General features: G+C 34.1%; 6 protein-coding genes across 21 annotated transcripts; 4 read left to right on the plus strand and 2 right to left on the minus strand.

The window, feature by feature from the left end:
* Nucleotides 1–307: 307 nt before the first annotated feature.
* On the minus strand, nt 308–8,875 carry LOC106067599 (SUZ domain-containing protein 1-like). 2 transcript variants are annotated; one of them, XM_056008208.1, is made up of 5 exons: nt 8,746–8,875; nt 7,196–7,263; nt 5,966–6,106; nt 5,267–5,434; nt 308–3,040 (listed from the first exon to the last, which is right to left on the minus strand). In XM_056008208.1, exons 1-5 carry the CDS (start codon nt 8,797–8,799, stop codon nt 2,932–2,934), a joined length of 540 nt encoding a protein of 179 aa, XP_055864183.1. In that variant the 5' UTR covers nt 8,800–8,875; the 3' UTR covers nt 308–2,931. The 2 variants fall into 2 exon arrangements, with proteins under 2 accessions (XP_055864183.1, XP_055864184.1); XM_056008209.1 differs by lacking the exon at nt 8,746–8,875 and adding an exon at nt 8,609–8,731.
* A 16,215-nt stretch (nt 8,876–25,090) lies between these two features.
* On the plus strand, nt 25,091–39,408 carry LOC106053138 (lipoma-preferred partner homolog). Of its 3 annotated transcripts, none has more exons than XM_013208609.2 (12): nt 25,091–25,232; nt 27,509–27,665; nt 28,750–29,040; nt 30,274–30,393; nt 30,505–30,617; nt 31,336–31,465; nt 32,788–32,889; nt 33,115–33,182; nt 33,799–33,846; nt 33,978–34,108; nt 34,255–34,375; nt 35,087–39,408. In XM_013208609.2, the coding sequence occupies exons 2-12, from the start codon at nt 27,563–27,565 to the stop codon at nt 35,216–35,218; spliced, it is 1,359 nt and encodes a 452-aa protein (XP_013064063.2). In that variant the 5' UTR covers nt 25,091–25,232; nt 27,509–27,562; the 3' UTR covers nt 35,219–39,408. The 3 variants fall into 3 exon arrangements, with proteins under 3 accessions (XP_013064063.2, XP_055863441.1, XP_055863440.1); XM_056007466.1 differs by having other exon boundaries at nt 28,753–29,040; XM_056007465.1 differs by having other exon boundaries at nt 27,540–27,665.
* A 209-nt stretch (nt 39,409–39,617) lies between these two features.
* LOC106053143 (uncharacterized) lies at nt 39,618–46,116 on the minus strand. Of its 5 annotated transcripts, none has more exons than XM_013208615.2 (4): nt 45,992–46,089; nt 43,487–43,520; nt 43,176–43,278; nt 39,618–40,363 (listed from the first exon to the last, which is right to left on the minus strand). In XM_013208615.2, exons 3-4 carry the CDS (start codon nt 43,258–43,260, stop codon nt 39,738–39,740), a joined length of 711 nt encoding a protein of 236 aa, XP_013064069.2. In that variant the 5' UTR covers nt 43,261–43,278; nt 43,487–43,520; nt 45,992–46,089; the 3' UTR covers nt 39,618–39,737. The 5 variants fall into 5 exon arrangements, with proteins under 5 accessions (XP_013064069.2, XP_055863443.1, XP_055863442.1 ...); XM_056007468.1 differs by lacking the exon at nt 43,487–43,520 and adding an exon at nt 44,622–44,726 and having other exon boundaries at nt 45,992–46,017; XM_056007467.1 differs by lacking the exon at nt 45,992–46,089 and adding an exon at nt 44,622–44,726.
* On the plus strand, nt 46,019–62,003 carry LOC106053140 (type-1 angiotensin II receptor-associated protein-like). 2 transcript variants are annotated; one of them, XM_056007470.1, is made up of 8 exons: nt 46,019–46,157; nt 47,113–47,263; nt 50,632–50,666; nt 50,936–51,047; nt 57,185–57,275; nt 58,060–58,096; nt 59,016–59,125; nt 59,744–62,003. In XM_056007470.1, the coding sequence occupies exons 2-8, from the start codon at nt 47,228–47,230 to the stop codon at nt 59,869–59,871; spliced, it is 549 nt and encodes a 182-aa protein (XP_055863445.1). In that variant the 5' UTR covers nt 46,019–46,157; nt 47,113–47,227; the 3' UTR covers nt 59,872–62,003. The 2 variants fall into 2 exon arrangements, with proteins under 2 accessions (XP_055863445.1, XP_055863446.1); XM_056007471.1 differs by lacking the exon at nt 46,019–46,157 and adding an exon at nt 46,509–46,614.
* Nucleotides 62,004–65,600: 3,597 nt separating this feature from the next.
* On the plus strand, nt 65,601–81,807 carry LOC106053134 (peroxisomal targeting signal 1 receptor-like). Of its 6 annotated transcripts, none has more exons than XM_056008632.1 (17): nt 65,601–65,733; nt 68,685–68,783; nt 69,098–69,145; nt 69,288–69,323; nt 70,420–70,543; nt 70,686–70,872; nt 71,354–71,495; nt 73,216–73,338; nt 73,989–74,116; nt 74,309–74,360; nt 75,332–75,475; nt 75,975–76,045; nt 76,320–76,505; nt 77,674–77,755; nt 78,592–78,678; nt 78,926–79,083; nt 80,528–81,807. In XM_056008632.1, exons 2-17 carry the CDS (start codon nt 68,688–68,690, stop codon nt 80,712–80,714), a joined length of 1,851 nt encoding a protein of 616 aa, XP_055864607.1. In that variant the 5' UTR covers nt 65,601–65,733; nt 68,685–68,687; the 3' UTR covers nt 80,715–81,807. The 6 variants fall into 6 exon arrangements, with proteins under 6 accessions (XP_055864607.1, XP_055864602.1, XP_055864603.1 ...); XM_056008627.1 differs by having other exon boundaries at nt 65,609–65,733; nt 68,682–68,783; XM_056008628.1 differs by having other exon boundaries at nt 65,617–65,797; nt 68,682–68,783.
* A 5,210-nt stretch (nt 81,808–87,017) lies between these two features.
* LOC106053136 (uncharacterized) lies at nt 87,018–105,122 on the plus strand. Of its 3 annotated transcripts, none has more exons than XR_001215195.2 (2): nt 87,018–87,437; nt 88,420–88,737. XR_001215195.2 is itself a non-coding variant. In XM_056009016.1 (2 exons), exons 1-2 carry the CDS (start codon nt 87,405–87,407, stop codon nt 104,847–104,849), a joined length of 321 nt encoding a protein of 106 aa, XP_055864991.1. In that variant the 5' UTR covers nt 87,038–87,404; the 3' UTR covers nt 104,850–105,122. The 3 variants fall into 3 exon arrangements, 2 of the variants coding, with proteins under 2 accessions (XP_055864991.1, XP_055864990.1); XM_056009016.1 differs by lacking the exon at nt 88,420–88,737 and adding an exon at nt 104,562–105,122 and having other exon boundaries at nt 87,038–87,437; XM_056009015.1 differs by lacking the exons at nt 87,018–87,437; nt 88,420–88,737 and adding exons at nt 99,855–99,915; nt 104,562–105,122.
* The last annotated feature ends 660 nt before the right edge of the window (nt 105,123–105,782 follow it).

Below are 105,782 nucleotides of genomic sequence, written 5' to 3' on the forward strand. Positions count from 1 at the left end.
TGTTACCACAATCTGCACTTGATAGAAAGAATGAAAATGAACTAGTCAATAACAGACTGACATTATATTCAAAATTATATCCAATTTTCACCTTTGAAAAGAACATTTTTAATGCACTAGAGTCCCTGTTAACTATCTGTAAGTTATGGTAAAATAGAAAAAGTAAACTCAGTACCCAAAAAAAACAAACAATTACTGAATGGGGACACACTAAAACTTTGCTCTGATGAGACATGCAAAATTAATAGCCTACTAAAAGAACTACAAAAATAGCAGTAATAGAAATAATAATAATTTTTTTTCACACTCACACTTGCTCTAATTTGAATTGGAACAAAAAACAATTCAAAGTTATACACACGATTTAGATCTTAAAAAAAATAAAATATTTGTATACCTTAAGTAACACTCAGACCAAGAGTAAGCTGACACACTTAGACCAAGAGTAAGCTGACACACTTAGACCAAGAGTAAGCTACGCTAATTTTACTTATTAATTAATAATAATGTTTGGTTTGAATTTTTGAGACTAGCCTAATACCATATCTAATTTTAAGGCGCCATTAAAAAAACAAAAACAGGTTAAATTTTCAATCAAAGAATCTTACTAAAAACAAGAAATGAAATTTTAATCCACACAATTGGAAACTATTTTTAAATGAATATCTCTTAGATCTAATTACTTTTTGGGAAGAGTAGTTAAAAAAAACTCCAATAAAACATAGGTAGCAATATTTTAGAATGAGCTTTGTAAGTGAGCATATTGTTTAAGAGAAACTGGTATTATCAATGAAACCTCTGTATAGTTCACACTGCATCTTTTTTTTTTTTTTTTTTTTAATGAGCTGGCTCATTTTGGAACATTTCCAGATCATCTTACTTCCTTTCGTTGTCCATCAGTACAGTAAGAGCAGTTTTCTTATGTCTAGCTTTCCGTTTATGAGTATGTTATTTGGCTTACAAATTAACCTCTATGGCTACATTAATTTCAAGGCTCCACACTGTTTTCCAATTCAGTTAAAAGAGGTCTAAACGTATATTGAAATAAAACAGGAATTTTTTGGACGCCTTACATTAAAATTTACATTAGATCAGTTAAGTTTACTCTAGATCTTATTATATTCAGTCTAAGCATTAAGTCTATGGTCTTCATTTTTAGATTAAATGAATTTTTTTGTTTCCGATTTCTAGATTTCAGAATCCTACTCTAAGTTAGATCTATCATGTCTTCCATAAAAACATTCAGCATGATGCTATTAAGTGCATCAAAACTCTTTCAGGTTTTGGTTTCAATACTTTCTGGCAATCTGAGAGGATAGACACCGAATTACTCCTAGGAGACACAATTTTTTATTAACAGGAAGTAAAATTGGCAAAATAGCTTGTTGATTTGGCCCCAGTGCAGATTTAGAAAAAGTAATGATTAGGTGCAAGAGATCAAAGAGGCTATCAAGATGGTTCCAAAAGTGTCAGGATTATATGATTTGCTCTACTAGTTTAAATGACAGTACGAGAACTCTTATTTGTAATTAAAGATGGTAACAAAATTTGTTGTATTTTTAATTGGAGTAAAATTTAATATAACTCTAAAAGTGATTTTTAGTGAAACATTTGTCAACGCAATTTAACAATATGTAAAAATGTTTTGCTTTACTTTTTTTTCTGTTTCGAAGATTTTAGCTTTTATTTTAAGACCTCTCAAAACTCAGCATTATAAATTTTGTAAAACAGGATAAAAGTAAGAAATACTGGTTCAAAGTTTTGAATAGTGATGATAGATGACTAATTGGAGCTGTCCAAGTTTGGGTCTGCTGGAGAGATGCAACGGAATCGCCATGCTTCCCAAAAGAACACAGAAAAAGGCAATTCATTGAGAGAAACAATGTGGTAATAATAATAGCTTTATAACAAACTGTATTACTCAGTTCAGAAACATATATTGAATGCAGTTTGTATAAAGAGAATGTCCCTTAGAAAGTAAAATTTTGTTTTCTTGAAGATAAGACATAGAAATTGTGTCAAGAGTTTTCAGTGGATCACAAATTTCAATAACATTAAAGACAATAATCCTTGGGGTCGCTAAACAAAAATTTAATCAGGGATACAACAGTGGAACAATTTACTGCTGACCTATATACAGAGTAGAGATGAAAAATAGAGAAGCGACTGAGTATATCAATATGACAGGACTAGATCTTCTTTCAAGTTTGCATTAAAAATGCATGGAAATAAAAACTTTACTATCAATCATTTCAAGTCAGTTAATTTTAGTCATAAATAAAGCATTCACAAACCTTCTATGAGACACCACTCTATATTTACAGCCTAAATTAAAAAAAAAAAGCATGCAACTCTAAAATAGATTGCAACTAGTATCTTCAAAAAACTTTTCTGACCATTATCAGGAATCACAGTAACTCATTTCTTTTTTTTTATTTTTTAAGAATTAAGCCAAAAAAAAAAAACTCACTGAAATTCAAAATTTAACATGGTAAATTTAACCTACACTGCTAAAAGATTATCAATCAAGTGATATCATTTCACATCTCTTGGTAAAAAAAAATTTATTATGCTTTAAAAAAATCTAGTCAACTTAAAAAATATTTTCACTGATGACAAACAAACATAGCGTTTTCAAAAAAGCATTCAAACATTACAAAATTTCTAAAAGAATCAATTCAAGCATTAATTTATCAAGGCTGATGGGTCAATGAATTGAAATTAGTTTTAAGTATTTCATTCCATAAACAAAAACATTTACTTTGGCAGAAGAGCTGAACTGATTGGGGATGGATGAATATTAATGTATAAGAAATGATCAATGCTTTTTTACTAGCCATTTCACTCACCATAAATATTTATGTAGACATATAGATTTTTGTTTTCAAACACAGGGATAACAAAGTCAATCTAGAATAGAGGCTACTGATGCTAGGTTAAGTCTGGCTTGTTAAAACCTGTAGTCCCATCAGGTCCTTTGGGTTGTCTGATGACTGACACTCTGGGAAATGAGTTATCAGGTTTAATGATCTGTGGTGAGCTGTAGGGAGATAGAAACCTGTGATAAATTAACCATTTCACCACTAAGCAGTTGTCAGAAACTGTCTACCCCATCCCTAAGAGAAGGGATATAAGTCTGTATCAGTTATTTTAAAAAATCATTTTTTTTTTTACTAAATTCACAGAAAAAAAACTTATAAAACCTAACAAAAAGCTTCTTTTTATAATAGAGAAAAATAGACCTAGGGTTAAGCATCATGTTTGAAGTCATAAATAGGCCTAAATATGCTTCATTTTTGTAGGCTAGCAAAAAAAAACAACAACTTAATTTTCAAAAAATCATAAAAATCCATTCCAAAATGCTGCAGGTACCAAATAAACACCTATAAATAGTGTCACTATCGCTCTTCTAGGTCAGAGTTTGCAAAGTTATAAATAGCTATTTAAAAACTAGCAGTGCGTGAGTAAACGAAACAACCCAAAATCGTCAATAGCCAGCGACTCTAGTTGTCAACCAGTAGCGGCAGCTTGCTGTGACTCTAGTTGTCATATGGTTAAGTAAAGCAGTAAATAGAGCAAATATGTACTCTCTACAACTAGTACCAGCATGGCTGGCCTGAGATGCTATATGCATACTCACAATTGTAACTAGCATACTTTTATATCCCATTTCTTGCTTGGCTCAGTTACAGTGACAAGTTGTTTAGTTTTGCTTGTTTATTTTTCTGTTATTACTCTACAGTATTATATATTTGTTCTTTTATTTACTGCAATGCGTTTTTAATAGCTGTGTTATCAATCACTTACAGTGAGGTGATATTTTGTGTACTGAAAGATGTACAGTACAATACCTAGGTTCCAGTAGCGTAAAAGCGAAAAGGTGGTGGTAGGGTGTAAAGCCCCACATAAATATGTAAATAAACACAGCATTTCTATTTTGTAGATTCTCAGTTATCACGAATAGTTCTTATCAGGGTTCATAGCCAATTTCATGAATGATTTTCCAGGTTTTCAAGGTAGAGTTTTAGATTTTCAAGGTATGCATGGCACCATAGCAAGCCTTATATATGTAAATTAAGTCTAGATCTAAGTCTAAGTCACTAAATTCGCGGACTTTTTTCGAATTATCCTCACTGAATCACCGTAAATCTAGTCCCTAAAATTCGCGGACTTTTCACAGCTGTGTGCGAATTATTTTCACTGAATCTACCGTAAATCTAGAGTCTAGATCTAAGTCACTAAATTCGCAGACTTTTCACGGCTGTGAGAGAATTATCTTCACTCTATATTTTATTGGATTAGCGTAAATTAAGTCTAGATCTAAGTCTAAGTCACTAAATTCGCGGACTTTTTTCGAATTATCTTCACTGAATCACCGTAAATCTAGTCCCTAAAATTCGAGGACTTTTCACAGCTGTGTGCGAATTATTTTCACTGAATCTACCGTAAATCTAGAGTCTAGATCTAAGTCACTAACTATTATCTTCACTAGATCTAACTTAGATCTAAATCTAGATACTATTTCTAGCTAGATGAGAAGGATGGATCGTGAGAAGACTCAAAAGTAAAGTACCGGTAGCAATATACTTAAACACTGAATCATAATCTCCAAATACAAAATCTAATAAAATACTCAGAAAGACACAAAGATAAGATGATATATGGACTTTCCACGCGAAGTCACTCTTACTGTTACAACAAGAAGATTTTCGGCGAGGGAGGGCCCGGAGGGGTGTAGCCTTCACATTAGGCTGCTAATTGCTCTAGTTATAGACAACAGTCACTACAGACTAGATCTAGCGCGTCATCAGCCGTAACAGTGAAAGGAAAATAGTGCTAAGTGCAATGCTTGCTTGAGCCAAGGTCGTTTTCAATCACGAGGTCGCGCTTCACAAGTGGGTAAAAGGCGGTGTAGATGCGTCGTCACTGGTCAGCTCAATGTAACCGGGGAAAAAAATGAAAATAGACACCAGGTATCGGGAGGGAAAGAACTCAAGGTCCAGTTTTAAAATTCAAGGTTTTTTCACCGTTTTTCACGAAATTCAAGGCTTTTTCAAGGCCTTGAATTTAATATGAAATTCAAGGTGTTTTCCAGGTTTTCAAGGTGGCTACGAACCCTGTCTTATTCTTGTAGTAATATTTTCAAGGAAAGTCTTAAAAGTAGTAATAAAAAAAGGTAAAGTACCCCTTTCAGACCTTGAGATCTAGAAAGTTACATCTTTTTAATAAATGATAGATGAAATAAAGGGATGTAAGCAATGAATACCATTGTTTCTCAGTAGTTATATCCTCTTGTCCAGCTGAATTCTCTATACTAACACTGTCATCTTCAGGTGGCAACGAGCCAAATATTCTAAGTCTAGCCTGGGCGTACTCTGCTTCCCTCTGCTGTAATGACTTACTGTGTTTGGAAGATCCTGTGCTATTGGCAGAGCTAAAAAAGAGAAAACATGAATGTTACTAAGGTTAAGTCAGAATTATATACAGGAGGCTAAGTGATACATGATTCAAAATCCTGTCTCTTCCAGTTTGGAGACAAAAAGAAATAGAGAAAATTATCATATGTATCTTTTAGAGAATATTATCCTGTGTATCTTTTAGAGAATATTATCTCCTATGTATCATTTAGAGAATATTATCATGTCTATCTTTGTTATCCCCCTTTTATACTCCCCAAAACCATTATTTTATGGTTGTCCGTACATTATTTTCACCATTGAATTGTATCGAGATCAAACTTTACGAAATAGTCAGTAACTGGGGGTTTACAAAACTAGGAAACATTCAATAAGAAATCTAATATATTAATCATCTAATCATATATTAAAAATGTTATTTTTAAAATTTAGTGATTAATAAGACCAACCTACTACACAACAAGTGGAGTAAATCATCTATAACAATTTGCACACATAAAAAACTAAAATGTCTGATAAAAAAACTTTTTTGGATAGGTTAGACTGACCTTAGATTATTTTTATGATTTTTGGTTGGACTGGAGGAGGTCTTGGGCTCTCTTTGAAGAATCCTAACTTGAGGTTGGTATTGCGTCTTTCCACTTTCATCAACTAACACATTTGTGGCAGCTGAGCTAAGACTCTGTATTCTTTACAGAAAAAACAAAACAGAAATACACAGTGAATTCTACAACATCACAGTTTATTCTGAAAAGTCATGAATAATTTATAAAAGCTTTTTTTTTTTTTTTGTTGAAATTTTTTTTATAACCAACTCAATTAATATACACTTAAAATTACTTTGAAAGGTCACCAAAGAAAGTAGTTTAGGAGCTTCCAGCATTAATTAAATCTTAGGCTCAGAATTACTCATCTTTGACTGGGTTCTGTTATTAGATTTATATAAATTGTAAATTTAAGATAAAAAAAGATTGTAAAAAAAAAAAAAAAAAAAAAGAAAAGTTTTTGATGAAAAAAAAGTGTTTGAAGACCATCATAAACTCAAACAAATGATTATTAAAACTTCAATACAAATGAAAATGTCCCAATTTAAATAAAATCCTGCACATGACATGGATAAAAAGTATCAATATCATAAAAAAAAGTTCCTAACTACAGTACAGTAAGCTGGACATGTAGTTGGCATATCTGATAATGAAGATGTGCATTGGAAAGCTTTCACAAGGGTATCAAAACAAACGATACATAGATATTTCAGAAAACTTCAAGATATACATCTGATAGTTGTCATTAAAGAAATAAGATCAGCCTAAAAACTTAGAACAAAAGGCGGCAACACTGCAATAGACCAAACCTACCTACCTACCCATTCTTTGAGTGTAATTGGCTTTTTGAAGTGAAGATCGGACTTCACTGCCCACTTTGAGATCTTAAGAAATAAGAAGGGGGAGCTTTCATTTGAAATGAAAAGTATCATTTTGTGAACAAATAATGCAAAACGTTGCAGCCAGGGTTTCCTTAGGTACAACAAAAACTGCATTTTCACTTACAAATGAAACAAAAAAAAAATAGCTTTTAAAATTCAAGCAGAACCAATTTTATTCCATACATTTGAAATGTGATATAGGGCAAAGGAGGGTTCACAATACATTTCCATCTCATTCACTTAGAGCAAAATTACTTGACACGCAAGAGCCTTTAACAGCAGTCATGCAAACATTGTCATTACTAATCCATAAATGATTCTTTTTACCTCACAAACGTTAACAACTACTTACTGCTTCTTTCTTTCTGTTTCTTTAGCCTGTATATCAATGGACATTTCCTCTAACCGCTTGTCCAGAATCTAAACAAAAAAAAAGGTTAAAAAATAGGTTTTAGTGAAAATCTTGATTTAAATTACATTGGAATGACCAAATAATGAATCAGAGATGGGAGGCAAGTAAAACAAAGTTTAAAGAATGGTTATTAAAATACTTTACATAAGTATGATCCTTAGAAAGAGAGAGAGAGAGAGAGTTAAGTCCATTTCGCTGACAGTTTTGCAAGCATTTTTACTTAACAATTTTTCAATTAGTGATGGCTAGACCAAGAATATATATATATCTGATAACTCTATTGGACAATAAAAATAGATTTGTTACTTTGTATTCCAGGGATATTTAATAATAAAATTGAAGTCAACTTGTGTTGGGGTATTAACAATAACAATTCACAGACAATGTTTTTGTGAATTAAAATAGATGGACCCCTGATAGAACGCTATCTTCCAGAAGAAAACTAGCTTTATATTCTAAATGGGTCGGATGAGTAAAGAAGTGTCTTTGAAGTTCACCATAACTATCACATTAAAGAAACATCTAGAGACAAAGACAATTGGGTGTGCCATTAAGCATTAGATTACAATTACAGCATTATATAGATCTATAAAATAATCTAGATCTGATCTATATCTATATGCATTTAATTTTAACCTATTTTTTCTAGACCATGGGCATGTTCGAGCCCTGGTCTAGAATTCTAGATCTACGCCTACGGTTCTACCAGTAACCTAGTACCTAGATTGAGATTCTAGTGACTAGTCCTAGCCTACTAACTACTACTCTACATTAGAGTACTTAGAAATGACTTAGATCTAGATATGACACATCAACATCACTCACCACTCTGAGTCTGAAGTGACTGAAGTCTACTTTAAATTTTTAATTTTAAGTAATTTAGTTTAGACTAGGCTAGCTCTCTATAAAAAGTATATCTAGATCTAGATTCTATCTCTAAACTAGCTCACTTCTATCTAGAATCTAGATCGGCTAGAATTACTACTCTTAAGTTGAGCTTAGTAAAGACTAAACTAGAGTATTGGCTAGAATTACTACTCTTAAGTTGAGCTTAGTAAAGACTAGTCTAGACTAGAGTAGTACTAGTAGTAGAGTCTAGAGTACTTATGACTTGACTTATGAGTTAGACTAGTAAAACTAGTTACTAGTGTGACTAGATCTACTTAAATAGTTGAGAGTTAGACAACTCTAATTCCTCTGTCTCACCCTCACTCAGACTCTCTAGTCTCAGAGTCAGAGTGAGTGAGAGTACTGAGTAGTCTGAGGGTGAGACAGTCACAGAGTCACACTCAGAGACTACAGTCAGTACAGTGAGTGTTACAGTCTACAGAGGAGTTAGAATCTACGACTTACGAGTTAGAGTAGTCAGACTGAGACTCTAGATAGTGACTAGATTTAGATTTCTAAATAAATTGAATAAAAAACGACAAAATAACCATTCTTCTGTGTTACAAATGGGTGTGTATCTAGACTAGATGTAAATGGCTTACACCACTATCAGCCTGTTCTTCCCAACTATCGAGGTAAATTTCTTCCTCCGCCATGTTGTATACCCCCAAGACAGCGGGAATACTAGTGTTCAGTGACACAGAAGTCTAAAAATGCGAAACGGCGTTTGGCGATTTTAGAATTCATGAATCACAAGTGACAAATGTACTAGACAGTCTAGACTCTAGACCTAGCTAACTTGTTAATTAAATTAATTTCTCATAAGATTATCTAGATCTATGGATCTAAATATATAGACTATGCTCTAAGATTAAGATAGTCTAGATTTTGGGTTGCATTTTGTTACAATCCATATTTGGGTTGCATTTTGTTACAATCCATAGATCTATCTAGATTTCTGCAGTTTTTTTTTTTTTTGTCGTCAACCCCCCTTGCATTATTATGATACAGTCTAGCGACTAGAGCAGCGTTTCTCAAACTGTGGACGTGGGGGAGCGACACAAATGAAATGGAGTAATGATAATTACCAACAGGCAAAACGTTTAAAAAAGAAAAAAATTTTTTATTTAAAAAAAGGTTTTATAAGGGAAATAACTGTATATGTATAGCTATATCTATCAATTTAAAAAGATTTATCTCCCTTAATAAAAACCAAACTAAATTAATTAATTACCCTTGGCTATTGACTAATTGGTTCATTTTTGATTCATGTTTTGTTAGGTACAATAAATAGTAAATAATTATACAATTATCTAAAGGGAAAAAAAAAACACACATTATCACTAACCAGCATCACATGTAAAATCCTAGAACACATAATGATATTATGTAGCAACATCATAAACCACTTTGACGAACATAATGCCCTTATTACTCCATACCAACACAACTTATGGAAATATAGTCTGTATTAAACACAACTAATAGGACTAATTGATGATTTTTCAAAAGGTTTAGATAATAATAATAATAATTTTGTTTATAAAGCGCTGTTAACAAACAAAATTTAGGTTCAATATATATATAAGATAAGATTTAACCATATATCTTAGTACTGAATGATTAATTTCCCTTGTTGGTATGAAACAAAATAATTAATTAAAATTAATTAATTGACTAATTGGTGTTTTTTTTTTAATCAATTCAAGTATTGTACAATAAATTATTGTGTTGGGCAGGGTGGGCAACCTTTTTTCTGTTGAGAGATGCATTAAAAAAAATTTGGGGAATGTGGGACCGCGCGGCATAGCTTAATTACTATGTATAAAGTCTTTTAATTTACATTATTATACATTTATGTTTAATATTTTTACACTTCTAATTAAGGAACAAAACAAGAGTTCTGAGACTAATTTCATTAATATTTTTAAATTTAATTGTCGTCTTGTACATCACATTTCACCACAAATGTACAGTTGTACTTAAAATGTGAAGTATTTAACTATTTATACTCATGACTCATGCATAATGCTGCTAAACTGTGGAACTAGCTTTCTAGTTGTTATCTCATCACTGCTTTCAAATTACAGTCAGTCATTTCAAACAAGAAAATGCGTGTTCATAGATTATGTGGACCCAACTAATCTGAAATTTTAGCGACTAAGTTTTTAAGTGAGGAAATGCAGCTTAAAATTATGGCAATGACCCATAAAACTCCAGTGGAAGAACTGACTTGGAACTTCTCTTAAACATCGCCAGATATTAGGAATTAGGTGTCCAGAAAAGATAACTACTGTCAATTTGTGGGAGAGAACTAGACATGTAGCCAATAACCCAAGATATCAAAAAGCAAAAGTGAGCTGGATATGACTGACCCTACGAAAACCAGCTACCAATGTTGCAAGGCAGACACTTGATTGGAATCCGCAAGGAAAGAGGAAAGTGCGCAGACCCAAGCAAACTGGAAGAGGTCAGTCATCAGTGAAGCTGAGGATACTGGAATGACATGGGAACAGATGAAGAAAGCTGCTCAGAACCGAGTTCGGTGGAGAGGTGTGGTTGCGGCCCCCTGGGAGTGCACAGGATTAAATGAAATGATAAGAGTTGTAGTATCATTTCGAAGTAAGACCGTTTTGAAAATATACCATTTGCAGGATGCATTTGCAAACAAGATCGACTCAGCTTTTTTTAAAATACATCTCCGCTATTACGATTCTTCTAGATCAGTCATGCCCTTAACCTTATACGGCCTGCGGGCCATTTTAATTTCTAACACTCGTGTCGCGGGCCACATTAACAAAAAAGATACCAAAAAAAGAAATAGAGAATAAACCATTTTAAATAGTTATATTACAATTTCGTGGCTCCAATAGGCATATTTACACCATAATTAAATTACGTAGCAAGGGTTTCAGGTGTCTTATAACTGAACATGTTTTCTACTAAAATAAGTGCTTGTAAACATTGTGATCATAACCGTCAATTTTTTTTTTCGGAAATGTAGACAACACGGCGTAGAAATCTATTGTCTGTATTGTTCGAAATTTCTCAAGCTAGAAATCTGGATTTGTAAGTCAATCAGTTCCAGTTGGGGCCACTCATCAGCGGCAATAGTAATTATTTCGAAATCTGCTGCTCTGATATTTAGTTTTGAATGGATGATTTTTACCAACATCGTCTGCTCGACTCGTTTTGCAGTTGTCATGCCAGAAAGGCGGCACAGCTTCATTTTTTTTTTCAGGCCGATTGTATTCCATCACTGCTAGCAAGCATCTTTTTATGCTTCATTTCTCTTGTTAATTTGAGCAACTCTGTAGCCTACAATACAGCCGCGACTCATTTCTTGACTTCTTGGTCAATATGTTCGTCAACGCTCAACTCTAGACGTAGGCGATCTTTTCTTGGCGACTCAACCATTAATGCCACCATATTTTTGTAATGGTTTGTTTGAGAATGCCGTTTATGCTATGTTCCTTAAAAACAGTCACATTTTACAGATCAAACATGTTGGCTTATTATGTTCCACCAACAAAAAAACAAAAAGGATCTGTCCACTTTTCCTGGAAGTTTCAACATCCAATTTTCGTTTCTTCAGCTCTTCCATTTCATTTACGTGCAAATGTCACATGACACGGCACCAATCATGTTGATATCAGAAGTACACGAACCAAAATGATGCAGAAAAGATGTGAAGTGTTACACACATGAGATGTCAAGAACACAGCTAGCTCTATACAGCCGCGGTATTGTCCAAGACTCTAAATTCTAAAACACTGTCAATTCTTGTCGCCGAAAAAAAAAACCTTGTGTTCTTATAGAAAAAAAGTTAACATGAATATTACAAGAAAATAGATTAGAATGAAATCCATCGAAGAAAAAAGCTAGAGTCCTAACAGAAAAAAAAATTTTTTTTCAACCTTTTTTTTCCCTACATTTTGTGCCGATGTTTTGGCGGGCCGGTCCAAACCACGTCGCAGGCCGGATCTGGCCCGCGGGCCGTAGTTTGGGCATCACTGCTCTAGATTATAGACTCTACGTTTTACAGTGTCTTATGTCAGAACGGTAAAATTTTTCCAGATTATCGTGCAACGTTCTGTTGATGATTTTTTATTACAAAAACGAAGGTCAGTGACAAGACGTCTTAGGCTAAATCTATTTAGGTGCGTGCGCCATTATATACCTCAAATGTTCTTGCAAAATAGCAACATTTCTCAAACTTTGGAGCCGCGCATCTACGAAAGAATTGACTCAACACTTTTTGAAGAAGGTATTTCAAAACGTTTCCGCTAACGGGATTCTTCTCGACTTTTTCATGTTAGAATGGTGGAAATGTTCCCGACTGTTATATATATAGTTGTGTTGACAACTTTGTGTACGTCTTACTCAACACGAAGATAATATACAGACGTTCGTGCGCTCTTGTAACTCGAACGTTCGCACTTAAAATAGCCTATAGGCCTGCAATGCTGCCTCCTTCTTAAATAAACTTTATTTCATCAGCGACTTTTTTTTTTTTTTTTTTACTAAAATGAAAGTTGTGCTCTTTTGCAAGAGAAAAACTTCAATATTGGCATGTCCCGCCCCTTTTCCTTTTACATTTTTTTTCTACTTGAGCTATTCTTTGAAGAATTTCCGAAAAAAGGAAAGACTACATTTAATTCACTAGCTTTAATGAACATTTAATCATGATTTAATACATACATTTGGAGTCTAAACATATTCTTAATATTTAAGAAAACTTTAAACGAAAATTGTGTTTTCTTTTTCATTACATTCTGCAACCCCCCCCCCCCCCCGGTCCCCATTGTGAGAACCTACATCGCCCCCCCCCCCCCGGTCCCCAACTAGCTAAGAGGGGCGCGAACAAAATTCTTTTCGTTTGGTGGTCGAGGGGGGGGGGCACCATCGGTACAATTTTGAGAAGTACTTTGATACAGTATTGACCGGTGCTGCCTCCTTCTTTATTAGACTATATTTGATAATCGTTTAGTTTTTTCAATGTATAAAATGAATACTGGCGCCTTGAACTAGCAGGTACTAGACTAAACTACATCAAACAGACAAACTGTCTTGTTGAACAATGAATACTGTCGCCTTGAACTAGCAGGTACTAGACTAAACTACATCAAACAGACAAACTGTCTTGTTGAACAATGAATACTGGCGCCTTGAACTAGCAGGTACTAGACTAAACTACACCAAACAGACAAACTGTCTTGTTGAACAATGAATACTGGCGCCTTGAACTAGCAGATGCTAGACTAAACTACACCAAACAGACAAACTGTCTTGTTGAACAATGAATACTGGCGCCTTGAACTAGCAGATGCTAGACTAAACTACACCAAACAGACAAACTGTCTTGTTGAACAATGAATACTGGCGCCTTGAACTAGCAGGTACTAGACTAAACTACACCAAACAGACAAACTGTCTTGTTGAACGATGTCATAGCAACTCAGGACAGTTCTCGTAGCCCTAAAGACTAAGACTTTGCTTTATTGATCCTTATGGAAATTTGTTGTGATTACAAGGACTCTTTTCTCATATAAAGACAACACAACAGAAACATACACATAAATACAACAGACACAACATAGAAAGTTCATTCAGCGACTACACACGGTCATCTTGGTCCTAATCATGTGTCCTGATCAACGAATGGCGTTGATATAGTCTGACCGAGTGAGGTACGAACGAGTTTTTGTATCTCTCTGTTCTTGTATTAGGCCCTAAACAAAGCACACATTGAAATAGAAGACGATGAAATGAACAAATAGACATGAGAGTGAACAAACAAGAAAGGAAGGAAATGATAAAGTAGAATCATGGTAGAATGTACTTACATAAATTAATGGGATAATTAAAGTTTAACCTTTTTTTTACGCGTCGGAAAATGGCTTTATTTCTATACTTCCAATGCGAAAAACATTTACCGTTGACTAAATTTCTTCTCTTTTTGGTAAATATTATTATAAATCCTCCAATCTCTATGCGTAGTTTAACAATATTTTATTTGCGGCTTAAACACCCTTAGTATAATTACTAGACTTAAAGACACTTTAGGACAAAAGATTAAAAAGTAAAGTAGATATAGGGCCTAATACATTAAAACATTAAACCATAACTTACAAATAAACAAGGTTACAAAAGACAGTTTGTGTGGAAACACAAACTCAAAATCGGCCCCCGAAGTAAAATGTTTTACATAATTCGGATAATCCTTCTGAGTTGAAGATAGTTTACTTCCTAGTCCAAACCTCCCGCAGGACGACGGGGGATGGGAGCAGGCAGGGTTTGAACCTTCGATCGTCGATAAATCCAAATGACTGTCCAGCGCGCAAACCGCACGACCAGTGGTCCACCCAGGTAGGCTTCAATATTTTCAGAAAGAAAATCCGAATGAAATTATATCAAAGACAAATGAGAGATAAGAATGGAGAAAGACGGTTAACAGATCTTGTGTAGTGCCCCAACCGTCCCGCAGATCAAAGGATACGTGAAAGTGAATGTAAAGTTAGATGTGAACCTGGCCTAACTAGTTTGTGGTCTATAGGGCAGATGATGTAAAGTTCATCTGTTTTTTGTGGCCTACGGTTAACTAGGGTGTCATGTAGCCAGCACAACGACAAACCGCCTTTGCTTTTCCCCAACTAATGTCAGGTACCCATTAGAGCTGGGTAGACTCAGAAGTTGAAAATCACACAGTCTTCACCAGGATTCGAACCCGGGACCCTCGGTTCGAACAAAATAAGTTAATTGTTTTGAAAAGGCTCAATCTCATATTCGAATCCTCAAAAAAAAAAAAAAAAAAAAAAAAAATTTCCGCTACATAGAAAAAAATGTTCATGAAAATGATGTTTATAAGATTACTATTCGTCTTAAATTAGGTTTAACATATAATGCATACTAATTAGCTTTTTCTTTGTTAAAGCTTCCGCGCGGTGTTGATGCTTGGCAATATGTCTAGTGTAGATCTGACTGGAAGTAACGCTGAACTCAACTAATTCAGTAACACCGGCGAAAGGCCGAAACAATCAAATATGTAGTCGACGCTGATGTTGTTCTATAACGATATTTAATAATCAAGAAGGGAATCGTCTGATGTCAGCTATGTCCGTAAATCTGTATCTATTCTATTGTACTCAAGTCTACTACTCTACAAGAAGCGTCTTCCTTTTAGCGTCACTTAGAGCGTTCTTATTTTTTGAAGATCTGTCACGTCACTTGTCGCTAATTAAAACTTTCCCCTTATTCCCGAAACAAATAACTAAGTCCTAATCATGTCATAACAACTCCTCCCCCTCCCGCTAAAAAAAATTGCCTGTCAATTTTTTAATCTACTGTCTTAGTCTTACAATGTGCAAGGGCCAAAATGTAGGGAAACATAAAAGACAACACAACTTGAGTCTTGATTGCGATTTCAACTTCTCTTTCTGTGTCCACAATCAAGTTCCTCTGAACACATATTTCCCTCAAGTGTCACTAACTGATACTGTCCAATGTGATGTGCCATAGGTGACCGCAGACATAGTTCGTTTGCGCTGACACTATAGGTGTGTCTATCTATACATCATCACATCACGTTCCAGAGGTTACACCGCTTTCCCTCACACGTCAGGACAGACAATTTACCTAATATGACAAATTGATATTTATCAATACTCGTTCTCCCACTATACACCTAACGTTCTTTCGGGCATTTACAAGTGTATTTTATTTCCTCTCTCCACTTACTTGTCCCCACACGACCTAACTCTTTACTGATGTATGATCAGGATCAAATACAAAGAATAAATTATAAAACTTACTTTTTCGTGATGTAACTACATCGTCGCCTTATAAATGCCCTTTTTATTCATACAAACATACATACAATTCATACATACTACCCGAAATCAATAACCAACATGAGTTAATCTAATAATAACACAATAGCATTTATATTATAACATAAATATCCTATTCAAAAATACCTTAACACAATCTAATATCCTTCTAGTTATGACTACTAGTTAAGTCAATAAATGAAGAATGAAATAATTAAAATAACATCTATTTACATATTTATATCCATACTATGGTCGTGTAGCGTTATGTCATATCCGCTATCTGCCCGAGCGATGCATTTGTTCTCTCCAACTGGAGTTTACATCTCTTCTTACTCCACTATAGCCCGCGTGTGGCCTTCTACCTCGGTATGACTTGCGATTACCGCTACCACAGTCAACTCTTCTATCGTCACTGTCGGATACAGACTTGTGCCTCCTATCCGAACTCGCAATCTTCTGTTCAGACTGTTCTGTCCCACTCCAACAGTCTTTAGCGATGTGCCCATGTTTATGGCAGTTAAAACAAATCCTGTCATTTCTAGGTTTGTTTCGCCTCATGTTGCCATACCTGCTTTTCCAACTTTTAACCTGTTTGACAGAAGCGGCACTGACACCTGCTACATTTCCAAGTAAAACATCTCTAGATAACCTCGGCATGGCTACCCCTTCGCAATACCCTGTGTACAATGGAGATCGAAGGAACACTTTGCACGCTTCGAACCTCTTAACTGCGCCGTCTGCCAACCTGACTGATTTGGTATATCCTAAATAATCCTTAGATTTCACTAATCCTCCTCGAACCGCGAGTGTACTGCTAGCTGTGTCCCGGATCACATTTACCTGTTTATTGTTTATCATGCCTGGATATAATTTAAATCTATCTTCCCCACAATCAACGTAGTTAATTTCTTCTTCTGGTTCACTATCTCCATTATCCTGCTCCCTACCTTGAATGTTCCTCACAAAATTAACCCTATCTGGTGGCCGATTATCCCTCTCTTGTCTACGGTTTTCTTGATTACCTCTCCTGTCCCTAGTGCCACTATTACCCTGTGTATTCCTATTGCCAGCTCCATTCCCTCTATGTTTCCTACACTGGTATGCCATGTGTCCCTTTTCCTGACAGTTAAAACATGTAACATCCCTAAGGTTTCTATCACCCGCTTTAGGTCTATCTATTCTCCTATCATAACTTTCCCTGCCATTGTTTTCATTTTCCCAAGGTCTATCCTTTATGCCCTCATAACTATCCCGACCATTGCTCCCACGTTCCCTGGACCTATCATTTCTCCTACCATAGGTGTCCCTATCACTAACATCATTCCTTCTACCATAATCCCTATCATTGCTATCATTTCCCTTTACATACCCTACCAGGTCAATGACTTTTCTGTGGTCTCTAACTGAAAGTGAGTTGTTTGGGTAAGCATTCTTAAAGATCCTAATAATTTCTACCAAGTCTTCAATTACCTTAGGGTTTCTTTCTTTTACAAAGGACTGTAGCTGAGGGTCGCACTTATTGATAAAATTGTCAATCAGAATGAAGTTCTTCAACCCCTCGTAGGTGTTCTCCACATTCTCGAATGCGAGCCATTTAGTGAAGAAGTCCTTCTCTGAGTTGATGGTTGTCTGCGGATCAACTTGGCTGGATGGAGTGTTTTCGTAATACTTCTTTTGGAATGTTGCCGCGTTGTGCCCGTATGCGTTTAGCAGTTCCTTCTTTAGCACCTGAAAGCTGTTTTGCATCGAGTGATCATGGTTTTGGCAAATCGTGAGGGCTTTCCCATGTACAAAGTCCAACAAGATTTCGGACCACTCCTTCTCCTGGACATTTAACTTTGCCAGCTTGATTTCAAAGCGTTTCAGATAGTCGCCGATGTCGTCCTTGTCTTCCACAAACGGTTGGATTTTCTTTTTCATCCATGCGGCGCTACTATGGCTTTCTATGTTGGCACTATTGTTGCTGTTTCCTTCGGTGGGCACACTTACACCAGCCTCTATCCTCATCTGTTCTACTTGTATTCTCACTTTTCTGTCCGCCTCTTCTTTTTTCTCCCTCTCTACATGTTCCGCTTCTCTGAATTTTACCCGTTCTACACGGTCTGCCTCTTCTTTTTCTTTTTCTCTGGCTCTTTCAGCTTCTCTGACTCGTTCCCGCTCTCTGCGGTCTGCCTCTTCTTTTTCTTTTTCTCTGCCTCTAGCTTTCTCTCTCTCCACGCGTTCTGCTTCTGCCGCCACCATCTGCTGTACATAGGCAGTTAGTTCTTTGCCGCGCAGTTCTAGTTCTGTCTTGGCTTCATGAATTAGCTTTTTTCTAAATTCTTCCAGGTCGTAACCTGAAGTAGTTGCCATATTACCTTTATGTTACTTTAAATCAAATTACCTGGCTCCGCGGCTTCCTAATATCTCTTGATTCAAATGAATTAAATTCGTCACTCTACCCTCGGCGTCTAGACTACCAACTCCGACTTTTAATAACTTCTGTACTTTCCAAGATACACTTAGTATCCTTGGTACCAGTGTGTAGGCTACACTCTGACCCGACTGAATACGATGTGCGACACACGCACACTCAACCGACTACGTGTTACTCAACACGAGTCGCCGGTAAATAGACCAACCTGTCTATTTACAAATACTAAAATTACAAATGGGCAATCAGGCTTCACCTCGATTGTTCCCCAGATCTTGTCTAGATTACGCTAGATCTTAGTTACTTCTTACCTGCTTTCACAGCCAGGAGTGTATATAACTTACTCATACAAATAAACTATGAAATTAAACCTAAATACGATAAACACCAAACTATAGATCTAGTTCTAATGAATGAGACTTTCGTCTGACAGTAAGACTTAAGACGGGAGTATTGCAAACAATCAATACACAACGTTACTACAAAAAAAAAACTTAAGTAAATGATTCACATTCACATACGGGACGAATTAACAGCTAAACGTATATCTGGACCTCTTGCTAGATTAAACCTAATTTTAAGGATATCCCCAATCCACCACGATTTAACCTGATAGTGATAATCTAGCGAGTGGTCACTTCCCTACAGACTCTAATTATTCTAAGGAGAAAGTAGTTAAATAACACTTGACTTATCTGTCTAAGAAGCGGCGATAACTCCACATTCAGTCTCGGGTCCACTCTTCCTACGCTAATGTCTGTCCCTGCGGCAAGGCTCACGGCGATGTCTTCCCTAGCGGTGAGATAAGGACAGCGAACGTTTCGGCTCTCCAAGGTCCTTCGGTACTGGTCTGCAACGGCTCCGGTTCTTCGGTGGTACGGCGTCTGGTTCTGGTTCACGGTGATCTGTCGTCTGGCTCCGTTCGTCGGTGACGTAGAGTCTGGTTCCGGTTGCTGGTTCCAAGGCAGGTACGGTGGTTCCAGGTGGTCGTCTGTCCAAAGTGAAACTGGAACGGTCCAACAGTTGACCCAGCGACAAAGTCAAAGTCCAGTGCTAAAATACCGGCTATCTGGCTATCTAACGTGTAGCACAGATTCAGCCGAGCCGTAGATCAAATTAGCACTACTGTACTTAAGTGCCGTAGGCAGTAAGATGGCTCCTACGTCCAAAGTTCTTTGGCGTGACCTCAACGGTCGATCTTAACCTTGCAGAAGGTGACCTTAACGTTCGTCCTCACGATGCCGGGCAGGCGATATCTCTTCAGTACGGCTTTGACAGGACGGTTTTCTTCCCTTCCACAAACTGTAGCCTTCTCGATACCGAGCTACAGGCTTCAATACGATGCCCCAACGTATGGGCGTTTCCAAATTACAAATGTAGATCTAGATCTATGTTTCGTTACCTCCTAGGTCTACGAGTCCAGGATCTCACTGGCTTTCCTTCGCCGACGTGGCTGTACAATCAGGGTCTAGCTGCAGACTAGGCCGATGACGTTAACTTCTGCCTCCTCCTAACAGAGGGCTTCTATCCTTCTGGATGTTGATGCCAGTGAGCTCCGAGTCTGGGGTCGCCACGTTGTTAAAACTTCCGCGCGGTGTTGATGCTTGGCAATATGTCTAGTGTAGATCTGACTGGAAGTAACGCTGAACTCAACTAATTCAGTAACACCGGCGAAAGGCCGAAACAATCAAATATGTAGTCGACGCTGATGTTGTTCTATAACGATATTTAATAATCAAGAAGGGAATCGTCTGATGTCAGCTATGTCCGTAAATCTGTATCTATTCTATTGTACTCAAGTCTACTACTCTACAAGAAGCTTCTTCCTTTTAGCGTCACTTAGAGCGTTCTTATTTTTTTGAAGATCTGTCACGTCACTTGTCGCTAATTAAAACTTTCCCCTTATTCCCGAAACAAATAACTAAGTCCTAATCATGTCATAACACTTATAAAAAACTGCTTGCATAATTAATTTTAAAAATTAGAGTTTTCGCTTTCAGGAAAAAAAAAAGTAGCCGTTGCATCAGAACTTTGAATGGTCTAAAATATTGTGAAGTCGGATTTTCAATATCTCTTCTAGTTTACGAGATCTAAACGGGACGGACGGACCGACGGACAGACATTTCGCACAAAACTAATAGCGTCTTTTCCCCTTTCGGGGGCCGCTAAAAAAACCTAATGAAATAGGCCTACTCAGAAAGACAACGATAGAGGCACATTTCTTAATCTTCCCTAGTGCCATTAGAGAATGGAATCGGGTTGCCTGAATCAGCCAGGAAAACCAATAAAGACTTAGCAGAGTTTAAGTCATTGATCAACATGCATAACTAAATTGACACATGAAATGCGTAGGACGTAATTATCTTCTTTTCTGAAGTAACGTCTCTAATATAGCCTATGAGATAAGAATGTCTCCATATTTGTTTCATAATGCCGTTGTTGTTTTTTATAGAAGAAATCGAAGATGAGCACATTTCTCATGTCCTATTAACTCGAAGATGATTGTAAGTCCAATCCTATCTTTAAAAAGCCGGCCGCATACGTGGGTCAGTTACAGATAGGCCTGCTTATTCTCTCAGCTTTTTGTTGGTTCGGCGCTCTTTCACCCTGGTCACTCTTCTTGCTTCAAATCTCGAGACTCCAAGACTCACAGCTTCACGCCATGAGGAGCGATCGAGGGCTAGTGCTTCCCATAGCTCTGAATGTCGATATCGCATTCCTTAAGGGTGCTCATCTTCGATAACGAAGGAGCTGCTATATATAAGAAATATGTTGGCTTCATAGACATAAAATATATTTTATGTAGGCTATATGGTTGGCTTATTATCATGTTCCACAAAAAAGTAAAGATCCGTTCACCTTTCCTGGTATATCCATCAGAGAACACGTGGCAGTGAGGCAAGACCCTAAAGGCAAAGAAACATTTTCAAACATTTGTGCTGACGTTTCGGCGGGACGGATAGTACTTCGTCGGCCCGGTGGCCGTATTCTGGACACCACTGCTATATAATTCATAGCCCAGAAATGAGGGCGTAGAGGGCTGTTCCAATATAACGGGCCAAAATATTGTGTGAGCCTACGATTTGCAGGATGTAAAAAAAAAAGGGGGGGGGGCCTCGGCCAAAAAAAAAATCAAAAAAATGTTCGAGCCTATCAAATAGGCCTATTTCAATTAAGAAGTGAAAAACAGAAGAATAGTCTTATAATGGAAATAAGACTTACGGTATTTGGGCGGCACAAAAAAATCTGTCACTGGCAATGTCTAAAACCTCTTCCCACCTGCTCTGAGGACCTCCATGAAAGTGTAGCGCCAAGTTGTACTAGGATGTCCCTGTTTGCGCTTTCCTCGTAATGGCCTCCATGTCATCGCAACTCTAAATTATTATGCGCAATTCATTTTGTCGGAGAACATGTCCCGCAAACCTCACGCGACGCTCTGTCACAACCTAACTAAGGGGTCGACTCCCATTTCGGCATAGGATTTTCTTGATTGAGACCCTATCTCTATAACTGACTCCTAAAATCCGTCTTAGCCATCTTTGTTGAGCCACATTTAGTCTTTTTCAATTTCGGCAGTTGACTATTCACTGCACTTTATTAATGGAGCCCAGCCACTGGTAGAAATGTGTAACCTCTATGGCTACACGCTTGGAATTTGGTGACTGTAGTTTGCTTTAGATTTTATATCAAAATGGGAAGTTTTATCGTCAAAATCATTTGGAAAAGGGGGGGGGGGGTAAACTAAAAAATCTGGGGAGAGTTTAAAAAAAAATCAAAACCCCATTAGCTACGGTCATAGAATTTTGTGACTGTAGTTTGCTTTAGAATAAAATTGAAGTGAGAGGTTTTCAACCTCAAAACTTTCTGTAAAAGGCTATTTAAACTAAAAACCTTCATTAGGGTTTTTAAACTTAAAAAAAGCCCCCTGAAGGATGGGGTTTAAACTCAAAACCCCCCTTGGCTTGGCGACGCTCATAGAATTTTGAGTGTGTAATTAGCTTTTTATATGAAGAGGTATTTTTGTTTAGCTTCAAACGCCGCTGAAGAGGTGCTTAAACTCAAAAGGCCCTTTGACTAAGCTCATAGAATTTTGAGTGTGTAATTTGCTTATGTTTATATAGAAAAAGTATTTTTTTTTTAGCTTCAAACCCCGCTGAAGGGGGTTTAAACTCAAAACCCCCTATGGCTACGATCATAGCATTTTGAGTGTGTAATTCTTTTTTTTTTTTTTTTATATTCAGGAGGTATTTTTTTTAGCTTCAAACCCCGCTGGAGGGGGGTTTATTATATGCTCTACACCCCCTTTGGCTACGATCATAGCATTTTGAGTGTGTAATTAGCTTTTTTTTATATGGAAGAAGTACTTTTTAGCTTCAAATCCCACTGAAGAGAGGTTTAAAATCAAAACCCCTTTGACTATACGCCATAGATTTTTTAGTGTGCAATTCACTTTTTTTTTTATATTGAAGGGGGGTTTAAACTAAAAAACCCTTTGGCTACAATCATATAGAATTTTGAGTATGTAATTTTTAGTTTTTTTTATATTGAAGAGGTGGTTTTTAGCTATAAACCCCGCTGGAGAGGGGTTTTAAACACAAACCACTCTTATTGGCTACGCTCATAGAATCTGGTGACTGATGTATGGATCATGGGCGTAGCCAGGGGGGGGGTTCTTGGGGTTCAACCCCCCCCCGAAATGAAATCCCCCCCCCCGCAGGGGGAGGGGCGGAATTAAGTGACTGATTTTTGCTTTCATTTTGTTTATTTTAGGTGAGATTTTAATACTAAATCATCACTTACCACAGCACAGCCGAGGCAGTTTTGAGTTAAAAACCCTCTACCAGGGGGTTTTGAGATTTTAAAAACCCCTATCAGGGGGTTTTGAGATTTTAAAACCCCCTATCAGGGGGTTTTGAGATACAAATCCCTCTACCAGGGGACTTTGAGTTTAAAACCCCCTACAGGGGGTTTTGAATTTTAAACCCCCTACCAGAGGTTTTTGCAGTTTAATCCCCCTCTTCTATAAAACAAAACAAAAAAAAATGCAAACAACAATCCCAAATTCCAACAGCACAGTTGAGGAAGATTTTGATTTTAAAACCCCATCCAAAATTTACGATAACCCCATCTTCAATATCAAAAAAGCAAATTACACACTCAAAATTCTATGAGCGTAGCCAAAGGGGTTTTGAGTTTAACCCCCCTCCCCCTTCCAGTTGGGGTTTGAAGCTAAAAAGTACCTCTTCAATAGAAAAAAAAAAGCAAATTACACACTATAAAATCTATGAGCGTAGCCAAAGGGGTTTTGAGTTTAAATCCCCCTCCTCCAGATGGCTTTTTCTTTAAAGTTTAAAACTCCTCCAGATGGTTTTGAGTTTAAAATTCCCCTACAGAGCGTTTAGAGTTGAAAACCTCTCTCTTCAATATTATTTTAAAGCAAACTACAGTCACCAAATTCTATGATCGTAGCTAAATGGGGTTTTGAATTAAAAACAAAATACAAAAAAAAAAAACAGAGATTTTTTAGTTTAAAACCCCTCAACAGATGATTTGACGAAAAAACTTTCCTTTTCGATATAAAATCTAAAGCGAAATACAGGCATGTAATTCCAAGAGCGTAGTCAAGAAAGGTTACACATTTCTACCAGTGGCTTGGGCTCCATTAATTAAGTGTGAATAGTCTTCTGCCGAAATTGAAAAACACTAAATGTGGCTCAACAAAGATGGCAAAGACAGATTTTAGGAGTCAGTCATAGAGATCGGGTCTTAATCAAAGAAAAATTATGCCGAACTGGGAGTGGAATCCTTAGTAAGGTTGTGACAGAGCGTCGCATGAGGTTTTGCGGGACATGTTTTCCGACAATATGAATTACGCAAAATAAGAGTTGCGGAAACAGCTTGCCGGAAAATGCGCCGAACGGCGCGAGAGGGTCAAAGTCAGTAAGAATAGCACATTAGGTTTTTGAAATAAAACTTTTTAATAGCAAGATAATGCACTGTAGATACCTCAGAATATGCATTTTGTTGGCTTTCAATACCAGAAATAGTGCTCGGCGGAAGCCCCGCGCTGGGGGAGCGCTGCGAACTCCCCCAGACCCCCTTGCTAGCAAGGGCGGGGAGTCTACAATAAACAATAAACGTTTTCCGAAAGGGTCAGAATGTAATAAAGATTAATTATGTATACACACACACACACATATATGTATATATATATTTTTTTTCGCGGGGGGGGGGGGGGATCCAACCCTCCCCGAAAAAAAATCCTGGCTACGCCCATGGTATGGATCGATATATTATATACCGGTAGTCTTATATTGAAGAAGGGGTTTTATCGTAAATTTCGAAGGGGGGTTTAAAACATAGTATGGTATATTGGGTTTTAAACTCAAACCCCCTTGGCTGCGCTGGGGCAAGTGATGGTTTAGTATTTAAATATCGCCTAAAAGAAATAGAATCAATGCAAAAAATCTGTCTCTATATTCCGATTCCCCCCCCCCCCCCTGCGGGGTGATTTCATTTCCCGGGGGGGGGGGGTGAACAAATGATATCCCAATGATTGTTATTTTAATGAACTCAACTTACCCCCAGGCTATATATATGTCTTTTTATTTTTAATATTTTATATCTTACCTACATTTGAACTAGAATTTAATATAAATTCTGAGAGCAGTAGAAAACATAGTGACGTCATCATAGGAAAGCTATTCCTTTTATGGGAGGGATTTCCGGGTTATCTTCCAACATAGAGACGAGTAATCTGGAAAACAAACTAGACACGACTAATCTAGGACTAGAGTCTAGATTAGATCTAAATCTAGAACTAAAATCTAGATAGATAAATAAGGTAGAGCCTAGATTCTGAGACTTGACTCGAGAGAATTATTATATGATACATCTAGTCTAGATAATTTAGTAAATTTAGAATTTAGATAATAATATAGAATATATACTAATATAGATTCTATTCTAGAGTAGATCTGCTGTTTCACTGTAACTGTGAGTGACTGTGACTAAGACCGACTAAGTCAGTTAAGACAGTTAAGTTATAATATAAGTAGATCTAGTATAATATAATAAGTAAGTCACATAAGATAGTAAAGTAAGTCTAAGTTAACAAAAGTAAATTTAGAACTTCAAAAGAAGGCAAGTGAGCCAAGTCAGTTTTTTTCTGGTTTGGCAAGTGAAGTGTCGTGAGTCAATCAGTTAGCTCAGTACAGTACGGATACTAGATTCTAGATCTATGTGTATGGTGTGGTCAATGTCTGACAGTGAGATGAGTGACTGAGCTGTATTATCTGTATAAGAACTCTATAAAAAGTATAGATTTAAATTTAGTATGATTTTATATTTAGTGTAGATATCTATTCTAGATACTAGTATTACTAGAGTCTCTAGAGACACTAGACTCACTAGAGTCTAGATGACTACTAGATTTAGATTTTAGATTCTATATTGTAGTAAAGACACTATAACTTATAACTATAGTACTATATAGGTTTAGTCATTTAGTGTCTAGATATAATCTAGATGTTTAGTCTTAGTAGAGAAGTAGAATCTAGTAAATCTATTCTAGTGTGATATATATTTATATATGTTATTATTATTATTACAATAATATATATATATATAAAATATATATATATAAATTTTTATATATCATGAATATCATACTCAAGATCTAGAATTCTACATCTACTTACTAATCTATGTCTATGACTACTTATAGATTCTAGATCTATTATATTTATTATATTCAATAAATCTAATCAGCATATGACTCTTGAATCTCTTGTCTGTTACGTTGACCATCTCTTAGCTCACCAAAAAGGACTGCTTTTGACATTCAATCGCCCATGCAGGATACATGCCCTGCCCAGCGTAACTGTCCTTGCAAACACTGGTATGGACAGTATCTATAGAGGGACTTCTACTACATTACTTCACTCTACATTGTAGATTCTATATATATCTAGATCTCTAGAGTTCTAAAGATCTAGTGCTAGTCCTAGATCTAAAATCTAGACTCTAGATGCTAGATAATAAATATTATGATTTTAAGACAAAATAATGTTATCTTTTCATTTTCTTGTGTAACAATATTTACAACATTCATTTTTAAGCATAAATATGCTAAATTTACATAATATTTGTTTATATATATATATATATATATATATATATATATATATATATATATGTTTCTTACCTTTTCAAAGAAGAACACAATATAGAAGTTAAAAGTAAATTATGTCAGTCTGAATTTCTATACTTTGTAAAACTCTTGAATGCACAAACTCATAATAAAAACGAATTTAAAACATTTATTGATATGACAGCTTACACAAACATTGCTCTACTCAAAACAACAAACAAATACATCACAGGTAGTAGCTTTACAGAAAAAAATGAATGATGAACTTCAAAATTGCATTTTTGGGTACAAATCTGTTTTCCGCCATAATATAAATGGAGGGGTGGTGGATGAGCTTTGAAGCACTTGGCTTCCTAACTCTTGAAGTATTATTTGAAATTTCAGGACCTTTGGGCACCTCTTAGTCCACATGACACCCCCATTAACATTGGGCCACAGAAACAGATGACTTTTGTATCATCTGCCCTATACTTATAGTAAGTTATAGATTGCAGGGTCTGAAAAGGGAATTTTACTTATACTATAATATTACATCTAGATCTATAGATATAATTTATAATCCTTAAAGGATTACAGGCACAACATGGCCTAAATTGTGCTGATGTGCCTAAACTCAAAACTCAAACTCATCCACACAACTGAGCTGGGGAGGACCTATTTTCCTTGAGCCAGTTTCAAGTTGCCCATGAAGGATGTTTTTCAGGCATGTGAATAAATTGTAACACTCTAAAATTCTGTAACAACTATTTGGACAATTACTACAAGACAGATACACTTGGCTACCATCACCGCAATCATCCTGTTCAAATTTTGTCTCTTCTTCTTTTGCAGTTCTCCTTTTGAAGTATTTTTCTGTTTTCAATCGACTGTTATGTCTCCTAAAAACAACATAAAAACCCTAACCATAACACTTTTTTTAAACAAAATATATAAAATTTAAGTTTAAAATACATGTATTATTTCTTTAGGCATAGTTACAATTCTACCAGATTTCTACAGATAACTGTTCAACAAGTAAATTAATGGCTTATCAGAACAGAGACTATAGCCCAATGGGCATGCAGAAAGTACCTCCGGGAACTGCTCCTAAGCCATACGTTCAAGGGCCTCAAATGTATAGGGCTGGTAAGTTACTTATGAGCTTTGTTTATTGTATGCTTTTTGGTCTAATTTATACATTTTATGATTAGAGTCATGTTAAACAAATATTTTTAAAAATTGTTTTGAAATCCTCTTCAATCAGTGGTCACTTAATGCCACTTCACCACAGTTGGTAAAATAAAAAAGCAACACAACCTCTACATGAAAAAAAGGAAAATTCATATCTAGTTATCTATTTACTCAAAAATGTGGTTGAGCATTCATGTCATGTCCTTAAATCCTTGCTGAGGCTAGAATTTCAGGATGTTAATGAAACCACCTATTTATAGTGGATAGCTGAATTTGAGTTTGTTGGCCACACCCTCTTTATATAGCTTCGGAAATCAGAGAAGCTTTTTTCACTTCAAATAAATAACACAAAAACAAACCTTGTCATTTCAAACACACTTCATAACATCAATTTTGTGTGTGTGTGTGTGTAAATATGCGTTCTTTATTTTGTAAAGGTTTTAGGCTACATTGTCTATATACTGCACTGAAATTATAATGAACTTTATTATTATAAGATTAAAAGTCTATCTTGTACCGACATTGAGTCATGTTAAATGTTTTTATACTCATGTCTCTTAACTATCTATAATATAAAGCATAAAGTAAGGAGTATGTATGTATGTATGTCCCGAATAAAAATCAAAACCGTTTGACCAATCTTGATAAAACTTTGCATAAATGTTCCTTATGTCATGGTGGAGAAAGTAGAGTATGTTTAATGTCCCTCCCACACCTGGAGGGCCTTAAAAACATGCAAAAAGTATCTGATTGTTTCTCTATTGAAGAACAAAACATTTTAACAAATCGGGTAAACCCGTTTTCACAGTATTTTATACTTGATATGAATATTTCAACTGAATGGCTAAACCCATTTTCATGGCAAAATAAAAAAAAAATGTTAAGGGAACATTGTCCATGTTTGACATAGATCTAAATTCAATCCAGTAGATCAGTAATACCCTAAGTAAGGCAGCAGGTCGCGGTCATATCTGTTTAGTATTCTACATATTCTATGTTTGTATTGGTTTGTGCCATTATGTATCATTCATTCCTTCAGTAGGAGGGACAGTGTATCACTCTGTTAATGTAGAGCGCTACCCAGAAGAGCCAGGAGGTTTCCCCCCTCCCCCACCACTGGAGACTGCCCACAAGTATGGCTATGGACAAGAAGAAGACTTTCCTCCACCGCCGCCACCAGCCCCACCTCAGGCCTATGTTGATGATGACAGTCATACCTACTCCAATGTTTACAGCGGTGAGGCTAGGTTTATGAGGACTGAGGACTACAGGCCACCTGACTACAATTCAGTGGTGCCAGGACCTGTAAAAAATAAAACTGCCCCCAAAGGTATGTGTAATTATTTCTGTTAAGCTTTTGTGGCTTAAAACAAAGTTTTGATAGTATTTGTGTTTTAAGCGTAATGGTGGTTATGGCTCACTTGAAAAAAAAAAGACTGAAAGTTATTATTTCTTTTTTTTTTTTTTTTTTTATGGAAGTGTAAATAGCAATGTAGAAGATCCTTTGATTGACTAAAATACAGGATGGTTGTTTGTTTTCAATAGGGTTGTCCATATATTTCTTCCATGTCACATGGTAGTGTTGTTTATATTAATGGCCTCATTGATTTTATTGTAATTTGAATATGAAAACAGTCTAGATCTAGACATTAAGTAATAAAAAGTATGTTACAATAATTGACTAATTGATATGATTATTTAGTAGATCTTCTAGATCTTGGCTAGTACTAGATCTAGATCCACATCTTATCATAGAAAGACATTGCCATTATTGTCATGTATTAGACCATAACCGCATGACTTATTTTAAAGTAGGTCAGAGATTGGGTACAACCCCATTATTATTATAATTTTTTTTTTTGCTTTGTTATTTATTTACTAAAAATTACTTTTTAAAAAATTTATCTATGCTGCTTTTTCATAATGATTTCATAATTTTATGTTTTAAATAACTATTGCTTTGATGTCCTGTAACTTTGACCTATTAATTAGATTAATTTTAGATTTGCTATTGTCAACCTTAATAAAACTGTAATTTCTATTATTGGATAATCTATTATAACGATACAACTATAATATATAGATCATCAAAACATTCAATAAATTTGTTTAAAAATTCACAATATTGTACAAACTAGTAACATTTATTACATCAATATACATATGGTAATGTAGCACTTATCCAGACTAGGTTGACTATTGATATAGTTATGTAGTAACTCTTCACCAGGAAAATAATAGATTTTCTATACAATAAGAATAACAAGTGGTTACAGTTCTCAGGCCTACCTAAAAGTCTCAAAAGTTTTGGGGACTTGGACTGATATATGTTGGTTTAATTAGCTCTTAATAGTTAAGTCTATGGCTTCATTACGAGAAATAAAAGCATTCGGACTTACCTCACAACACCCTTGTAACTGTTGGCTACTGAAAGAGCTGAATATTATTTCATCTGCCTTGTGAACTTTTTAGGGAAATAACATTAAAAAAAAAACATGATAAGGTTTAACTGTGTATTGTCAATGCAATTAATGTTTAACTTTTGTTTATTTTCTTCACACAGTATCCACATATTCCAATTATCCCCAAGAGTCCAACTATGCCAACATTCAAATTAACATTGCACCACCAACTCCTACAAACAAAGATTTTGGCTATGCTGATAATAAATTTGAACAAATCGGTAAATGTTGTTGTCCATTTTCTTTTTTTTTTTTTTTATATGCACATTGTTTTATGGTTTAAAAAAAGCAATAATGTGAAGGCCTTAATAAAAACTTTTTTTTTTCTTAAGGACAAAGAAACTCAAGCTCAGCTGAGAGCTATCGTGTTGGTGGTGGCCAAGTTTCAAAATCCTACGAAAGAGAAAGAGCAGTCCCAGGACCTATGGTCCCTACAGGTTATCAGGTTGGTGAGCCTGTATAGGAATTACCATTTTTATTGAATGCCTTGGCAGAAACTTTTTTTTTTCACCCCACTAACTACACCCCCCTATTTCCATGCCTCTGTTCAAAATAAATTTACTTACCAATGTCCCATTAATAAACTCCAAAATATTAAGGCTGTAAAATAATGTACAGTTGTGTATTCCTCTTTTTCCCATGTTTTTCCTATTACAATTATTATTTTTTTGCTCAGTTGATTATTTAACTTTGAAAGTTATTTTGTCTAATACTATACACTTTGAGGATTACAAAATGCTAGAGATTTTCATTTGCACTTACATGGTCTGTTACCTTAACCCTAATCCTAACCTTACAAAGTTTGAACATTTTCACATCATTACTTTGCATTGCTTACAACATTTAAAAAAAATCATCTAGCATGATCTGAAATATTTATAATAAAATACTTTAACTTTAGATTATTCAATATTAGATGCTAATGGTTTGGTTTATATTGCGTTAACACATAGTCAAGATACAAGCAAACAATTCCATTTTTATTGATTTCTTGTCAGCTGAGTGAGGAAATTTACTTTCTTGACACTCTTCCCTTCCCCTTTTCTTCAATAGACCTTGTGGTCTTGTAGGGAATTGTACATTCTCCTATGCATGCATGTATTAACTTCAGTTTCACTTTCTTCACATTTGGTTAAGCATCACCATTATCTCATCATTAACAGATGGCCAGTCCAGGCCCGGGTCCTGCTACCACTAAACAGAGCAAACTAGAGAAGGAAGCTGAAGTTGACGCTCTAACTGATCTTTTGATGAAAAACATGACCTCTGTTACTGAGGACAAAGACTACTGGGGTGAGTGAAGTGTATATGGAGACCAGACATTGGCACCAATATAAAATTAGATAATGAGTTGTCATAAAGTTTTTGGGGTGAACTGCTTCATTTTGTGCAAAACAAGTGAATTGCTATAGTTGAACTCTGGGCAAAATGTTTATTCCAAGTCAATTTTTAGATGTAGAATATGTACAAATTTATTATCCAATTTAAAACAATTTTTTTCCATAATTATATTTACCCATTTATAATTAGAATGTATAACATTGAAATGGGAAACTGAAACTTATCCCATATCACTACCATTACTAAAGTGGTGTTAAAAAAAAAGAGAGAGCATTTAAGCAATCCATTTAAAAACTAGATTTCGGAAAATATTTATTGAATTAAATAGTCTGGATGTTTAATAAAGGAAAACTGTTGAAAACCAAATAAAAATCAGTGAAAAAAACATTAAAGGATGAAAGAAAATCAAATCATTGAGCTTTTAAGCAAATAGATGGGAAATTTTTGTGATGGAAATCTTTTTCAAATTTTTTTTTTTTTTTTTACATGGAGATCTAATGGCTAACAGTTTAAGAATAGTATCATATTGTATTACAATCATCAGTTATATGACATGCACTTGCTTTGCAAATCTTGACATTTTTTTTATAAAATAACATTAGACAACAGTAAATATGGTAATCAAAAATTGCATAATCACTTAGTTTACTGAAATTATTTTTTAAATTTAACTAACTGGAATTTTTTGCAAATAAGCTGCATTTTTTTTTTACGTTTAGAAGAAAAGTCAATTTTATTTTAGTCATTGTCATTAGTATTATGTGGCCTGTGTAATGAGTAGTAAAATTCACAAATTTTAAGCTTGGCTAAGAATCCAAGTGTTGTAGACAGTTGTTGACTTGTAGCACCAAACTGCTGGTAGATAACCAAACCGCTGTAGGGGTATTAGATTTTAACTTGTAAAACTTTAAATAACTTGAATAACTTTTTTGTGAACAAAACTAAATATAACTTTTATTATGATATAGACAAAATCAACTTGTGATGATATGCAATAAATATAGTAGACTTTAGTCAAAAAAAGGTATTTTAAATAAAATCTAACTCACAACAATAACACGTCTTTTCAGTCTCGTGCTCTGGAGTCAGCTGTCTTAACTAAGACCGCTGACAACAATTACTACTAATCTTGTATCATTCACACCCAATTGCTAACCTCTTCCCACCATCACCTTAGAAACACACTAACACTAAACACTCCATAACACCCAAGTCTGGTTGAAACTTGGTTACTTACGTGCATAATTTAATTAAAAAAAATATTTTTTCCCCAGGAATGTGTGGACGTTGTGGGAACTCAGTATCTGGAAGTGTCAATGCTTGCTCAGCCCTGGACAATGTGTTTCACATTGGTTGCTTCACATGTGTGGGATGCAGTAAGTTTGTACACAAAAAGTCTTTTTTTGGTGCATATCTCTTTCTATTATCTTGGTTCATTCTAACACAACCTTTTTGAGAAAATATTAGTTTGAAAAGGACATCTTGGTGCTACTAGACAGTCTGAATTTAAAAACTGGGGCAAAAATTTACAGAAATTTAGAGACCTAAGTCCAGGATTATGTATTCTGTTAAATATAGAAGACTTTCATTTTTCCTAACAGATGCTGCATTACAAGGGAAATCATTTTTTGCCATGGAGACAAAACCATACTGCGAGGCTTGCTATATTGTAAGCAAATTACTCATTATCAAGCATATACTTTGGTTTAACTATGCTACATAAATTTACATTATCTTAAGTTTCCAGTAAATAGCTAAATAATATATATGTAGAGAGTATTTTTTTTTAAGAGCTATTTCATTCAGTCTATTTTTTTTTTTGTAACTATCAGTAATTATGCAGTCCTTGAAAATTATATTTACTATTTGTTTCTTAATTATTAATTTAAAAAAGGGTTTCATTTGAATGATGATTTTCAAGGATTTTAAATCTGGCCATTCACTTTTACTTTCCTACCAAGACTATTTACCTAATTTCCTTTTCCTTATTTTCAAAACAATAAAGAACTCAAATCCTTTTCATATGATCAAATGAGACTTCATCCACAGCATTTATGTTCCCATTTTGACAGTTCTCTATAAAATTTATTTGTGATAAAGTTTTATTTAGAACAACATGGCTGACATTCTCACAAGCCGTTTTCAGATGCATGTTTCCTTAGATTTAAGAATTATTTTTTGTAAATAAATATATAACAAATGTAAATGTTTTCTACTCAATTCTACATACATAGCACTAAAGTTAGTTAGTCCTGCGTTATGTACCGGTACATCTTTTGTTTCAGAACTCATTGGAAAGATGTTCTGTTTGTTCTAAGCCTATTACAGACAGAGTGAGATTTTGTTTTATACTTTATTTTATTATTATCTAATGTATATCATTTAGTGTCCCTGGTAGTTCTACCAGTAATATCTTTGTTACGATTCACCCATAATTTAATGTCTCCTTAAATATATTCTATAGTTGTTGCGGGCAACTGGCAAACCTTACCACCCTGATTGCTTCACCTGTGTGGTATGTGGGAAGTCTCTGGATGGAATACCTTTTACAGTGGATGCCACCAATCAGATCCATTGCATTGAGGATTTTCATAAGTGAGAATTGAATTGCATTTTGTGATCTAAATGTATTTGTATGTTTCTTCTTTAACATAGTGAAGTATGCTTTAGTTTAAAAAAAAATATGACATAATCACCAATAACTTGTTAATTTATGCATCCTGTTTCTTTGTACCATATAGGAAGTTTGCCCCACGTTGCTGTGTCTGTCAACGACCTATCATGCCCCAGGCTGGCCAAGATGAAACTGTCCGTATCGTGGCAATGGATAAATCATTCCACGTGGATTGTTACCGCTGTGAGGTATTCTACTTTTAGTTATACTGTTTTATTGGGGATTGTCTGTTTATTAATTAGGCTTCATTCATTTCCAAGCTCCATGAATTCAATCAGGGATGTCTGCAGAATAGTCAGTTTTTTAATGTAGCTTCTATGTGTTTCACAGACCACAGCATTATTCTTTTTTCTAATAAATGTGATCTATTGAGTACAAATTATGAAACTTGTTAACATTTAATATTAGGACAAGATGACCAACTATGTAAACATACAAGCTGCCTCATGTTTTATCATTGAAATTTACTGTCCATATCAAATATTTCTATGGTAACATCTTTTCATTTAACAAATATTTAAAATTATGATAATACAAATTTTTAGAATTAATCTTATTGTGAGTATCTCATTGGTTGGCAATGTCTCCAAAACTGCTTATTAAATTTGATGCTTTCTTTTGTTGTTCATAAACTTGTTAATTATTGGGCTATATAATAATTTTTATAATTTTGAAAGAGGAAATCAAACTTTTACTTACAGATTTTTTCAAAATTTTAAAGTATTGTTATACAGTTAAATTTCTCTCAACTTAAATGACATGAACTCCAAAAAAAAAAATGTTTTAGCAACAAATCTATTTTCAGTTTCCTTTACAAGAAAGACATCAATCATTGATTCATGCTCTATGCTTTTCAGCTTTAAAGTTCTAGATTCAAAATTTTTTAAATATTTTTCTAGGACTGTAACTGCCAGTTGAGCTCAGAAGCTGAAGGTCGTGGTTGCTACCCATTGGACGATCACATTCTGTGCAAGAACTGCAATGCTAAGAGAATCCAAGCTTTAACAACCAAAATGTCAACTGAACTGTAGATTTCTTGTGCTGTTTTATGATAATACACACACTAAGAAAGATCTAGGAATACTATTGCATTTACAAGTTTAAAACTATGTTGAAACAATTTTACTATTGTAGTACTAAAAAAAATGCTTTGTTCTGCACAATGTTATTTTAAGCAAATTATTGTACTTTTTTTTTTATATAGAAAATTATATCAAACTATATAGAATTGAACACTATATGTTCTATGTACTTTTATTACACATAGGACTTGAAGTTTATCAAGTAATTATTAGATCTAGAAGGAAAGAGACTTTAATTTTGAAACATTTTAACCGCTCATTTTTTTAACTCAATTTCATTATCAATATTGTATATCTAACATTGAGAAACATTGCTACAATGTTAATATAAAAGATTGGATTGGATATAATTTTACAAATGTACTTAGTCCCAGTACATCTACACTACTTTGTGCTTGTTGTTTTGTGGCCCTCAATTCTGAGAGACCTTTGCTCCAAAAATATTATTTGTAATGATGCTTCATTCTAATTGAGAGAAAGAAAATTTGTATCCTCATTTAGATGTTAGTATCCTTAGATTATTGTACATGTCTAGAAAGGAGGCAATTTTTTTTTCTTTTCTTTTAAAGAATGCTGATTCTGTATACTCGTGTTTTAGTTACTTTTTGGTCATATATTTTATTACCAGTAGTTCTTTGTAACCTCGTTTAGTCTAGGATTCTATTAAGCTCTTTGTCCTCTTTCTCTTATTAATGTCACAGTGTGTAAATAATTACATGTCTGACCTTCATCATTGGCTGATCTCCAAGTCAAACCTTGTGTAATTACTTGTCCCCTATGAAAAAACTGTATAAAGGACTTTGTCTTTCCCTATGATGTTAAGTACAATGGAGTTAACTGTAATAAAATATATTCACACTGTTATCTGATGTGTTGTTTATTTTCTATCAGCATTATCACCAATTCAACCAGACAAACTCTATAGTATTGTTAATAGTGCTCTTCTTCTTTTTTGTATAGTCAGGATGACAGTGTCTCGCTGTAGGAGAGTTGGAATGATCACTTATGTTGTTTAGATTTGTGAATACAGATACAAGTTTACATTCATGTTGTTTGCAAGTTTGATAAGGAATTATGTTTATATTTGTGTTTATATTAGATCTTTTGGCTTTCAAATTTGATATATTGTGTAACAATGAATACATTTCATACTATATATATATTTACATTTGTAGTTATAGATGAATATTTTAGACAACTCTTTTATCTGATATATCTCTAGATGAAAATGGTTCAATGATTCTAATATTACCTTCTTTTGAAACTATTAAAAATATTGAAAAATAAATAGCTCTCTTTCTTTTTCTGTGGTAAATGTACAATAGAAGTACACCAATTTAAAGATAAAACTTTAATTATCAGAATTTACCTTTTTATTAAAAAAAAAAAATTGTTCACTTGCCTTCTGCTTGATTGTATGGTCATTGTTGAGGGCTGTTTTATTATCTGTCATCAACTGCATAGTATGCTAACTGGTTGGGATGTAACCCTGACAACTATTTTATTTGTTTAATTTTAGATCTCATTTCTTTTTTTTTTTAAATTGCTTTTACATTTTGATATGGATAGTGATTAATATTACATTGGTATGAGAACTTTTTTTTTTTACTTGAATGCTGATTATAGAGCATCAAAACAAGAAATATTTACTAGAAAGTTTGCATAATCTCATTTGTTTGTCCAAAAAAAAATAATACAAAGATTAACTGTTTTTCTTTAAACCTTTACAGAAAATATATATTCAAAAAGTCACTTTGACCTTACACAATGTTATTTCACTCATTAATATTTATTACAAAAGATTTTCTCACAAAAATAAAAAAAAGCTGGTTGTTCTTTGCAATTGTGTACAAATTATTGTGGCATCAACATAAACAGTTAAATTTACCAGAGTTGAATAATTAAATCTAAAATAATTCCCCCCCCCCCCCCCCCCCTTGCATGTACCTAACTATAGAACATGACCTTTGTCAACTCTCACCTAGTCATTTTGTAAAGGGTAAATACAAAAAAAATGTGTTCCTCTGGCATTGTTAAGAAATTCCTTTAACATTTTTTTGTACTTGTTATTTTGATTTTTTTTTAGAGGCCTTATTGATTGATATTAAACTATTATTCTGTGTAAACAATGTAGTCATATCATGTAGTTGGCTTTGCTTATTTTCAGTCACTGGCAATTTAAAAACCTTTCATCATGTTTGAAACTATTGTTACTAAAGTTAATTGTAACTAATTTATTATCTGTAAGAATGTGGATCATTACTAGTCATAAGTTATACCAAAAAATATAAAAGATCCCTAAAAAAATATATTTAGAAAAGTAATTTTGTTGCACCAGCTTACTATAGATATATTTAGTAGTATGAGCCATCAGTGATGCTTCAACACATAACTTAAAATTCAAATTCTCTATAACAAAGTTTTAGTAAAAAAAAGTATATCACTAAAACAGACGAGATATTGATGCCAGTAAATGTCACTTATCAATTTTGTTTTTTTTTAAATCAACACATATTTTTCATATAAGCATTTTTATAATCAATTTTAAAAGCTTGCCAGTAATCTGAATTAACTTATTAAAAATATAAAAACAATGACCTGTATTTGTAAATAGTATTTATGGCTTCTGTAGTGCATTTTTTGCCACTTTTTGAAAAACACAATTTATACATTTGGACTGTGTTATACAATTTTGTTTGCATTAAAATTGTACCAGCTTGGCTATGTATGCGTGTGCACATAATTTGAGTGTAGAACCCTGCAGAGCATTGAGCTAGGCCAAGTAGAATCGTAATATTTGTGATGAAGCTTTGGCTAAATCATATTTCTGTGGCCTACTGTAGGATCTTGTACTAAGATTGCTTGTTACACTCCAAACTCTCTTTTTTTTTTATTCCTGGCTTTTCAGGACGGTAAAGGAAGGCCAATATGGTATTTGGAAAATTATAATTATTATGTGGTCGTCATCTCAGTTTTATGCTTAGCTGTATTTTTGTTTCAGTGGCCTGTGATTTATAGCTTTAGCAAGTTTTTTGTCATGTAATTTAACAACATTGAGTGCTCATATATAGTATATTATTGTAAAACTTGTATGTATCTTATCAAATTACTTTTACTACTTTTATTTTTTTTTTTTTAAAGTACCGATTAACACTTCACTAGTTCTAATTAGGCTCTCTCATATGTTATAAATACTAGTGCTTTAACATTGGAGATGTTTTTTAGTTTTATTTTGAAAAATACAATTTTCAACACTATAAAATGTATGTAGTTTTTTTATTACATTAAAAGAAAAATGTTTTCATAATTTTTCTACAGCGAAAAATATTTAGTTTCAATTGGATTAAAAAGTTTTATAATGTTTACTACTGTACTTAAGTGTCATGTCAAATGACTTCTGTATATACCATTGTCTTGTCAGTATTGTGTATCTTTAACATAATTGATATTATAATTAATTACCATTGTTGAAAGGTGGAGCTAGTTGGACATTTTGCATGACACAAAATAAAGCATAATATATTTTGGCCATCCCAGAAGGGACCAACTTTTTGCTGTAGCGTACCTTAGAGAGGGTTTGTTCAGTTTTGCCTTAAGGAATGAATGAAGTAGTTCCAAAAGTTTTTTTTTGCTAAAAAAAGAGTTGTATTGTTTTTAAAACTAGCTTTAGCTTTTATCATCTTTCTTTGAGAGCTTTTTTAGTAATATTATGAAAACATTGTTTTAGACCACATTAATATCTAATTGATACTGCCACTCTTTACCTCTGTTTGCTAATATTGATTATCCAAACTTAATGTCACTGAATTGTTGCTTTAAATTGCATAATAAGCACATAGAAAAAAAGTCTTTTTGAAATTGTATAAAAAAAGAAAATTAGCCATTCCATTATAAGTGCAATGAATTATTTATGTGTTTTTCATTTTTGTTAAAAGGCTAATTAAGCGCCACATTTTTTTAGAACTTTTTGATGTTAGACATCCTATTAAGACAAGGATTTGTAGTTCGTTATGTTAATTATAATGTTTACTAAGTCTGCTTTAGCATGGGCTTCTTCGTTAAAACAATACGAGAACGATATGTATTTCAAGTTGCTAACAACTAACTGGAAATAAAATTTGTGCATCAGACAAAAAATGTTTTTTTTTTTTTAAAATAGATCTTTTGTCAACAACAAAAATTTTGAATGTTATTGCATAAAGTTAAAATTAAATTTCTTAGGGTTTAATAATTTGATTAGGATGAATATGTTCATAAAACATATAAATAGTGTTTTTTTTTTAATTTTGTGTAGCTCTTTGTCAATATGATTAAAATTAATAATTTAACAAAATTTTAAGCAAAGGAATGTTTTTCTATCCTACTTTTATTGAAAACATTTAAGAAATAACATTCAAACTAGACACAATTGATAATGAATTTAAAAAAAACATGACATTCTGATAGATTATTGTGCAGGGATTAAAATTTAAATATTTTTTGAGTCAAAAACATTTATAAAGAAACCACCTTTCCGAGCCTTCAATAATTGTTCTTTGACAAAGCTTTCAGCATTAAAGTCCTCTCCAGTTTTCTTGATTTCCTCCAATTCTTTATAATACTTCGCCAACCTTTTAGCTTTTCTGGCTTTTTTCTGCCTGCTCCACAAGAAATACATCCTCTTCCTTAACTTTTTCAACTTGTGCTTCTTCATCTTCTTGTGACGAATTCTCATGATTATTTTGGCCTCTTTGGCTGGCTGACTTATCCCAGGGCTATCCACAACTTTATCTTGCCTAGATGTCGGGGCTTCAAGGGAGTCTCTGAAGCCTGATGACACTGGACAGTCATAAAAGGTGGTAAGAGATGTTGCAGTGTCAAGAATAACTAGCTGGGAAAAATGTTCCAGAAGTCTTGAAGGGCATTTGTACTGCTGTTCCACCTGACTGGAAGATGCAGCTTCCTTTGAAACTGTTGTCCTAGCATTGACTTGATGACTATCTAAATCCAGATTTTTTGTCTTCAAGAAATAAACAGCACTTGAGTTAGGTTGTGAATTAAACACATCATTTTCTTGGTTATGTTGGGAGATCATTGCAGAACTGGATCTGCAAACTGAACACAAAAGAAAAAAATGTATTATTAAATTATTGTTGTATATCAATAGCTTAAATAAAAATATACATTTTTTTTTCCATTTTAGCCAAGAAAGCCTATGTATAACGAGAAAAATTTCTAGTTTTACCATTCAAGACCAAGAGGTCTAATGAGCGTAAGATATAAAGCTTTTTTTTTATAGCCAGTGATTGGAAAGTGAGGCCAAACACATTCAACTGCTTTTATTTTGTCCAACAAATGTCATGTATCATGATAGAGCACTCAACTAAGTCAATGGAATTTCATATTAAACCCAAGATGCAGACCAATGTCCAGATTGCTAAACATAGCATTCAAAGCTTAATGTTTTTGGCAAAAAATCTTGTTTTTAAAGGACTTTACAATTTTAGTTGTTACTTTGAAGGTTATACTTAAATCTAAATTTAAAATTTCAACTCTACCCTGAAGTGTCCAAGAGATTAGAAATGTTACCGGTGGCTTGTCCTTGAATTAACATTCATTAGTTATTGAAATCAAAATAATCACTCTATAAGATGTATAAAGGAGATATTGTCTTTAAAAAAAAAAGTATTTTTAATGTTTTTCTTGTTTTAGTCTCTGTTCAAGTTTCTAGTGAAATCATACACAGAAGATGCATATTCTAGAACTGTTCGTTATTTTAAACAGCAATTTTGGTTTATCTTGTAAGTTGACAATTACAAATATATTATAATATTTGTAACTATTCATTAAAAAAGGAATTCCATAAAAACTTTCCATTTATTTTAACACCAAAGAATTCATAGTCTGACTAATTGGCTAACCAGGAGTAAAATAAACTAGAATTTGACATAGAAAACGGAAAGAGATATTTAAAAAGAAAAATAAGCAATGTCAAGGATGATAGTTTACAGTTGTCAACCAAATAATAAACACAACTTTGTGTTAAAAGCAAAGGAGCTAAGAAATTATATTCTTAAGAGCTGGATATGCCTTTTAAAATATATAGCATCTCAATAATTTAGTACAACAATAATGATAGGTTTTGTGTGTGTATTGTTACGAATCTCACTATCCAGGCTCTCTGCAAACTGCACCATACACCACCAACTTAAAGAACTTGACAACTCAGGGCTCCAAAGTAACGTAACAGTTTAATGTCAATAAATAACAGCCAATACTGTACAATTGGCAACACGTACACTGTACAAATATCTCTCCGATAACACCATTCCGCCGTATCAACTCTTGCACTGGCCTCTCCGTCTCGTTCCGGGCTTGCACTGGGTTCAACAGTTCCGGACTGACTTCACACACTAGGCTCGTAGTGTCGGACTCGATCGCAGACCAAGATCAAGATGCCGTTCGTCTCAACTGTACTTGATAGTACTCCGCACTGAACCGTCGTAATGCTCCGTACAGAACCACACCGCTGAACTGTGCTGTAGTCGACCGTATTTTGAACTCTTGTCGTGAACCTCCTTTCTGAACCCTCTTGACTGCGACACCTCTGCTCTTATATAGGGTCCCTACTGGCCTTCTTGAACCGGACAGAACGCCGCTCGACGTTTCTAGGTGGTCAGATGACTACAACTCTCGTGACGCCCCTGAGCTCTGTTCACGATGGCGATCCTTCCTGAACCGTCCTGTTGACACTCGACTCGGCTGACCGTAGTAGCTCGTCACGGTTGACCGCTCGTCTAGCGCTGGCCTGGGGCGATTTGCGTCGGCTGACTACACACACACCACTACCCCCATCTGTGCCATCACCAGGTTTATAACAGTATATATATATATCATCATAGCATCATGTATTATTGTACTATGAAGGTGGGTTGGGACGAACAGATATTTAACAAAAAAAAAAAAAGGTGTGTACATCTGATATACCTAGACTTAAAATCTTTATAAAATATACATGTAATTTTCTAGAATTCTAAATATTTTATCATGACAGAGATGGTGTTAAAAAATGTGCCATAAAGCTCAATTCTAAAAATATTTAAACAAAGCTAAGATTTTAATACTTTTGATATAGAAAAATCTCCATTAAAAATTTTGAGATCATTTGTTCCTCTAAAATTCTGTTTCCAAAAGAAAATCCTTAAATATGTACTAATAATAAACATAATATATATATATGTATATATATATATATATATATATATAGATCTATTAGCATCCTTCTGTCTTGAGAGACAATGAATATACTCTAGGAACAACAGGCCCAGCTGCTCTACATCAACATCAATATTTCCTTTTAAGAACACATTTATGATAACGGGACCCATGGGTTGCCCGAGCATTGTCCCTCTCTTGACCTAGCGGTGTATCTGAGCCACAGGAATGCTTTACAATACATTTGGAACCATATGGGGTTATTGTTGACTGATTTATTTACTTGAATTGAGTTGCTCCCTAAAATTACCCTTCCATCCATATTACTACTGAAGCAGCAAAGGAGGGATAGCACCAACAGATATGCTAGTGACCTGTAAAAAAAAAAGTAAAGTTTCCTTTTCAGACCTTGTGGTCTATAAGGCAGATGATGTAAAGGTCATCTGATTCTGTGGCCTACGGGTGTCATGTGGCCAGCACAATGACCAACTACCTTTACATGTCAGGTACCCATTAAATTTGGGTGAACTAAGTGGCGTTCTAAAATACCAAAATTCAAAATCCCAGAATGCACCAAGATTTAAATCTGATACCCCCTCAGTTGGGAAGCCAAACACTTTACCACTCAGCCGCTACACCCCTCAAAAGCACATATATAATATAATAATAATATATATACTCTAGATTTCTAGATTTAGAGCTATGTACTAACCTGAAGCCACAGTGAATGATGAGAAGCGAGAAACAGCATTATAACATGATAATCCTTTGCGACTCAGACTTTGTAGTGCCATCATTAAATTTGTGAGTTAGATCTGAAATCAAAATTGTTTAAGAGTCATGGACTATCTACATTTAAGCTAAGGATTGAGGGTTTAAACTTCACATCATTCACAGGTTTAACATTAAATATGTACCTAGAATTCTAGACTTGCCAAAGTTGCTACAATATTAACTTAAAAAAAGAGCAGAGGTCCTATCCTATAACACTATAATATACAAGTTTTAGATTATATAGATTACCTTCTTAGATCTATTACTAGCTTACTACAAGATTCTGTGGAGCATGTAATATTTATTAAAATATGGATATAGTTAATATAGAGTCGATGTTAATATTACAAATTTTTTTTTTTAGTATTAGACTAAATAATTTAAAATTGTTAGATCTACATTTGTGACTTTCAATTTTTAATTCAACTTTACTTGTTTAAGGTACGCATTTTCATTCTATTTCATAAAACCTCACCCAGTGTTACTGGTAAGTGAAAATGACTAATAAAATAAAAATAAATAAAAATTAACCGTTGGGTATATTTAGCGATAATCTATTACATCTTATCTTATAAAATACAGATGTTACTTCAAAAAAAGATTATTGCTTCCTACGCATGTCCCTAGGTCAATCTAGTCATGCATGTTAATTAATAAATTAATAACTGCGAAGTCACTGACTGACTCAGGCAACCCATTCCATGCTCTAATAGCACAAGGGAAAGCTCAGGACAAGTGCTACAATTATTTTATTATCAACATTTTGTAAAAATAGAACATTTTATTACAGAAATAAAGAATAGAAACTTCATATTGAGTTGGTTTAAAAAAAATAATATAAATAAATTTTATACAACAATATAATAATTTTAAATAAAAGCACACTCTATAAGTTAAGCTTTATTTTGACTTAATGGATTATAGCCAAATTATAAAAATTACCAAAATGGTACACATTTTTTTTCAATTTTTCAAAGAAAATCTTGTGCCATGGTTTACATTGAGACCATACATTTTTTGATTATGTTCCATTCTGATTTTAAAGGGAAACTCTGATGGTTTTGACAATTTTTGATATAATATGTGTTTTGATTTACAGATAATGAATATATATTATTCTTTTTTTTTAATTTGCAATAATAACTTTGTAATTGATGTTTTTCTTGACATATTTTTTTTGCGCATTAAACGATAAGATTTTTACCGGGATTCTATGTGACGTCACACTAACCTATTAATAGTATTAATTAAATCTATTGACTTATTGTATAACAAGAGACCATACAGTAAGGTTTACATTCTCGTAAAAAAAAAATCTTCCTCTATGCTGTTAGAACTAGATCTTGTTAGCAAAGAAAAAAATGCGTGTTGAAAGTAGATTTACATGCTTGACTAACCACGGCAGTGTGTATTTTCTCGCCTGACCACTCAACACACACAAACACTATCGCTTGGTTGTCTTGTCATGACCAACCACACGTAGTCTAGACTAGATAAATATTAGATAAAAAGTAAAAGAAAAAGGGTTAATAATAAGATGATAAGACAGATCTAAATCGTGGGTCGGGTGTAGGCTGTAGCTGAGTGTAGCTGGGCTGAGTCTGAGTAGGACTACTCAGTCACTACTGCTTGAGTACTACTATTACTAGTATGAGTCAGGAGGTCTAGAGTCTAAATCTATCTAAAATTAGTAAAATCTAAACAATCTACTTTATCTACTAAACTATGCAGATTAGTATGATTATTGATACTAGAAATACTAGAATCTATCTAATCTTAGTATCTTATACTATAACTTATAATATTATACTACTTATTATTATACTATAATTAACTATACTCTATAACGGTAATCCCTCTATAACGTATTAACTATAAGTCTATAGAGACTATAGATCTACTCTATATTTCTATACTTAACTATACTATCACTATATACTCTAATAAAGTTACTACTAAAACTTTAGTAAAACTATTAAAAGTATTAATAATTATTAAATTATTTAGTTGTCACAAGACGCTAGCAGTTTGCTGGCGCCTGCTTCAACTGGTCCTTGTCTAGGGCGATTCTGGAGGCCCGACTGTTGACGCTGGAACGTGTAGGCTATTAATCTTCCGTGGCTTTAGCTGGTCGCGATTTAGGTGTTTGTGTATTACTGTATACCATTAAACACCAGAATAATAGTTAGAAACACGTAGGTGTATAACTTTATTAACATACACTCAATATAGAATCTTCCAAAATTGCCAAAAACGTTTAAATACAGGTAGATCTACATTCTACATCAATAAAACTGGCGACTAAACTAAGATCTCTAAATGAAGTAAATGACTGTAGTGTTAGATTTCAATATTATATAGATCATTAGATCTATAATCTATTATAATATTATTCTAGTATATTAATATTAACTTCAATATTCAATATAAAAGAATATTAAATTAAGTACTTTAGTTAGTAGGATCTAGATTCTAGATATCTAGTAGATCTAGTGACACTCTAGAGCCTAGAGACTCTAGTCTATTTTACTAAAATAATTTAAAAATATATTTATAATCTACTATCTAGTCTAGACTCTAGATGATTAGATGTAGACTAGATCTAGAATCGGTATAATACTGTACTGTATCGATATGTCTATAGTTCTAACTAATATAGACTCTAGATCTATATAGACTCTATAGATCTAGTCATCTAGTCTAGTGACTAGTCTAGATCTAGAGCCTAGATCTAGTAAGTAATAAAATATGAACCTGAAAACTTTTATTTTTCTACCGCAAGGACGCGGCCATATTGGGTCAAATTTGAAAAGGTCAACTCGTGAACTTTGGCCTCATCAGCAATACAAAACATTAGAGCCAGATCTATTTCTGCGTTGCGTTAAATCAATATTCCCCTTTTGAAGGCTCTTCTGTTGTGGTAAGACTAGATCTAGTAAGAGTAATATATATTCTAGAACTATATAGGGTACTTTTAAATGATACTTGGTATAGAGTATAGTATAGACTATAAAGTCGATAATAAATTAAAATATTTTTTTTAAAAGCATAATCAAGCCAATCAAGGATAAAAATAGACTATTATACTCATACATTTAGATTTTAGATAGTATTACATAGAGTCTAGTGGTGATGATAGTCGGTGTCATTTTCTCTCTGATTCATAATCATATGATATGACGTCTATACTATATAATATTATATCTATATGAATATACATACTAACATAGGAATATATAGGATTATTATACTAATTATAGGCCTATATTTCCAGAACTAGAGTCTATAGATAGTCTATATATCTAGATCTGCATTATAATATTATATTATATGCACAGTGGCACAGTGATTTATAATTATAAAAATTAAATTATAAGGTTATCTATTTAGTATTTTTATGTTAAATTAGAATCTAGATCTAGTATATTATATTAGTTATTAATATTGTGTGATTTCAATAGATGTTTTTATTACAGAATATTTTTATACAAGAAAAATTACAATGAATTAAAAATTTCTTTTAAAGTCTAGTAACTTATATTTATATAGTTAATATAGCCATTGGAGCATGAAACAATTCCTAGATCAGATTCTAAATTAAGTAAATTGGTCTGAAAAGCTAGACTGTCATATAGATCTACTATAATTAAAATACAATAAACATTAATTAACCATATTACTAATATTAGCATTATAATTATAATTAAGTCATTTAAGTTGGTAGGCCTTGATCAGTATATCTTCTTCTTTGATGGACTCTGTGTAACATAATATATATAGGCCTATCCTTTATTAGCATATTTAGAAATTTTACAGACGATGTTTATAATAAATAGAAAAATTAGAATATTGTTTTTTTTTTTCATTGACTGCAGGATGCTAGAAATATACCTGTAGACGTAGAGCTACATGAAGTACATGTATAGATACAAAAGCATTAAAGGTTTATGAACATTTTTGTTTCCTCTTTGTACTGAAATAGACATCATCATGCCTGAAAACATTAATTCAAGTTTGGTCCTTAAGGTACGTCCTTGAAAATCAGTTTTTGTTATCTCTTTAGGCTACAACTGAATATAAGTAAAAGAAGCCTTGCTATAGAATGGATACCTTCTATCAGCATTGTAGATTTTTATCTAATCTAAGATCATGTCAACAGAGTTTATCTTGAAAAGTATTTTCTTAGCGATTAGATAATTGGATATCACATTCTTTATTGAATGTGTGTTATACTTTTGTTTTAACCTCCTACTTTTTTCATAACACCTTAATTATAGAATATGCTGAAGCAATTAAGGAAGTTGATTATAAGCTATTCAAATCCATGCAATAACTAGCATATGAAACACTGCTTTGTTATAGACTTAATTAAACTTAAACCTTCCCGCGCCGTTCGGCGCATTGGGGGGCAAGCTGTCTCCACAAAGATCTGCCACTGGCAATGTCTGCAAGCCTCTTCCCACCAGGTATCCATGGAGGTCCTCCATGAAAGTGTGGCGCCAAGTTATATGAGGACGTCCCTGTTTGCGCTTTCCTCGTATTGGTCTCCATGTCATCTCAACTGTTAATTTATGTAGTTCATTTTGTCGGAGAACATGTGTCGCAAACCTCATGCGACACACTGTCACAATCTCACTAAGTGTTCGACTCCCAATTTGGCATAGGATTTCCTTGTCTGAGACCCGATCTATATAACCGACTCATAAAATCCGCCTTAGCCATTTTTGTTGACCCACAATTAGTCTTTTCTCAATTTTGGCAGATGACTTCCATGTCTCACATACATATGCTGCTGTTGGGATGACTTTTGTGTTGAAAAGGTGCTTTGTTATAGAAAAGTTCAGTAAACAAATTTTTTAAAAATATTTAATTTTGATTTACTGCACAAGAAAAATGTTATAGTCAACATCTAATGCAGCAATTGAACTATTGTCATTCTGCATTACTACAACTTATTATATCTTTATCATTTTCCTAGTTTGACAATGCTATCACATGTTTTACTCCCGCAACAGTTGCAGCATCATATTATTCTTTAAAGTATTGAATTTCCTAATAGGTGTAAAATTTCTGAACATTTTCTTTCTATCTGTTGATGATATTTCCATCATGATGAATATACCGGTATGCAACTTTGGTTTTTAATCATTGATATAGTTAAATGAAAATTTGTTTACGCCTGCAAACAATATTACACTTTTTTTTTTTCATGTCTGCCTATAGGATTTGGTCTGACCATGATTAAGCAATAATCTAATTTTAGTGGCATATCTAGGGTATGTGATGCCCAGTGTGGCAGATCCTTGTGAAGCCCCCACCCCTTCTAAAGAAAACAAAATAAACAATGACTTTTTTTTTTTACCACTGCGTTATAACAAGCGCTTAAGATTAATTTCAGTTATTTTGTTGAGGATGTCCTAGCTGAAGTCGATAAAAAGGTGTGTAAATGGTCCAGTGTACTGAATAATGTTACTGAAAAGATTTCAGCTTCAGCCCGAATTCCAACCAAACTCAGAGAATGGTTTGAGCAGATAATGAGTTAAGATGATGTCAATGAAAGACTACATAATTTGTACCTCATCATTATCTATGACAACGTAACCTCAACATAAAAAAAATTGATCCAGTTTTGTGATGTCAGGTGAACTGTAAAAAAAAAATCGAAAAATTTTTGTCTCATTATCATCCAATATTACCATAAGTTTGTTTTGTATTTGTGGAGACATGTAAAATGTAAGTATTTGGTCTGGAACTAAGCTTGGTTCGGGGCACATGTTCTCTCAGGAATGGATCGTACTTGGATAGTAATCTTATAAACTCCTAGAAATTTTGTCTTTGCAATTCTTCTTCAACTTGTTTGCGATGCTCATTAAGTGCCAGATTCTGCTATTTTAGAGTCTAAGGCATTTATTTATAATCTCTAGATCTTGATGAAACAGGCATACTGAAAAATGGAGTAACAAAATGTGCCCCAGCAGAAAGTGTGTGTGTAAAAGTGCGTTGCCTTAAGAGATTTAAACCAATCTAGTCAACTTGATTCAACCTGGTTAACACTAGCTTACCTTTAATTTAAGAAAGAACATAAGAGAATAACAAAATTAGCAGAGTAAATTAATTTCTAGTAAACATTTTTAATTCAGTAGTTTGCCTTTGTTCGTGTATGTACAGTGCGTTGATTTCATTGAGAAAATTTATCCTTAGTATGATGCCCAGTGCGGCCCGCACCACTTGTACATGGCTAGCTATGCCACTGCCTAATTTAACGAGTTTAGTATATCTGTGTGGCATTTATTTTTTTTTTTTACGGGGCATGGTACCTGAAAGATTAAGCACTTGACTTCCAAACCTGGGGTCCAGGTCTCAAATCTCTGTGAATTTTGGAATTTTTAGGGCACCCCCTGAGTCCACTCAACTCTAATGAGTACCTTACTTTAGTTAGGGAAAGTAAAATCAGTTGGTCATTGTGCTGGCCACATGACACCTTGTTTGTTAACCATTGGCCAAAGAAACAGATGACCATGACATCATCTGCCATATAGATCACTAGGTTTGAAAAGGGAACTTTTTTTTTTTGTTTGGCATTTTAGGTCTTGAGAATTGATTGTTTCCCTTTGTAAATTCTTATACATGTGACTATGCACATGCACATCAGGGGTCACAGGTTAGGCATTTGTAATTACTGGATGCTGTAGCATTTTAGCCTTTTTTCTTCTTCTGCTATCTTCCAGGACCTATAAACTTCATGCTTTCATTCCATGTAGATCTGTCTTGTGATTCATATCACCTTTGCAAACATCAAGCATATCTTAGATGTGGACAACCTGCAGCTCTTTTACCTTCTATTAGTTCACCATACAATATCTTTCTGTGAACATGTCCAAGCCAGCCATGGCATCTACTGTTGATAACAGGGATTATGTCCTGGTACCCTGCTCTGCACAGAACTTCCTCAAAGTTGGTCATTGTGCTGCCTACATGACACTTGTGTTAACCTTGAGCCTGAGAAACAGTAGACCTTTACATTATCTGTTCTATAGATCACTAGGTCTGAAAGGGAGGCTAGGGATGAAAATATCAATTGTGTTTATCATATTTGTATATATACTCTTGTAGGGACCTACAATGCTGTTTGATTAAATGGAATAAATCTTCAGAACATTCATTCCATCATCAAGCCATTAAATCTAGATGAAGTTTAAGTACACTTGCTCATAGCCTAACTTTTTGAGAATTCTTTAGTCGAGTGAGGTGGTAAAAAATTATTATGATTTTTGTTTAAATTTTAAATAAAGACCTAGTTATCAAGCATGTAAAAATCCTCAAGAAATAATAATAATACAATGTGTATACACATGATTGTTTGCATGCAATTTTTTTTCTTCTTTATTATAAAGGTCATATGGATGACTCATTTCATATTAACAAGTTGGTGAGTCAAAAAAAGTTTTTGGATATTAACTTTAATAGTTTTTAATGTTCTATTACTCTTGTTTTTCACAAAATTAAAAATTCATTACCATAAAAATAATTTTTGTTTTTAATTTTTGCTATTTATTTTAGCTTGAAAAAATTATACACTTTAAATTCTAAATCTATATCTTATTTTTTTTTTTTTGAAGAAGAAGAGAAATTCACAAAATGTTACAATTTTAAAATAATAGTCATTCTCATATATTTCTTTATTTGGATCTTTCCCAGGGCACTTTTTGGAGGGTGGCTTCCTACTGCATATTTTTACACTCACCTGGCAGTACTTGCATTTGGATTTTGGGCAATTGTGTCCAATGAAAGTGTAGACGCTGCTTTAATGGTATGTATTTTAAGTTAACTAAAAAAATTTAATTTAAAGGGTAACTCCGATGGTTTTGACAATTTTTGATATAATATGTGTTTTGATTTATAGATAATGAATATATTATTCTTTTTTTTTTTTATTTGCAAGAATAACTTAGTAATTGATGTTTTTGTGACATAATTTTTCTGCGCATCCAAAACAGTCAGATTTTCTCTGAATTTCTGTGTGACGTCACGAGTGTGCACTCAAATCCTATTGATAGGGAGGCGAAAAAGAAATTATCTTTGATAAAAAAATTTTTTCGTTAGTACATCATTAAAATACTTTAAAAGAAATTTCTAATGGTGTATAAATTATGACTGTATGTTTGACCGTAAGAAAATTATGATTTTTTTTGTGCTGTTTTGACCTAACATTGGTTCACATGGAAAAAGTGATGAGAGAGCTTGACGCTGGCTCAGCCAGCGAGACACACCCCCAAGGTCAAAAGTTAAAAAGTTGGAATTGAGTTTCGTAGACGATAGATCTACTTATTAAATAAGAAATTTAATAGTAGATCTAGTATTCGTAGTAAATTTCTACCTCACAAATCTGATTCATTCATATTTATGAACTTCAGTTGTTTAAAATGTCTCAGTATAATAGTATCATTAATTGAATTCTTTGGCCTGGAAATCCAATGTATTGTTGGTACTGCACCTGGTATTAACTTCAATTTTTTTTTAAAATCCCATTTCCACAGCAATGAAGTTGCTGAAACAGCTTCTCTCAAAATGGTTTGAGCATAAACAGGAATTAGCTAATGCCTTTGTAAAATATTTGCTCTTCAGGCGAATAAATTTTCCCTTTAAAACTTCATCTCTTGGAAACAAATGAAAAGAGACACTAATTTCTGTATCAGCATACTTGCTGATTTTATCTTTGTGATTGGAACTACTGCAACAAGCTGAAGAACAATATTTAATTTTCTTCAAGTAGAAATAGAGGTTTATAAACAATGACCGATTATAAATCAACGTGGAGACTAGATCTAGCTGTGAAGCGTAACCCCCGTAACAATAAATGCGATCCGATAGGTCAAGATCTAGACTAGAGAGTTTATCGGTTATATAGGTCTAGATCTATATTTAGCAAGCATCCTTGTGACGTCACGTTTTTAAAAACTAAAAACATCTCGCAGAACCCCGTTTTTTGGGGGGCGTGGAGAATTTTCTGTCTAATTTATTAAATATAAAATTTTCTGAGCATTTAAATAAAAAATGATATAATGTTTACTATTTGTTATGACATGATTAGGAAGTAGTTATTTGTTTCGGGAATAAGGGGAAAGTTTTAATTAGCGACAAGTGACGTGACAGATCTTTAAAAAAGAAGAACGCTCTAAGCGACGCTAAAAGGAAGACGCTTCGTGTAGAGTAGAAGAATTCAGTACAATAGAATAGATACAGATTCACGGACATAGCTGACAGCAGACGATTCCCTTCTTGATTATTAAATATCGTTATAGAACAACATCAGCGTCGACTACATATTTGATTGTTTCGGCCTTTTGCCGGTGTTACTGAATTAGTTGAGTTTAGCGTTACTTCCAGTCAGATCTACACTAGACAGATTGTCAAGAATCAACACCGCGCGGAAGCCTTAACAACGTGGCGACCCCAGACTCGGAGCTCACTGACAGCAGACGAGTCCCTTCTTGATTATTAAATATCGTTATAGAACAACATCAGCGTCGACTACATATTTGATTGTTTCGGCCTTTCGCCGGTGTTACTGAATTAGTTGAGTTCAGCGTTACTTCCAGTCAGATCTACACTAGACACTAGAATCAGTCAAGAGTTAGGTCGTGTGGGGACAAGTAAGTGGAGAGAGGAAATAAAATACACTTGTAAATGCCCGAAAGAACGTTAGGTGTATAGTGGGAGAACGAGTATTGATAAATGTCGATTTGTCATATTAGGTAAATTGTCTGTCCTGACGTGTGAGGGAAAGCGGTATAACCTCTGGAACGTGATGTGATGAAGTATAGATAGACACACCTATAGTGTCAGCGCAAACGAACTATGTCTGCGGTCACATATGGCACATCACATTGGACAGTAGCACTTAGTGACACTTGAGGGAAATATGTATTCAGAGGAACTTGATTGTGGACACAGGAAGAGAAGTTGAAACCGCAATCAAGACTCAAGTTGTGTTGTCTTTTATGTTTCCCTACATTTTGGCCCTTGCACATTGTAAGACTAAGACAGTAGATTAAAAAATTGACAGGCAATTTTTTTTAGCGGGAGGGGGAGGAGTTGTTATGACATGATTAGGAAGTAGTTATTTGTTTCGGGAATAAGGGGAAAGTTTTAATTAGCGACAAGTGACGTGACAGATCTTTAAAAAAGAAGAACGCTCTAAGCGACGCTAAAAGGAAGACGCTTCGTGTAGAGTAGAAGACTTCAGTACAATAGAATAGATACAGATTTACGGACATAGCTGACAGCAGACGATCCCTTCTTGATTATTAAATATCGTTATAGAACAACATCAGCGTCGACTACATATTTGATTGTTTCGGCCTTTCGCCGGTGTTACTGAATTAGTTGAGTTCAGCGTTACTTCCAGTCAGATCTACACTAGACAGATTGTCAAGAATCAACACCGCGCGGAAGCCTTAACATATTTTAACTTTTTACGCAGAATTTAAATATGTCAATAACTAAAATTTGAAAAACTATGGGAGTTTCCCTTTAAAAAAAAACTTGGTGAAGGAAGCTTTTTTTTTTTTTAAGTTTGTGCAGAATGATATATACACAATTATACCTCCATCATTAAACTTCAAATATAATAAAATAATTTTTTTTAAGTTTAAAAATATTTGATTCATTTCGGATATCAAACTTTAATAGCGAATTCTATTTCTAGAATATAATAAGCAGTAATATAAGTAGCGCTTATAAACTTCAATAAAATTGAAGCAACTTTAAAATTACTGTTATCAATTACGGTAAAACAGCTTACTACGCCATGTTGATAGATTTGTAGGTCTCTAGCCAAATTTACATTTATTTATTTTTTACTTTGAAAAATTATAACGGTCAAACTTCGAGCTAGTAATTCTTTTCTCAGCGATATACATCAACTGTTAAATTTCTAGGAAAATCATTAAAGCAGTAGATGAGATCAGTGTCCACCCTCTATGAAGGAGTGGCATGAATAGAGGTATTATAAAAAAACAAAACCATAAAATGTTTGTTTTACTTATTTCGGATGTTCCTTCAGAGTTGAAGATTATTACTTCCTAGTCCAAACCTCCCGCAGGACGGCGGGGGATGGGAGCGGGCAGAGTTTGAACCCGGGACCATCGATAAGTCCGAACGACAGTCCAGCGTGCAAACCGCACGACCAGGCAGCCATCCTAGACTCTATCTCCTCTTTCAATGGGAGAGTCATATACAAATTTTGCTTGAAAACTAGTAACTAACAATATAGAGGCCAGCCAGCAACAAATTTTGTAATTATAATTAAGCGTTAATGCTATACTATGACATATTGGATTTTTATCTACCAGTACTAGATCTAATTACTTATTTTTCAAGATTGGCAACCCTGAACAGAAGGATTTGGCTCAGGGGACTTAGATCCTCCTATGCTGTTTGACGCATTGGGCGGCAAGCTGTCTCCATAAAGATCTGTCACTAGTACTGTCTGAAGCCTCAGATCTTCCCACCTCATGTTCACTGCTCTGAGATCCTCCATGAAAGTTTGCACTTTCCTTATATTAGCCTCCATGTCAATGCAAACTCTTGGTATGAGTAATTCATTCTGTCAGAGGACATGTCCCGCAAATCTCATGTGAACTTTGGTCACAACCTCCTTAAGTGGTCGAGTCCTAGTTCAGACCTCGGTGGCAGCTTTTGGAAAATGGTCCTTGCCTTTCCTATTCTGCATGCAATGTCATGTTAGCCATCCCTATTGTTTGCTATGAGGCTGCCTAGACACTGAACTTCCCCATCTCTTCAAACTCTTAACTCGCCAAATCTGACAAGGGTATCCTTTGCCTTATATCCAACATAGTAGACTGAATTAAAAACATCAAAAGATTATGTCATCAGTCATCAACTTCTACAATACAAAATAGATACTTATTTTAATTTCTCTATTTCCATACCTCTATTGCTTGTGGGCGGGCATTTCTATACAATCTGGCCCACAAATTATTTGCTTTATGATAGGAATTCAATTATTTCATGTACATATCTTAAAAATTATTTTGTAAAGTTTGACAATGTATTGAAAACTGGGTCTATGTAACATAATATATTTGTACTAGTAGGTAGCCTGGTTAAATGAATGATTAATTGAATTACTTTTGAAACTATTTGGTATTACTAAATGAGTAAAATATACCACATGAAATTCTGAACTTTCTTGACTTGAAAAAATCATGCTACCATTTTTGCCTACATTAACATATATTCATGAACTTCATACACAAGGCTAAATATCCCCTTCATGAACTACCCGCTGCCACATCGTTTATAACTGTGTCCAAATGGATTACTTGTAGAAACTCTTTATCAACAACCATCAACATAAAATCTTCCAAGTGTCATGCATTTTTAACACGCAGTGACTTCTTTCACAAGCTCCATGCGTACAAGGCAGCATAATAAGATACACTCTTGTCAATAAATTTCACATCTTTAAAAAGTTTGTATCTATAACAGCCATTGTGGCATCATTTGCATGTTCTATTCGGATTCAGTTTCACTCTTCACCATGTTGTCAGGCAAATAGACTTTAATGTACTAATCTTCTTCCTCAATTCTTTTGTCTGCTCACCTCATAAGGTCATCTGCTGCTTTCTTAATAACTTGTAGATCCTTTTTGAGTGCCTACATCTTGGAGTTGGTTACACACACACACACACACAATGTAATATGCTCTAACTAACTTTAAGAATATCAAATTCACCTATTTGAAGATAATTTACTATACGTATGGTTAGTTCAAAAGGTTCATTATTTGAAGATAATTTAATAAACTTGTGGTTAGTTCAAAAGGTTTAGGAAAGTAAATACTGTTAAGATTGTTTTATATTTTAGCAAATCCTTTTGAATGTGGATTTAAGTCCACATCTTCAATGTCTTTCTTCGTCAGGTAACGTGGCTTGATCTCCAGGAATAAATGACGTTGTGCCAGTTCATTCATTGTTGAATATCTTGTGCTTGCTAAGAAACAGACTTATGTTTTCATTGCATTTATTTGGCAAAGGATTCCAACAATATTTCTTTTTTCAACTTTATTTCTGGTTCTCCTTTGTGCTTCTTATTAGATTCTTTCGCATATTGACTCATATCAATTTTTGCTCACTTTAGTAACATTATTCACCTCTAGGTCTCACTCCTTAGTTGTTTATAGCTTTCGTGAAAGGGATGAATTAAATAGAAGATAATAATTTATAATAATTGTGCTATTGTGAAGGACTTCGTCATAGTGGGTCAATCACGCAATCATGTAAAAACTTAACCAAATCAGAAAAAATTCCTATGTAACTGGACAGTCAATGCTTAAGATTGAGTGCATTGTGATTGATCGCTATATAGATTTATCTGAATATATTCACACTAACATGAACTATATTATCTTTATAAGAAATATAGCCTTATGTTGCTTGTTAGTCACTTAGTGTGTAGAAGGGATGGGGCCTATTAGAAGCACTGTATACAGATATAGGCTATTACATTATTTTGGACAATACATTAGATTAGTATAACACTTTAGAGTCTGTAAAAGATCTTTATTTCAAATCACATCATTTTATAAGAGAATATTATAAAATCTTTAACAATTTAATACAAGCCTTGGTGACATCCATGCGGCCCTTTTGGTGGTTCTACCGTCCCTATTAGGTAGTTGACCTACCAGGCATTTGTCCGGTTGTCCATATGTCAGTCCGCCCCTGCTTAACACCAATTCTTTCATTCGCACAATCTATTGTTTTATTTTTATCATAATTTCCAGTCATGCAATATCTTTGGCACTTATTTCTTCCAACTTTAAGGACACTCTCCTTTGAGTTCCAAACTTATTTTTATAGTACTGGTACCTTTTTAACTAGTCAGTAGTTACATATGAATGTAAATTTGTGTTTTATTCAGTTTCTAGTGACTCTCTTGTTTAGTGTAATAAACGACATCCTGTGTTTATCATTGTATGAACCAAGAGGGTATAATACGTTTCAGCCAATAGGTAAGTTATTATTTAATCCTCATACATTAACAATCCTGCACAGTAGCACATTAAAAAAAATTATATTAGAATTGATGGCTAGGTAAAAGGTCCCCAGACTGCCATACCAAGATTTAGAACGGCAATTGATGCTGAATTTTTACAAATTTGGAATCAGGTTTATCCTGGTGCAGACATCTCTTATTGGTATCTAAAATCTTTAGTGGAAAATATAAGAGGGTGTGGAATTTTTTTCTGGCCACACTGTTCCTGTAGTTACTGTTGAAACTGACTCTCAAGGGAAATTTGTATATGTGTATTTAAGAGTTCTCATTTTAATCAACATACATGTATCGTTTCTTAAAGTTTTTATTGTTTTTCACCATTGCACAACTATTGTTTCCTTCCAAGAGTTTGATTTTGTTCCCTACATACTACGAGTACAATTTTCTTGCTTACCATGTGAATGTATTGCTGTGAAGTTTATAATACTTATGATAAAACATTCTTTAAAAAAAAATGTTTGATTTGAGGTTAGCAGATTTTCATGAATGGGAAAGTAAAATAGGTTATATAATGGAATATTAATGACCATGCTTCTTAATTTGTATTAGGACGGCTTCCTGGCATTATCAAATGGATTGTCATCCACAATATGATCCCAAGCTTGAATTGTTTCTTCTAACTTTCAGGCTATTTGGGCTAGGACAAAGTTATTTATTCTTAGATCAGCTTTTGAGTGTCAATAGTTATTCTTATTTACTCTTTTCTTTTTTCACTAATGACCTTATAATTTTTTTCACAGGAGGTTCTTTAAGAAATGAATACAGATTTGCATTGGGGTATCCTTTAAAATATTGAATTTTGTAAAATTGTAAGCTTCTTTTGCAGATTTTTTTTTTTCATAAGAACAATTAGGAGCATTTTTTGTCTAAAAGAATATTTAGTTTAAAATTTCAGCATTTTCAAATACCAGTATATTTATAATTGTTTTAAGTTTTTTAAGTACTGAGTTTTAAAAACATTTATTTAGGTTTTTAGATAACTGCTAAATTTTCAAAACAATCGGTAATTAGCAGATCAATGAATCGTCAATTCATATTTCTCTGTGTAATTTTGTTTCTAAAGTTTTAATTAGTCACCAGTTGAAATACTTGAGTCTGATATGTACCCCGGTATGCAAGGGCCATCTTTATAATACTTTTATCTAATAGATAGGATAGAGTCAGGACTGGAGCTGTTTGGGCTTCAGTAGATGGCCAGTGTGCCCAACACGTTGCATGGTGCTTAGAAGGTTGCACTATGTTGTGCCTTAATGGAAAATTTCACATGCATATATTTAATGGGAACCACATTTTGATTAGAGAAATGCTCTTTGGTAATTGCTGGTGCTTTAAAGACCCACACATTGTTTAAATGATCAGGTCAGTGCATCACACAAGTTCTCATAGAGTTAGACTTAAATTAGCATGAAAAATGATTCTTTTAAAAGAAATTGTGGAAATCAAAGAACTACACTAATTTTTGTTGATCTTGTCTGCTTTTATAAATAGATGAAAAATTTAGGCTCAAATTAGGTCTTTGAAAAGAAATTTTTATTAAATTTAAAAATCTCAACATATAAATAAAAGTGGCATGTAGTTATAAAAAAATTATAAGCTAGTACTACATTTGCAAGTAAGTATTTTAAAAACTTAGGTTGATCATTACTGATAGTTTTTTTTCCTGTGCATTCAAATTATATCTTAACCATTTATTCAGCATGGCTATAACAAATTTATTGCTAAAACCAGTGACAGCATTTTTTCTCGTGCGTATCTACAAAAGCAGATCCTTAGGGACAGATTTTAACTCTGGTATTCCAGGATTTGGTAAGATAAAAATTTAAATATTTTTATTTACTGATATTCTGGCATATTTTTTTCAGGTTTTGAGTTTTATGAAATGACACAATTTGCACCTTAGCCTATTTTGAGACTGATTCCAAAATTGTTTTTTTGTCTGTAAATGAACTGGTAATCATTCCAAGAGAAGGCTCACATCATTTTTTTTCGTTCTTGAAACCTAATCAATTGATATAAAACTACTGATTAGATAGTAGTGTAGATAGTAGTGTTCTTTGTATTGTAAATATTAGGCTAATTTAACAAATTGATTTCATATTTTGCAATTCAAACTCTAAAAATAGTTGTGGAATTTGGAAACAACGAATGCAGATGATCATAATAAACATGAAATAACTAAATTTAATTAAACATTTTTTTTTTTTTTAATGTTAATCTTACTTGTAGCATAGTATGGTGATCATAAACCTTAATAATATGTTGTCATATTTTACTTTATTTTTAATCTGACACTATAAATGCTTTTTTTTTTTTTGTTGTTGTCATAAACATTTTCACTACCTACTATGACAACTATTTAAAAGAAAAATAAATATGATCCTACATATTATTGACTGTGCATTGACAATATATTTTTCTGATCAGTTGGAGTTGGAGGTAGCAATGTTGACAGTAAACAGGAAACTGTTGGACCCTATGCTAGACCACCTGAACATTACCCATATCAGGAGCCTCCCACATACCAGCAGACTCCAGGAACAGATGCTCCTTAAATAGACAACACAGCTGGTTTTGTTTTGTTTGTGTGCATCTTACCCAATGTTTTGTTCTTTTAAAAGTTTTATTGAAAATTAAAATTCTATTTTGGTGTTCAGGCTTTTGTATTCTACCAGGTTCATGAATTAATAGTTGACTTGACCTCATATAGGAATTAACATTGTAAGAGTTGCTTTCAGCCACATAGCAGGACATGCCATTGTCTTGTTTGTTCATACTTAAGTTTAAACCAAACTTTGATTCTCTGTGCCTCCATAACAGGATGATTAGTACTAGTTTATCTAATGGAAAATATACAGTAAAAAAAGAATTAGTTCTACTGCCAGAACTCATACAAACCTACTCTTTCATTCCAAATTGTGCATGGGACAAGGAGACTGAATTAATCAGAACCAAAGTATAGCAAACACTATAAAATCACTTGAACTTCTTATCAACCTGAGCAAATGTGATAAGTGCCAATAATCTTTTGAAAGAATATGTGTTTAATTATGATGGGATCACAAAGATAAAAATCAAATTTATTGAGATCAAAATTATTTGTTAAATTCACTTTGCTATTTAAACAGTTTTTTTTTTTTTTGCATCTTATATAAAGCAGGGTTTTTTTTTTTTTTTTTTGGTTGTTTATATCACACTATGAAATATGTGTGTTGCATTTGATATACCATACATACAAATTTAACTATGCTATATCACATTAATACAGTTACTTTTTTTTACATTCCCATTTAATATTGTAATTTATTGTTAATAAATATAAAAAAAAAATTGGTTTATTATTTAATGGTGTGAATTCTGTGAATTATCTTATTTTTAACATGCATTTTTCATTCATATGTAACACCTTAAAATATAGTTGGAATTTTATTAATAAGAATTTAAAAATCTTGACTGTATATATAATAGATATGGTTTTCTTATCCAGATTATAGATTTATTAATACCTGGTCTATAGTCAATACATCATGTTGTCAGAGGCTTGCTATCTTCATTTACCTTGGTTGTTGTCTATGAATTGAAACAAAAAATGCTTTTCTTCTTTTTTTTAATATAGTTTTGTTATATACAGTTATTTTACTCCTGCCCCTCCCCATTCCTTAGAAGATATTCTCAAGTATATTTGGGACAAGGGAAAGGTTTTGGGAGTCTTCTTCTTCTTCCTCTTTGCTTTTGGGAGTGAATCCTGAGGAAAAATCAGGAGCTGTTGACCCTTAGACTGTTTGCAACATACAATTTTACACCCTGGAAGAACCTGCAATGCTGCTGATTCCAAATTGTATTGTCTATCTGCTGTTCCCTTGGACTCATCAGTTATATAGATGCTGTTTGGGCAAAACGTTTCTGACCAAAGCTATTGCTCAAGCTTTCATCTCACATCTCATTTCTATGATATGAACCAAAGTTTTTCTATGACTAAAGGAGGTCAACAGTATGGGACAAGTGAAGTAGAGTTAACTAATTTTTAAGGGATATTATGTTGTTAGCGAAATGACCAACCACTTGTTAAACATGAACTCAGAAAATAGCTTTATTTCTACCAAACTTGATTCCCAAACCCCCATCTAGATAGCCATCACATTCCTAGCTTCCTCTAGTTTTAAACCTTTGTACCTCAAAAGTTTTTTTTAGTAAGTAAATAAAAAATAATATTTAAGATAACAGTCCTGTTCAGCTATTTTTGTTTTATTTTGACCAATCTTGAGATTACCATCTCATTATTTTGTGACAATTATTGTACCAGTATTGTATATATTTTTAAACATATTACTGTAGGGCTACACTTACTTTCAGATTTCTTCTACTTCTTCTTTTGTAATTATTTCTATATTACTGGTAGGCCTACTATTACTGTAAGTCTTTCTTTAATTACTTCTAGGTCAGATTTACTAATTCCTTTGTTAGGAGTGCTTGTATTCAATAATTCTATAAATATTTTGTTTCAATCTTCTAATGTTGTAATCCTATGAAAAAATATCAAGAAAAATGTATGATTTTTCAAAATTAATTGTGATGTGCAAACTCATTTTTTGAAATTTGATATTTAAATATTTTGTTTCTACGAATAACATTTATTTAACTTTTTACATGCAATTTGAAATGTTTTTAAATAAACAAAAAAATTGAATATACTGTTGTTATTATAATTATTTTCATAAACTTTAGCAATTAGTAATTTTCTGGCATCGCAAGGGGTGTGATTCTTTAATGAGAAACATTGTAGTCCCCTAAACATTGTCAATGGAGGAATTTCTCATAATATCACAGATCTCTTGCAGTCCTTCCCTTTTTAAAGTAGCAAGAATTTTTAAGGTAATGTAGTGTAACAGAGCTGTTTATTTTCTTCATGTGTCCAGCGTGTCAGAAGTCTATTGTGTGTTGATAGTCATGTGAGACCTGGATGTGCATACTGTGATATTGTTGAATAAACCTAGATAATTGCTAATTCAAGTAGAGGGTCTGAAAGATATTGGGTCTGTTGTCACCCCCTTACCCCCCCCCCCCCCCCCCCTAGGCTAATATTGCAATAGCAGCCTAGTTGCTATTTTTAGTATACAAACTCAATAGCTTTAAGCTAAATAAGAAGATCCTAGATAATTTTTACTGCGCGACTATACAAAATCTGCTAACATACAGAATAACTTGTTGGCAAAGCGACGCTTCATCTAAACTGTTGCGCCGCTTAGACAACATCATTAAAAAAGCATCTAAAATCACACGCACAACACTACCATATTTAAATGAACTTTTTGAACAAAAATTTCTCAAAAATCTTGGAAGACAACAGCCACCCGCTCCATCATAATTACGTCAAGTCATCACAAAGCGCTACAAAAACTCATTTGTTCCTTACTCGGTCAGAAGTTACTATATCAACGCCACTCCTTGATCAAGAAACATGAAAGGGACCAAGATATATGTGTGTAGTCGCTCAATGAACTCTTATATTTATGAGTATGTTTCTGTTGTGTTAGCTTTATATGAGAAAAGAGTCCTTTTAATCACAACAAATTTCCATAACGATGCAGTCTTAGACTTAATTTTGTAGCAAATTAAATAATGAAACAATTACTTCTGTTTAAATTCTTAAAAAAGAAACTTAAACTTGTACTGTCCATTATGTCTCTTACTAATAATTATTACTAATGCATACCAGTACTTGATGCATGTAGAGTTGACACAAATTAGTGATCTAGAGTTTCTGATGGTATGCTGTAATTAAAAATTAATATTTTCATAGCCTGAGCAAAAATTGTAGCGTCCGATAGACTTCAGCCTAGAATCTTAATAGCTCAGTACACCAGTTCTCTTTATTATATCACATATTTCATTATTTTGTTGTATAGTCTTGTAAGAGAGAGGCAAGTAAGTAAAATAACAAAATAAGTTAACCATATTGTAATATTTATCTTACAGACTTACACTCTATGTTTCTCATGTCTTTTCAAGTGCTTTATAATTTGATACTAAACAGCCAAATATCTTTAGTGATTTACTGACTAAAGAGAATACCGTACCCCTGGCGGATTATAGTTTATAACTTCTTTTAAATGAAACAGTTTCGTTGTTCAAGTTCAGTGTGTAAAATAAGTAGGTTACTGTAAAGCTGTAAACATTTCTTTTTACTTTATCTTGAAGTCAAAGGCCTTAAATGTGGGACAATGCATTGGTAAAATTTAAATAATATCCTATCTTATGTGGTTTTAACATTAACTGTAGCCTTTTTTTTTATTCCCAACATTCAAGACTACATATGTTTTTTTCTTATTTTTGAAAGTGTATCAATTATAACAAACCACTCCATCTTTTTTTTTTTCAATTTGAAGTAGGAAGACTATATAATATATATATATATATATATATATATATATATATATATATATATATATATACTATATATATATATATATATAATATAAAATCAAGTCATGATTTGATAAAAGCCTTGATTTTAAAAAATGCACAAATTTTTTTTTAAACAGCCTACATGCATAAATATATATATATATATATATATATATATATATACACACACATATAATAAGACATAGTCTATATTTATATATATCCAAGTAAACTAATCTAAGCCATGTTTTACACTCGAGCACTATGCTATTTATTTTGTAAAAATAGTTTCTATTCATAATCATCCTATTTTTTTTTCCGATAACTGTTGTTACTTTTTATATTTTCTTTATCTCAATCATGTCATCTCCTTTCCTTCTGGCAATCACCCCTTTTTAAAAAAATTTGCATCTAGCATGCTTATAATGTTAGTGCCATATGGTTTAATCCAATCTCTTTTTGCAGACATGAGAAAAGTAAGAGGGAGACAATTTAAATCTGGGAGAAGGTTTTATTACGTGCTGCCATTAGGTGCGCAGCAAAGACAACTCAGGTCCAGTAAGGACTGATTTCGAAGTCAAACTGAAGCCCCCTTGACAGTAGTCAAAGGGTTTTTGCAACTAAGCCACAAAGTATAATATAGGCCTTATACCCGGTATTTTATCTTATATGCATGCAGGTGGAGATCGAGAGACAGTGACCAAGAAAGCTATGGACAGTGAAAAAACATGGGTCTCAGTTCTGGAAGAAAAGAGTATGTTAAGAAAAATGACCTGCTCTTCTACCAGACCCTCTACTTGAATAAGCAATTTCTTAGCTTTATTCAAAAATATCACAGTATGCACATCCAGGTCTCACATGACTACCAACACACAACAGACTTCTACCACCAAAGCGAAAATGTCGGAACAAAGTCTATATAAAGCATATATTTATTAGTCTTATATAATACGAACTCATTATCCTTTACATTAATTTTATTTTATTAAAGCTTAAGACAAAACATTGTCACTTTTTGATTCTTCATCTCTTCTTTAATTTAATTGACGTCACACTACCCTGATTTTCCTTACAAGGTCTTATTTTTCATTCTAATTTTTTTGTTATATTAATATTATTTATTTATATAAGATATTATTTGATATTATGATTCGTCCTCTTTTTGCTGGACGTCTGGTAATCATAAATTCTATATTAGGCCTATATGTAATATTATTCTCTAAATGTTTTTAAATGTATATTACTCATAAACTCATATTTAAACTCCAATAATCTAAATCACTATGTAAATGCGCAGGTCAAATAAATAACATCTATAGTGTTCCACAATTGTGACTATCTTTAAAAAGGTAAAAACTGGATAAACATCTCCCATTTTTTTTAAAATTGAATTCCCGGTAGATATAAGTGTTTCCACATCCATTTATAAACGAAAATTAGGTGTATCATGCAGGTGAGGGGTCATTATCATTTTTAAAAAGCCTTAAACCCTGACCATTGCGGTTCTCCTGGTATGTGAAAATTAATGAACGATTCCATTCCTGTCATCTTTAACCTGGAGTCAAAATTAATTTTCTGATGTAAAAGGAAAACCCTTATATTGGAAATGTAGAGAAATGAACCATGCGCAGTACCGTTACAGTAGTTTAGCATAAAATTTCAAAATAAAGTATATTTTAACTAATTTCGACGAGCTGTTCCGCAAATATGCCTGTTCCGCAATAGTGACTACCTCTCACTAGATCTTAGTCTTTTTTTTTTTTTTAAGAGAAATGGGCAGGCTACAGTTTTCACTGACCTAAACAAAAAAACTGTACATATGTCTTGGATCTACTTATGTAGGTCTGTGATCTAGAGATAGACATTTCTAAATAGTTATATAGGTCTGCGGAAAGATAGGTCAAGGTTCAATCTAAAACACGAAATGGCAACAAACTTTTGAGCAGAGATCGAAATGTTTCAAGAATCTTAAGTTATTAGATTCTAGATCCATAGAGTCTAAGTACATTGAAGTAAAGTTATCTCTATAGTCTATAGTATTCTAGATCTAAAGTCTACAGTTAGTACTATTGAAATGTTTGTAATATACTTATATTTATATAGATTTAATAGATAGAAATAGATCATCTATGATCTAATCATAATCATAAATTCATAAATCAATTCTAATCTATCACTACGACACGACTGTCAGAGTCAGTGAGACTATCAATACTATCATCACTATCATGTGACTATGTTCATAGACTATGTGACTATCTATGACTAGATCTAGTATTTAGACTTAGTATATTTATAATATAACTAGACTCTATACTCTATAAGTATGACATATCAGTATCATAAGACAAGTAAAAGTAAAGTGACTAAAGTAAAGACAAGTGATGATCTGATTGTACTTGTAGATAGACTCTACTAAAACTAAAAGTAAACTAAAGTGTCTAAAGTAATGTAAAGTAAAAGTTGTAAAGACTCAAAAGAGTCTGTAGTAGACTGTAGATCTAACAGTAAACTATAAAATTAAATAATATATTTTTATTTTATAGATCTAATCTAGATTCTATATTCATCCATTGGCCTCATTCAGTCGTAGAACGACTATGGTTCATCTCAGAGCACACTTCCTCATGTGGCTGTGGAGCCCTATTTTGGAGAGACACTCCCGTCCACAGATAGCGCAGGTTAAGGTGGCTTTAGCTTCGGTGGTAGAGGAGCTGGCCGTTTTTCGGATTGTACGTTTTTCTTCCTGAGCTGAGACCCTTGTACTTTCACTGTCCATAGCTTTCTTGGTCACTGTCTCTCTCCATCTGTTGCGGTCTAGAGCTATGTCTTCCCAATTGTCAGTATTGATGTTCACTGATTTGAGGTCATGTTTTATTACATCTATGTAATGGAGGTGGGGGCGACCAGTTTTTCTTGTGCCAGTCGCGAGTTGACCATAGAGGGTGACTTTCGGGATGCGCCTATCCTCCATCTTATTTGGATCTAGATCTAAATTTAAAATAGATTATAATTTTTTCTAGATTATAAAATTCTAGACTAAATCTATATTGTAGATCCTAAGATCTGATCATGACTCATACTACCAGATCTAGATATAATCTACAGTTGAATGTTGATTATCAGGAAATTAATTGGGAATCCAATGGGGTCTGTCCAGATGTCAATACTCGATCATCCAGATAATTGAATCCAAAATATTAAATAAAAACATATTATTTCATCATTAATTTATATATATTAAATTGACATATACCCACTAGAAATTGTGAAATTCATCATTTGATTAAACAAAACTAGAATCTAGGTTGTTAGCACAAAACATGATTTTGACCTTAAGGCTAAATACTAATACAATTTTGTGTAGTGTTGTTGTAATTTTCTTTTTGGACAGAATCTTGTCAGGCCATATATATCTAGGTATTCTAAATTGGTTGTCTGGGATGAACTGTTGACAAATTTGCACCTTTGTGGTTGCTGCATTGCTGCCATCATAAAATAAAAAGAAATCTATAGTTTTTTTTACTTTATAAAATAAACAGAAAAGAAAAATGAAAAAAATAAGTCTTTTTATAAAAAAAATAAATTTTCCAAATTGAATAAACTGTCTTTGTATTATTATAATAGACCTTCAATTTTACATCTAGAAATATTTTGTTTACGCACTGCTACCAGTAAACATGTATTCATGGTGTAAGTTCTCACTTCAATATAAAATTCTAAATTATTTAGCTCCAATTTTAAACACTAAGAAAGTTGGATGTTTTATTCGAAGAATTACAAAATTTAAAGAAAATACAAATAAAGTATTAAAAAAATTAATTAAATACCTATCATACAGTAGTTTGGACCTGTTATAAATATCAATTGAAAAAGATTAAGTTAAGGTTATAGGAAAGATTTCTAGATTCTAACAAGAAAAAAACTGTAGAGATGTCTGCAATCGAGACTTGAGAACCACAGATATCAATGAAAGTATGTGGGAGGAAATAGCCCAAGACTGGACAACATGAAGACACACTGTGCGAGCTGGTACTATTCTCAAATAGAGTAAAAGAGATGAAGCAGCCTTAGTCAAGGGAAAGAAAAAGAACTGCCCTATCAGCTTGCACATCCATTGTCTTCCACCACAGTAGGAGCCCTATATATATATAGCATGAAACAATCCAATAATTTTGTTGTTTTTAGTTAATATTGAGGTTATAAAGCAACACAACTGTCTTGTACCAGTAGACTGAAAAATGAGCATGCCTACATTCACATGGTCCAAGTCACTGTATGGCAAGGCACAGCCTTTTGCCATGTGGTCATTTCATCATTTCATCATTTTATCATCACAGCTTAATGTGAAAGCTCCCATGCCATTCATTCTTCCTATCTTCAGCCATACATTTTTTAGTCGTATGGTCAGAACCATGTGCTGTACAAGCAACCTTAGGCATTTTGATACAAATTTCAAGAGGACAATACACCAATAAAATTAATATTGTTGAAAATAACTTGAAAAATGCTTTACCATCACATCAAATTTATCCTTGTGCAACAGGTAGAAGTAGAGATGTTAATGTTTTTTTGGGTTTAGTAAACAATCGACTATTTGAAAAATATATTAATTTTGGGACCATGATGTTAGCAGAAAGCACTAGAAAAAAATGAAGTGCAGTTCTAACCTGTCCTTTTGTACATTGCACAATGGCTGCAAATCGAGTGAGTTTGTTTGGTTGATATTGGGATTTCATACACAATCAACATGTTCAGTGTTTCATTTCAAAGAGGTGGTAGCATTCTTTACATTAGTATTTTGAGTTTAGAATAACAGGACTTGAACTTATTTATAAGAAGGCTGTGAAGACAAATAGAATTCATAAGAAGGCTGTGAAGACATATAGACTAACTAAAAGTAGAAACAGTAGTGGACCTAAGACTGTTTCCTGTGTAATTTATTTTCAATTGTATTTAGTAGACAATGGCAGGAAGAGGACTGATAGAAGGAGAATGTGGTGGCCCTAACTCTCTGGTCAAGTTAACCTCTCACTTTCTCCAAGACCATGGTTTTAAACAGGTAAGAATGATAAATGTTTAAAAAAAAACAACACTTAATTTAGGCTACTTGAACAGACTTGCAATTTCTTTCTTTCTTAGAAGCATTTTCAAGAATTTTAAGTTTAATGAAAATAGAAAAATTGAATCATTTGTTAATGTAACTTTTAAAAAACTAAATTAAAAAACAATGTATCAATTATCATAGAGTTGATATATAATCCATTTTATAGTTTATTTAGAAGTGTGTGTTGACAGTATATGTAAATAACTCATTCCTAAATGTATATCTTTGTTAATATCAGATAATGAACTTTTTAAATTGCTTATTATTAGGAATCATATGGTGTCACCGGTAGAGGACCACCATTAAAAAAATTTGAGGTGAGCTGAAATTGTATGCTAGTCAACTGTTTGATAAACATAATTTCATTTTAAAAATAGTTTAAATGTTTCAAGATTGTTGTTTTATATAAATTTTGTGTAGGCATGTAAAAGAATTATGATAATTTGTATTTTTCTTCAGATAAATCGGCCTCTTGGATCTGCTTCTTCTGATGAGGTACATTATACTTGTTTCCATGGCATACATTGAATGATGATATTAGCTGGCAAATTTATCAATAAAACACTTCTCTATTAAATTAATAGATCTAGATGCCCATTTAAACCTGGAGTTATGAAACACTTCTCTATTAAATTAATAGATCTAGATGCCCATTTGAACCTGGAGTTACATTTTTCTTTAAAATCTCAGTAGATGATTCTTGGCTTGATAGCCTAGTGCTCTACCAAATTTCTTACTGTTTTGTTTGTGCTACAGGATCTAATTGTTTTGAGCTCCTGACATGGGTTTGACATGGACACATAAACATGCTTCTTTCAATAATTCAAAGAGACACCAGGGATTATATAAATATAAATTTAATAAAAAGAAATCACAATATCTGTATTTGTAGACAATGGCATAAAATATTAAACTATTTAATATACACAACTATGAAACTGCCTTCTACAGTACTTACACAATTAGACTCAAAACTCATGCCTCTGACAACAATAACAATCTCTCCAGGGTCATAACTCTAGTTTACCTAATAGACCAATTAAATTATAACAAATAAACATAGAATTCATTATATCTTACAACTAAGATTCTATTAAATGCTATTTACAATACTGTATACAAATACAATCATCACACTAACCTAATAATATCATCGAATATAACTGCTACAAGCAGGTTTTAATCTATGGTCTTTTGAAGTTAGCCTATTAGAATGTTGTGTTATGATATGAGCTTTGCAATAGTTAAACAGAATGGGTTATGCATAAGTTTTCTCATGCGCTGATTGCTAAATATTTGTATCTTGTTTTAAAAACTTATTTTTTGTCACACCATAGATGTTATAATAATTATTGAACATTACTATATGTTTCTTGTATTTCTTTTATATTATTGTGACTCTTATATATCTTCTTATTTTTTTAATATTGTATGGTTTTTATACTCCTTTGTTATATGACACTTAAATTTCCTTTTAACTCACTGACTTGATTTAAAAGAGAAAAACTAGTTGCTAATTATGACAATGTATATTTCAAGTTTAAGAATATAATTTAAAAAAAAATACAAATTGCTTGTTTGTCATTGGCAGCTTGTCAGTGAATTTCTTTCAAGTCACCAGACAGCCATGGCACCCCAGACATTCCATATGGGAAGTCTGCTTCAGGAAATGAGAGAAATTGAAGGAGCAGAAATGATTCATGCACCACAACGAGGTAAACCAATCCTTGTTTTCTTGCATCATAATCTTGTTCTTTAACACCTTGCCAATATGTAGGCCACTTTTTTTAAAATCTGAAGTAGAAAAATAAAATAAAAGAATTTCTTCGAAGTGACACTTTTTTTCCTACATTTCAGCGCCAGGAATAGCTGAGCTTGCAACCACTGGCAACTGGGCGGAGGAATTCCTCTCAAGTTCTGGTGCCAACAATAAGTTAGCTTTAGGAGGAGGTGATCAGTGGGCAGCTGAGTTTGGACGCTTGAGAGGTGGTGAAGACATCAAATGGGCTCATGAATATTTAGATGCAGAGGGTCATGACATCTGGTCAGTATTCATTCACTATTTTGCTTTGATTGAAGAAAAAAATATTGTAAAAGGCAATGTTATCAAAAAGATACATTTTTAAAAAGTAAAAATCTAGAGCATGTTTTGCTTAGGATTCTTTACATTAATTTTTGAAAATTCAATCTCATCAGGTAATATGTAAAGAATTTCGGAAGTCTTAGTTTAAAAAAAAATATTTTATGGGCTGATATTATTTTAATATGATGCTTTTTACTTATACAATCTTACAGTCTAGAAATGAACAAGTAATATGATTTATCAGTTTGTTTTTATTGCTCAAACTTTAGCTTGTGTATTAGGAAATTCATTTGTATATTGCACACATTGCTTTAAGCTAGTTTTTAAGAACCATTTAATGTAATTTAACATTTACAAAAAATCTTTTAAACATGTTACATTATTTTTCTTTGACCTAAATTCTTGTTAAATTCATGCTTACCAATGGGTCTCATTCTATTAGGTCCTCGGAGTTTGAGAAGGAAGTGCTGAATGACACAAAGTGGGTTGACCAGTTTTCTGCTCAGTTAACTGACAAGGATCTACAGAGCACAGCAAATGCGTTTCTTGGTTCAGTAGATGACCCCAAGATTAATGATACTGAGGTGAGATGCTGAAGAAACAAACAATCTTATTACATTATCAACCACGAAATGAAATTTAATTAGACATCAGCATTTAAATACAACTAAAATTTAATAAAATTTACTTTTAAAAAAAGAAAATTCCTTCATATGAAGCTGATGGCTTTTTCGTAAGAGCAAATGTTTTACTCTTAATAACTAACGAATGATAGATTTAAACAAATGGAACATTTTCCCTACCCCTACCCACAAAAAAATCCTGGTTAAGTAAATGTATAAATCTACTTGAAGTATATAACATTCTTATGATAGGCTTATATATCCGGACTTATTAAACTATTTAATGAAAAAGGCCTACAAGCAGGAAAACCCACTGACGTATGTCTGTTCAAGATAAAGATTGTCTAAACCAGTGTTTCCCAAACTGTTTTCTGCTGAACCTTAGTGTTCCACGAGGCCTGAATAGGTGATCCATGAACTACTCATATAATTAACTAGTAGGCCATCACAAGAATTAATCTCTTTGAAAAAAATAAGTGAAGTGTTCCGCTAAATACTCTGAATGGGCGAAGTATTCCATTTTGGAAAAGTTTGGGAAACACTGGTCTAGACCTCTAGCCAAATTTAAATAATTTTTTATTATACTTTGAAAAATTATATTGGTCAAACTAGATTTTTCCAAGCGCAGCCAATTAGCTAGTAATTCTTTTACCAAAAAAAGTTAGAGCCATTTTTGAAAACCGTGTCCACACTCCCAGGTTCGCCCTTTTATTTTTGGTCACATGACCCTATGAAGAGTTTGCAACCTGAAAAGATTAATTGTAAAAATAGCATTTTATAAGGTCACTTCACCGTCTCAAAGATTTAAAAATTACTTTAACTTTGGTTAGGATTTTCCAAGTAATTTATCAACTACCAAAAGTTCATTGTTCTTTGCTTGCTAATTTAATTATTTTTTTTTGCAGGCAGCTGGTTCACTGAGCTTTAGTTTATCAGTTTTAAGTCCATTATTTTCATATTTGTAGGTTTTGCTCTAATTTTTATATTAACCATGAAGTAAAAAAAAAAAATTCCATAAATTAGGATCTCAAGAAAACAATAAATAATTGGAGTAACTTTTAAGTCAATGAAGTCATTTATATCTTAATTTTAAAATGCATGTAGCTAATAAATTTGCTACATTAAATATGCTTGTTCTGTAAAACTCTATATTAAAATAAATATATCCATGCAAACGCTTGACATCAGGGAAATGTTAACAGCACAGTCCCTTCTAATTTATGCCAAATGAAAATGGGTCTCAAATTATGTATACTAAAATCCCAAAGAATTCTTTAAAAACAATAGCTGTTTAGCTGACTGCAAGCCAGTTGTAGAAAGATAGGGACTATGTTCTAGAAAATAGAGAGTGTGGATCAAGTTCTATGAAATTAATTCAGTGTGGTTTCAATTTGAATAGGCATAATTCCTTCTATACAGTTTTACTATTTGAATTAATGTATTTCAATCAGCCACAGCTATAATTGTTGTTTGCATTGTATGTTGTGTTAAAGATAATAAAAATTCAACTTTATATTGATTCCATAGTTATGAGGCTATGTTCAAACATGCATGACATTAAACAGTAAAGAATATTTCGCTCATCTTATTGTGTATTTTTTTTTTATTTGACACTTTGAAACAAACTGTTTTAAAATTACTAATGTTATTTGATTTAATTTTTCTTTCGTCTTTTGAACAGTTTATGAAGTTTGTAAAGAAGATTGGCACAGGGGAGGTAATAGTCAAAGACAATCAAGTAATAGAAAGCTCAGGAGATGCTCTGACGGATGCATGGGTTCAAGATTTCTCTGCACAGCAATCTGTGAGTTAAGATTATTACAGACTTATTAGAGCTCTAGTGTCTGTTGTTTACTTTACAAATGTTTTGGATGTTCCTTATTACATCCTAGTCCAAACCTCCTGCAGTACAGTGGGGGATGTCAGTGGGTAGTGTTTGTACCCAGGACCATGAAGATGACAGTTCACAGCGTACACCTCACAAGACAGCCATCCAGTCAAGTGATTGTCTCATTCCTTCAAAATGCTTGCTCAAGAAATATATTTTTTTAGTTAACCAAAAGTAGGAAGGGAAGGAGTATATTTAGTACAGGACTTTTTTGCTTTAGTGAGTGACTGAAGTATGGAAAGAAGAAATAATAATCCATTATGCATTCTATGCCTCCTGTGAGGATTTTATTCTATCATGAAAATGACTTGTGCTTTGAAATGGGTTGATTCTCTTTGCTTGAGTTGAATTAAACAGAAAAAAGTATATAGCTATGGTCTCAAACAAGCACAGGCTGGGCCCTGATAAAGCTAAAATAAAAATATCTTTAAAAATGTAAAAAGGTCATTCATGGCAGTCACTAGATTTTAATTATAAACTGAAATATCTCTTAACAAAAGCTACCCCCTCTACTAAAAGACTCAAGCAAAAGTGGTTAATAGAATATGTCTTTATTTCTATACCAGTCACAAGCTGAGAAATCACTAACAGAAAAATGGGAAGAAGAGTTTGCAGACTTTTCAGCAGCAGCACAAAGTAATTCAGACACTGAATTCTGGGATAGACTACAGAAACAGTGGGAGGAAGTGAAAGAGTAAGTTACCATGACAAAAAAATTTCATTTTATTAACTTTGAAAGGTTAAGATTGTAACACTATTATGTAGATATATATATATATATATATATTTATATATATATATATATATATATATATATATGGATATATATAAGATATACATAACTGAATGTTTATATAAAAAATTGCCATTTGAACATTTCTTTTAGTGACTCAGGACATCCATGGTTGACAGAGTACACCTCGTCCAAAGTTTTTAAGGTTGGTGCTCATGTTAAAATGAACTTAACCCTTAAAGTCAGACCATTTGAAAGGACACTTTTTGTTGAGCACTAAAGTGCAGTAAACTAGTTTGTTTTCACAACCCTCATTCTGGTGCATCTATCTTGTTTTTTGTGTGTGTCTAGTTCTGACGTGAATGGGTGAAAGTGCTGATAATGTTATACAATATTTTTCTTTTGCCCTCAGGGAAGTAACCTTATTAAGTGTAAGGGATAGTTTTAACTCTTTCTCTCCGTAATTATTTTCCCACGTTTTGAAGGAATTCTTCATTTGGCTCATTACTATTTCACTACCCTGTTATGATTGGGCTTCAATAGCTTTGTTGTTTGTTATCAGAAAATGTTCTATTTGGTATATAATTGAATGGGAATGCATATTCTTTTTATATAATTCAAAGTCAAGTTCAAAAAGTTAATCATTAATTTAATTTAATGAGGTCAAAATCAACAATGGTATCGTCGATTAGGAGAGAAAGAGTTAAATATTAACTGGGTGGATTTCAGTTGACTGTTCCTATTTTATAGTTGTTGTTTTTTTTAGTCTACTGGATAGATTTTTATATGTAGTTGCTACTTAGCAAAAAGGATGAAACATTTCAGTTTGTTGGGTTACCTTTATTTGTACTGGGTTTGTCTATACCAAATACACATACTTCTAATTTCTGACTATATAATTATGAACCCAGAACATTCATTCTCTACTACCTAGTAATCTGGTCTGAAAAAAAAAATTCTATTTTTTGTAGTTATTGTAATAAGTAAAAAATATCATTCAAAGTGTCCCTTAAATGTGTTTCTGAAGCTTATTTCCCCTTATAGTTTGTCTTTTACAGAAGCATGTTTTAATAACTTTGCATTCAGAACCTAGCATATGTAACATCAATTTAAGACTTGACCTTTTTTTTCCTTTTGTAGTTTTGTTTTTCAGAAATCATCTCTTCTCTATTTCAGGACTATGAGTTTGAGGCAGACAATCACCTCATAGATCATGAAAATGCCTTTGAAGAAGGGAAAAAGAAGCTTGAACATGGAGACATACCCAATGCAGTTTTATTATTTGAGGCAGCAGTTCAGAAAGAGCCTTCCAATGAGCTGGTAAAAACTTGATCTTGCTAACTACATTCTTTGTTACCGTTACATTCTTTGTCCAAAAATTGGCGAAGTATTGTATTAGTTTTGTGCCAGGCAAAGCTGCTCTTTAAGACAAGTGAGACAGTCTAGGCAGATAAATAGTGCCTCTAAAACTAGCAGCTTTGGGAATTGATAGTGGTAACATTAAAATTTATAGGATATCGCAAAATAGAACAAAGGACCTTCTACTACAGTTAAGATGACTTTTAAAAAATTATGTCAATAATTAATACAATTTTTTTTTTAACATTATGGTCCATTAAGGAATTAGGCTGAAATGGGTCTCGATGTTTTAAACATGAGACTATGTACTGTAAAGCTAGATTTATCAGTTGAACTGCTCTTTAGAGATGTAAATTACCAATTTTAAATGTTGATTAGCAGTTTCTTTTTAAAATAATTAATCTGTAATCTGTATAACTGCTGCTTGTTGTAAAGCTGATCAACTGTAAAATGTCCACAGGCCTGGCAGTATTTGGGCACCACACAAGCTGAGAATGAACAAGAACTCAAAGCTATAGCAGCTTTACGAAAGTAAATCTTTTTTCTTTGCTTTCATGCATCTTGTCAAATATTGAAATGCCTCTACAGACTAAATTATAAACAAATCCTTTAAAAATAAAATTCAAACATTTAAGAACAAACTATTTAAAAAATATTTATAATGAATCAGTTCTAAGAGGCTATCTTACTGAAAATATGTTTAATGCTGCTAACTTATTGTTATATCAGTTTTAAGAGACTATTTATGAAAGATATGTTTAATATTGCTTTCTAATTGTTGTGTTGATGTTTATCTCAATTGTAGATGCCTAGAACTGAACCCTGTCAACTTGACTGCTTGGATGGCCTTAGCAGTCTCTTACACCAATGAATCTTATGGTTCACATGCTTGTCATGCTCTCAAGTCCTGGTTGGCCTACAATCCTAGATACTCAAGCTTGATTCAGGGACAACTGCCTGCACAACCTTCTGAATTAACATTTATGTCAAGGCAGGTTATTCTTAATGTTGACTTGAATTTACACTAAAGTACTTCTTTTGTGAACAAGTTCAGTTATTGACACTGGGGTGAATTTATTACTTTAAAACGAATAATTCTGTTAAATCTAGGAGGTACATAGGCATTTCACTTGGTTCTATGGCCAAAATTAATTTACATAAAGCAATCAATGTCAAGTTGTTTCTATGGTCAACATATGTAGCAACTGATGTCTAGTTGATTCTATGGCCAACACATAAAGTACTAAAACAATTGATGTCTAGTTTATTCTATTGCCAACACATAAAGTACATAAAACAATTGATGTCTAGTTGTTTCTATGGTCAACATATATAGCAACTGATGTCTAGTTGATTCTACGGCCAACACATAAAGTACATAAAACAATTAATGTCAAGTTAATTCTATGGCCAACACATAAAGTACATAAAACAATTGATGTCTAGTTGATTCTATGGCCAACACATTAAGTACATAAAACAATTGATGTCTAGTTAATTCTATGACCAACACATAAAGTACATAAAACAACTGATGTCTAGTTGTTTCTATGGCCAACGTAAAGGTATATCAAGCAATTAAAGCTCATTTATTTTTATGGTCAAGCTTCACTTTTTTCCTAAAAAAAAATCCAGGTAGCCATTAGAGTTGGGCTAGGTTTCAGCCTAAATACTAGCCTCCACAAGGTTTTTACTTAGTCTTGAATTTAGATATTTGTAAAATATTTTACATCTTTCGGATATTCCTTTGGAATTGAAGATAATCTACTTCCTAGTCCAAACTTCCCACAGGATGAAGTGGATGGCAATTGGCAGGGTATGAACCCAGGACTGTTGAGAGGACAAGAACAAACAAGAGTAACAGAATAGGCATCCTGTGTTTGGGACTTCTCAACGTAGGAGAATATAAAATATGAACAATAATTTACAAATACATAAAAATGAACCCCTATGAAATTCTCAGAATGACATAAAGATAAAGGCTCATTTCTTGGTTTTATATGTTAGGACAAATTCATACAAGTGCTCTAATTTCCAAATGTCATTAGAGCATGGTAGGGGTTGCCTGAATCATGTAAGAAAACTAATGACTTTGTAGACTCTCTAATTAACATGCACTAGAGATACCTGAATGAACTGTTTCATTTTGCTGATTTCAGTGCTGAACATGAACAGATTCGAGAACTGTATTTGTCCGCTGCCAGGATTTCTGCTGAGACACAGATTGATCCAGATGTACAGGTGAGTTAATATTCTGTCAACATCTTCATCATCTGTCTTGGACCCTCTCTCACTCATTCAAGGATATTCTAAAGCTTTACTTCAGTTGCATTGTCTCTTTTAACAAGTTTAATCTCTTTCTCTTGTCTATTTAACTTTCTTGACCTAATGGTCTAATGTGAAACAATTCCCTTTACAGTCTGGCCACTCTTAGTCATAACTAACTTTTACTTATAAAACATTTCCTCCTGTGGCTATCGAGCCCTACCCTCCCTCTTTATTTATTATACATTAATTAACTAAAAATCATTTTAGATAAAGAGCCACATTTTTTGTTTGCAAATATTTTTATTTATTTTGAACTCACCTCTATGTAGATGCACACTGGTATAAAAGAAACACATATTTAAAGTAACAAACTCTTTAAATTAATGATTAATAATACTCATTTTACATGATGACATTTTCAAACTAGAAATGAAAAGCTTGTTTTTGGTTGTAGATATTAGCCTAGAATATATTTTCACTTTTTGCTTTTTTTTTTCAAATCTAAATATAGGGCTTTACTACTAAACTATACAGCATTTTGTATCTTAAAAAAACACCACCACAAAAAAAAAATCAAGGTTTTACTAAAAAACTGTTAGATTTTATATGTTCCCCAAGATTAAAAAAACAGTTTTCTACAGTTATTATGATTTTCTTAATTGTTTCACCTTGTAATGTAATCATTCATTAAACCTTTTAGCTTTTTGAAAATGGTTTTCTAATTAGTAGCTACTCTTCATATAGGTACATCTTCATTAACATATGAGATTATTTCATTGTCTTATTTAAAAAAAAAACTTCTCTCTTAGTGTGGTCTTGGTGTCTTGTTCAACTTGAGTGGAGAATATGACAAAGCTGTTGAATGTTTTGGTTTAGCTCTGCAAGTCAGACCCAGGGTATAGTATTCCACTTTTATACTCATTATAAATTTTTAAAAATACTATGCGACATTTTGATGTATACATGCTTGTAAATAAGGCAAATATTGTAATTTCTTTTTGTTTATATCTGTCAGAATGATATTAAAATTGCTTTAAATTTTCATCAGTTGTAGTGTTCAGTATTCTTCAGTTTATAATCATTTTTAATTACACAAAATGTGTTTTCTTGTTTGTAGCTTATACTGAATTCCACTTTTCACAGGATGCATTACTATGGAATAAATATGGAGCTACACTGGCTAATGGCAGCAGAAGTGAAGAGGCTGTAGAAGCTTACAGACAAGCATTGGAAATATCTCCTGGCTTTATTCGTTCACGTTACAATTTAGGAATAGCTTGCATCAATTTACAAGCTTACAAGTAATTAATATATATATATATATATATATATATATATATATATATATATATATATATATAAATCATATTCTATCAAATTTGAGCTGTGCCGAACCCCCCCTTGCACCGTGAGTGGGGGGGGGGGGGGGTTGAAGATCAAGAAGAAAAAAAAATGCAGCTATTCTATCATAAGATGGAAGCGTGGTCGAGAGGCCAAGTGCGCTTGAACTTGGCTTGGCTTAGTTACCTAGAAGGGGGATCGAGGTTCAACACCCGACTCAGGCAGAGTTGTGTTTACTGAGCGCCTAAAGGCTCGGAAAACCAACTCCTAGATACCCCCTCTGCCCCACTGGTCCACAAAAGAGATTGGACCAAAAGCGCTCTGAGCATGCTATAAGCATGAAAGTAGCGCTATATAAAAGCTATAGTAATAAAAAAGATGTGTAAAATGTGAACCGAAATGATGATTGATATTCAACTTCAAGGGGTAAAGGAGCATGAATGGGAAACGTTAGCAGATGCAAATTTGTATATCATCTACAGACTAGCCTTTCAGTGCAAATATGCCTTACTAACCAATAGCCATAAAAGAACAGTATAATGGGCATCATGGATGAAGAACAAGTGTGATGCATCCTAAAGTTTAAGGTGGCAAGGGAGATTACTACCTTGAAGGAAGGCAACAAAAAATAAAAGCAGTGGTAGTGTTAAGAGTGGACTAGTCCTTTATCAGGCAGTTAGGGCAACACTAGGCAGACATATTTCAATTATCTTTTCAATTATGGTAACCCGATCTGTGCTATTTTGTAATACTTTGTTGAGAATTGACAAAGAGGTATTGAACATGAAAAACAAACTACAGAACAAAATCACTAACCAGCATCACATTGAAAATCCTAGAACACATAACACACGCTTAGGATGTAATCATCTTTTTGAAGTCTATAAGTCTAATTATAAGAAGAATGCGCATTATCTTATCTTATATAATACAGACATTACTTCAAAAAAGATGATTACGTCCTACGCATCATGCATTCAGTCATGCATGTTAACCAATGACTTAAATTCTGTCAAGTCACTGGTTTTCCTGGCTAGCTCAGGCATTAAAGTAAGCATCTGAGGCTAGTCAATTACTTTACTAATTTTGGCTCCACACTCAAATTTCTGACATGTTAAAAACCACAAAAGGGTGCACTATTCATTTGATAGAATATGGCTTTTTTTTTTTCAGGTTGATAGTTTTATTATTGTAACTGTTATGTCCTATTAAATTTGTAATAATTTAATTTAAAAAAAATTTCATATTCATAAGACATTCCATCTCATTTAAATCATAATATTAAATGTAAATATAAGTAATGCATTTAATGGATAATGGACAGACACAGCAGAGCATAGCAAGTTTGGATTTAATCATTATTGGTTAGTCAATAAAATATATATTCAAATGCTTTATTTTCAGAGAGGCTGTGGAACATTTTGTTCTGGCATTGAACATGCAGAAGGAAAGCAGAGGACCATATGGTCAAACATCTGCTATGTCTGAAAACATCTGGAGCACCCTCAGAATGGCCTTATCTTTATTAGGCAGAACTGACTTGTACGAGGCTTGTGACAGGCGAGATCTAGAGCGCTTGAAAGACATCTGATCTGACCTGACCTTAGATGTGAAAATAGAAACTTTGACATTTTAGTGAAGTCAGCAGCTCATTTCTCTCAGGATGTTGGAGTCTCTAAAAACTGTTACTCTCACCAATCGTTGTCAGTTCCTCTAATGGAAAGCTCAGAAAGCAAGAGTGGTTCTGGTGTGCAACTGTACGGAACTCTAAAGTTAATTTTTGAGTAACGTCAGATTTGCAGTCTAATATGTGGAGAAAGAGAAACAATAAAGGCTCTTTAACTGACACAGAGCAAGAGACTTGTAGATTAATTTGAAAAAATACATTTAGTTGATGAATATATTTTGTTGTGGCTGTGGTGCAATTTGTTTGTGTCTGTATTCTGTTAACCAGAAATTGACTTTCTGCCCAAGTATTTATGGATGATTCATTTTGTTAATGCTGTTTCTTTCTCTACAAATATTTCATGCACCACCTCTTGAATTTTGGAAGTGGGTGTTTTTAATACTTAAATACTTTAATGTCTTACAGTTAAAAAAAAAAAGTTATTTTTATTTGAAAAAAAAGTTTTTTGTTAATTTTTTTGTTGTTTGTAAATTTTATGATAAATATTTTTTTTTTTTTTTTTGCATTTTAATTCAGCCCTTAATATATTAAAGTCTCTCCAGGTTTATTCCAGCATTGAAAATGAGTAACTTGGCCTCTCTACATCTATGTCAAACATAAGATTTTCCACATTTCAAAGTATGAATAAAACTCATGCAAATGAATGTAAATGATATAGGCATCATATTTAAAAAAAAAAAAAAAGAAAAAAAATAATGATAAAGGTGAAAGCTGCTATTAGTTTCGTGTTGTCTGTCTGTTCATCTGTCTGCCCCATTTATGTCTCAAAAACAGGAACCGCTAGTGAAAATCTAATTCTATCCTACTTTGTAGCTTGATACTTTTTCTTTACTTAAAGCGAAATATTCTGTGTTTAAAATGAACTATGCAGCCCCTCATGTTATACATCTACGTCATGTTAAATGTATACTTAAAAAGACTTGTATTGTAGGTACTAATAATAGTCATGTAATAATACTGACATTAACAAGAATAAAGGGACATTCTCTTTTTTAAAGTAATATTTATAATTAATTAATGTTTAAAAATATTCTTTCTCTCTCTCTCTCTCTCTCTTTTTTTGTGTTTTCTTTTATACCATGATACCAGCTACGACAGGTCTGAGAATGACAATACACACTGGATGCACATGTTCATACACATTTATAAAGAACTTGATTTAATACGCAGTGGCTCATGTTATTTATTAGTAATCAGGCAATAATGAAGTGAAATCTCTTTGAGACCATTGACCAGCTGATAGACTTTCTTTCAGACGCTGGAAATGAAACATCATTTTTCACATATAAACCACAAGGTCTGAAAGGGGAACTTTACTTTCTTACAAGCAGTTCCAGTTGTTTACTTCTACTTTTACAAACCAGTCACAAGGTCCTTGTGTTTCTTTCTGCACACTCGCTAGACTAGAAGTCTCTAGTTCCTTTGATGAAGTAAATTATCTATTTGTCACTTAATATTTTTCCACTAAGAGGATCTCTAATGAGCAGATGAAAATGTGTACATGATTCTAAAGCCCAGAACTCTGTTATCCAAAAGAAACTCACTAAAGTGGCTCTCTAATTGGAAGTCGTATGTAGTATCAGCTCATAAGTGACTCATGTAAAGTGTAACTATTTAAAACAAATAATTCTCTCTTGATATCCTGCTAAGAACAGCTGCTGACAAAAAAAAAAATAAAAAAAATGGAGGGATTTGGTTGCTCGAAAGTCAAAGGATAGATAAGATGATGATGCTAATTTTCACCATATAATTACTTAATTCAGTGTGTCTGTCCATCATGGGCGTAGCCAGGATTTTTTTTCGGGGGGGGGGGGGGATTTTTTTCTCTCCCCCCCCCCCTCCGCGCGAAAAAAAATTATATGTATTTATATGTGTGTGTGTACATAATCTTTATTGCATTTTGACCCTTCATTCTTTCGGAAGACGTTTATTGTGCCCTAGAATAGGTTCTTCCATGAGTTAGTGGAAAAATTGTAGATTCCCCGCCATTACTACCAAAGGGTCTGGGGAAGCGCTAGGAGCTTCCCCAGCGCGCCCGCCAAGCACTATTCCTGATATTGGAAGCCAACAAAATGCATATTCTGAGGTATCTACAGTGCATTTACCAGCTATTAAAATTTTTTTTTTCAAAAACCTAATGTGCTATTCTTACTGACTTAGACCCTCCCGCGCCGTTCTGCGCATTTGCCGTCAAGCTGTTTCCATAAAGTTGTAGATCCCCCGCCATTACTAGCAAGGGGGTCTGGGGGAGCGCTAGGAGCTTCCCCAGCGCGGGGCGAAGCCCCGCCGCCAAGCACTATTTCTGATATTGAAAGCCAACAAAATGCATATTCTGAGGTATCTACACTGCATTTACCAGCTATTAAAAAGTTTTATTTCAAAAACCTAATGGGCTATTCTTACTGACTTAGACCCTCCCGCGCCTTTCGGAGCATTTGCCGTCAAGCTGTTTCCATAAAAATCTGTCACTGGTAATGTCTGAAGCCTCTTCCCACCTGCCATGAGGACCTCCATGAATGAGTGGCGTCATGTTGTACTAGGATATCATTGCAACTCTTCTTATGCGTAATTCTTTTTGTCGGAGAACATGTCCCGCAAACCTCATGCGACGCTCTGTCACAATCTTACTAAGGGGTCGACTCACAGTTCGGCATAGGATTTTCTTGATTTGGACCCGATTCCTATAACTGACTCCTAAAATCTGCCATCTTTATTGAGCCACATTTAGTGTTTTTCAATTTCGGCAGATGACTATTCACTGCACTTTATTGATGGAGCCCCGCAACAGGTAAAAATGTGTAGTCTCTCTTGAATACGCTCTTGGAATTAAGTGACTGTAGTTTGCTTTAGATTTTATATCGAAAAGGGAAGTTTTATCGTCAAAATCATCTGTTGGGGGTTTTCCAACTCCAAATGCTCTGTAGGGGGATCTTAAACTCAAAATCATCTGGAGGGGTATTTTAAACTTAAAAAAAAGCCATCTGTAGGAGAGGGGTTTAAACTCAAAACCCCCCATTGAATTGGCTACGCTCAAATAATTTTAGTGTGTAATTTGCTTTTTTTTTTATATTGAAGAGGTATTTTAGCATCAAACCCCCCTGAAGGGGGGTTTAAACTCAAAACCCCTTACGGCAACGCTCATAGCATTTTGAGTGCGTAATTTGCTTTTTTCTGACACTGAAGATGTATTTTTTAGCTTCAAACCCCCTGGCGGGGGGGGGGGGGGGGTTAAACTCAAAACCCCTTTGGCTACTCAAATAGATTTTAGAGTGAGTAATTTGCTTTAATTTATATTGAAGAGGTACTTTTTAGCTTCAAACTCCACTGGAGGGGAGTTTAAACTCAAAACCCCTTTGACTACACTCATAACATTTTGAGTGTATATCGTGCTTTGTTTTTATTATTAAAGAGGTATTTTTTACCTTCAGACCAGCTGAAGTGGGGTTTAAACTCAAAACTAAGTCATAACCCATTTAGCTACGGTCATAGAATATTGAGTGCGTACTTTGGTTTTTTTTTTTGTGCTCTTGGAATTTGGGGATTTTCGTTTGCATTTTTTTTTTTGAGATTTAACTGCAAAAACCCCAGGTAGGGGGTTTTAAACTCAAACCCCCCTGGTAGGGGTTTTAAACTCGAACCCCCTGGTAGGGGTTTTTAAACTCGAACCCCCCTGGTAGGGGGTTTTAAACTCAAAAACCCCTGGTAGGGGGTTTTAAACTTAAAACACCCTTGGTTGTGCTGGGGAAAGTGATGGTTTTGTATTAAAATCTCACCTAAAATAAACAAAATCAAAGCAAAATATCAGTCGACTTCATTTCGGGGGGGGGGGGGGGTTTGAACCCCAACCCCCCCCCCCCCGGCTACGCCCATGCTGTCCATATATATCTGACTGTGTCTCCATTATTATGCTCCTAGATGTACGCTTAAAACTTTGGTTGCACAGAAGAAAAAAAAATTACGAGGGTGAAAAATCGCTAAAAAGGGAAGTAACTATCAAATGCCATAATAAATTACTTTAAAATGAAACAACTTTGCTTGTTACGGTGATGGGATATTCGCTATAATTACTATGTATACACTTTTACCAAACACGTATTTAATGGTAAAAGGCAGTAATAAATAGTTACTGTTTGTGTTTTACAACTGTACAGCTGCATATCGGAAACTCGCAATTATTCCCCGAAGCTCACACAACTGACACATTGAAGCTTACAAGAGTTCTTTACACTCGTTATCTTCGACTTACACGATGAATCGTATGTCATGATTGATCTAGTGTCATGATTGATCTAGTGTCATGATTGATCTAGTGTCGTTATTGTACTATTTTTAACCTGCCAACAAAACATTTTACAAACATTTCATGGTTTACTTTAGAAAAAGAAAAATTCACTTTATCAAAGGAGACTGCCAGGTAACAAGGGCATTGGGAGAAAAATAAAACACATCTATTTATAATATCATTGCAGCAGGGCCGGCTTTAGGAATGGGAAAACTAGGCTGCCGCCTAGGGCCTCCAATGCATGGGGGCATCGCACAGGACTTCAAAAATTTTGAGAAAAAATTGTAAAACTTGGATCACATGTAAAACATAGTAGAGCACTATTAAGTTTACTAGTCTAACCCAGTATATACTAAAACATAGTAGAGCACTATTGACTCTAAGTTGACTAGTCTAACCCAGTATATACTAAAACATAGTAGAGCACTATTGACTCTAAGTTGACTAGTCTAACCCAGTCTATACTATAGAGATATATAAATTTCTGTTTGCTCGATTTATCAGGTTTTTAATAAATTTTGTAATTTTATTTTTTCAGTTTCTTTTTAATTTTTAAAATTTCATTGAGGGCTACCAAATTCACTCTACCTAGGGCCTCCAAGTCAGGGTGAGGGTGACAAAGAAATCACAACTATCTACCAGGCAATAGGATTAGAATGGCCAAGTCACATTTCAAGCTATAATAATAATAATGCTTGTCTTCGAAGATCAATGAAGAATGCTGTATTTCCCGTGGTTACGCAGCCTTAGATGCGACCTACATAGTGTGCCACATCCAGCGCAGACATAACCATAGTCCGCCGGTGGTCGATTTAGATTTTGTTTTCGCGTCTCCTACTTTTTTGGCAATGGATTTTCTTTTGGCTTAATTGTGTATCCCGCGGCATTTGTAAGTGACCCCCATCTGTCTCGTTCCGAAGCCGCCTGCAGCCAGGTGCTCTCTTCTATGTCAGTTAAAGCAAGTTGGCGCCTACGCTGGTCTTTAAAGTGTTTTCCAAGTCGTACAGACCTGTGACGTGGCAAAGAGCTATTAGTCTAACCTGCCAACAGGTTGTGACGATGCAGATCAGTGTTGAAGCCTTCTATAATGATATTGGTTTCGTCTGAACTCAGTGTTACGTTGAAATCCCAAATAAGAAATCCCAGGGGTTTGAAATCGATACCAAGTTCGTCCACAAGCCCCAAGTTATTAAGATAGGATAGTTAATACTACGGGAACTCGATAGTGGCAATCATTGCTTTTGGTGTGATCAGAACTGAATTGAATACTTAAATACACCCCAGGTGGACAACGGCTTTGTCTGCATTAGATGGGACAAAATATATAAGTCGCAACTGGGTTTGCTTAGTCATTTGAAGCACTGCACTCATCCTTTATCTAAGAAATCGAAGATATTAAATTGCCATTATTATAATTATCCTTATCTTGTCTTATACGTTTCAGACGTTCCTTCAACACAGAAAATAATTGAGTCCTATGCGTATCTATGCGTATCCATGAGTTAATAAAGCCGTGCATGCTAATTAGCAAACTTAATCAACTCTGGTAAGTCATTGGTTTTCCCGGCTGATTCAGTCAATCCTTTCCATGATCTAATGGCACTAGGAAAGAAGGAACAGTTGTACGAATTTGTCCCAGCAAATGGAGTAAGTCTGAGTAAGAATTGGGCCTTTCTATTTTTCTCTTTCTTTTATTTAAACAAGAAAAACATTTAGAAATAGTGTAAAAACAAAACAAAACTTATTTAAGCGTAGCCTACATGTATCAATTAGTTTGGATCAGTCATGTAATTCAATTTGTAATAGATCTAGACTAACAATAACTTGTGGGCCAAAGCCTTCTCAGGCTTCCCAAGACAACGCGGTAACCACTCTGCAATGGTTGAAATAGGGATTTATTTGTTTGTTCATGTGTAAGTGATATATTAAAATGTCGGCTACACGTCATTGGTAGCAGCGGTGTGTTTCCGGGTCCTAATAAAATGAATGTCCACAGCCAAGATTGTCTGTTTTGATGGCTAGAAAGTTACTTCGTTTTCACTGCACTTCTTGATTCTTGTTTTTTAGGGAAAAAACAACTGCAAAACAACTTGCAGTTGTTTGGCTTAAAGCTGGTGATTGATGTTTGAGTGACTGTCAGTGATTTCCTGGCTAGGTGTTACTTTTGTTTTTTTAAAGAAACGGATTTAAATTCGGTTATGTGCTTCGATAGGGTTAAAACATTATTTACACGTTAGCTGGTGGTCTGGAATTTATCTTTAGTAGAGGAAAGTAACCTACTTAATAATTGTTGGAAATCGTTCTTTCTGACCATGTCTACGCTTTATTTCATGTGCTTCTTACTGGTAAGTTTTTTCTCCGCTAATATTTCATGTACGAAATAAAATGTAAAACTAATCGAAAATTATTTCAATTATTTGCTTTTTAGTTGTTTTTTTTTTTGTGTTTAAATCCAATTTGGAAATGAAGCGATGTGTATGTATGTGTTTTGTGTGTGAGGGTGTAAATGGTTTGACGTGTGACCAACAGAATGAAGCCGGCGGTCTATTTAAGTTGTTTTTTTTTTCATCTTCTGCGCCCGCTCAAACACAGTAGAACACACCATGAAGTTTTAGCTGGATGCAGTTCTCCTGATTGCGTTCTTCTCAATCTGACCCTGATATTCCTTTATCTTAAGTAGTACGTTAGTTAGTCTAATTGCGATACGTTTTTAATTTGCGACATGACGTTGAAAGCGGGGAGTGTGTGTTTGCTGAATGGAATTCGCTTGGCTTCCGAACCGAAAAGTCTCGAATCTTGGTGAAGACCGATATATTTATAAATTATATGCCATATGATCAGCGGCTGGCTGGATGTATGGGCATTTGGGCAATAAAGCCGGTGGGCCGGTACCCAAATGGGCTGTTAGGACCACCGAAAGGTCGCATGCATGCCACTATGGTACGTATTAAATTGTTAAAGGTTTTATAATATTCTCGTATAAAAGAGGTCTGTGACGTGGCAACGAGCTATTGGTCTCCCCTGCCCACAGGTTAAGACGTCGCAGGTCAGTGTTGAGGCCTTCTATAACAAATGGTCTCGCTTCACGCCACGAGGAGCAGTCGAGAGTTCTAGTGTTTCCCAGCCGTGAATGTCAACATCACACTCCTTGAGGGAGCTCTTAAGGTTGTCTTGAAACGCTTATGATGACCCCCCACGAGAGCGCTAAATTCATAGGCCTACATACTTATGGAACGTATCAGCTATTTATTGTTCAATTTCTAATTGTTGATAACGTGTCTGCTGCTACTCAACTTTTTAATGTACGCCCTTTTATTTTCCTCTTAGTGCATTCACCAAGTCATTGGCGCAGCATATCAACATTGTCGCCAGGCCACTGAATGCGCTCGCAATGAATGCTGCCTTTTGGACAAGTCCACCAAAAAGGGAGTCTGTAGACCCATGGGTGGGGTCGCCGCCAGGTGTTACGTCAGTCAGCCTTACGTTTGGACACGTCCCGTGGCCATGATTACCAACTATGACCTCTGCCCATGTGAACCTGGCAACATTTGTGGTGCGATCGATAGTTTCGACAGTGTTTATGGGCAGAAAGGAATTTGTTCTTTTGGAAAGTAAATAAAATGATTTCCTTTTTGAAAAAAAAAATTATTTCGTTGTGTTTTTAATATATATATATATATTCTTTCTAAGTAATATACAAGTAATATAATAAATCCTTACATTATGTTCAAATAGTATGTAATCTAAACATTTGTATCTTATTTTATCAAATACTTTGTAATGTAAGTTAAAGGCAATGTCTTTCATTCAGTGTTTCACATGACAACCGGAACTCGCGACCTGATGTTCAGAAAAAAGCCTTTGTCCGCAGGCGGTCTATTTAAGTTTTCTTTACGTCTTCTCCCCCTTTCTTCAACAAGGGCTTTTCTTTAGGGCATCAAATATGTGTTTTAGCGCCTTCTCGTGAGCTCCCCAACTGTCTCTAAAGGGCCATCTGCTGCCAGCTACTTTTCTCTATGCCGGTGTGGGCAAAATGGCGCCTGGTACGGTTCATCATCATGGTATTTCCAAAATCTTACAATGACTATTGTGGGTCCACCCAACTCTAAAGTGCATCTTACATTGGTTTGGAAAAGTAAAAAGCATTTGGTCGTAAATATCGGGGATAGAGACAGATCTACACTATTCTCAGAGGAACTGGACCTTTTTTTTATAAAGGTTATTATCTACTCACTCCGTCCCGTCTGTCTGTCTGTCTGTAACAAAGTTTGAACACGTTATTTCTTCCACTGTTCACAAATATTCATTGTCCCTTACAAAGCATAGATCAAACATAACATTAACCAATAAATGAGTGGTAATGAATACATGTGGTTTGATTAAGAGCAAATATCTTACAGTATTGTAAGATATGGTTGTGCTTGACGTAAGACCAGTGGTTATCAAACATTTTTGTCTCGTAGACCCTTTGTCATATTTTCCAGTTTTTTGTAGACCCCATACTTATCTAATCTCTCTAATTATGTATTTTTGAAAATTCCCAAACTTCAAATGTGTTTTTATTTGCACTGATTGCTAAGTCGTATATATTTATTAATAAAATTCTAATTAAATCGAAGCAAAATAAAAGGTCATATTTATTACAGGAATTTACCAAAAAAAAAACAAAAAACAACAACAAACAAAAAAACAACAAAAACACCTAGCTATTAGTGTTATTTGTGGGTTCCTCTAGTAATCAAATTTCAAAATTGGGCTTTAGTCTAGTTAGGCTTAATATTAAAACTTCTTGGTTAGTGATTTTTTAAAATGAGAATATTGGCATCCTTGCTAAAACTTTTTTTTTCATAATTCTAGATATAAAGATGGAAAAAGAATTAGAAGCTTTCTGGTGATATTCCATAACATTAGATAAGTATCAGGTATAATCTGTTGGAGCCAGAAGACTTGACTTCATTTTTTGAAAAAATTCTACTTTAACATCTTCATTGAAATTTATTCGAGAATTGTTGTCACCCTTTATCTTCATCATATGAATCGATTATTAATTGAGGTATTGCCAATACATTGCCCTAGTCAGAATATCTCCTGGTCCTAGCTAAAAAAAAAATTGGGATAGAGGAGGCTTTCAAATGTTCAACATAAGTAAAAACATTAGCTTCCTGATAGTTTGACTGTTATAAATTTGGAAATTAAAAAACTCGCCCTGTTCAATAATTTTGATTTAAATTGTCACAAGAAATGATGAGAGTATGAACTTCGTTTTTAACAAATTTATGTTATACCTTGTAACCGCAAATTAATCTCATTAAATTTATGAAAAAATCTGCTCAATAGACTATGATTTCCAATTGATTACTTTTTCTTTAATTTCAATTTTAAGCATCCAAGAACTCCAATATAGTGTAAAAAAAAAAGAGAATTTTTTTTTTCAAACTTTAAACAACCATCGTACTTCAGTGTTAAGGAGAAATTGATAAAAAGTTGTCGGCAAAGAACAGTTCCACGTGGATTTCTTGATTCATGCACAAACGAAAATATGTCAATAATACTGTTTCATTACCAGGCAAGGTTAACTTGACCAGATTTATAGAAATCTGGCTTGTGGTGCGGTTTGCGCGCAGGACTGTCGTTCGGACTTATCGATGGTCCCGGGCTCAAACCCTGCCCGCTCCCATCCCCCGTCGTCCTGCGGGAGGTTTGGCAGTGGCGTAACTAAGGGGGGGGTGGGGGGAGAATTTTTAAATCCCCCCGGGGCCCCACCTAGGGGGGGGGGGGCGCCCAAATGGGTGTCCGAAATTTATTTGTAAATACATAAATTAATATATTTGATTGACAAAGAGTGTCAACGGGTTTCTTTTTTTTTATCAACATTTATTGGTTAAATTTATCACAAAGACTAAACCTAGATCTAGGTCTATCAGTACGTTGACATTGTTGACATTTTAAAAATATTTTTGCCGCAGAGATCAATTTTTTTAAAAAAATTACTATTACATTTTACACTTTGTTGCCACGAATAAAACTGCATGATATACAGCGAATTCCAGGTATCTTGTTACCTTTACTAATAATAGATCAAAATGGCGAGTATTATATGGCTACACTAATTAACCTTGAAGCAAAATTTACAGAATCGAGTATAACAGATCTAAAAGTTATTCTTAACAATGCTAAAATTGTCCATTATTCGGGTTTGGCGTCTATAATTTCAGAATTAAACTTCACACTCGAGTTATTACCCCTTTATTCATCTTTCCTCAATCCAATGGAAACTCTCTTTCTCTTTTTATTTACATCTAATGATCTAATCCTTTTGCTTTCGCACAAAACATAAACAAAAAAATATTGACGTAGTATCATATAATATTAAAACATCCTTCCTATTGAAGTTATTATCACACCCTTCCTTTTAAAGTTCTTAATAGTGATATCTACTAGCAGGGCCGGCCCTAGCATTTGCGGGGCCCAGTCTGGGTAGGGATAAGCATAATGTCAAAATTATTTTTTTTTTGAATTAGAAAATAGGCCTACTTTCGTCTTTGCAATAAATTTTTATCAAATGAAAGCTCGCAATGCCACTTTTTATTTATTGGCACCCCAAAATGTCAATTTGGTCTATTCTTCAGGAGATTTGAATAAATTCAAAAAAAGTTCAGGACTTTATCGTATATTTTGCCTTTTCATGAGATTTCCTGGAGGCTCTGAAAAATAAGGAGTTCGCGAAAACCCTGTTATTTTATATACGTTATAATTGTTTGATTTTAACAATGTACACTTGGAATTAGCGCGGCGCCTATGAAAGCGCGGCGCCCACTGCGACCGGCACTGTCTACTAGGAACTTTAACAATTCGTCCACTTCTGGTTGTCTTGACTGGCACAACAAGTTCTCTAGACGTTGGTCTATAACTGTCTGTTTCGTTTGTTCCAACAGTTTGCAGTTCATTGTCTTCATCGGTATCATTGTACCCAGAGATGTCTTCATCGAAACTCTTATTTAAAAAGCGTTGATTTCTTCTGTATGTTTTTCCATTGTTTGTCTTTATGATGTAAGATCTAGGCAGGGGCGTAACTAGGGATTTGGGGGCCGGGGGGATTGACCTCTCTGGGGGCCCCTTGCATTTTGACATTCGACATATGACATGGAATAATGTACGCAAAAATATATAAGCCCCAAATCAAATTGGTTCAGTATATCAGTAAACTTAACAAAAAGTAATCAAGACTCTTTTAATGAATAAAAGCTTTGTTTATTAGTTAAATAATGCACAAGTGACAAATCTCAATTGATATCGCTTCACGTCGTGCATTCTGTGCATCAAAGACATCTATAACATCAACTACATCGATACTTTCTAGTATTTGTGACTTCACTGACATTAAAGCCATGATAAGCCTTTCTTGTGTCATTGTGCTCCTGAGATAGCTTTTGATGAACTTGAGCTTTGAGAATGATCTCTCACAAGACGTAATGGAAGTGGCATGAGTTAGCAGTATTCGGAGGAGGTTGCAAAGTTTGAGCACACGTAATTACCATATGAAGCCTGTTTCCTTAATATGTCTATTGGTGATTGTATTACTGGTTTGTTGATGAAAAGTGCTCGTGCATCAATGACATCATACAAACAGGAAAAGTAGCACAGTTTGTCATAAGCGGGTCTTCATCTAACAGGTATCTTGGTTCAAGAAGAAACCCAAAGGTATCCATTTTCTTTCCAGCCTTTGTAATCTGCCCTTCATCTCCATATGAAATCTGTCCAGCACTTCTGTCGCAACACGTTTGAATTGCAGTTCTATTGACAGTCCTACATTAAAACTCAACTTCCCATCAAGTCTTTTCTTTCTTCTATAGCTTTTATATAGCGTTACTTTCATGCTTATAGCATGCTCAGAGCGCTTTGGTCCAATCTAGAAGTTGGTTTTCCGTTCTGCCTTTAGGAGCTCAGTAAACGCAACTCTGCCCGAGTCGGGTGTCGAACCTCGAGTCCCCTTCTAGGTAGCCAAGACAAGCCAAGTTCAAGCGCACTTAGCCTCTCGACCACGCTTCCCACAGGGATTACAGGGAATCCATAGTATTCACTACCTTCTTTTGCTTTTTTGATGGATTGGGTTTTTGTCAGTTTCTCATCATTTTGCAGAAAGCATGAAAGGGTACTAATTTCTTTAGCAGCTTTCCATACATGCAGTCCAGACTTTTGTAGTTTCTTCCGAACTATATTAATTGGGAGCAAGAGCTTTGACCAGAATTCAAGATAAGCAAAAAATTCTTAATTTCCCACTGCATGAAGAAGATTCTGTCCTAATATTATATGGTACTACGTCATTGTTGGTTGTTTATGTTTTGTGCGCAAGCAAAAGGATTCAGAGCATACAAAAGTGGGAAAGATCCATATCTCGTTATGCTCGAGTATAGAAATACTCCGATAAGTGGACTGCCGTATTTACCATCACAACTGGTGACGAGTAGAAGACTCAGGGAATCATTCGAACTGATCCCAAACTTTTGAAACCATCGGTAGCTGAAAATGCAGAGACATTACTCAACGAACGACAGATGAAAAGCAAAGTGAAATACAATGCAAAAGCAAGACTACCTAAAGATTATTCTGTCGGAGAGTTCGTCTAGGTCAAACATGGCAGAAAGCAGTTGTCATAAAAAATATTCAGCACCCAGATCTTACACCATAAAGACAAACGAAAAAACATACAGAAGAAATCAACGCTTTTTGAATAAGAGTTTCGATGAAGACATCTCTGGGTACTATGATACCGATGGAGACAATGAACTGCAAACTGTTGGAACAAACGAAACAGACAGTTATAGACCAACGTCTAGAGAACTTGTTGTGCCAGTCAAGACAACAAGAAGTGGACGAATTGTTAAAGTTCCTAGTAGACAGGGCCGGCCTTAGGCCACTGCAGCCTATGCGGTCGCAGTGGGCCCCGCGCTTTCATAGGACACGCGCTAATTCTAAGTGTACATTATTAAATTAAACCATTATAACGTATATAAAATAACAGGGTTTTCGTGATCTCCTGATTTTCCAGGGCCTCCAGGAAATCTCATGAAAAGGCAAAATATACGATAAAGTCCTGAACTTTTTTTTAATTTATTCAAATCTCCTGAAGAATAGACGAAATTGACATTTTGGGGTGCCAATAAATAAAAAGTGGCATTTCGAGCTTTCATTTGATAAAAATGTATTGCAAAGACGAAAGTAGGCCTATTTTCTAATTCAAAAAAAATAATATTGACATTATGCTCATCCCTACCCAGACTAGGCCCCGCGCGATCAGTTTTGCATAGGGCCCCCAAATGGTAGATATCACTCTTAAGAACTATAAAAGGAAGGGTGTGATAATAACTTCAAAAGGAAGGATGTGCTAATATTATATGATATTACGTTATTGTTTGTTGTTTGTGTTTTGTGCGAAAGCAAAAGGATTAGATGGAAATAAAAATAGAGTTTCCATTGGATTGATGAAAGATGAATTGAGGGGTAATAACTCGAGTGTGAAGTTTAATTCTGAAATTATAGACGCCAAACCCGAATAATGGACTATTCTTGCATTATTAAGAATAACTTTTGGATCTGTTATACTCGATTCTGTAAATTTTGCTTCAAGGTTAATTAGTGTAGCCATAAAATACTCGCCATTTAGATCTATTATTAGTAAAGGTAACAAGATACCTGGAATTCGCTGTATATCATGCAGTTTTATTCGTGGCAACAAAGTTTAAAATGTAAAACTAACTTTAAAAAAAACTTTGATCTCTGTGGGAAAAAATATTTTTAAAATGTCAACAAAGTCAAAGTACTGATAGACCTAGATCTAGGTTTAGTCTTTGTGATAAATTTTTAATCCATAAATGTTGAAAAAAAAGACACCCGTTGACACTATTTGTCAATCAAATATATTAATTTATGTATTTACAAATAAATTTCGGACACCCATTTGGGGGCCACCCTAGGTGGGGGCCCGGGGGGATTTTAAATTTCTCCCCCCCTCCCCCCCCCCCCCCTTAGTTACGCCACTGGATCTAGGTGCTGAATTTTTTTTATGACAACTGCTTTCTGCCATGTTTGACCTAGACGAACTCTCCGACAGAATAATCTTTAGGTAGTCTTGCTTTTGCATCGTATTTCACTTAGCTTTTCATCTGTCGTTCGTTGAGTATTGTCTCTGCGTTTTCAGCTACCGATGGTTTCAATAGTTTGTGATCAGTTGGAATGATTCCCTGAGTCTTCTACTCGTCAGCAGTTGTGATGGTGAATACGGCAGTCCACTTATCGGAGTATTTCTATACTCGAGCATAACGAGATATGGATCTTTCCCACTTTTATATACTCTGAATCCTTTTGCTTTCGCACAAAACATAAACAACCAACAATGACGTAATACCATATAATATTAGCACAGAATCTTCTTCATGCAGTGGAAAATTAAGAATTTTTTGCCTATCTGGAATTCTGGTCAAAGTTCCTGTGCCCTATTAATATAGTTTGGAAGAAACTACAAAAGTCTGGACTGCATATACGGGAATCTGCTAAAGAAATTAGTACCCTTTCATGCTTTCTGTAAAATGATGAGAAACTGACAAAAACCCAATCCATCGAAAAAGCAAAAGAAGGTACTATGGATTCCATGTAATCAAAACAACCATATGAAAGAAAAGAGTTGATGGGAAGTTGAGTTCTAATGTAGGACTGTCAATACAACTGCAATTCAAACGTGTTGCGACAGAAGTGCTGGACAGATTGCATATGGAGATGAAGGGCAGATTCCAAAGGCTGGAAAGAAAATGGATACCTTTGGGTTTCTTCTTAAACCAAGACTTCTGTTAGAAGACACGCTTGTGACAAACTGTGCTACTTTTCCTGTTTGTATGATGAAATAAATGGAAAATCGCTTTTTCAATGAGGTCATTGATGCACGAGCACTTTTCATCAACAAACAGTAATACAATCACCAATAGACATATTGAGGAAACAGGCTTCATATGGGAATTACGTGTGCTCAGACTTTGCAACCTCCTCCGAATACTGCTAAATAGGCCACGTCCATTACGTCATGTGAGAGATCATTCTCAAAGCTCAAACTCATCAAAAAGTATCTCAGGAGCACAATGACGCAAGAAAGGCTTATCATGGTTTTAATGTCAGTGAAGTCACAAATACTAGAAAGTATCGATGTAGTTGATGTTATAGATGTCCTTGCTGCACAGAATGCACGACGTGAAGCGATATCAATTTAGATTTGTCACTTGTGCATTATTTAACTAATAAACAACGGTATTATTCATTAAAAGAGTCTTGATGATTACTTTTTGTTAAGTTTACTGATATACTGAACCAATTTGATTTGGGGCTTATATATTTTTGCGTACATTATCTCATGTCATATGTCGAATGTCAAAATGCAAGGGGCCCCCAAAGAGGTCAAGCCCCCCGGGCACCCAAATCCCTAGTTACGCCCCTGAGGTTTGGACTAGGAAGTAATTATCTTCAACTCTGAAGGAACATCCGAAATAAGTAAAACATTTTACAAACAAAATATTTTACAAACAAAAATATGTTGTTTGCAGCTTTCAATGTCATTGCTCATTTCACTGTGAGCCTAGTCTGAACTTTATATTTAAATGTTTAAAAAAGTATTTCCTCAAGGTGTCATCGTCTCAAATGATCCTCTAGCTGGTTTCATGGCGTCATGACTTACAACTTTGTTACATGACACGCACATAGGCAACGGAGGAAGGAATGAAGCCCAATAATCAACACTGTTCTGTCTGCATTTCTTTTGGGATTATGGTTCATATTAGTTCCATGTAAACACAAGATATTTATATATGATGTTAAAATTCAAGAATGAAAAAAAAATTAATTCATTCAAGTTTGAAATTCAAAGGATCAACTAAAGTACGAATCCTTAAATAATAGGAAATAAAATTTAGAGACTCGATCTTTTTAATTTAGATCCACTAACGTAGACGCCCTTTGAATCTCATAGACCAACAATTTATTTTTTTCAATCTCGTAGAAGCGTTAGAAGTCGCCGTAGACACCTGGGGGTCTATATAGACCACTTTGGGAATCACTGCTTTAGATAATCTTTTTTTTTTTCATCTGCGATTTATATAAAGTGCATCCGGAATCCGGATAGTAAATCTTCAAACTAGGCTTCATTATTACTCGTGGCTAGGCAGTAGTCAGTTGTTAAGAAAAACTCAACATTAGCATTTATGCCATTTTTATGTGTGTATAAAAACAAAGTTAAGAAACTAACAGTACAACAGAAACATGAGGAATATTTACCACACAGGGTTTATAAAAGACAAGTCGATTATAGAACAATATCTTCACAGAGAAATAATGCATTCCTTTGTTTATAAAGCAGGATAGCTCAACGTTAGTGTCGTGCTTAGTTAAGTTCCCCTTTCAGACCTTGCGATCTACAGGGCAGATGATGTTATGTTTCCTTTGCAGAGTGTCATGTGGCTAGCACAACGACTTTTTCTTTCCACAACTTAAGTCAGGTACCAGTTAGAGTTGGGTGGACTCAGGGGCGCCCTAAAAATCCCGAAATTCAAAATCCCAGTCTTCACCGAGATTCGAAACCAGGACCCCGGTTCGGAGGCCAAGCGTTTAACCACTCAGCCACCGCGCTCCCTGTTCAAGGGGGACACGACTATTCGTTCACTGACATTTCGTTCACCGACAAATCGTTCACGACTTTTCGTTCACGCGACTATTCGTTCACCAGACATTTCGTTCACCAGACATTTCGTTCACGCGACATATCGCTCACGGACTATTCGCTCACAGACAACTTGTTCACCGACAACTTGTTCACCGACAGTTGGTTCACGACAAATCGTTCACGCGACAAATCGTTCACTATCAATTCGTTCACAGACAAATTGTTCACAGACAAATCGTTCACTGGATATTTCCAAAAACAAAAAATTGCTAGAGATCGTTTGTTTGTTGTTAATATTTTGTTAACGAGGACAGTATGTGATAAAAAATTATACTGAAAAGAAAAAAGAGATCTTACAAGCAAGCTGAAACATTTAAATGGGTCCTCACTTTACTCTAGGTAACATTTTTACTTTCAACATGTAGGCCTTCTTTGACACTCATGTCCATCATGTAGTCTTGTTCGACCTACCCATATTTGCTTATCTTCTTAATAGCTGTCCAGATGTTTAATTAACATACCCATTTTATTGATATCTTTATAACAAAAACAAATCTTATCTTATATAATACAGACGTTTCTTCAAAAAGAAGATGATTACGTCCTACGCGTCATGCATTCTGCCAAGTCGCTGGTTTTCCTGACTAGCTCAGAGAGATAATTTAGCTTTTTAACAATGGTACTAGATTTGGTACAATATATGGTTTCACTGTTCAACTCTGAACGTCACGTACTAGATACAGATCTAAGGTTAATACTTATCAATTAAGACATCTCAGAAAAAAAAACAACTAATTACATGTACAACACTATATATATAGGAAATATTTTGGTTCCCTATCAAAAAATTATAATTTATCGCAATACAACAAAATAAAATTGTTTCAATAAAATTGTTATTGAAGTCCAAGCAATCAATCACATATAGAAATAAGTTAACTAAAATAAAAATAAAATAAAACTTCTTTTAAACTTGATGGAAAGTACTATACTATAGTGTCTAGTAGATATTTTCAATGTTAACAAATTGAACATGTGTATAGGCAATGTCCAATAAAGTTTTATTACTTCCAGAGGAGCAAGTCTGTCTAGCACTCCACTAGGTGTTAACTAGAGTATCTAGATGAATGGGTAGATTCCCGGTAGATGAAAAAAAAAGAGGGGGGTGTAAAGGTATATTAAAGGTGAAAGTAAAAATGTTACCTATAGTAAAGTGAGGGCCCGTTTACATTTTTCAGCTAGCTTGTAAGATCTCTTTTTTATTTTTTTTATTTTAAGTATAATTTTTATCACATACTGTCCTCATTAACAAAATATTAACAACAACAACAACAACGAAATTTAATAAACTCGGATTAGACCTGATCTCTAGAAATTTTTTGCATTTGGAAATAATAGCTACAAAAGTTTTAATGTAAATAAATTTAACACGCGACGAAAATATATAAAATTAACGCTATGTTACTATCCAGTGAACGATTTGTCTGTGAACAATTTGTCCGTGCCGTGAACGAATAGTCGCGTGAACGATTTGTCGCGTGAACGATTTGTCGTGAACCAACTGTCGGTGAACAAGTTGTCGGTGAACAAGTTGTCTGTGAGCGAATAGTCCGTGAGCGATATGTCGCGTGAACGAATTGTCTGGTGAACGAAATGTCTGGTGAACGAATAGTCGCGTGAACGAAAAGTCGTGAACGATTTGTCGGTGAACGAAATGTCAGTGAACGAATTGTCGTGGAACCCTGTTCAAAGTTATGCCGTTAAAAATTCCCAGACCCCGCTTTTTTATAATATTTTATAAGTAAAAATGAATTTTACATTGGAATGAATCTGTTTGGATTAATCTTGGTGTAGATTTCCCTTACATCGCACTATCAACACGACATCATTTCCCTTACATCGCACTATCAACACGACATCAATAATATGGCAATGATTGAAAAGGATTATCTCAAATTAAAGATAAAAGGAAAAAAAAGTAAATAGAATTTTTTTTGCACGTCGACCTTGACCTAGTATGACCTACTTGATCTTATCTTTCTTTACACGAGTTGTCCAAGAGAAAGGTGTCACCAGCGACCATGGCAATGAACAACTTAATTCTTAGCATATGTCTTTTTCTAGTAAGTATTTTCTTTTTTTAAGAAATGATAACACTGAAAACCAAAACAATAAACACAAATTATTTCATAAAATTATATATTGGTCTATAGATTTTAAAAACAATAGATAGCTGCATAATATAAGTTTAGGCTGTTCGCTGTTTATATTTCTCTTGTTTATGACATAAAGTTTAATAGGAGATATTGGTTTACTTTTCTGAAAAGCTCAAAGACTTTATTTTTCCAACAGATACTTGAGTGAGTCCACCTCTTAATCTTTTTTCGAATCTTATTATTCTCTTCACTAACGTGGCTCTAGATTCTTACCAAAGTCTACATTTAAACTTGTGATATAACAAGGTTACAAAGACAGTTTGTGTGGAAACAAACTCAAAATCGGCCCACTAAATGGTCCACCCAGGCAGGTAAAAAGGCAGGTTTCAATATTTTCAGTAAGAACATCAGTGTCCCAGTGGTCAAGCAGACCAAAGTATAGGTGAAAGTGAATGTGAAGTTAAATGTGAACCTGGCCCACTGGCGGATCCAGGGGGGGGGGCGGTAGGGGCGATCGCCCCCCCCCCCCACTAGGCCGGATCCCCCCCCCCGAAGGGGGGCGGCGGACGAATTTTAGTATAGAATTCACACAATTTGTATACGAATTCATTACTTATGTTAATAATATATACTAATTATTTATATTTCAACCTATTTTTAGATTATTTTGCCCCCCCTCTAGTATGTTGGCCGATTTGGTGGGGTCGGGAGGGGGCGATGGTATCAATCCCGCCCCCCCCCCATAAACTTTCGATTGGGGGGGGCGGTCCAATTTCTTTGTAGAAATCACAGCTTGCTAACAGAATCAATTAAATATCTATGTGATTAAAACTTGTTATTGATATTTTAACCGATCTTTGTATTATGTCGTTCCCTGTTTGCCAATTTATCTCTACTGCCCTTCCCATCTAAACCTTTTGAGGGGGGGGGCGGTCCTACTTTAATGGAGAAATCATAGTTTGTGAACAAAATTAGTTGAATTAATATATAGATTTATATTATGTCGCTCGCCTTCTTGTATCTTGGCCGTTTCGGTGAGGTTGGGGGAGGGGGAAATTGCATGTACTGCCCTCCCCACTCTAGCCCTCTGAGTGGGGGGGGGGGCGGTCCTATTTTTGTGGAGAATCATAGATTGTGAACAAAATAAGTTGAATATCTATATAATATAAACTACATATTGATATGTGAACTCATTGTATATTATGTCGTACCACACTCTAATCACAAATTTTAACATTAGTAAAATTTAAATGAAAAAGGGTTGTACCAGGTGGGAGGGGCGATTCATGCAATCGCCTTTCCCCCATCGGACAAACCAATACTTTTTCTTTTTATATTACAGTTAGGAAATTACAAAACAAAAACATCTGTCACTAATATAATTTATATATACTATAAATTAAATTCTTACATCGAGTCGCCACACCCCTATTCTTTAATGCCGAGTGCAATCTTTAGCAGAAATTATTAAAGGAGCGAGGATTAATCGTTTTCACTCTACCGCCCCTCCCATTTCCAGACAGAGTTTATGTAATTTCACATGAATTTATCATAACTATTTTAAGAAAGACTTTGCATTCAAAAAATTAGAATTCAAACGAAATTTTTCAGTATAAGAGTCACGATTGAGATGAGTTCTAAACCCAAATCATTTTTTTCATAGTCGCCTTTTTCTAACCTTTACTCAATCTGATATTTTTCTAGTTAAATAAATTTGGGACTATAATTCACAATTTATACTTTGATTTTATTGAATATTATTTATCGAATAATTTTTTTTCGGCGGAGATCCTCAAAGCCAAAATCTAAATATGTGGGGTATCTTATCTTTTCAAGGAACAAATCGGATTTTTTGCAATGTATTAAGGGCCTATAAATTCATATTAGAATATTATAAGTACAACATTATTCAAAAGGTCCTTTTTTAATAGTATGAATAATGAGTTTTAGGTCAGGAGAATACCTTTCTTCTGTGAAGTATGCAAGAAAACGCTTTTGGCTTCGGGGCGAACTCCACTGATGGATAATGAGCTGTAAATGTCAGGAGAATACTTTTCTGCAGTGAAAAAAGCAAGAAAACGCTTTTGTCGTCGGGGCTTCGCCCCGAACCCCACTTGAAAACCTTATAGCGATGCTCCAGTTGTTTTGTTTTTCACCAAAGGGTTAGAAATGCTGCTTTTTTAAAATTCTCATATATATATATATTATATATATATATATATATATATATATATATATATATATATATATATATATATATATATATATATATATATATATATATATATATATATATATATGCACGTTTATGCATAGGGTTAGGGTTTACTAGGCATTAGGGTTAGGGTTTGGAAAAAAATCGCCCCCCCCCCACTCAAAAGTTCTGGATCCGCCAGTGACCTGGCCTAACTGATGTCTTATAATGAATATCTAATTGATCTAATTGTTTTGTAAAGGGTCAATATCTTATTCCTCAAGAAAAAAACATTTCTGTAAAAATTTTTTTTTTTAAATCCTTTAGTTCAGTGTTCTACAGTATAGAAGCGGCTCTTCAGGTCACGCGATAATATGAAAAACTTCTTATTAATTGTTGTTTTAAATTATGTCCAACTTATATGCATACTAAATAGATTTTTTCTTCTTAAAAAAATAGTAAACATATATTTTTTTTTGTAAATATAGTACTTAGTATAACAGAACTTACATAACTTAGCAATACAAATGTAAAAAAATATTTTTTGACAAAAAATCTAAAACCATTTGCATGAATGCGTTGAAAATATGGGAAATAGTCATTTCCCTACTAAAGAGCCTCAAGTGTTTGTTTGTTACTATGAATATTGAATAGTTGTAAAAGTGGTGTATTTTTATGAAAAACGTCTTGCATAACTGATTTAAAAAATTAGATTTTTCGCTTTCAGAAAAGAAAAAAAGTAGCCGTTGCATCAGAACTTTGAATGGTCTAAAATATTATGATGTCGGATTTTCACTATCGTTTGTAGTTTACGATATCTAAACGGGATGGACGGACGGACGGACAGACATTCCACACAAAACTAATAGCGTCTTTTCCCTTTTCGGGGGCCGCTAAAAAGGGTGTCTGATTGTATGCATGGCTCACAGAACACTGCTGCAATCTCGTTTGATTAGACTTGATTGTTGATTCTGCGATTTACACGTTTGAAGAGTTTAACAGCATTGTTCTCTCCAGTTAAATGTCGATTTACCCCTCCGAGTTCCTTGCATAATGGTATATATTTTTTTCTTTCAAAGGTTTTATAAACTCACTCTATCTTGTGCAAATTTTGAACACGTTATTTCTCCCATTCTCGGATCAGTTGTACCTAACAAAATTAACAAACTGCTGGTAGGCTTGATATATTTTAAAATGTGAAATAACTGGAATAACTTCTTTGTGAACAATACTTGCTATAAGTTTTATAACAATATAGAAAAATTTTCATTTGAGATGAAATCAATAAATGTAGTAGATTTTAATCATAATATAAAAATGATATTTTGAACAAAATCTAACTCACTACAAAGCACGTCTTTTCACCCATCATGGAGTCGTCTGTCCTACCTGCTGACGACAATGCCGCTTATCTTGCATTATTCACACTACATAGCCTCCAACCAGTCGCTATGTTCTTCCCACCGTCACCATAGAAACACACACACACACATTCCATAACAATGAATCAATTTAAAAATTATACAATTAACTAATAAATTAGTGGTAATTAATACATTTTCATTTGATATAGAAAAGGGAAATACATCTTACACGATTGAGATATATGATAGTAAATAAGCAGTTCTTTCTCTTATTTTCCCTTTGTTTATTTGTTATAGTTTGCTTTTATTTTAAAATCTTTTTTTAAGTCTATGAACTTAAAAAACAACAACAACCCTGGACGTATTGATAAATAAGGTGAAAGCGATGTCTTAATACAGGGAGCTACGACGGACTACTTTTTTTTTCGTTCGCCTCCTTGTAGTTTAACAATGGCAAAGTCTTGCAGTATGGTTTAGGTTAACTTGTTGTAATGTTTGGTCACTGCAACATGGAGGGCAACTAATTCTTCACCCTTGAACGGATTCATTTTTTAAGGGGGGCAGGAATGGGGGATTTTTACGTTTAATTTGACATAATACTCTCCTCTTTGTTTCGTCTTCGATGTTTTAGATCCTGTTTACATTCTTTAAGAAATAAAATAAGGTCACATAGACAAAGAAGAGAAAACAATATGGAGAAATATTATAAGAGACCCTTAAGAAAAACGTAAGAATATAAAACGGAAGATTAAGAGAGAAATTGAAATAAAAAGAAATCTAAAGAATGTCAAGGAAAAGTAGTTTCTGCCTTAAACGAAAGAGCTTATATATTTGATTTTACAGCACAAAAAGTGAGGCTGTTGTTGTTTTTTTTTTTTAAATATTAATTACAACTCTTCTGTACACCGGATGGATCTAAGAAGCTAGATATCTACAGTTATCCGCTCTTGGTGAAAATCTCCCATATGCATTAATCATGTTATTATTTCATTCACGTTACCTGTTTGTCCAGCGTGTATATTAAATAGTGCCAACTCATGTATCCATATCTCCAGTGTACAGGTCAACTCCTAAGTACAGCTGCACAAAACTGTCACCAGTCCACAGAGTGTGCCCGAGATCACTGCTGCCTCCTGGACAAGTCCCTCAACGTGGGAGTGTGTACGCCCATGGGAGGGATAGCCCAAAGATGCTACGTCCACCAGCCTTATGCCTACGAGCGTCCGAAGGAAATGGTCACCGACTACGACCTCTGTCCTTGCAGCACGGGAAACATCTGTGGCGGCATTGACAGCTACGATCCTGTGTATGGTCAGAGAGGAATCTGTACGTTTGGGAAGTGAGAAACACTAGTTCAATGTCTGGCGAACTCGTGTACTTTGTACTGTTAATAAGTTGTTGCCTTCATAATAAAGTTATTGTTTTCCCACCAAACTCGTGTATTTTGTACTGTAAATAAGATGTTGCCTTCATAATAAAGCTATTGTTTTCCCACCAAACTCGTGTATTTTGTACTGTAAATAAGATGTTGCCTTCATAATAAAGCTATTGTTTTCCCACCAAACTCGTGTATTTTGTACTGTAAATAAGTTGTTGCCTTCATAATAAAGTTATTGTTTTCCACCTCGACGCTAGTGGTAGTTGTTAGCTTGTTATTGACCGTGAGCCTAAATCTTATTTAACATAAATGTGTGGCGGAGAGGCTTGAATCACTTGTGCTTGCTGGCTACCTATCCACGGGGATCGAGTTCGACACCTAGCAGAGGCTGAGTTTAAAACGAATAGATCTAGATCTTCAAGTAGTTCTCTATTCTAATATACAAAATTAAAAGTCCTAAAAACTGTCATAATGAATATAAGGTCTATTAAAAGTGTGTGTTTGCGTGTTTTTTTTTTATGGGGGGGGGGGAGCTTATGAAGATGGGTTATTCTAAATAAGTTGCCTCTCTAGATCTAGATTTATGACTGACAAAAAAATAATAATTGTAGAGTGTGGACTACAATAAATTAAGAATAGTGAAGTTTCTTCTTTCAAACTGTTCCCCGGAAAGGGGCGTTTCGTTTGAAATAACACACACACACACTCCATAACACAACAGATGGAGGATTTGTCCCCTAAAGAATTGTTTAAGGATCGATAGGGTGGCTTTCAAATATGGTCTTCCTGGCTAGCTCAGGCAGCCCATTCCATGCACTAATAGCACTAGGGAAAAAGGAGCTTTTGTACAAGTTTGTCCTAGCATATGGAACCAGGAAAGTGCCTTTATCTTTGTGTC

Source organism: Biomphalaria glabrata, chromosome 13 (assembly GCF_947242115.1).
Source record: "Biomphalaria glabrata chromosome 13, xgBioGlab47.1, whole genome shotgun sequence".
NCBI classification, from domain to species: domain Eukaryota; kingdom Metazoa; phylum Mollusca; class Gastropoda; family Planorbidae; genus Biomphalaria; species Biomphalaria glabrata.

Bases quoted from the DNA above. Each gene is read 5' to 3' on its own strand.
- LOC106053138 (XM_013208609.2), top strand. From the start codon at position 27,563: ATGGCTTATCAGAACAGAGACTATAGCCCAATGGGCATGCAGAAAGTA. The intron at 33,183-33,798 runs GTAAGCAAATTA...CTTTTGTTTCAG, and splicing joins ACTGCGAGGCTTGCTATATT to AACTCATTGGAAAGATGTTC. The intron at 33,847-33,977 runs GTGAGATTTTGT...TATATTCTATAG, and splicing joins CTAAGCCTATTACAGACAGA to TTGTTGCGGGCAACTGGCAA.
- LOC106053143 (XM_013208614.2), bottom strand. From the start codon at position 43,260: ATGATGGCACTACAAAGTCTGAGTCGCAAAGGATTATCATGTTATAAT. The intron at 40,364-43,175 runs GTTAGTACATAG...TTTTGTGTTCAG, and splicing joins ATCATTCACTGTGGCTTCAG to TTTGCAGATCCAGTTCTGCA.
- LOC106053140 (XM_056007470.1), top strand. From the start codon at position 47,228: ATGCCTGAAAACATTAATTCAAGTTTGGTCCTTAAG. The intron at 47,264-50,631 runs GTACGTCCTTGA...TTTATTATAAAG, and splicing joins ATTCAAGTTTGGTCCTTAAG to GTCATATGGATGACTCATTT. The intron at 50,667-50,935 runs GTGAGTCAAAAA...GATCTTTCCCAG, and splicing joins CATTTCATATTAACAAGTTG to GGCACTTTTTGGAGGGTGGC.
- LOC106053136 (XM_056009015.1), top strand. From the start codon at position 99,874: ATGGCAATGAACAACTTAATTCTTAGCATATGTCTTTTTCTA. The intron at 99,916-104,561 runs GTAAGTATTTTC...CCATATCTCCAG, and splicing joins TTAGCATATGTCTTTTTCTA to TGTACAGGTCAACTCCTAAG.
- LOC106067599 (XM_056008208.1), bottom strand. From the start codon at position 8,799: ATGGCGGAGGAAGAAATTTACCTCGATAGTTGGGAAGAACAGGCTGAT. The intron at 7,264-8,745 runs GTAAGCCATTTA...TTTTTTGTTTAG, and splicing joins AAGAACAGGCTGATAGTGGT to ATTCTGGACAAGCGGTTAGA. The intron at 6,107-7,195 runs GTAAGTAGTTGT...TTTTCTGTAAAG, and splicing joins GAAACAGAAAGAAAGAAGCA to AATACAGAGTCTTAGCTCAG.
- LOC106053134 (XM_056008632.1), top strand. From the start codon at position 68,688: ATGGCAGGAAGAGGACTGATAGAAGGAGAATGTGGTGGCCCTAACTCT. The intron at 69,324-70,419 runs GTACATTATACT...TGTCATTGGCAG, and splicing joins GATCTGCTTCTTCTGATGAG to CTTGTCAGTGAATTTCTTTC. The intron at 71,496-73,215 runs GTGAGATGCTGA...TCTTTTGAACAG, and splicing joins CCAAGATTAATGATACTGAG to TTTATGAAGTTTGTAAAGAA.